The sequence below is a fragment of the Dreissena polymorpha genome, chromosome 13 (genome assembly GCF_020536995.1).
Source record: "Dreissena polymorpha isolate Duluth1 chromosome 13, UMN_Dpol_1.0, whole genome shotgun sequence".
Taxonomy (NCBI): domain Eukaryota; kingdom Metazoa; phylum Mollusca; class Bivalvia; order Myida; family Dreissenidae; genus Dreissena; species Dreissena polymorpha.
Window position 1 is genome coordinate 2,928,016 of NC_068367.1, and position 128,330 is coordinate 3,056,345.

A 128,330-nucleotide genomic window follows, 5' to 3' on the forward strand; every position below is an offset into this window, starting at 1 on the left:
ATAAAAATGCCACCATGTTGTCACAACTTCACGGCATGAATGTTCAAAATTGAAATATATAAGATAATGTCCATGTGTATTGTTGAAAGATATTTAAAAATTGTGAACGAAGCACGTACACACAAAACAAATTATCGGATGTGAGTATCCTATCTTTTTAATTAAAAAATCATCTCTAATGTGGAACATGTAAGTTAGGTGTACATACATGTACACGCATATATTTAAACGGAGACACAGTAACTATTGACAACAGGGTATGGACCTCTTAACGATGATATGTTCAATCGTTTAACATGGATGCATCACACGTCTTGTCATTTATTTTATCATTTAACGTGATATGTCTGATTATCGCCGCAACAGGTTATGTAAATAAATGTTCATGTGTACAGCATATGACTGTAATATGATTAATTTCAAACGTATATGCGAGAGGAGATATAACGTTTATGTCAACGCACACTTACAAAGTATTTAATACGTATTTAAAAATGGAATCGAGTCGATGTACACCAAGTAGTAGCCATCGAACAATAGATTTAAGAATTAACGCAGTAAGCGACCACAATATGTAGGGATTATGCATTTATAATCGTGCTTGCAATTTCTTATTATGAATATATTTGTTTATAGCTATTATTAATAATTCAAGACTGTGTATAGCATGTATGTATAGAAAAAAGTGTTTAAATATACGTATTTTCTTGCTTTTTTGTATCCTCGCATTATCTCTGCAACTAATGGTCCAACTTAGAAGACGCTTGTTATGCATTTTTAGGGGGAATATACAGGTCGTTTAAGAAACGGACTTTTCAGTAGAAGATATTTGTTGACTATGAACATATTTGTTTTCAAAATGGATGTCATTATTTAACAAACCGATTTCCATCAATTGTTACAAGCAGCTTCAATTTCTAGAGAACATGCACACATTACAGCTCGAAATCAAAAAATATTAAATTGCATTTGTGAAGAGACATATATGTTGAAGTTTGTATTATTAAATATATGATCATTACATAGAGTGAACATATAAGTTTTGAACAGGTGGTCCACTTTCTGTCTATTGATAGTTAAGGTAAAACAATAATTACAATTGGAGAATTGTTGCCAACAACATTTTAACTGATAAAGAATAAGCTATTTGTGATAGCATCATTTCTTTCAATTTGACATAAACTGTTCTTCGAAGATGAAAAGATTTTGACAAGTTTTTTTAAAATTGAATATTCATTGATCAAGGCCAAATAATATGGCTACAAGTAATAATAGGGGTATTTTTCAAATTATAAACTATTAAAAGGTGTTCACAGATGACTTGCATCTTGTTAAGTAAATGTGCAAAATTCATATCCAAAAATATGGACATAATCCATATCAGTTATTTCTAACCGTACGATGAAGCGAATAAATATTGCATATCAATGAAAACACATTTTTTTTCAGCAGCCTCAAAGCGTGTTATACCGCTTATCATATGGTGTTTAAATCCTTGTGCAGTCTGTCGATTTTGCAGACTACAAACATTTGTCAGAGCTACAAAATATCGTAGACCTGCACATTTGTTTATTTACCGACCTCACTTGTTTCCAATGAAATGACGATCTGTATAACAAAGAGTTACTACAGCTAAGAGAATTCAACTAAATAATCGATTGAAAGTAATTTAAATCGGAAGAATTTCGAACGAAATACAGGCTTAGAAGTCTAGGATCGACATTACAACTAAAGAACTCCAGTAAAAAATCAAGAATAAAATTAAACACAGAAACAAAGAAATCCAAAACGGGGCTCGAATCACTGACCCCTGGAGTATATGTTTAGAACTGAAACCACTCGGCCATCCATGCTCATACATTGAGTGGTCTGTTTTATACTTCATACAAGCAATCTACGTAGAGTCACAAAATATAACGATAACAACAGAACTTTCATTAAATCGTTTCGCGTTTGCAACGTTTTATAACTTTCAGGTTTTTAAATTGTAAAAAAGATGCATGTAATGGATCTTTAGAGAATTGTAAAAGTTCAGTAATACTGTTTCGTTGCAAATATCACAACTTCACTGAAAATTTGCGAATCTGAAACAATTGTGTCAATTTCGTAAATTTACTAAAATGTAAAAAGGTCCTTTAAAAATGTTCAGTGAATTGTAAGGATGTGATTCAAAGCTCATAAGCGTCACTCTCAAGCTGAAGCCAGACACTTGATATTTATTATTTATTTATTTTATTTGGACATCGAACTTCGAATTGTAAACTTAAAAATGGATGTTTTTTTTCCTGTTTTTTTTCCCTGACAAATAACCATCATAGCAATTTGCATGACTGTAGGTCAAGGCCTCATCGAGATGTTTTGTGAAAATATAGTATACATTGATTTCAGTTGTGTTTGTGCCTTTATCAAAACATAGGTTTCGCTTGCTTGTGTGAAATAATTTTATGTTAAAAAATAAAATGTTGAAATGCATTGCTTGCAATTATAAAGCATAGCATAACAGAAAACAATAATTATATGTAGTGAAACCAACTCTTAACGAACACGGCCATCCGCCAATAAGGTTGTTGATATATTATGCTGACGAACTTTTGAAAGTACCTGTACGGACGGAATCGTAAGTTTTATAATAGTTTATTCAAAGTGTGTGAATTCTGAGAGACTTTGAGTATTTTGAGTATCATTAAATGGAATTCTTCTGGTCAACATGTGTAAGCTAGGAGAAAATGATTTTAAATATGACATCAACGTTTTATTTACTTGTGTGTGATCCTCATTCTTTACGACTTATAACAAATGCATCCAAAATAACTATAATTGGTCCGTATTGAATGTTGTCTTATACAACAAGTACAGTTCAATACTGAAAACAAACACGTCAAAATAACAATATTTGTTTTTAAATAAATAAATAGTATTATCTTTTCATATAAAAGTAAAAATGAAATATGTCAATGGTCTATTAAAATCCGCACCAGAATTTGCGAACATGTAACACTGTTCGATCTACGTATCGCCTTTGATACCAAACGGCCAGTTGTATTTTATATACAAATAAGACAAATTTATTTTGTTGTTTAACTTTTTAGTATTTATACAATTGTAAAACATACATATTTATCGATCTAAAATGGATTTCTCTAACGTTTACCTTCTAGGTGTTACAAAAACAAACATACATTTCCATAAATTGATATCATGAGTAAAAGTTGATTATTAAAACTATAAAATCATCACAGAAGTACAGAGCTAACATAGTTCACCATTAGCTTCATATTAACATTTTATACATTTCGTCAATAAGAGCTTTCGAAAGCAATTACCATAATTCACACATGTGAATTTCAACATTGTTTTATGACAAACTGTTTATTTGGTTAAGTATTATAGCGCGTGACAGATATTCCTCAATAAGCACGTCCCGTTTATAAAAATGGTTTCACATGTGTTTTCAACAAATCGTGTCCTGGAGATAGACATAACTGTAACACATATTTAAAAATTTCGAAATGAAAATGTCACATTATTATCACAGCGTCAAGGTTTGAATTTTAAATATTAGAAATTTATAGGCTTACTTCCGTGTGTAATTTTGACAGATATGGCAAAATATTTGACGATGCAAGTACACCTAAAATTAAAAAAATATCTATGGTATGTGAGAAATCTATTTAATTAAATATATCTTTCTTGGTGTGGAATGTAGAAGCCATGTGTACATACAACTTTACGCATATATTAACACTTAGAAACAGTGTATTTTTGCAACACAGTATGAAATGGTATTCTCTTTAAATTATTTTCACATAGAAACAAATGCCGCTCTTTTCGTCTCGATTATAATTTGTGTAAGTGAGATTCTGAAATACTAAATGTGCATTTGTTCATACAAGTTAGATATTTTTGTAAACCAAAAATGATATGCGATTGGACGCAAACGAATTGGAGTAGTTTATAATGAATACCAATACTTTGGTTAAATTAAAAGTATTCCATATCTGATAATTTTCAGTTTCGAACTATTAGTCATAATTTCATTCTGGTTCGCTCATAGATTTTTTACCGATTTGTTCATCAAGTTTTTTATTTGGCAATACCGTTTTTTTACCCGTATTTTTTTTTATATCGGCATCAGTGTTTATTATATAGGTATCTTTTTCACTCCTTATAATATTTTTTTTTAGTTTATTTTTAACTAATATTTCAAGACTATCAGAGGTCGTCTTATTATCAATCGATTACGCGTCCTTAGCTCACTTTAGAGGTTATCTTAATCTGTTTATTTTCAAACGCAAAGTAGTTTCTATTGCTGCACCCAATGCCACTATTATAGTTAGTGTACAAATTAGTTTGTCGAATAAACAACCTTTTACTCGCGATTTTTTCCTATAAGGGTTATCTTTTACTCAGAAAAAACTTATTGTCAATGATATAAAATAAAACGTTCATGACTGTAAATGCGATTCCTATCACCAAGGAATTTTTATTTATTAATAAATTATCCGCTGTTATAAACAATGCATCGGCCATATCACAGCGGTCAGTTAATCAACCTAATTTTTCCTGGATTAGCTTGTTAACCATGGGTTAGCTTGTTAACCAATGTAAAGTATATGTACTTATGTCAGAAACTGACAACAGCTCTTCTTGAAAAAGAAGTGGGTTGACAATGGCAGTAGAAATGATTTCAAAACCGATCCCAAATTTTTAGGATAAAATGTTTATTTGTCGAAGTAGAGAAGAGCTATAATCAAACCGCGTGATGATAACCCTCAATAAACACGTCCAGTTTATAACCATTTTTTTCAAATGATTTTTTCAACATACCGTGTCCCGGAGATCAACATGACGTCGTACAATTGTAACAAATACAACATATTTCAAAATAAAAAGGCCACATTATTGTCACGGCGTCACGGCATGATTTTTTAATATTTGAAATATATATGATAACTTCCGCGCGTAATGTTGACAGATTAAGCCAACATTGTGAACGAAAAGCACGTAAATATATAATTAATTAATAAAAATGGTATGTGAAAAAACTGTTTAATTAAATAAATCATTCATTGTGTGAAAAACTGAAGCCATGTGTACATTCATGTACACGCATATATATAAACACATAAACAGAAACGCCTTTGGCAACTGTGTATGAACTTCTTAACGAACGTAAATCTTTTAAAATGGCTGCAGCGCATGTCTTGTTATTTATTGTATTATTCAACCTGATATGGCTGCTTAACGCCGCTACAGGTATGTAAATGAATGTAGATGTTAATATCATATTAGTGTAATGTAACTAATAGCAAACGTACACGCTAGAGCAATATGGAGTATATGTCAACGTTTTTAAAAATGGAATTGTTTCTATATCAATTAAAACCAAATTGTTATCATGTAACGATAGTTTTATATATTAGAGCAGTAAGTGACAACACTATTTAAGATTGTATGTATTTTATTTTATGCTTTTCGGTGGTTTATAAAGAAATATCAGTGCACTAAAACTGATAATTGACTGTTTCAAACAGTTAAAATTAACTGTGAACAGTGCCGATAATGTTCACTGTTATACTGTGAAATTACGTCGTTTTCATGACTTAACGACGTCATTATTTCAGTAAAAATACAACTATAACCATTTGTAAGCAAAACATTAAAATATAATTTGTTGGATTTGGTGGATTAAAATTTTAAATCACTTGTGATCATTGAAATTTTTTTTTTCACGAGTGGCTCCGATAATTTAATAAATACACACATAACCAATCACGTAATAACTTTGTTTACATTGTTAGTTACATATAGAAGCAACACTATAGCTAACTAGCAAGGTAATGATTTGTTTTAAGCATAGGATTGTAAACAAATTTAGAAATATTTTTTAATTGTCTTGTGTAAGTACTGAACATCATATATGTTAACTTGTTGACGGTGTAAAACGATTTTTTTTCAACTACATACTTTATTTTTAAATCACGATAACGCATACATATACATATTAGTGATATTCTGATTCAAACCCGTAACTGCTACACAGTTTACATTTCCTGTTTTCTCTCGCCATGTTATTGTATCTACTAGTTTCAATTTCTAATGAGTGAGAACTTTGGCTAAATCTTGTCAGTGCTTTTCTATGGCAATCATTATCAACACAATCGATATATCTTTTAAATGCATAATCCATTTTAAACTTAACATAATAATCTATTTAACTTTGCAATTCGATTACATCAAACCATGACTGGACGTATTGATCGCGAAATCGTTGTTTGAGTTTTGGATAATGGTATGTCAGGGTAACGTTGTCATGCAATATATAGCTTAAGCCTAAATTTTCAATAAGATATGTAATAGCTTTTGTCCAGCATTGTTTAAGGATCTGACGTAAATAGCGTTATATCTTCCTCAAACAATAACATATTTAATGAAAGTATTTCAATATCTTGACATTTTAGCTTCTCAAATCTAAACTTTCATTTATATCATTTGTAAACATAATATATAGGTGAGGAGAAAGAGGTTCCAAATGCTTGACCCGTAATATAATACCAAATAATTGTGAATAGCAATTGTTATCAGAATCTTCAACACATGGGCATCTTTAACACAAGATTTCACATTTATGAAGAGACACTGCTGAAGGATGTTTTTTTATATTTTGTGATTGATAATTTAATAAATAATAATTCTACTAATGGGCTTTTTTTATCTACACTGATCCAGCTTTGTATTGTGTACTAGTATGTGTTATATATATTTTCATCCATACGACGTCAGGTTATTGTATGAAGTTGACGTCACTTTCTATATGTACGTTTAGATACTACTAATGAAGGCTATGGCCGAAACAAGTTTAGTTCTTAAGAGATTAACATAAACGAAAGCAGCGTGTTTGTACGGTACATTTTATTTAGTTAGAAGGTTGTAGAATTTAATATGCATAATATCATGTGAATAAATAAGTTTTGAACACGTGTTGATGTTTCCTCATCCAAAAAATGACAATTGAATCCTCGAATAACCATGGATCGCCGTATTCACACATAATAATAAAATGCAAACAAAAAACTGAAGTAAAAGCAATCAACTTACTTGTACCATGAAATTAATCCGTTAAACTTATAAAACACACATTTAAATTTTAAAGTAAGAGTACTCGTAGTTTATAATAGAAAATTAACATACACATGCTTCACTACGTCTTGGGTTTTTAATGTACATTGAATCGCCGGAAATGAAGTCGTCTAAGCCTTGTATTCAATTAAAGCAAAAACTAGTTTAATAATCTGTCATAACTGAGAACTTTAACAATGTAACATTTTAACAATCATCATCATCATCATCACATCATCATCATCATCATCATCATTATCATCATCATCATCAGCATCAGCATCAGCATCACCATCACTGCTTGATGTGTCTCGAATAAAATTTATGAGCTCGGCTTTGTGCTGCCTACAATAAGGTTTTATTCAGGGGTCTTTCCTCTTACGCATGACTTGCTTGTTTTTTTAATAACCTGGTTAGGACTGATTTATTTTCTCAATGATCAGGTCTTTACGGACACAATCTTACTAACTGTTCTGTACGGTTGCCTGACTGATAAATTCTTCCTTTTCACTAGCTGCTGTTCCTTTTCTTGAAATAAATCTAACGAATTCCCTCTTCAACAGAACCTTCACTAGACTGACCGTCACAACTGTCATAAAATACTTCAGCTGGAACCATGCTTCTCTTTGGTATAAAAGTTCTATCATGAGGTAAATTTCTGTTGTTCTAAAGAAGACTGCAAATTATCTGCACATAATGCCCTGTTGTATACCTTACAAGATATATCGGTTATGTTGTACTTGGTGATAGCAGCATGTGTTTGTCTTATGTATTTATGTGATTGGACATGGTACATCCTCTGAAATGGTCCAAAGCATCCAACGTCAAGGGGCTGCATAATGTGGTTTGTATGTACAGGAAGGATGAATGTATTGCTGTCTTTCGCCCACTCCGCCAGTGTTAGGTCAACATGTGACCTATATCTATCTAGAAGAAAAAGGACCGTGTGATCACCCCTTCCTGCTACAAACTGCATGATTTGCACTATTAGATATTTGCGGAAAAAATCAATATTAGACAACCATGAGTAGAATACAGTTCCATTCGGTCCTGTTGAGGAACCCTTGAGTAGGTAATTTCCTTGCCAGGGACCACAAAGTATGGTGGAATGGCTGAACCACCAGCTTAACCTGCACCAATTATTGTATCCGTGTGGCCTGTTCCAAATGTTACTGCCTGAGCAGGATGGTTAGTACCTGCATCTATATGAGGTTGTTTATGGAGTATTGAAACACGTTTTCCTTCCACGTTATATATATTAGAGAGTTGTCAAGATGATCAAAGTATGCCATAACTACACCCTCACGAGCCATCTTCGCCCTGACAAACTCACGTGCCCGTGGTTTTGTCACCCCCGCATTTCTGGCCACCTATTTAAGGAGCCCTTCATCCATTTCATTGACAGAGGTTAATCTTTGGTTCGCTTCTCTAGCTAAACAGCAAACTTACAAGCAATAGCTACACATTTTCGCTGCGTATAGCTTTAATCTAGGTCAGCAATCCTCTTCAAATGGTTAACAAGTTTAGCCTTTTCAAAGGGGTCAATTAAATGACGTTAGCCATAACACACAAGTCAGGATCAACTTTGCCCCAAACCTGTCCCTAAGTGTTCTTTCTGGATCATGAAACATTCTACTCGCCCTGTGGACACCCATTACACCAAGGTGACCTGGTTATATTGTTGGTAACGAATATCTAATTTCAAAAGTGGTTTCCAGTACACTAGTCAAAGTAGTGTACTGTTTTACCATGTTGAAATTTACTTACTTACACTTGTGAACATCTTAAGTAACACATTAAATCTGATAATTTAAGATTTGCTGGGTTAATCATGTTAAAGCTTGTAAATTGAAAAGCAGAAACAAACGTGTATTAAGATTTTCTGTCTTTAAAATCTCTAAAAGCGTAACTATGTTATTAAGACATACTCCTGCGAATCATTATATATTTAAGTACCTCTTATTCGGGAAACTTTGTGTCACTTATATTACTAATATCACAACGAAAATGTAGTTTTGTAGTTTTGCGGAAGTAACGAACATGTCGGATTCGAACCCAAATCAGATTTTGTGTAGAGCATGCAAGCATATTTATCTATAAATTTCATATCGTACATACTGTCGAACGAGGCACTTTTACTGGAAAAATGTAAGGAACAAAAAACACTTTATGACAACCTACAAAAATACCAGCGACAGCAATATACATGTTAATTGATAATGCGTGATTTGCAAACCAAACGCAATATGCGCTTACACTTTACACTCCCGCTATCTATATTATATTCGTACTAAATTGCATCGCTTTAAACCATAATTATAGATACAGATTTATCCTATTTAGAAGTGAATTTCATTAGAAATACAAACATAAATATATGTGTCAATCAATAAATAAACGAGTTTATAAGGTAATTCCAATCGTGAACATCTTTTTTTAAATAACTTAATAGTCAATACAAAACTATTTTCAGATAATGATACCGGGCCATGTTTGAACAACGCCACCTGTCAAAACAGTTATTTTGGATTCCAATCATGTGTCTGCAAACCAGGTTTCGTTGGTTACAGGTGTGAATATGGTAAGTAGTATATATCCATTGAATATTTATTTCAAAGTACATTTCTATTTTCATACAAATATAGTAAGCTTGTCTCTGTCGAGAGATGCTTTTTTATACAGGCATACTAATAAATGTATCTTTTCAAGATGTTGGCATGCATTCGAGTTTGTCATTTAATGCTTTAAGTTTAATAAATGTAAACATTGGAAAAAATAGCTCCAGTTAAAACAAGAATACAATAAAATGTAAAACAGTAATCATCAACTGGGCTCGAACCACTGACTCTTGAAGTAAAAGACTTGCACATATACCACTCGGTCATCCGTACTTACTGTGTGGTATATTTTATACATTATATTAGCAAACCTCGTAATCTCACAAAATATAACGACAACAACAGAACTCTCCAAGTTATTCAATCGTTTCGCGTTTGTAACGTATTGTAATTTTCAGGTTTTTAATCGTCAATGTGCATATAATGGATATTTTAGGGCATTATAAATGTAGAGTATTACTGTTTCTTGCAAACATCATAACTACAACGAAAATTCGAAAATCTAAAACAAATTTTGTTTTTCAATTTTGTCAATTTACTGAAAAGTGATACGGTCCCTTAAACAGAAGAAACTACTTCAAATGTGAATGCGTAGATTAAGAATTGCAGATTTTGTGATTCGGTAAAGACATACGTTGCCCTGTTTGGTGAAACATACGTTTCTGTGGTGATGGTTAAGTTAGAAATATTTCTCAAGTGAATATAACATACATGGTACATATCAGGTAGGAAACATAATAATATGGAACAACTTACAAATGCTATTACATAATATTTCAGGAATTCTTAGTTGTTCTGCCGATATTTGTCAGAACGGCGGTAATTGTACCACATACTCAACGGGAGCTATCAGATGCGAGTGTAGTGCCGAATACTGGGGAAGGTTTTGTGAATACGGTGAGCTATATAATAGAGAATACTATCATAGGAATATTATTGGCAACACCATTATTGAAGTTAGATTTGTATAGGTTCACATTTGTAACGTTCTCTTTAAATCGCGCTAGTTTCGCACAATTTAATGGGATTCTAAAATATGTTAGTGCGCAAACTCATCTGATATGTAAAAGGAGAAAAAATGTGCACCATCGTTTACTATGTTAACGCTAATAGTTAAAGGGGCCTTTTCACGTTTTGGTTAATTGACAAAATTAAAGCAAAATGTTCCTGAATCGAATCGAAAATTGTCGTTGTAGTTATGATATTTGTGAGGAAACAGTAATACTAAACATTTACCATTCTCTAAATTATCCATTATATGCATCTTTATACTTTTTAAACCATGACAATTATAAAGCGTTGCAACGCGAAACGATCGAAAAATTTGAAGAGTTCTGTTGTTGTCGTTATATTTTGTGATTCTATGCGGATTGCTTATATAAAGTATAAAATACATCTCTCATTTTATGAGCACGGATTGCCGAGTGGTCTAAGCAATAGACTTTTACTCCAGTGTTCAGTGGTTCGAGCCCTGTTGAGGTTTACTTTTTTTCTTTCTTTAATTTTATTATTGTTCTTTACCGGAGCTTCTTTGATAAAATGTTAAAATTTATCAATATAAAGCATTGAATGACAAACTTCGATACATGCCAACATTTGTGAAAAGGCCCCTTTAATACAAGCAGACAACCGGTGTGTATTTTTTATATGCAATCGCGCTCACAACTCAATGACAAATTTAAAACACAATTTAGAGACGAATTAATGTGATTAATTATTTGTATGAACATGAGTACGGCATGAAGTTATGTGTAATGTTTTTTTCAACATGGTAATACTAATCTTTATAAAATCACTCAAATATATGTTTGAATAATTGGCTGATATACGGGTAGCAGACTCCTTGGAACATATCTGACACTCAGCAAATTGTCTTTCAAATAATCTTTGGTGTCAGATATGGTGTCTGAAAATCATGACGACATTTACTATGTTTAAAGTTTCGTCTTCTATATAAATATTTTTGTAAAACGTTAAAGTATCTTTGACAAAGAAATGAAAAGTCAAAAGCTCTGGCCTTCAAAAACTATTTTTAATGATTAAATTGTATTGTTCTGGAATACATTTTTAATCCATGTATGGTATTTCAACTGTTTTTAGCTTTATAAATATATTAAAATGGTTCAACAAATAAGGCATAGCGTATCACTTTTGAAGCAAAATTTATATGCTCAGAACATTATGAAGTACGAATATCGATGTTCAGCTTTTGGTTGCCATCATGGATTATTCATCATTAGGTTTCTTACTAGAACATTGATAGAAAACCATTTCATGCACGCATTGTGTGCGTACTATCAAAGTGGGTCAAAGTAGTATTTGAATTTAATTGAACCGATTTTTCACTCGAGCCAATTATTGAAATAAATGTTTTACACATATTTTTTTGCAACATAAATTTCAGGTATTGAAACTTGCCCATGTCACAATAATGCCACCTGTCAAAACGAACAAGTATGTGTCTGCAAACCAGGTTTCACTTCTTCGGACTGTTCAAATAGTGAGTATTAGTTATATATTTAATCGTCTGGTAGGCGATAACAAAGTTGAAGCACGTACACAGTAAGGACTTTACGGACTTAAGTTGTTTACAATTTCAATCATTATCTTATGATATGTATAATGAGGTAGTATGTTTTTTATTTGGACAATGTATTAATAAATGTTGAATGTATTTTTGTTAAACGTTAAGTATTTATCGGGGTTAAAATCTTATCTTTTTTCGATAAATAATAAATATTTATTAAAGAACAACATGTTCACTCTATCCCGTACACCCCCTGAAATTCGATCCGTGTTCCCACTATAAGCAATACATTTCGAGTTAAGTAATCGTCGATATTCGTAGTAAGAACGCTTATAATAATTTTCCAAAATGAATAACACAATCCGTCAGCCATCACGACGGTCGATCTGCTATCTGTGTTTATCGCAAGTATGCTGCGTTCAAACAATGACCGAAGCATTTTCACTGCGATCATACTAAAATCCATTGGAGTTGACACGGCGATCCTCGGCGACGGCAAGGCGATCATAATACGGTGATGTCGTGTCTTCTACGACACTACTGCGAATTTAATATGCGACTGGTCTACGAGCACAAAGCGTCTTCGATGTGTATATGAATTCTGATGTTTTCCCAAGAAAGTTTCATTATTATGTTCGTTTACTTTTTTTTGGACATGTTTATGAATTTCACTAGTTCATCCTTATACCCAAGTTTAAATCTCTTGTGCGATGAAGAGTAGCCAGGATTCCGACGCCATCTCCCGAGAGAGGCCCAGGGTTGTGAACACAGTCTTATGATATGACCAGGTATTGTTTAATCTGTTCAAAGTATGGTAGTTAATCATCGGCGACGTCAGGGCGACCACAAAGCCCTCTTGAAGTATATAATAAGCCAGTGAATAAGCCAGCAATAATCAAGTGAAAGACCTAGGCGTTTAACTGCGTTTCGTCTATGTCTATGGCGACCTCCGAGTGATCGGAAGGTCTTTACGCCGGGACGTCCTATGGCAGCACAACAGGAAGCGATAGGATCGTAAAGTACGACCAGAAGTCGCGATAAGATCGTATAAAGACGGCGTTCAAGCGCTAATAACGCACAAAGCGGGAGCCTCACGGCAATTTCTTCGCACATTCTAGGCGTTTTACGGCGTCGTGGCTAGACCGTCGTATGCTCGATATATAAAGAAGCAACACGGTAGAAACAAAACGCAACTCAAAAGAACAAAGTACATGAGTTGGCAGGAATACGCAGCGACTGGTTATAGATATCAGGTGACTCAGCGGCGTCAATACTGCGTTTCCATTACTGTTATGGGATTTCTTTTACGATTATAGCGTGTCCCCCGCGTTTGTAGCGCGTCTTAGTGGTCTTTATTATTTAAACAATCGTTTTGAGTGAACGGCGGGTGGTACTTCTAAAGACAGTAGAGGTTTAGTTTATACGTGTGGACGAAATGGATTACTTACTGTTGCAACACACAATGTTAATCAGCAACTGCAGATTACAAATGATCAGCGGGTGAGATTGTTAGATTGTTAGAGTATTATTACTACGTCTGGCGACTTCAACAAACGGAATCTTTTAGTTGAAGTGATAACGCTGATCCGGTGTAACGAAGTATAACGTTTTCCAAAGAAGTCGCAGTTAGGTCTCTTCCTTTGGTGTTCTTGGCAGAGGATTTAATTTTCAGCGTTAATATGTGTGTCAGTAATTTGATTAATATACCAGTATGAACGAATGTATTTAAAAATAGTGATTGTAATATATGCATACACAGGTGAGATTTTATGTGTGATAGTATTTGCTTATGTAAATCGCTAGTATTGGGTACCAGAAGGCCTTTTACGGTTCCGGTATTTAATTAATATTATTGTCACCATTTTTGTTTCAGATGCAATTACGTACTGTTTTGAAAAATGAATTGTCAAGCACAATATAGGATCCTATTTAAAAAATAATATTCAATATGATTAATCAAGATTATTTCGTAATAAAAGTATTTCAATGCTGATGATATAAATTCAGGAATTGTGGATTGTTCAGCAAACCCTTGCCAGAACGGTGCTAGTTGTACCCAACCCTCATACCTTATTGATGGTATCTCTAACTTCACGTGTATATGTAGTCACGGATACTGGGGTCAGTTTTGCGAAAACGGTGAGATTATGTTATTAAAATCAGTTTTTGTTTAATACAATAATATTCCATTTTTGCACTAAACTTGAATATAAAAAGTGCATATATTTAATATTTAAGTACACGTCTGAGCACGTCTTTGTTATACAGAGATCCTACAAGACTGCACATCCAACCCTTGTGCACACAATGCATCATGTGAGGACATCAGTCAATACATGACTAGTGCACCGTTCAAGTGCCATTGCCAAGTTGGATTCTACGGCGAAAAATGTGAATATGGTAGGTTATTTCTTATGTGTATTTAGTTAAAATATATCCAATACAATCGTTGGATAATGTTATATAATGTAATATATTGCTTATGAAAATTATTGTAAACAACGCAGCGTCAATTTGAATATGATCACTACACTACACTGCAGGCCAATGATATTGAACATTCGAACGTCTAACTGATGACAAAACGTTTTAATTCTGGTGCTCTGGTTTGTATTCTACCATTGAGTAGTTAAATGGTAATTGAACAGAAATTGTGTATACATTATTGCTTTTATATTGGAATCGCGTTACTATGTCTCTATCGTTATATTTTTACTTTAAATTTGTATAAATAATTATGTACCACGTGTGAGGTTTCATAAACAGCGGCTTAACTCCCACCCCCATTGCTTGACCGTTCCATGGTGTTGATCCCAGTTATATTAATGTATGTGAGCTTGTTATGAATTTATGTTCCACATCTAGTACATTTGTGTGTGTCTATAACCGTTAGGTAATAGGTTACTTGCCATAAATAATGGACCTCACGGTATAATCAATTCTAAATACTACTTTGTGCGTATACAAGTGATTAAATATTGATGAATACATATCGAATTGTGTTTCACTATTTATTTGTATATAAACAATCCCAGAAATCGATAACCATCGGATTACCGCCCCTGAATAATCGCATGCGCCGCCATTACGGTACTGAATAACGAGACGGGGACCTATATATGTGTATAGGTGCCTCACCAATTGAAGGAAGTGAAGCGATTATTTTTTTTATATATTTGAAGATTAAAATAGTTTCTCTTAATGTTTTGATCATCACGTAATAGTTCTAATTTTTGAAATAAATATGTTTTATCAGTTATTTGGTAATTAATAGAAACAAGGTTCTTCTGCATTTTTTTAAAGAGCCATAAAACTCAGCACACCTAAGACTTTGATTGTCATTTAACATGTAATTTAAAGGTGACGCGTGGTATTTTATCTTAATAACGTCATATACATATGTGAAGAATGCGGTGTCACAGACATACCAATTTTCACTTTTAATCCACCCTTGAAACATCGTTTACCACTGAGGGCATGCTTTCGCGCCTCTATCTTCAAGGCCATTTATCTTGCTTGAATTTGACAATCCGTAATAAACGAAGAAAAACTTATTTTGTTCGAGTTTTAAGTGTTTATTTTAAATCTAAACTTTAAAATGAAAATTTAATAAAGAAATTAATACGTTTATGGAAGGTATCGAACAATATTGGAACTATTTAAATGAACATCAGGTTCCATATGTGTCATGTTGAACACTTTTATCGTAAATGTATATTTTATTCATAAAATAAAAAAATAAAAATCAGTTAAGTCATTATTGAGAATAACACAATGGCTTATACTTTGCTTTTACCAGTAAAAAGTTATTATAATATGAAATAAAAATGAAGTTAAAGGCAAAAGCTGATATGCACTTTTCAATAAAAAAAATCTCTCCCATGTTCTAACATCTTACACATCTTTGCTAATAAAAGATCTATTAAAAAACATCTGTATTAATTTTATAGATCTTTGCGCCAATCTCCTGTATTCGTTAATTTTAACTCACAAAATTAATCAAAAAATTCATTTCCGGCTAGATATTTTTGTTTTATATTGAAAGCGAATTTTAAATAAAGATATTAATAAAATAACAAAAAAATTAGACAACACCAGATAGTTTTTAATAAAACAAAGTGAGCATCTACCCACATTCGTACTGAGTTCGCTTATAAATATTTCCGGAGCAATTTTAGTTAACATCACAAACTTTATTCCGGCTATAGAGTTTTGCATTACCTTTAAAAATGAGCCTTAAATAAGAAATATTCATAACGAAATAATAAATGTTTGAAAAAAGATATGTACTATTCATGAAAATAGTCTGCATCTGTATTGAATCTTATACATTTTCTTAATGAGTATCTCCGGCATTAGTTTTTATACATAAATTTTAAACAGAGGCAGACATCTGATTTTCAATTAAATTGCGTACCTCGGAAATACATCTGTAAAAGTTTCGCTAAATAAAATTCCCGGAACTATTAACGCTAAAAATCACAAAGTTTACTTCAGCTTTAGATTCTGATATAACCTTAAAAATTTGAGTCGAATAATTACATTAAAAAAAATAAATAATTGTGTCTTAAGCAACGGCATAACTGAAAAGTGTACTTAACTCCCAGCTATTTCAGCCTTAAACATATTGTCACTAAATATTGTTGTAGAGACACATATGTTAGAAATCAAACTTTTATTGTTTAATGATGTGAAATATAATTAATTAATGTCTCCTTTTTTTGTTTATTGTGAGATCTTTGTACGCTGTAGTCTACCAGATTCTTCAGTACCGTAATGGCAGCTGGTCAGGTGATAGCCAATACGGCGACAGTCAATTTATCGATTCTGTTATTGTCTATTGCTTATCGAGGAATATGTTAATTATAACAATCTTTCGTTGGTTTTCTACGAAGACAACCGTTACAATTTACCGAATGAGCAAACAATCGCAGTTGACGATACTCACAACAAAGCCACTACTTGTTAATGAACTTTCAATGTCAATTCTGTATTTGTAAGCACATACGTCTGTAAGTCGTGTATATCACTTGTTCAGTACGCTTGACATTTGTTAATATACATATGTTCAATAATATTATTTTACAGCGTAATTGCGCACATCAGTTTTGACTCGACCGGAGCTCATTCAGGTTTTCTCAGCATGTTCTGCGTAATAAAGCATTTGCGCTGCGTCATTTAGCATTTAATGACATTCAAGAGCGCCGCTATCGAGTTCTCGAGAAACACATTTAGTGCAAAGCTCTTTTGGAAAATGCTAGTTCACAGAATGGCATAACCTAAGTTTATGTTATTATCACTTTATTTTTTTTGGACAATATTAGACAACATGTAAGTTTCAATTTTTAGAATTTTATTAAATAGTTTGTTTGTAAACAGGTATAGACTACGTGATTTGTCTTAGAAAATTCTAAACAAACACATATGTTATGTTAATAGTTTGTGTCTAAACGAAACGATTGTCAATCATGCTTCACTTCATAGTGTTTAACCATGACGCGTTAAATTATCTACCTTAAAAATTCTTCACGATATTTTGGTACAGCCAACGTAATTGGTATTCGGCCATTCAAAATAATTCTTAACATGAGATCATACAAACGTGTAAACGAATCAAACTAGAGGTCGCCATAATACGGAAGATAAATACCTTACGACGTCACGTGTAAAACTATTTAGAACGATGGTACTATAAGGCGAAGTCAGTTTTTATTCCAAGGACACGATTTATACATCAGACATGAACAATGTTATTTACCATAGAGTTCAACCCGGTATATACGAAAAATATATTTTTGAAATAATTTGATAAAAACATAAATGAACGTTTAAAAACTCATCAGATCCCGAAGTATAGCCGTCCTTGATTCAATGGTATGATACGAACAAGTAATGTGAAGGACTACAGTGTGCTATTTAATGCAAAATACTAAATTGAAAGGATTAGTTGTTTCATATGAATTGCAAAGTTGATTTATTGTGCTTTTTAAGTTTTAATTTACCCTGTGACCTCCACGGCGTAGCAAATTTTAACCATGGTCAGTTTTTACGCTAGAGACTATGTTTAAAAAAGTGTGTGTGGGGGGGAGGGGGCAAAAGCTACTTAAATGCACCAAAGTCGTGCATTATCAATATTAGACATTCTTTTCATATCACTGCAACGAGATGTTACACACCACATATTAAATACTTAACGTTTGTGCCTATTGGTTAAAGACGAAACGAATGTTTTAATGTATGGTGCAAATGAATTAGAACGTTGTGACCCATATCACGTGGACAGGTTTGCGCCTGTGACTTGGTTTGAGAAACAAATGCAGAAGAATACTATAGGATGCAACTTACACAGTTTGTTTCCAAAGCTGTATATCAATAATCAACAATATTCAAAACTTCATGCTGACAATTAACAAAAAGGAGAATTCTTGTTATAATATTAGCGCAGGATGATAAAATTGCACATGTGCAACCATTGAACAGTGTTTTGATGAGGAAACATATTGCTGTAGTATATGCAAAATAAAATTGTGAAATATAAAATCTAAGTAAATTCAATGTCTCCAATTTAACACAAGCTTACATGGTAAAAATTACACTTAACAAAAGATTTAAACATTCGATAAACGCTTGGTATTATTGAACGGGACTCATTTATATATTTTCAAAAATACAAGTTCCTAAATTTTTTGTGACACCTTAATAAATAAAGTATCGTATTGAAAACACAGTTTAGTTGTTTGTGACCATCAATTGAAATTAATTCAATTACTACTGCATAGTTAAGGTAGCGCACCTCTAATGATTTCCCGCGATTTCTTCAAAGGTTGAAGAGCCTACTATTAGGTGCCGTAGCCTAGTGGTTAAGGCGATAGGCTAGAAATCTTTTGGGATATTCCCGCGCAGGTTCGAATCCTGCCGACGACGTATACTTTTTGCGACGCGTTTTATTTATTTTCTAACGTAATTTGATTTAATATGGCATATAAGCTATATTTATTGTTAAATATGTTGCAATTTTTATGCACATTCTTCAATTATTAAAATTAAAACAACGTTATGGCGAAATTGGGTGATTTACTGTTGAAAATACGAACCATGCATTTTGCATTTTTATTTTTATTTCAAAAAGTAAACGGTAAATCTGTCTATTTCTTGGTGTTTTTGCTGTATATAGTGTTTCTATAAAAACTAAGTTTAAAATATGACTTAAATGATACTATTTTGAATTTTATGACACTTTGTTTTTAACCGACCCAATTTTTACTTGGCTGAAATCACTTACATTTCATGGCGTTCTACCATAGATAAAAATTTGTAAAAAATAAATGTCTGTAAAAGATGACTTATTTCATCTTGTTTAAACTTTAAACACCTTTACAGCATCTGTACACACCAACTGCATGCCCATATTTGGAAATTTTAATGAATTATGGAACTTTTATATACCCCAGGGGTGAAAATAAACTGGACAAAAGCCGAGCGTGGGGGTGGTTTTGGAAAAAAATCGGTATATTTTTTAAAAAGCATGGAAAGCCTACCTACAAATTTGCATGTAGTTCAGTGAAATGATGCTGATTAAGAAAATAATTAATTAGATTATATTTGGATATGTGCCCATTAGAGGTGCGCTACCTTAAGAGTGTCTGTTGTTTTGGTCAAAATTGTTTAAAACACGTGCCTCGCTAACATGATGTAAACAAAATAATAATGCACAATAAAAGTTTAGATGATCGAGTGGCGAATGAGATTTTAAGCAAATGGACGCTACTTAGGCATGCTTTTTATGTCCCCACGTTATATATACTGGGGGACATATTGTTTTTGACCTGTCTGTTTGTTGGTTTGTTTGCGTCAAACCTTAACATTTGCAATAACTTTTGCAATATTGAAGATAGCAACTTCATATATGGCATGCATGTGTATCTCATGGAGCTGCAACTTTTTGAGTGGTGAAAGGTCAATGTCAAGGGCATCCTTCAAGGTCAAAGGTTAAATATATGGGGTGGCATAGTGTTTAACAAACACATCTTGTTAAATATTGTTTCTAAAATAGTTTCCTTAAATTTCAAAAGTTTCCTTATGTTTTCTTGTTAGTTTGCTGAATCTCTATAGTTGAGTTGTTAAATGTAGCAAGTGAAGGCATTTAATGACACACTTAAAAATGGTGAAGTATTTGTAACAATTGACAGTATATTAGTTTAAGCATATTTTATTTCAAGAACAATCATATTATATACAAAGTATGCATACATAGTTACAATTGATGTGCATGTTCTGAAAATGGATAAGAACGAAATACTAAGTCTTGTATAGTTCTTCTCTGTGCATATATTGTGCAGGATTGTAACTTTACGATTCAGTGGGTGGTTATAATTTTTGAGTAAACATACAATAAGGCTTTTGAAACAAAAGAAGGAAAATTGTAATATAGAAGGAAAAAGTTAAAATAAATGAAACATTTTGTAATGCAATTAGAAAAAGCGAAAAAAGGCATTGAGACCGGGATTGGATGAAGGAAGCTAATGAAATGTACCGATATAGTGTGGAACACAGATGATTGAAAAATTGCTTTTTGTTATTTGTGATTGTATTTTAATTTGTTGTTTTGATGTTTTGATGTTGTGATGTGACAGATAACTAGGTATGAAAGCGTTTACTATGCTTAATATGCGTGTGAACTGCATAAAAAATACGAGTGTTTTTCTCAAAGTCAACACTTTCATACCCATACAATAATGTGCTAAGAGATGTAGGTGCCAAAGGGGCAATCTCATTGATTAGGACTCCTCGTTGTAGCCTGAAACGGGCGCATTCTAGAACATGATGATTTACGGTTTCGATAGATCCACAACTACATAAGGATGACTGTACAATATTGCACATATAAAGGTCTTGATTTAATGAACTACAACGAATTCTGAGTCTAGTATGGAGCATTTGTTGGCGTCTTTCGCCATAGTAGTACAGTTATTTAGGTTTAATAGTATCGCTAGAAAGAAGCGTTTTAAACGAGTGAAGAGAATCAGCATTACGTGTTTCTAGTGGGAGATTGTTCCATTCTGTTATTACAGAGGGTACGAACGAGTTTGAGTATGAGATAGTGCCAGCTGTCACATTTCTAATGTTTGCTCCATTACGTAATGGATACGAGCTGTTGCTTTGGACTGTGGCAGGAACTAAAGATATAAGGTACGCTGGTGAAAGGTTTTTAGTAATTTCGTACATGAGAATAAGTTTATGATTTCGGCGCCTTTCATGTAGTTTCTCCCACCCAACTTCTTTATATAGCTCGTTTATGGAAACAAGTTTGGTACAGCCGGATACAATTCGCGCAGCTTCAGTTTGATTTTTTTCTAAATCGTCTTTTTCAAATTGGCAGCAATTGTCAAATACAACATCAGAATATGGTATGGGTCTTATAAATGAGCAGTATAGGACTTCTAACGCTTTCCTGTCAAGAGTATGTTTAAGTCGACGCATAATATTTAGACGTTTCTATACTTTGTTCTTTATATGTGCAATATGTTCGTGCCATGAGCAGTCATTATTCAAGTGGTGTCCTAAGTGTTAATGGACACAAACTTCAGGGATAGTTACGTTTTGCATTGTCAGAGGTGGGTAAATTGGCTTGTTTAGTTTTCGAGATATGATGAGGGATTCTGATTTAGACGGATTAAATGTTACCAGCCATTGTTGAGCCCACGTATTTATTCGGTCAATATCAGCTTGCATTAAGGTTGCTGTCTGATCAGGAGAATTGACAATCATATGCAGGCTTGTGTCGTCTGCAAAGAGATTAACACATGAGTGGATATTCGATACAATGTCATTTATGTAAAAAACATATTAAAACATAAGCGGTCCAAGAATAGATCCTTGTGGGACGCCGGCAGATATGTTTGCAAATCGTGATTCGACCCCTGGAAGAACCACCTTTTGTTTTCTGTCAGGCAGATAGTTTGATATCCATTTTGACAAGTCCCCTCGTATGCCAGCGCAGTGAAGTTTGTATAGAAGTCCCTTGTGCCGAACCTTATCAAAAGCCTTACTTATATCAAAGAAGACAACTCTAACTTCGAGGCCATTTACCAGGGCTTTACAAAATTTGTCATAGATGTAAGTTTATTGATTAACGGCAGAGTCCCCTGGGATGAAACCAGACTGGGATTGGGTGAAGAAAGAGTTTCCATGTAAGAAGTTAAAAATGTGCTTGTAGAGTACCCTCTCAAAAATCTTTTCAATAGTATTTAACAGAGATATCGGTCGATAGTTCGATAGCAAAGATGGATCGCCTTTTTTGAATACTGCACATACATTTGCCTTTTTCCAAATTTCTGGCATTTCACATTTGGACAGACTAGCATTGAGAAGATCACAAATCGGGGTCTTTAATTGTTCCATACATTCGCGTAAAATTCGATTGTCAATTCCATAAGGACCAGAGGCTTTCCCCAATTTCAAATTCTTAAATGCGTCTAATACTTCCTTTGGCGTTATTGTAATATAGTTTAATGTATGTACACACGGGTTATTACTTGATGGAAGTTCATGATTATTATCGTTATCTGTTTCATCAGTGCTAAGATTGTTCGTTCTATCGTCACGTAGTGATAATATTGTTTTATGTTCTTGGGGAGAAATAAAATTTCGCAAGCGGTTCCACCAATCTTTTGAATTGACATTAGATGATTTTAATTTGTTGCTTAGGATTTCAAAATATTGTGTTTTGGCATCTCGGACGAGAGAAACAACTTGATTACGAACAGTTCGAAAGTGTTCCCAATGAGTACAGGAGTTAGAAATTTTTGGCTTTGTGATACAACCGTTTTCGTTTACGTATTGTGGACTTAATCACATGATTCATCCACGGGGCATCACCTGTTCTAATGCAAACATTTTTATTCGGAATAGACTTTAAAGCAGCATCATATATAGCGTGCGTGACATTTTGTGTGTATATATTAATATCCTCATCTACTAGCTGTTCCCATTGTATGCCTGCGATTAATGTTCGCAATTTATCATTGTTACCTTGGTCATAACGCCATATATGTCTACTAAATGTTTTGCGAACTGGTTCATTGTGTTTAACTATACCAAAAACTGGACAGTGAAAACGTATGTTTTGGTTAAGAAACGGTTCGCCAGTACCAGATGAAATGATTGAATCGGGATTACTAACAAATATGAGGCCGATAACACTTGTCGAATGTTCTGTGAAATGCGTTGTGTCATTAATGATCTGTTTTAGATTGTTTTGGGCACATAGTCCGTCAATATTTCGTCTTGAAAGTAACGCGTTTGTATTTAAATTAAAATCATCTGTAATAATAATATCGTGTATGCCAGTGTCAGCCGCTAATCCAAAAGAAGATTCTATTAAGTTCATGTATGAGGTATCGGAGTTTGGTGGACGGTAGACTACTCCAAATAATATATTTTTTTATTGCATAGTTTTATTTCAATCCATACATATTCTAGTCCGTTTGGTTCAAGATCATGTCTACGTGTGTATGTTAGTGTTTCAAGTAAATATATTGCTACCCCACCGTGCGGATCAAGCGGTCTATCCTTTCGGATCGGTGAGTGATAACCATGGAAACAGATATCACTCGAAGGCGTCGCGCTACTAAGCCATGTTTCGGAAAACGCTATGACATCAAATGAATTCAAACTTGAGTAAAGAAGGTCAGTTTTATTGGCAATACTTTGTACGTTATAGTGGACAAATGAAAACATATTTCGCGCAGAATTAACAATATAAAGAAGTGAAACTCCAGCTGCTGGAGCAGAATTGAATTTTCATTAAAAACAATTAGTTGGTCCTTTATTTAAGGCAAGTGACCGATTGCCCAAACAGTACAAAACAGCACAATACAGCACAATACAAACCAACATAAACACAAAATATGAATAAAGCTGGGGTCACCGCCTTGGAACGGTCAATGCAAAGCATTGGGGGTTTAAACCTGGTTATAGAGCGCTCAACCTCACACTTGGCCCAGCAATATTCATAATACATTCAAGTGTAAATAAAATTTAACGTCATAGCATTGTAACTCAAATTAAACAATAATAAAAGGGAATTAAAACGCATTCAATTTAATTACTATTTAATTACTCAATTGCATTGAAGATACAAGAGTAACAGAATTACAACTTTTTGACGAACGATCAAATAAAACTATTAACAATTGTCAACTACATTCCTTCTTTATAGAAAAGATTTGAGAATGTAGAATCATAGAGTTAATATCTCAGATAATCATCGCGCAAATACAGGAAGAAGCAGCAATAATGGGTGTAAAAATTCCATATTACATAGCTTGGTTGTTTATGTGACTGCTAAACAAATTAAAAATAATTAAATCAAACAAGAAACGCCTATCAGAGAGAAAATATAAAGACTACTCTCAGAAGAGCTCGAACTTGAGTAAGAAGTATTGCGTGTTTCTGACAATGTAGGTCCAGGGTTTGGATGTACGTCTCCGGCTCGTGATAAGATTATTTGTAAATAGAGACCACATGACATCGCGAAAAATATGCGTATCAATTGAGATGACAGCCTTTTATTGATTTCCGAGTTAGTGCTTTTCACATATGTAAATGAATGATTTTCGATTAATGTTGCTTGGTTATTAGTCGATGTAATATTGTACTTCACCGATATTAACGATAAGATATCCACAAAAATACAAAGTACGAAACACATGTGTAAGAGCGAAGGGAATGCAGTTCGTATTTTATAACATGACATGACAACGTTTATTGGGTAAGAGTTATGTTTTTTTCATTATGTAATTGAGCTAATGAGGATAAGAAAGGACTGAGAAGTTGTCAAATTTACGTTAACAGTGCACGAGTATATTTTTACATGATAGCTGTGGTCACCTAGGTATCTGTCACATATGAAAGTTTGAGTAGGGTTTAGGATAAAACAAAAGAAAAGAGAGAGAGTTAAGAAGATACACATTATAGTGTGTATATGGAAGCTAGGCATCGCCGAGCTAGGAATATGGTTTTGGAAAGAATTCGTGCAAGAATATGCATCAAAAAGATGTACAAGTATATATGTTAAGACACAGATCTTAAAAGAAATACAATTACTTACAATATATAAGTAAGCAAGTATCCTTTTTCAATGATGCGAAAAACATATGTTCAAAAAAGGGAATGGACATGGTTAAGACTATATATGTTAGAACACAGATCTTAAAAGAAATGCAGTAAACAATGCAAAATATAAGTAAGCATACATCGTTTTTGAATGATGAGCAGCAAATATTTTCAAATAAGGGAATTGACATAGTTTAACACCTACGCCAAATTAAGGGGTCAATTTATGGTAATGAAATGCTGGAGAACTATAATTTGAAAACATTGTTCGCTCATCCACAGCTTAGTAGGACTTGTAGTTAAAAATACACGTACACTATTTGTAAGCGCAGTACAGCTATCAGTTAACATATTCATATTCATCTTAAGAGAGCATATATTTAACACACAAAACAAGTTTAACAATATGAAACAGATACACTTAGCATACACACAAAACAAGTTTTACAATATGAAACAGATATAATTAGCATACAATATTTGCTAATACGCAACTTGATGGGCCCTTGTGTTAAGATTTGCGCATACACTATTTTCAAACAGAATATGGTAAATATATAAGCACACGTATACTTGCTCCTCTGTGGAGAGAATATAACACAAAATAGAGGCTTTGCTATACGCTACAATGAGATAAAGAACATGTTCTGTAATGCAGCAAATAAATGAATTAAGAATTGTAAGTTGCTGTTAAATTTTACACAACAATCTACGTTTTGTCATACGCTACTAATAGATACAGAGCATGTTCTGTGGTACAGCAAATAAGTGTATTAGGAGTGGTAAATATTTGTTAAATGTTACATCAGTTTTTGTATGTATAACACATGAGCATATATATGTAAATGTATCAAACATACGTGTATTCAAAAGTCTAGGTATTTTGAATGCCAAACATGGTGCCTTGTATTCAACAGGTTATATGGAGATATGATAAGACATGTGAGCTCGGGGCGACTACTTCGAAGAAAAACGTTAATTGTAGTGCGTCTATAGTTTTGAGTATCAACTCAGTAGAAATGAACAATGTACAAAGATAATGTTTCATTAAGTTTCATTTTGATTTGATTTGTTTAATTTAATTTCGTTTAAGTTTTTAGATTAATTGTAATTTTGTTTTTATTTATTATTTAGTTTTTGTTTTGTTTTTGTTTACCACTTAACATCCTTAAGCTTCAATCAAAAGCAAAATAGAAGCAGCATTTCAAATGGAAGTTTTACCGTATAAACGAGTTAAGTGGTAACAAATGTAACATTTATATTGACCACTGAAATTTAGACCTTTTAAGTGATTGCCATGTGCAGTATTTAAATTTAAGTACGTATACAAGTAAAGAAGGTACTTAAAAGTGGTTAATTATAGGTGTTTCAGAACACTTTAAGATAATGAAACACAATTCAAACTAATGGGTAGATGATGTTGTATAGTGTATGCATGTTGACAATGCGTTTATGAACGAAATGACATTCAAGGAATAAATATATGAAATATTAACAGTACGTTGTATAACGTTATTGGTAACATTTAATTCGTACACATTTTTTATTAAGATGTAAAACTAACTGTCAGGTTTTATTAGAAATTCAACTGTCACTTTGTCAAGCGTATCTCTGCTTGCTCAATATATACCAAATAGTATTCTAACTGCTTATGTTAATCACTGTAATGAGTCACAGAACACAATAGGATTTAAAATTAGTGTTAATAAAAAATTGAGAATGTGTAACAAATCATCATAGAGTGTACGTATTCATGTTCAATGCTCTGTGCTCAGTTGTATGTTTAGCACGCAGACACATTTGTTAGGCGAACCAAATATAACCATGTTAACATAATTACTATAACTAATACAGTGCGGAAACTTATCATTTAAAAGTATACATATACATATATAGTGATCAAATGCATTCATATAGGGCAAGCATTAACTAATTATGGTTGTTGGAATGGTACTTCTTGTTTTATGACAGGATAGTTGATAAAATGACATTGGATATTTAGTGTTTGGTGGATACATTAATCCCACCATTTGCGTTAAAGTCAAGATTGTGATTAATTTATACGCATAGATACATGTTTAAGTCCACAACCATAGTACCCACATTAACATACATGCACATGCTTACATTCACATGTTCACACATACATAGCTAGCATTTATTTACACACTAACACATGAGCATATATATATATACACATATAAAGCTATGTCAAATTCCAAATTGCTGTGTAGCTACAATGTTTGATTACCACTTCTGTGCATATTTAAATTATACTTAGTTATTACAAGTAAGCATTAAGAATGTAATGGCTGTTAGGGTATCCCAACAAATAGTTATAACAAATATATATCAAAATAATGTTTCAGAAACACTGTTAGGAGTAATTTTATTTTTCTTTCAGAATTGGGATAAGACTTAAAGTACAAAACTGTAATGAAAGTGAAAATTTCACATCATGGAGTTGTATTATTTATACATCAAAAGTGTAAAATGATATTTGAATTACAATACCACGTCGAAATATACAGTACAAATAACACATGCAACGAAAAATAAAAAAGTAAGTTATATAAAGTTTACATATCAAAAGTAATGAGTGTTAAAATGTCAGAGCACGGAGTAATATCAAATACTAAATGTGATCCGAGTTAAAGAACAACAGCAGAGAGTTTTATCCAGTATACATCAAGATGTCAAGAGAGTTTAAGTGCCTCAGAAAGAGGTTATAATAAGTATACTTTAAAAAGAAAATGAGGGTAAGATACCACAGCAAGAAATTGTATCAAGTAATACATGCATATTGTCCACTCATTTAGAAAATTCGATATTTAATATATTTGCTAAGTATATCACCTAAGATAACATTTTTACTGGATCAACTTTAGATATAGTATACGCATGTAATATATGTTTGGTAAAACCATAGGGGGCTGGAACGGTGTTGGGAAAGTATAATAAAAGTGTGTTTAGACCGAAAATGCCAACAATTTTTTTAAATATAATAATAGTAACAAGGATTTCAACTCAAAAATTTAGCCATCAATCAAATTCCGGTTGCATTGCCAAAAAATAATACAAATTAACAACTATGTCATGTAGACGTAGCTAAGACATACCTGTATCAATAAACAATAACAACTTTTAGCACAAGGCACTGAAAATCTTATTTTTGAGAACTTAACCACTCTAAAATTGTCAGTTTTGTTTACTCGACCGAGAAGTCGCAACACGGCGAACCCCTACATTCACGCCCTAAACATGTGTCTAGAACGAATAAGCACACACTGTACAACCTAGCAATAGGAAAAAGTGCATACACATTAAAATAACTTCATTTCTGCCTGTCGAAAGTGTCAGATTAAATTATTTCTTGCATAAACTGTGATGACATAAAATTTTGTTTATCAATACAGCCATTAAGGTCATCTAGAGATGATTTGTAAAACATCGTTGCATTGGCTATTCCCAGTGGACATACTAAACACAACAACGCTACTCTAAGCCTAGCAAAAGTCTTTCTGGTTCCCTGTCTGGAAATAATCATAGCGGAGAAGCCATATATCACAAAACTGGTTGACACTAACTTTCATGTAAAAAACAATCAATAATTCACACGCTTGCTAATCAGGTTTTTTAACATATTATTGCTAATTGTCAGTTTCAGGTGTAAATGTTTAAAAATGTGTTTGTCTCTTGTAAAAGTATATTTAAAATAATTTATTCTCCAAATGATTGTCGAACACTCCAACACATTTTAGTACCTTTGGTGATGTTTGGTAATGAGTTGGGAATAGAAAAGCACGTGTCAATGTTTACAAAACATACTTAAGCCCGGCATTCACCATCATACCTTATTAATTACCGGTCCCGTACCTTAAATTAGTATCTAATGAGAACAAACGTATTATAAGTTGTGTAGGCTATCAGTCTTGTCACAAGTTATGGTCGCCTCCGGTGAAAAAGTAAACTCCAATTCGAAAATTAGTTGAAGTTATAGATCGGTTGCATGCTTCGCATATGATTACATAGTAAGCTAGCAAAATATCGGTTTATTTATCGATTGCATGCGTGGAAAGGACCGCAGATGCGTTCTAGACACATGTTTACGGCGTGAATGTAGGTGTTCGCCGTGTTGCGACTTCTCGGCCGAGTAAAAAAGAGACAATTTTTTATTGTTGAAGTTCTTCAAAATAGGATTTTTAATGCCTTATGCTAAAAGTTGTTATTGTTATTGGATAGAGCTATGTCTAATCTACATATGCATGACAAAGTTGTTGAGTTGTATTATTTTTTGGCAATGCAACTGGACTCTGATTGATGGCTGTCAGAAAATAGAAATTTTTGAGTTGAAACCCATGTTACTATTATTATATAACAAAAAATTATTTTGGCATTTTCGGTCTAAACACACTTTATTATACTATCCCAACACCGTTCCAGCCCCCTATGGATAAAACTACTGTTTAACATTCTTCGTTTTGAATGAGTTTACTTCATATATATTATAACTTAATTAACTTTAGCAATCATAAACTGTAATAAATCTATAGCCATTTACATGAATAGGTTTATAGGTGATGTATTGAAGTAACAGCGTTACCATTAGAAGGACAGTAAAGGTCCACGCTATACTAGTGATCAGAGTCGGTTCAGATCTTGATGAGGTAACCGAGATCAGATTGGTTGTAGACTCGGTGGATCTTGGAACCGGCTTGATTTGCGATCTATACCAGAACAGTACCGCCAGGCACTTTCAAGTTTAGAAGATCGCACAAGTGACCGCGCGTTAAAAAGAAGGTTCGATCGCTCCTTTGTGAGGTCTTCATTTATGAACACCCTTTCACGCCCTTTGCACTGTTTCAGTTCCCCGTCTCACTTGATACAACTTTTGACGTGCCCGGTAACTTATGAATTTCACAAGTATTTGGCGGGGCTTGGCACCTCCCGGCTTTCCGGACCTATGAGATCTGTCGATTTCATTAATGGAGACGTTTGCATCAAGTTCCTTACACAGGTTTAGTACAATCTCATCGGTTGACTCTCCAGCTTCTGAAGTGGGTTCCGGTATACCAGAGATCCTGAGGCTGTTTCTACGGCTGTACTGTTCAGCTTCTATTCGATCCTTTTCGAGCTCAGAGACACGATCTTTTAATAGTTTGTTTTCCTAACGGACGATTTCATTTGCTTCTTCTACCAGGGTTATTCTGATTCTAAGACTGGATACAACACCATCTACTATGGAGTCTATCATTCCCTTAAGAATGGGTTCCATGTTTGCAGTAACAGATTGATTCACTGCACTGGATATAGTTTAAACCAGCTCCTTATCAATAGATGCGTCCAGTGGCATTGTGTCTATGGTGTATTGGTAATCTTCTGCGATTGAATCACTAAGTATGCGATTTCTTTTCTGGTCGCCTACGGTGTCGGGTGTTGAAAGAACAGAGCAACTCCTTTTTGTCGACGTCGTAGTAGGCGTAGACGTATTCACAGCAAAAGAATGAATTCGGTGGGGACACTATTATTCGCGAACAGTATACTATGAACACGCTAATATAAAAGTTCACGTGCAATAAATCCCGTTATCTTAGTTCACTCTTTGAACCTGGTGATCCTCGTGGCTTTGATCAATGTGTACACATATTTGTTTACAATGGAAATTATGCAGCGTGATATCAATATGTGAAGTTCATAAAGGAGAATCACTTACGATTTAAATTTCCGTTGTATTAACAAAAGACGGCATTTTTTCACAAGCATATCCTCAGTGTATACACTAAATACACTATTTTATCCCTAGCTCGACAAAAATGAAGCACTAAAGCATTGTTAATTCACTAATTTTCACTTGTATTTGTCCGCTAAGAAAAAACACGTCACATCGTTTCCACCACCGGAAATCAAATCGAGTATATTGACAGTAATGCATACATTGCATACTAATTCTTCTATTTTTCATGCACTGCACATTGGTATTTCGCACATTAAAACATATGTGGGAATGGATATTATAGTAACTGTGTTATGAAAGCTCGTAAGAATGTAAAATGTATGTATTGTAGTAGTTACCAAATACTTTTGGGTTAAGTATCTCAACCTTCAATTCATGTGGAATTTCTAGCATCGTGCACATATGAATCAATCATAAATGCAGGCAACGTTTTAAAAAAACACACAGTCGCTGTTGCCTTGGAGTATTAAAAAATGTACCCTTTTTGATATTTTAGGTCAATACTGAACCTTATGTTATCTGAAGTGTGTCTAAGAGACTTAAGATTTAAACTCTCAATGTTATCCATACTTAATTAAATACTTTACTTAAAACATTAACTTCATTTTGAAGAAACTTAAACGTACCATTAATTTTAAACGGTCTTCTAGTCATATCATGATTTAAGTAGTAAATAGTATCGCATAATCATTTGTTTGGTTTTCACATATAAAGCCAGAACCCTTTTCATGTTAACACTTTCTAAGTGAGGAGGTAAGACTTAAATGTAACGCTTTGTCATTATGTAACATTTGATAGCATTTTTAAACATATATGGCTTTATCACATGCCATACCCTGTTTCCCATGTAATATAATCAGTTCATATATTACACATGTGTAATACAACATTTTTAAGCGTTTTCATTGGCTTAGTTTACGTTTATTGATCAATCGCATTTTGTTGTTTTGCTGATATGACGTTGCAACGTCAAATGACGTCACGAAATGTAAACAACATTCGGGATTTATCATTATGTTTTCCTTAATATTTATTTAATTTTCTCATTTAAAAGCATGCGATAAAAAAGATCTGACACTCGTTGTCATATCATACCATATTTTATTAAACTCGTCCAGGAAATTCGTTAGTAAGCTCGCCAAAGACTCGCTTACTAACACAATTCATGAACTCGTTTAATAAAATATGGCATGATATGACAACTCGTGCCAGATCCTATATTTATACATTTTTATTAATTTCAACCACATCACCCTCCTAACAGCGTTCTTACAATTCATGAAAACACATATAAAACGTTACTTGTTTAACGGCAAATAAAGTTCTTGCAAGAGAGATAATTAACTTACTCAATGAATAACAACATTACAAAAAGATTGTTTTCCATAACACAGAACACAATTACTGTTCGGCGAATTCATGCGCAAATGGAGCAACATGTCAGAATACAACTGAAAGTAACTATTGTCGATGCATTGGCGGATTCTACGGTACCCGGTGTGAATATGGTGAGTAGTATATTTAATTGAACCCTTCTTTAGAGTTCCAACTCGACCATTGTTAAATTATTCAAAGTGAATTTTGTAGCAACGAAATATAACCATAAAACACTATTAATAAATAAACCACGTGTTTATCACGCCATTCCTTTCCGGAAGTATCGGTCAACTGTTCATCAAATCCATGCGAAAATGAAGCAACTTGAACAGATGTAAATGGGATGTTTCAATGTCACTGCAATCCTAAGTTCTACGGTGACCTGTGTCAGTACGGTAAGTTAAATTTCCTAATATATTGACATTTTTATATTATCATGTGTTTCGTAATTAATTAATTAATTAATGAAGTAAGTAAGTAAGTAAGAACGTAAGTAAGTATTTAAGTAAGTAAGTAAGTAAGTAAGTAAGTAAGTAAGAAAGTAAGTGGGTAAGTAAGTAATTTAGTACGTGCTTCTCTAATATACATCACATTTTTGTTGAACAACTTTTTTGTAAGTAAATAACAAGCACACAAGTCTCGTTTAGCTCGACAAGATCGGTTGTCAATCGTGATATCCATGATAATTATTAAAAGCTTCAATTGCGTTCCATAGCCTATTTCGGTCACGTTCGTGCACATTGTGCACAGTGTGCACGAGTGTTATGAGGTTATAACACTAATTGTAGTTATGAGTGCTTAAATTCGATTTCAAAAACGATTCTTATTGGTAAACGAATACATTCATTGTAACGGTATATCAATACATTTATCAATAAAGGTCAATGGCAGGTAAACATGAGTGAGCTATACAACGTCTAAACGTATTCATATTATTTTTCTTCATTTGCGTAGCATGAAAATACTTTTTTTAATACTAAACACAAGTATAGTATATAATGTTCTTTGAGCATTAAGGTGACGTGTTTAAGTCGTGCATACCATCTCAATAATGAATTTGAAGACGTTTGCTTTATTTTCTTGTTTATGTAATATAATTTTATATTAACACATAGCCATTGAAGATGCGCGATTGTGTTGATTTTTTCAATTAATTTTAGAATATACAAACTGCATCCAAAGGCCTTGCCAAAACGGTGGCGTGTGCTTTACTGACGGCAGTTTATACTTTTGTACATGCCCGGAGGAGTCATATGGAGCATTTTGCGAGTTTCGTGAGTATATTCTCTATGGAATTAATATCACGTATAACTAACTACACACTTCTAATATCTTAATTCGATAGACAATCCAAAAATGTGGGGTTTCTCAAGCTATTTGTCATTTTACACGACGCAATTTAATAGTTTCGTTTCAGAAACAAAACACATCCGTGTACACATTTTTTTTGCTTGTAAACAAGCATTCGTGCGAGTCTTATTTCGTTTTAACCATAGGTATGAATGTACGTTCTGTCTTGGTTCGATACGCAATTGATAACACGACGTTACGTGCACTGATTGGCGGATATTTTCCGGACGAAAAATCCGTTTATTTTGAGACGCATTCATTTATGTGAGAAATCACAACTGAAATCTTAGCAAATTAAGTAAACAGAATATATCTTTTTCACGTTTATTGAAGTTTTTACCAGACGTGTTTAAACTATTGAGTATACAAAAACTGTCTTTAAATGTATTTACCGTAATTACTCTTACTTTTCGGACACTTAAAAATGAGTTTTTTTCCGCAAAAGCCGTAAATACGGTAACGTTACATATCACTTAGACGTTACGTTACATTAAATAGAAACCAAATAGAAACTGCTGAAGTACACAGGCATCTTAAAATATAATAAACACTGTTAGGGTTTTCATTGCGCGTGCTTACGCCATTTTTAATTCCTTATTTAACAGTAATTTGCATTTAAGGCTAACAACGTAACAAAAAAAAAAAATCAATCGTTTTTTACATTTATTTTGAATCAAGTCTTTTTGCGTTCAGCTTATTAGAGAAGTCATAGTGGCGCGTAGAAGCGCGTAGGTGCGTCCGTCCGAAAGTTTGCGTGTGCGTTGTTCCGTCCGAGCCTGTTTGGACTGTAATTTCATGCAATTGTAAAGTAAAATAGGTTCATCTTGTACAGTAAGTGATCTTCGTCTCTGATTCAATGTTGAAGATCACAATTGCAGGTCAATGCCACATTAGGCATGACGTTGCATGTGGAGACTGTAACTTTATAATGCAATTTTAGAATATCTCCCCACAGCTGCTTAACATGTCCAGGGGGCGTTTCAGGCGCAAGATCGTTATCCCTAGCTCACATGTCACATTTAGTCAGTCAGTCAGTCAGTCAGTCAGTCAGTCAGTCAGTCAGTCAGTCAGTCAGTCAGTCAGTCAGTCAGTCAGTCAGTCAGTCAGTCAGTCAGTCAGCAGTCAGTCAGTCAGTCATCAGTCAGTCAGTCAGTCAGTCAGTCAGTCAGTCAGTCAGTCAGTCAGTCAGTCAGTCAGTCAGTCAGTCAGTCAGTCAGTCAGTCAGTCAGTCAGTCAGTCAGTCAGTCAGTCAGTCAGTCAGTCAGTCAGTCAGTCAGTCAGTCAGTCAGTCAGTCAGTCAGTCAGTCAGTCAGTCAGTCAGTCAGCCAGCCAGCCAGCCAGCCAGCCAGCCAGCCAGCCAGCCAGTCAGTCAGTCAGTCAGTCAGTCAGTCAGTCAGTCAGTCAGTCAGTCTGTCAGTCTGTCTGTCTGTCTGTCTGTCTGTCTGTCTGTCTGTCTGTCTGTCTGTCTGTCTGTCTGTCTGTCCGTTCGTCCGTCTAATTAATTAATTTATCTATCTATTTATTTATATATGCATAAACATACATATTATACAAACGTATTTCAGTTTACGGAGACTGTTCGTCTAACCCATGTGAGAACGCAGGAGTTTGCGTTGAAGATGTACATGGTAGATTCCAGTGTTTTTGTCGGAAACTATTCACTGGACGGAGATGTCAAGTTCAAATTGGTAAGTCAACTTGAAGTCAACTTGTTATAATGGTTCATACGGACAGATCAGTAAAGCTATCTAGTGTGAGACTCATGATTACAATGACGGATATTTCTCATGGCAATAGAACAACCACTTTTTTAACATTGGGTATTTAAAACAAACATATTGTAGTCCATATTGCAAACTTTAAATGATGCATACAATTTTATAGTCGGCCATTTTATGTCTTTATCAGAAAGTTGGACATTGTAACAAACCAATAAGGTGCGTGTATGAACAATCACCTTTATGAAATGAAAACTATAAAAATGTTAACAAAATTGCATCATATGCATTTAAAAATGAAGATTGTATTTGTGCATGAATAATGCATGAATTATGCTAAATAAATTTAGGTCTCCAGAACTGGACGGAATGTAAGACCGGCGATTGTAAAAACGGCGGATTCTGCTCTTCTGACACTAGTTGTAGTTGCAAAGGAGGCTTCCGAGGCATACAGTGTGATACACGTAGGTCTATTCATTTAATTTTATTATCTATAAATAGTCTGTGCGTATTTTGTTTATTCTTTGATCAATCCATGTTTCATATAATTTAGCGTACGCAGTTGCTCTTGAATACATACCTCTGAAAGATGTATCTTCTATGGCAACCGGACGTAGCTCCGACGTGATCACAACGTGTCAGGGAACGCATCCGCGAAATGGATCGACTGACAGTACCGCACGGATTCTCATCTCCGTTTTTGTCACAAATTGCATGATAAGCCTTTTGTATTGTGCAGCCGTTGCTTGAACAAACAATTGAAATTAAGATAGAAATATGCAATAAATAAGTCGAAAAGCAGGAAGTTTTGAAACAAACTGTTATGTACCGACCTGTTATCTGGGTCTTAAACAGAGATCAATTTGTGTTACTACTACACATGTCAATCTGACAAGTATGGAAAAAAATTGTTTATTAGATACTATTTTATAAAATTATTATGTATTTTTATGTTCATTATTATATTGTGGTTCTTTTGTAATTTAAGGTAATTGCTTTTAATTGAAATACAACCTTTTTAGTTATATTAATTGTTTGATTTTTTAAATTTATATCAATTGTATTGATCGCATTCAACAATTTTAATTTCGTTGTAATTGCATCTTCAATACTCAGAAATATTGAATGTTAGTCGAAATATCAACTATATCTTTGGGCATTTCAGAGACAACAAGTTTCATTTGGAATGTCTTAATTTTATTACGATGTTATTTTGCAGCGATGTTTACAAGAACGTACACTATACATTATTACCGTTTATAAGATATCCTACAACTTCAGGGTTGGTGATAACTATATGCCCTAAATATTATATGTACAGAACAATTGAAGCACAATGCTCATATTAAACCTTTTTTGTGCGAACAACCACAGCTCGATCGTTACACAAATATATAACATAGTAAATAAAAGATTTATGTATTATTGCATTATGGGAAAACACAGAGACGAGCGTAATGAATATGTTTTTTTTTAGAAACGACAATCAAATATACTACTAATATAAGTCAAGCCATAGGTCAGTCAACTTGTTTAACGAGATCTTTTTATCACATTAACTATAAGAGAACGGTATTTTTACACAAATGACATATGACGCAGTTGTGATGCATACAATGTGGTCGTTTGTCATGAAACGTTATGCAGTATGTTTCCATAATCATTTGTTTCACCGCTCTATCAAAATAAAAGTTGCTTTGATACACACATTCGAGGAAATTGACATCTTCAACTTTTAACCAAAGCACTGACATTAATATTTTCACACATGACATATCAATATCCACGTCTATCAAACCATACCCCATACACGTCGGTGACACAATACCATATCTTTGCAAGGGCTTTATATATGAGGTAAAGCCAATCACTTACATTTTCGTGACTAATTTAAAAAGAAAAGCAAGACTGATTTATCTTCTCTCTGAATGTGATTATTTTTTATGGACGTCACATCTCATTCTTTCTTTATGATTTTTTTTTGTACACAATGGATTTGGTTATTATTGTAAAATAATAATAACATTATTTTAATTCTAGCTAGATTGAATTCGTTGTAATGCGATTGCGGAAATTGTGAACGGGGCCCGTTTGTAGAAAGCTAATTAGTAAAAACATAAGCTAAGCCTCAAACTCGTAAACATAATGTGCGGTCTGCATATTGCTGCAACTTTTTTTTATGGTTTTATTTAGGTTAAGTATCAATTTATTTCATCTCCTACTCAACTTCTAACGAAAAACGGAAATGGGCTTTTTCCTTATATATAAGTTTGGTATATAAGTCCACGAGCCTGTGACGAAGCTCCATAATGCTTATTTAGTCCAAGCGCGGACAATTTGTTTTTTTGTTTTACGTTTATAAATATTTTATCATCACAACCATCCATCCATGAGCTCCACACATCATATCTCTTTTACTCCTATTCGAAGTGTAATTCTTCGATCCGTGGCAGAGACATTATCCACTCTTTTTATTTGGCAATAATTCACTCAAACCAATCCGACTAGAAATACAGAGTTTTGTCTTTGGTTATGATGCTGTACATAACTTTTTACTAAAATAAAATAGCCTGTGCCCGAGGATCTGCATGTAAAGTCTTTTATCTACGCACATTCTGTAGTATAGGCGAGCGTTTTGGCTTTGTTGAACCAAAATAAGTTTATTAAGGAATCATTTGTCAATGAAACACGAGAGAAAGACCAACATACATTGAGAACGAAACAACAATCAACAACAAACCACACAAACCCAAAACAATATATTTATGATGTTTAAGAACCTGTTATTTCGTACATTACTTCGCATTATAGCTCATAAAGTTAACGTATATTATTTTCTGAAATGGAGTATTATGTATACAAGCTGTATGTGATACTTTTAATGACTTTTTTGTTAATGTAGCCAAGCATATTGGAAATGATAGTATTTCAGTAAATAAGGAACACCCTAGTATAATTAAAATAGCTCAACATAAGAAAAACAATGATGTAAATTTTAATTTTGAACCAGTACAGCTGGATTTTGTTGACAAACAAATAGATAAATTAAATTGTAAGAAAGCAACGGGTATTGATGGCATTTCAAGTAAACTTATTAAATTGGCAAAACCTACAATAGTTGCTCCATTAACAGACCTCATCAATCAATCTTTTTCTACTGCAGTTTTTCCGGATCAACTAAAGTTAGCACAAGTGACACCCCTGCATAAAAAGAATAGTACTTTAGATAAAGGTAATTATAGACCAGTAAGCATTTTGCCTGTTGTGTCAAAATTATTTGAAAGAGCCATCAATACTCAGATATCTGACTTTTTTAATGTACATTTTCATGCTTTCCTGTCAGCCTTTAGACCTGGTTATGGTTGTCAGTCCACGCTGCTTAGGGTAATAGAAGACTGGAAAAGAGACCTTGATGAAAATAAGTATGTAGCAGCAATTTTGATGGACCTGTCCAAAGCATTTGACTGCCTCCCTCATGATTTGCTGTTACTAAAGCTTGAAGCCTATGGTGTCACAGGAAGTGCCCTTGAACTTATTGACAGCTATCTTTCAAACAGAAAACAATGTGTAAAGTTAAATGATATTAAAAGCTCATTTCAAAACGTTTATAAGGGCGTTCCACAGGGATCTATTCTGGGGCCCGTCCTTTTAATATCTTTATTAATGACATTTTTCACTTTGTTCAAAATAGCAATCTCTACAATTACGCAGATGACAATACCCTTTCTTTCTCTGACAAAAATTTGGATACAGTAAAACAAACATTAGAAAATGATAGCATGACATTAATTCAATGGTTCTCGGATAACAAAATGGAAGCAAATCCTGATAAATTTCAAGCAATATCACTTGGTAAGAAAACACACGATTCTAATATTTCTTTTACTTTGGATGGCTCTGATATTAAATGTGACGACGAAGTCAAACTTTTGGGTGTCACCATAGACTTCAGGCTTAACTTTGATACTCATATTTCCAATATTTGTAGAAAAGCATCAAGACAATTAAATGTGTTAAAAAGACTAGGGAACAAACTATGTAAATTAGGGAAGATAAACATATATTACTCATTTATTATGTCAAATTTTAATTATTGTCCGTTAACATGGCATTTCTGTGGCAAAGTCAACACTAAAAAAATTGAAAAAATACAAGAGCGTGCACTTCGTTTCATCTACTCGGATTATACTTCTACCTATTGTGAACTATTATCCAAATCTAAATTACCATCGTTGAATGTACGTCGCTTAAGATCTATAGCTTTAGAATCTTTCAAAATAATACATAGAGACACACCTTCATACTTACATGACCTGTTAACTGTTAAACAGACTTCATATTCTTTCAGGTACTCCAATACTGCTGTTATACCTAAGGTAAGGACCACAAGATACGGCATCAGCTCTTTCCGCTTCAGCGCGGCCAGGCTTTGGAATTCTCTACCGCAAAACTTCAGAGACCAATCAAACTACAATTGCTTCCGAAGTCTGGTCAGCGCATGGAGTGGAGAGAGTTGCGCTTGTTCTTGCTGTTCCGCAGCTTCATAGCCTTATTTATTTACTAAATTTAGTTGTAGTTTTGTTTGCATTTAGTTTTATTTGTACTGCTTTTATTTATTTTTGCTTGCATTTCCCTTGTTTTCTTCTGTTTGCTTTGTTTGTATGTGTAGTTATCATCCCTTTCCAGTCTCTATAACCCTAAGAGCGTAAGTACTTTTGTTTTTGCCGAATTTGTGTGCATGTATTTGCTGCTTTTTATGTCTTAACTATGAAATATATTCTAATTTGTGTTATGCACTTGTGAGGAAGTTGCTGATCAGTTCTTTCCAAATCTGATTTGGGGGATATATGTTTTTTTAGAATTGTCTTATTTGTCGCACTTTTGTGCTTATTTTCCTATTCAGTTTCTTATTTATTTTGTTTTATTGCAGTTTTGAGACCTAGGTCAAGATCAGCAACTTCAACACAAATTTTAATTTAATGTATTATTTCTGCCAATTGTATTTGTGATGTTTGTAGTCTGCCAGTTATTTAAATTTTGCCTCTGCATGAATATATTTGTTTTAAATACCTCATGTCTTAAAAGTCTATAGGATTGATTATGTATCATTTAATGCTGATGTTTGTTTTAAATATGCATGTTATTTATTGCTATTATTGTAAATGTCGGTTAATAGCTATTCATAGCTAATGTTTCTATGTTACACATGTACCGACTTAAAATAAAATTTGATTTGATTTGATTTGATTTTGTATCGTTGTAGCAGGATACCTTGTTCCCGAAATATCACGCGCAAACTGATGATTCAAATTAAAACTCCAATGGATATAATGACATAAACATATTACGTTCTACAAACACTGTAAATAAAAACAATGACAATACATCAACTACTTACGTCAACCACTTAGATAAAACTTATACTCGCACGAAAACAAAAATTCATGACGATAAACAAGACACAACTATACGTCACTTTAAAGGCGTTTTGATTAAACGAACTTATTAGTAATGCAAATACACCTATATACAATTCAATTAAATATATTTACGTTTAAGGTTTCAAACTGTTATTTTTGCACAACGTATCATAACACAACATATCAGGAGGTAATTAAGAACCCAATTGATGAGTGTTTTAGTAAAAACAAAGCAGATTCATGTCTATATAGGTGTATGTTAATTTTAACTTTTAAGAATATTGTAATACTTTTCAGATATTTAATAGATAGCATTATGTTTACATGTAGTGTTGAACAGCTAATTTCGGAATAGTAGATTATGGTGGAATAGCTAGGTATATATGTTGAATGCGGCTTATATTTCGCAGTTGCTAAACTTATTCTGACAGCGACAGGAACTGTTTTTTTATCACGACATGTGATATTTCCGATAGACAGAAACAACGATATTTACATTTCTGTTATTTAGATTTGTAAGTTTTAAGTTATAAGACAGTTAATGGAATGATCCTAAAAGGAAAAACGCAGAATTATTGCAATTTGTTTATGCAAATTACTTACCGACATCGATGACTATTTGAAACTCATTATATACATCATAATTGTTTTAAACTATGATGACATACTTTCACACCCTTGATTATGAGCACGTGTAATTGTAAGGGCTTTAAGAATAAATAATTGTAATGCAATTAAGTGTCACTTTTTTCTAAAACAACAATGTTTAGGCTTTTCATTGTATACATTGAAACATGTTTTGGGAATTAGAATGATACAAGTAATGCGTTAGAAATGTCTTTGAGTGAATTTGACATTTTCCGGAGTGTTTTTGAAATTTCTCAAAAAGAGAATAACCTTCTGATGATAATTACCTTAGTTCAAGACATTTAATCGAGCTCACTTAGACAGCGTACGTGTGCAACCCATATAAACATCTGAAGTCTCGAAAAGAAGTAGTTTAATATCGCAACATATCAATCTAACGGGTATTTGTTCTAAATCACGAGACAAGACAACGAGTGACTGGGAAAAAATACATTATATTTACTGGACCACGAGACAATATGTCTGTGTGATCCTCATAGCTGTGTTCACGCTGTTGTTATTCGACAACGACGAAGGTACGTGTACTCCTGGCGACAAAAACTACTACTAGTACTTCTACAACAACAACAACTGATGTTATTCGCATATGCACTAAGACGAACAGTTTTTATTATTATCGTAATCACATGTGTTATAAATATAACTATATAAAATTATTCCAGAAATCAGCAGTTTTGTGTTTGATTTCGAATATTGGTCTTGAAATCTCACTAAAAGTCGTCATTCAAAAATGTTCATGTTTCAATTAAATCAGGAGACCCTTTTGTGTGTTTTTAATACAATAGTTAGACTACTATTTTGAAAATTATTTCAGCTGAGTAAAAATTCGAGGAACTAAAACCTGAAAAATCGACTAAAACAGCTAAATAACACTGCGGTCATGTCATTGTTTGTTTAGAGTGATCTTATATGCATTGTTTGTTTAGAGTGATCTTATATGCAATTGTATATATGCGAACTATATTTGATTATTATAATGATCACATGTCTTATAAATCGAATTAAATCAAATTAATCCAGAAATCAGCAGTTTTGTGTGTGATTTTATTCATTTCCACCCAAAATCACTAATAGATGTTGATAAAAAAAGTCGTTGTTGGAATGAAACAAGGAGGCCATATGTGTGTTTTTAAAACACTGATTAGACAAATATGTTGGAAATTGTTAACTTGGTAAAATAATTCGCAGAATTAAAATTTGAAAAATGGGCAAATTTGCAAAAATAAAATGCAAAATTTGGCGGTTTTTAACTTAAAAAAATACATGGAAAATTATTTTTTTTACTGAATTATCAAAAGGTTTCTGATACCTATTTAATACCCCAAAACTGAAACCTTGGGTAAATTCCCATGACTGAAAATGTCTATTTATTTAATTATTCCAGAAATCAGAGGGAAAACTTTCGATTTTGAGTGATTTTACCCAAAAATTCACGATATGCACGGCTGTGACACTTAAGAAATCGGTTTTCTGAAAGGATATAAAATTCTCTTTTCAAATAAACTCACAAATTCTTGGCCTCAAAACTTGCAATAAACACCAGTGGGCTCTCGGATCATGATACTCTGCTTTATGGATTTATTTATTATTAAAGTAAATGAATATTTGCCAAAAAAGCATAATTTCCCCCCAAACAAATGACCTTTTGACCTTACAAAAAGTACAACATTAACAAAATACTTAAAATAAATGTTTTTCTTGCAAAGATTTTTGATTATCAGCATAATTAGTAATAAAGTATTGTAATATTTAATTTGATTTGTAAAAGATCGCAACAAAAAATCAGCACCTCGATATTTTCTCCTTTTTTGATAGGTTGGCGGCCATTTTGAAAAAATATGAATTGGGTCCATAGCCTATTTTTTCTTAAATACTTTAAACTACCAATGAGCAAAGTGTGTTGCTTTTATCAAAAAGTGAACAATTCCACTGAATACAAGCACCATATGTGATGAGGGTGGGACCGCGGTTAGATTTTAAGGCAGCTTTAAGGTCTGGAAGTGTGAACTCGTTGAATGCAGTTATTTCTTTATTTAAGGACTGACACAATACGTTGAGAATATTATACAAATGAAGGTATCTGTAAATACAAAAAAAGGAAAACACTTGCTTATATAACATAAGTTCAATGAATATTGAAATTATAGATTGGAGTAGTAAAATCCTATTTTTGGTACTTTAGGCGGCCATTTTGGAAGCCATTTTACTTATATGCAATATTTAATTCATTTTTTTAATGTAGAAACATATTTTAATTAATTTATAACATAAAACAGCTAATTTCAATGCCAAAAACAGAATATTTTAATCAAATATTGCAGTAACATGTAATTTCCTAAATTTTGGCGGTCATCTTGGCGGCCATCTTGAAAATGGCGGCCATCTTGAAAATTGGAGATGGGTCCATAGCTAAAATTGAATAAAATACTTTTATCTACATATGTGCCAAGTTTGTTGCTTTTATCAAAAAGAGAACAATTCCACTGAATACAAGCACCATATGATCCCGCTATACGCACAGGATGATCTACTGATATCCATTTAACATCGGTGTAAAGTAGATGCATTATCAATATTGAAATATTATTGAAGACTTTAGACGCAAATGCGTGAGTGAAGCGGTTCATTGTTTGCGCATTTTTAGGTCATATATTCGTTTTTTTCAGCAGTTTTTATGGGAAGGTGAACTAAAGAACCATCATAGTTTTACCTTTCATGAACACCAGGATGCTTCCATCAGGCGTAATCGCAATATATGCATCAACATTCGAAAATTAACCCCGATTGTCATAACTGGTGAGCATAGTAACACCACTTTCCGTAACTGGTTAATATCTAGCATAAAGCAAATTTGGTATTTTCATGTTACATATTTCATTCGTCTTTTAAACTTTGAGGACAAAAATTAATGCATGAATTAATTGTTTCAGATTCAATGTTTGCACCCTACAATATACCTAATTGTCATGGCAGATTAGCAGGATAATGGTCCTGTTCACCAAGTATGTGTTTGCATGAAAGTGGTAAATGTCAAAGGCAAGTGTATACTAAAATAACATACAGCAATTAATCCAAACAAATAATTATAAGATTCTATAACACATGATTCAGACTGTACTAATAATATTAATTTAACAAAATATAACACGATACAAAATAATTTATTGTGCAATGTTCAAACAAATGTGTTTAAAATGATTATAAGTATTTAATAAACTTAACTGTTGAAGTTCTATCTAGTGTCTTTTTAACAAACGTATGCGATGCTAAACTATAATATTATATTCCTATATACTGATTGTCTTATTTTTTATATACGTGCCTTGTTACTTTTACACAACTTCTGTATAAATAAAAAATAAAGAAAGAACAAGCATTTAAGTTGAAATGTGTTATTCTCCTGTTGTTTTTCAGACTTGACAAAGGATTATTCCAAAGATTGGTTCCGAATTTAAAGGGCGAGGCTGTGTAAGAAGTACTTGAATACCATGGAAAATTACGGACAGTGTTGCTATGCAGCAAGTTAAATCTTACAACAGCAGTGAAAGGAAGGGACTCTGCTTAATTCAGTGGTGTTTACGGAAAAATGTATCTCAACCAAATATATAAACAAACAATTTTATATTTATTTTTGTATAATCAAATCAAAGTGTCTGTATTAGTATTAGTGTATATTTATGGGGTTTGTTTCTATGTTACTACTGATATTGATTAGATGAATATGAAATCTGATAATGCATGTTTATAAAGCAGTGGTTTCATATAAAAAATAACAAGTATATTAACCCAATAGTGCATGTTTGTGGTCTATTAAAGTTTCTGTTACATAACATTATAATAAGCATACACAAATTACAGCTTCAGTAGAATAGTACTTCAGTATCAACTTTACAAAGAAGTACATTAGTATTCAGTAGGTTTAGTCTGTCAGTTTATGAGTTCTGCTATACAAACATATAAAAGCACAAATTAACACTTAACAAATTATCATTATCAAAATGTCTTGGTTTTGGGGGTTACTGTACCAACACACATATTAAGTTGTATTCATACATGAACTCAATTTCAAATGCAATCTGAATATATCTGAAAATACTTTGAGATGCTTAATACAAATACCCTACAGCCCCAGCCATGAAGGGGGCTGTTAGATCTTATAACCAATGAACCAAGTAAGAAACATGAAATGCTTTTTTTATTGTCAAACAAAATATCATATTTAATTTTTGATTTAATATTTACTTTGATTGGTTTCTTTCACTGCAAACTTTGCACCTTCAGGTAATTTAACAGAACATGTTTTGTTTTTGTAATTTGTAAAGACTGGTCATTTAAAAGAGTTAAAAAAGACTTTCCTCCATGACACATTTACTATTTGTGTTAACAGAATATTATCCATATTTGCTAACTTTTCATTTATCACTATATGACACTGTTCATTGATCAAGATATAATTTCAAGGCTTTAAAAGGTGCTTCCAAAGACACATTACACACTACAATAATACTGATAACCAATCAAATCAATTATTACAATAATTAAATCATGTAAATTGTTTAAAACCATTCAATTATTTGATTGTAAAACAACTCATTTTTAGTTAAATTCGAATGGCTTGTGTACTATGTCTGATTTTAAATTATTTGCTAGTTTCACAGATAATTTGCATAATCGTTTATATTTAAATATTTTAAAAATAAAATATTATAATGTTATAGATGAGCATGTGTAAACAAACAGATAGAGAATATGAGTTAGTAGCGCAGACAATATATGCTAAGACACCTCATGAACTAAGCTTTGGAAGGAACGGAACAGTCTTTCCAAGCTTGTTTATCCCATCTTATAAAATCATGTCCTGCAACATATTTGTTCTCGGCTGCGCATTTCTGCGGAGTGCATTGACATGTTTATGACTGTTATCAGACTCTATGTATATGCTGTGATGCGCAAGAGAGGGCCTGTCTGATATGTTGAATCTTTTGAGGTGAAAAAGTACTTGGCACTCGATGCATGGTCATTGTCATCGACATATGGCAACCAATATTTTAAAACAGACAATAAATTGTATGATTCTTTTATAAATACAAACTATTTAAAACAGTGTAGTTACATTAATATTAGTCTTTGGTATAATTAACTTACTACACAAGTGTAAAGTTAATAGAAATAACAAGCTGCACAGTGACAATAATTACATTGTATGTCCAGTGTTGTTAACCATGCGATATCAATCAGCATTTAAATATAACAAACATCATCTACTACAAATCAATGTATTGTTTCTACAGCCGTATTTCTATAGTAATTTATTTATCCACACAGTTCTTCAATAAATCAACGTCAATATACTTTTTCCCACTCACAATAAACATTGTTTATTCGGTTTTATTGTTTATTAAAATATAATGGTAAGTATAGTACGTTCGCTCTCAAAAGTGAACACGAGCTCACGTATTCACTATTATTTGCGCACATGAAAGCAATTCGTGAGCATGTGAAAGCAATTTGTGCGCTTATGCAAGCAAAACCTCCGCATGTATATTGAACAAATATTTTCGATTGTCTTTCTTTGCCAACGTACATTAAGTGTGATTCCACAAATTAAATAAACATATCATCAATTAACAAAGCAAACCTAAACATTTTATTCCGTTTCTCATTTTTGTATTTGTGTTCTCTAATTTTTGCACATAAAAACAGTTACAGAAAGTGGAATACTGTTCTCACCAGTTATTAATATGGGGGTATTTTTTTCGTTAGATGCATCCTGGTATTCATGCAAGGTAAACTTTGATTGTCCTTGAGTCCACATTTCCATGAAAACTGCTGAGAAAACCTTATATATGACCTACAATGTGCATACAATGAACCTTGTCAATCGTACACAATCATGCTCTTGCGTATAAAGTCCTCAACAACTATTTTAATATTCATAATGCATCATTATCGAATTTACACCGAGGTCAAATGTATATCAGAAGATCATCCTGTGCGTAAGGATTAAGTGAAATAAGTATGGTAAATGTTCAAACCTATCAAAAGTTCGCACGGAAACATCTACAAAACAGCCGTCTGTCTCCATTGTGAACACCAGTTACTATTTTTTCACTTAAGCTACACACATTACACACTACACTCCCCTGGCAATGTAATTCTACCAACGGCTACGAAGAAAACATGAAGCGTTCCGTGCAGAATGGTTGCCTGTGTTTAAATGCTGACAACACTACTATCGTGTGCAGTGACCACAGGATCCGATACATCTGCTCATGCAAACGTAATTAGTCTGTATATAACATGTATTTTTCGTGTGTTGATTTGTAATCTTGTGTTCCACTTTGTATGCTTATGATATAGAAATTTACAAGCGATTTAAAATCATTCACAGATTAAACTTTACGGCTAAATTACCTACACGTGTAATAAACCTATTTGAAATTATTAATTGCAGGAAATCAATAGATCAGAAGGAGTTAAGACTGATTTAACACATGCTTTTAACGTGTAAGATCAGAAGACATCTCACCTCTCATTCAGCTCTAAACCTCGCCTGATGTGTTTTCAAAAATGACAAACACAACAAACGTATCTGTTTTACATAAAATGGCTCGTCATCTACAACGACACGGCCTATGGTTATTTACACAGGTTATAAACTTGAATAAGTCGTTTGATAATTTGATAAATTTTTTTATATGCAATATAACTACTAGTACTACTTATTCTACTACTATTACAAACGTACAGGATATGAACAAGATTTTACGAGACTACGAGGATGCTTTTCCCAGGCGATACTTTTTGTCGATAGTCGCTCATATTCGTTTAATGTACATATGATGAAACAATGCTGCATAAGGATGTGAAAGATTAACGCCAACAAATGATCGTTTATAAAATCGGAGAAAACTTCTGAATATTTTCATAACAGTGTTAATAAAAACGCAAATATAGATTTACTGGCGAGGATCACACTGCATCAGGCTAGTAGTCGAACGAGATTCTTGTCTTTTATAATAAACCCAGTTACTAATAAAAAATTATAATTTTGTTATGTATAATGTTAACACAGACAATGCTTGTTATTCACATGTACAACCAACTAGCTCGCAATTTCATTTTAAGAGTGAATACAATTAATTGCATTTTTAAGACTAAAGTAAGTTAAATATAACTGAGTACGAGTTTGATACTATAATATACAGGAACTAAACAAAACACATCCATACATATATTTTGACATTGAATAACATTATAGTGTTATGTCTTGTTTGGCACCCATAATATACATGTAATATATTTGAATGCATACTTACCAGCTTGCGGCGCTGTGTAATGCTTAATAAACGAAACCTGAAGACGACTGTACAGATTATCGATGCCATTATTAATTTGATATTTCAAATTATCCCTATCACAATATTCTCACTTGGTTTAACTAAGGCTTATCGATAATACAATTATAAGGGATCTTTCCGCTTTCAGTGAGAATAGACGTAGCCCAAACCGTGAAAACATCACGTACATGCGTTCAATATAAGGATTATTGGAATTTGTTTCTAAAACCGGTTGATACTGTTCGTGAATGAAAGTTTGACTTTGTTCAATTGTACATACATTAAGCCAGTTGCGAACGATGTCCATTTATCAATTAATCCATAGGCATTTATCGCGACCTTTTGGTATAAATACTTTATGGTATTATCCTTGCTTGCTTTTGCTTAAAATATATTCACTGATAACGACTGATACATAGAGTTGTAAATCCCAGGTATATTGTAGTGATGGATTGATACGAACACAACCGACCAATAGCATTTGAATGCGTGTACACAGGCCGTTTACAGGTTAATCTCATATTTTTAAAGACAATTTTCTTTAACTTTTTTCCGCGACTATTATACTCTATTTGCAGGATAGCGAAACCGTGATCCATTTGCGTTGCAAACAGGAATGAGATTCCTCTTTTGCTTGTGTTGGTATGGACTTTACAGTGGTCTCGCAACAGGTATACATTGAAAGCAACAGTAGCTTTTCTCTATTTTACATGTGTAGGTTTAAATATAAACGAGCAAAAACGAAACATGTTTCACGCGCAACATGTAAATGCAAATTATTTACCGACCTTGCTGACAGTTTAAAACGCATTTTAGAAATAAAATATACATGTTAAAGTGATATTATGGGTTAGTTTATAGGTGTCTTTCGCAACCGTTGTTTATTTTTGGTGTTTTCACTTCATATACACTTATATTTGTTAATGCAGCATCAACATACTAAAACAATATCCCGGAAAGAGAAAAATAATATATTTGAATATCAACCGTACTTTCGGTTTACAACTGATCATGCATGTACGATGTGAACCTAAATTTAGTTTTAGTGCAGATTCGTTCATACGACACAAAGACACAATTTTGTTTTACGGATCATTTCGGCTTAGAGGACTGGGTGAGTCATGTAAAATATTGTGTATAAAATATATTTTTAATAAACAACTGGTAGCAAGATGAGTTGCACATAACTGGTCAGTAACCACATTTTAACTAACTATTTTGACCTGTTAATTCTTTTCAGCTCAATTCAACAGTGAAAAATGCCCATAATATCACTTTAAATCACATATAATTCCGTCCTCTATGCGAAGTGTATATTGTGTCCACCTACCGAGCAGAAGGTCACCGGTTCGATCCCCAATGTAGGAGGGTTCTTTATATCACCATAAAAGACACCAAGTACTTGTTCTACCCAGGAAATGTACTCGACAGCGTTTTAATAATCTTAATGATGTTGATGCTTATATAACTAGGGTTAAACTAAAATGGTCGATAACATATACTGTCATTCAAAAATTCGTTAATGAACAGGTTTAGAGAACCCAGTTATATGTAATTCATGAACGAATTTCGAAGTTCAGACTGCTAATGCTGCTGCCTAGAATGTTAACATAAATCGGAAGCGCATTTATAATGTGGCTTCGAGTAAGGCCTACCATTATAAATAGTTTTTATCCGGATGCTCAACCTATTCGTTGTAAACATATGCTTTTTTCCCCAGTAAAATGATATCATTAAAGAAGTCACGTCACCTCTATATGCATTATGTGGTTAAAGTGGATTTCTAGTATTTCTTTCTAATGGATTTGCATCAAACGCGTTAGTAGTCATTTAATTTCCCCAAAACGCTCGAAATCTAATTAGTTTTTGTCCAATCGACTATTTTGTTAAAAAAAAATCCGTGTTTTCACTTATTTAATATATTTCTGCAAACCATTTTCAGGACAATTCCCTTTTCCATTTTCTTTTAACATCTACGTTATATAAGATTTTGTTTTTATATTTTGATTTATTGAAAATATTGATTTTACGCACAGACGTCACTTTAAGCATTACCTTAATCACGTGACTATTGTATTTCTTCCACAGCTAGGAGTCTGACGTACTACTTGTCAAACAAGTATGATTATACGCAGTTCAATCCGTTCTACGATGGGCTGAGAGTTAACACTATGACCAGTCTGGTCTTTCAGACCAGAGGTATGTATTAAACAAGCGATGTGTTTGTTAAACACTATGTCCCCATATATTTGACCTTGAAGGATGACCTTGATGACCTTGACCTTTCACCACTCAAAATGTGCAGCTCCATGAGATACACATGCATGCTAAATATCAAGTTGCTATCTTCAATATTTCAAAAGTGTACATTAAATGAGCAATTTTGACCCATATATTTGATCATGCAGCCCCATGAGATACACATGCATGCCAAATATGAAGTTGTTATCTTCAATATTGCAAAAGTTATGGCAAATGTTAAAGTTGGAGCAAACAAACACACAAACCAGCCAATAAACAGACAGGGCAAAAACAATATGTCCCCCACTATAGTGGTGGGGGACATTAAAACAGTATGCACTTAAATGTCACAGTTCAATTGACTTGTTTATTCTTGATTATTAAACACATTGGCGAGCTTTAATGTATTAGTAAAACTATTGTAACATCACCCACCTGTCTCTGGGTGACTTGTGTTTCAGGCAACAACGACGCCCATGTTCTCCTTCTGCACGACAATAACAACTTCGATAACAACGTGGTAGAGATTGTGATTGGTGGATATGTGAATAGTAAATCTGTCATCAGAAACCAAATGCAAGGGAACAATTTGGCCGAATACTTGGTATATCTTTAGTTGTTTTCTTTCAAAAGAACCCCAAACCCTATGAGTAGAACACAACAAATCTCCTTATCAATAGCTTCACGCCTCAACCATTCGGTCATTTTGACTTGTTTACACGTCAATATAGGCATACATTTGCACTGTACTACACAGCGATTACAATTTAAAAAAACACACAATTAAAATAAACTTTTGTTTCTTTATGCTCCCCTGTTTATGGTAAGCTTTGTGTATGATTATTTGGCAACCAAAACACGTAAACAATTATGAACGGTAGTAGATTTTCGTAGTTTGTTTAGAATATTATCAAAATGTTCACTGTGAATTGGAATGCTGCAACACTCGTTTGAAATGTTGCCAACATGTAACGAGCAATTTAATAGTTGTTTAATATTTAATAATGTTTTACCTGCACACAAGGCAACTCGACCAACGTATACACTTGATGGCATTGTGTCAAATAAGTGTCGCTTCGCAAGTAATAAAAACAGTTGTAACACGGTGTCACAAGTCTGTGAATTGAATGTTTTGACGTGGCAGTTTGATTATGTTATACTGTACCAAAAGACGAAGCAAATGTCGACTCAAGTACTTCCTTATATATTCCACACTTGAAATTCTTTTGTTTCTATTGATTGTTTGAAGTTTTCGCTGAGTTTCATATATTATTGCCACTTGTATCATCAAAGTAGTGTAGTTTAAGGAAAATCACTAGCCTATATTCGTAAAAACACACACTCTAAAAGTTATTGCGCTTGTATCATTCTCAATCAATGTGCATATGTTTTGTAAGACAATGGTGACTTATTTCGGTCGTTAACGATCGCAGAAACCTCTTTAATGCGTTAGTTTTAAAGTTTTTCCGTGGTATGCGAATGGTAACGATATCAAAAAGGTGTATATTGTTTTAATTAAATAATTTACAAACCCAGAAGAAAACTGCTGGTAATATGTTTGCAGGGCTATATACTCATCGCCTACTCCTTCCAATGGTTTTGGATCTCTTGGAACGGCGGTTGTGTAAGGGTAAGTCATTGTGTTTCCAGTACAATCCGATAAGATATATGCCTGTCAATATCTCAGAACAATTCTTGTATTAAATATTAAATCAAACATGATTTCGCATGAATGTGTTATGCGTTCTAAAAGCTAACAGCAAGGTGAACTTCAGTAAACAGTTACGTTGTCTCTCCGTCATTTTAATTATATGTGAACTTTGTATTTTAGCTCGCTTATATCGAAAGCTTGGGTTTCTATAGGTACTGGGCAAAAAATAATTTAATGTGTCTTAGAGAAGATACTGAGGATTGGGAATCGAAGCCGACATCCCCCACCCCCCGGTGCAAGGCAGACGCCACATTCATAACGCTATTGCGATTTTTTTCTTTCAGGTCGGCAAGGGCTCCATTGTAGGCAACTCTCAGATAATGCAGTGGTGCGGACCATACTACAGCATTAACGGCATCCGATTCAGCTATGGCTTTGACAGCGCAGGGGTATTCGTCATTCCTCTACCGAGTGAGTATGGATTATATTGTTTTCAGATTTCTATTACTAGCACATACAAATTAAAAACTATACTTAAACAAACGGAGTTTATTCCTACTTGACCACTGTATTATACAAGGGCATAAGCAAGAGGACAACAGCTATTGACCAATACAATGTTTGCTGCGCCTATAAGAAGTTAGACAAAGCTCGAATGTGTTCAAAACAAGACTTTATGTAAGAACACGTGTACACAAAGGAAAACGGTTTTTATAATTCTGATATTTATATTTGTGAAATTAATACACGAAACGCGTCTTTTAAATTTCAGACAAGTCTTGTTCCGCTCCCCCGAGTATCAGTAATGGTAGCCCCAGCTACTCGGGCACTGACCACGGCAGCGCGGTAACCTACTACTGTAATGTCGGGCACCAGATTTTCAGAGGGTCTGAAACGCTCACGTGCTCTGACGGCACATGGTTGGGTTCCACACCGTTATGTTTTGGTAACATACTAAATTCGCAATCCATTATTTATCTTTTTACTTTGTAGTTTAACTCAAACAAAATTACCGCGTTCCGCCCAATCTTGAAAATAATATAACCGTATGTATTAAAGAGCATGCTGTAACCACACTATGAAATACTGTTGTGGAGACATTGAAGGTTATTTTGTAAATAAATAAAACAGCGCCGCGTGCAATTATCTTCTTAACGTGTATACAAACACTTGCAAACCGGGCCGGCATGGAAATAACTTTGAACTGAGTTTTTCACAAATATTCACAAAATACATGCATTGATTCGAAATAATTATATAGCAAGGGTTCAAAGCAAGCGTTACCAAAGAGCACAATTTTTTTTCGATTCTTACCTAAGCTACAACAAACGTCATGGGCCCCATATTGGACATTATGTAGTAACAATGCACATATTAAAAAGTATCAGTAGAATGAGAACTAAAAATCAAAGACTGTTCGTAGCTTAAAGTATACAATCTTAAAGTCTACAATCTGTTTTAGATATCAACGAGTGCGCACCTGCCCCGTGTAAGAACGGCGCCACGTGTAGCAATCTTCTGAACGCGTATTCCTGCACATGCGCACCTGGCTGGCAGGGAACGAACTGTGAACAGGGTAGGACATTATTTGAACGAATATTTGCTTAATGCACAATCGTGTCATAGGGAATACTACGTAGTTTCCATTTGTAATAAACTGTAATTAGAATAAAGGACATATTTGCTTCTGGTGTAGATCATTTTAATGGAAGTTTAGTTCACGAGTGGTAATAAAGACAACAACAACAAACACTGTTCTACGCCTCTCATACACGTTTGTCTCTATAACCACGAGATAAATAAATCATTCATCTAACACCAATCATTTGTTTGTGTATGGTTAACCACAATGTCTGAATTGAATAAAATTACGCGATAGTAGCTAATACGTATTTTTTTATTGTGTTCTATTAAACCAAAATACATCAACCTAATACAAAAATGTTTTCAGATAAGTATGGTTGTCTTAATGCTTCAAAATGTGGGCATCTTAGCTGAATTACATGGTTTTCAAATGGGTCTTGAATATTAAACATACATATACGTTTGCACAAGTACGTAAAAGCCACTAGGAAATGAAGGTGAAATATTGACGGCACATAGTGTGTTTAGTAAAGCAGTCTTCTATTTCCTCTATGGTCAAATCAACTATCGCGATTAATATTCTATATTTATAAAAACAACAATTTAACACTTTATTCTGTTCTTAGGCTGCTTATACTGTTAGGGCCCACTTACAAATAAAATATGGGGCTAATTCGTATTTACAGGACCATAACTACATGAAAGGACAAGTACATTATCTGTTATTCTTCTATAACTATTTTTGAAGCACTTGGAGGTTATGTTGTTTATATTTTAGATATTAACGAATGCTCACCTGCTCCGTGTAAAAATAGCGCTACGTGCAACAATCTTCTGAACGCGTACTCGTGTACATGCTCACCGGGCTGGCAGGGAACGAACTGTGACAAGGGTAGGATATAATGGAGGCATTAACTATCGTTTGTTTTGTGAACAATATGGTCATATCGGTTGGTTACACATTTGTAATACACTGTATAAATAGAGGATATTTTTTGCTATTGTTGTAGATCTTTGATAGAATTTTATTTAAAAAATGGTCATTGAAAACAACAACACATACTGTTACGCCTCTCTAGGAAATAAATATTCCGTCAATCAACGAACGATCATTAGTGCTTTATGGTCGTATTTTTTCATTTATGTTATTACACTTTAATGTTGACGTAATATTGATCCTACTTTTTTCGATGAGAATGGTAGGCAAGTGCTTTTATTATGTGTTCGTCGTTGTAACTAAATTAAAGGACATGGTTCACTAACCACCAAAAAACGCCCCAAAAATCAATGAAATCAAATTTTCAAAAATGTCATTTTTTATTTTGTATTCATCTTCTATAACATTTAAATTGCACAAAAAGTCAAATTTTATGTGTGCCTTGTTTTCAATTGTAAAAAAATCATGATAAAAGTACATCACACACAAGAAAATGGCGAATTTACACTAAATTTCTTTGTTTCATCAACAAATTAACTGTCAGCGCACGAGAACACCATGACAAACTTTGTCTTAAACAATAACAAAAACAACAAAAGACAAAATACTATATTTTTGTGACGGTGTTATGACGCGCTCATATCTAACTTTAAAAAGAATGTGTAACCCAGTGCTGATCTCCGAGAACCCACCATGCTTGATTGAACCTATCTTTTTAACCCTATATTAAAAAATACTGCTTAAAATACCACTTATTACCGAAATTTATTAGAGGTTTTAAGTCTGAAATGGCACAATAATGATCTTATCAATGTTGGTGTTAAAAAAAGAAGCCATAAGAAACGATTTTGTGTACGCGCCATTCGAAAATAACTGGGTACGAATAGCGTCGGTATCCAATGTAAACAAAGTGCAGACGACGCGTTTTCCAATAGTCGGATATACCAGATATCTTGAAGGTAAGTTGGCATTTAGATAAACAATTATTTTTTCTATTAAAAAAATGATGGTTTACCCATTTCATGGTCCATAATTATGGCTTACTGTATCTATGTTATAATCGATTCGAGCGATCACGAACGATATCACTGTTTTTTTTTTTCTTTTTCATAATATCACGATTCATAAATTCAACGATATCACTGTTAAAGTGGATATATACTGGTTAACGAGTAGTGCTCGGACGTCATAAAGAGCTTTGTTTAATAACTTTCTTAATAATACGAAATATTTTTTTTAAAGTTACTGATACATTCTGGGTTCTTCATTTACAAGCAAGAGCAAACAAAACAATGTTTGATATGCGCATGCATTTGTACGAGGGCCGTATTTGGGGTCATTAAAGGGAGGTAATTTTCCACTGTACAGAAGTACGTGTGTTTACCGGACATTTATAAAAATTGAGTTATTGGAAACACATAAAAGTTAATATGAAACATTCCTGAACACGTTCAGGTAACGTAAATACATTAATTTGATAATGGAATATGTCGTCTTATGCGTGTGTAAATAGAGTTTAATGTGTTTTCCAATATCGGTGCAAACAAAGATCTATTAATAAACACGTAGATCTATATTTAAAGATCTTTGATCAAACGATAATATCCTTTTTCAAGGGAGAAAATCCAAACAGTGAGTATTTAGTGTTAACTGAGATTTTCTGCTATTTCTTTGAAATGTTTACTAGGTACATTTTGCCAACAATTCAGATATCTGTATACAACAAAAAGTGTTTGAGTGTCAGCAACATCAGTTTGTGGTTAAAAAAATATTGTAAAGTAAAATAATCTGCCTATTGTAGTAGACCAACGAAAATCACAAGCACACGGATAGGGTTTCGGTACAGTCTCGGCGATTTAAAGCGAAAAAGTGCTGATTTTAACATTCAAATCTGCTCATTTTGGAAGATGTTGTAAACATTACGATAAATATGTTATTAAACTATTCATAATTGCAATTTCTTTGCGAGATAAATTGTGTGTTATTGAAGATGAAAATGTACTCTTTTTATTAGCTGAGAAATCTAATTTTACTCATAAGTTAACTATAACTATACTGTATACTTACCACAATTATTGATCACCGTGGCGCAATGGATAAGATACTCAATTTCTTTTGCTCTACGTCCAGGCTATCCGAGATCGTACCCGCGTAGATTTTGTTTCTAAATCTTATTTTAATTTCAGGATGGTGAAAGCCTACACATGCATTTGCTGTAATAAGCGTGCAAAACCAAAAGATCGTCGTCCATTGACTGACACTGTTAAAAACTATCTGCGAAGGGTCTTGCCTGCTGTAGATCCAACAGACAGTGATGTCATTTGTTTCCAATGTCGTGTCAAAAGCTACAAGAATGCCCCAAAGCCTAGGCAATGTTCAGACAACATCAGCAATGATCCGGACTTCCAACCCCAACCATCTACATCCAGACAGCCATTTAGCCCATTATCAGTAAGTAGCCCTTATATCTATTTACAGTGCTTTTACATCTGTAAAATAGTATGTAAAGGAATCTTAAATCCTATGCAGTCTTTAAAAAAATACGTATCTTCAGCTTGTTACAATTGTTCATCGTCGGATACCCACGGCTGCTGATTACGCTCCGCTCAAACATCACTTAGGAATGGAGAGTAACGTAATGAATAGACCGGGGGTGTCCGGCGATTAACAATTGTAACAAGCTGAAGATACGTATTTGTTTAATACGACGATGACATTTGTTATGATCTTTTATTGGAAAAGCGACGAAAGTTACAACAATAATGTAGTTAAATCAGTCTGGTTTAAACGTCTGTTTGCGTTGTATTTCCGAAAAGTTAGTTTGTACACACTTTATGTAATGTTCATTTACATAGTTTCACTGTAAGTCATTGCCACTGGTAATAAATGTTTTATATCGATCGGAAAAGACTGCGTTTTGTTTTATCTATTGACCTTTATGTATTCCCTGAAATAGAAGTATCTTTTTATTTTCAATTCAATAAATTTATAATCGCAAATAATATTCTATTTTTCACCGTCAAACATATAAATTAACACATAAGGGTGATATGAGGCTGATTATTATTTGATGGGCCTTTTACAATAAAAAAGCAAGTATAGGGTTAATGCAGGTGCGCGTTACTTAACTAAATGATGTGTCATGTACATTATATACTCCACATATTGTTGATGCATTTAATGTTATTGTGTTAATCTTTTAGAAATCAACGAATGCGTAGCTGTCCCGTGTAAAAACGGCGCAACTTGCAACGACCTTCTTAACGCGTATTCGTGTACATGCGCACCGGGCTGGCAAGGAACGATTTGTGACCAGGGTATAGCAAAAACAGCCTCAACATATTTGCACAGATATGAAGAGTGTTTTGCCTTTTAGCATGGCCAACACTAGGCGCTACAAAAAGCTACTTTTTTGTTGATGCTATGTTTCACTCCAATTCCAATTCCACATTATTTTATATTTAGAAACACATTTAAACGTAAAGATTGTATATGAGCTTATACTTCAAGTATTTCCGTTGCTTTAGATTGACAATGTGTTTCAGATGTCAATGACTGCGCACCTGCCCCGTGTAAGAACGGCGCCACAGGTAACAATCTTCTGAACGCGTATTCCTGCACATGCGTACCGGGCTGGCAGGGAACGAACTGTGACCAGGGTAGAACATAATTTGAGCACATACTATGCTCTGTCATGAAAAAAGGATTTTTACTCAAAGTAACACATTTGGCAGTACTCTGTATTTCGTATAAAGTATGTTTTTGCTATTGGTGTATATATTTTATCAAATTTGTACTTAATGAAAGACAAATAAAAACGACATTGAAACACGTTCTACGCGTCTCATGATTTTTTTCTATGACAACGACTGAAATAAATAGTCCATAATTCACCACAGACAGGTCATTTATATGTGTATATTTATGTTTTAGTGAAATGAATGAAAAAAACGCCGTTAGAGTAGCGAACACTTACCATGTTATTTTTTTCATTTTGTTTTATTATAACATACGTCATGGTTTTCCAAATTTTTTTCAGATAAGTATTGTGAAAGCGAAGTGTCATAATGTGTGCGTCTTTGTTACTGCATTACATATGTTTGGTCTACAAAATATGTGTTATCAGGTTTTTTTGACAATTAAGCATTAATTAACATGTGTCGAGGTTTTTAATTACCTGTAGTATATGAATATTTAGTATTGATGGGACAAAGTGTGTTTTGTTTGAGAGGGAGTGAGGGAGAGGTAGAGGTAGAGGGAGACGAATGGGAGAGAGAGAGAGAGGGAGAGAGAGAGGGAGATGAAGAGAGGGAGAGAAAGAGGGAGAGAAAGAGAGAGAGAGAGAGAGAGAGAGAGAGAGGGAGAGGGAGAGGGAGAGAAAGAGGGACAGGGACAGGGAGATGGACAGGGAGAGAGATCTGTTTTACTACAAAACAAAATATAATCTTTTTTTTCACTACGATCAATATTGATATCTCAAATTATATTATATAATTCACCCTAAAATATATTTTATAGTGTGTTCTTAGGCTGCTAAACAGATAACTTACATTAAAAAATCGGTAATGATGTTAACGCATATTCGCCGGTCTTAAACTGCATGGTATTTAAGATAAATTATATTATCTTCCTATCGTTTATGTCATTTTGTTTATATTTAGATATCAACGAGTGCGCACCTGCCCCATGTAAAAACAACGCCACGTGCAACGACCTTCTGAACGCGTACTCGTGTACATGCGCACCAGGCTGGCAGGGAACCAACTGTGAACAAGGTATTGCCAAAATATTCCAATAAAATAGCCATTGATCAAAAATGTTTTCACCAAGTCCGAAAAGAAAACTTTCTTTTCGGTGTTATGCGTAGGTTCAAAAGCATTGGGCCGAATTTTCCACATAATATTATATTTTAAAACATTTTTTTAAAGAATTAATTGTATTATAATTAAACATCAAAGGCCGTTTGATACTTTAAAAATACAAAGTTTTTTAGACATCAACGAGTGCACATATGCCCCTTGTAAGATCGGAGCCACGTGCAACAAACTTCGGAACGCATACTCGTAAATCACACATCAGTAAACATGTAAACTGCTGTCGCTGGCAGTTTTCTAGGTTATTATAAATCTTCTGTGGTTTTTACTTATTGTCATTATAAAGTGCCTAGTGTGACAGTTTGTACGATATTGAATTTATGGTTAAATATTCTTGCATTCTTAACACAAAATCTTGTTTCGAAGAGCACATGAAAAATGCTGTTAACAATGCATACAATGAATCAATTAAATGTTAGTTACAATGCTCTAGTTGACATATATGAGAACCTTAAATAAAAAATAAAAATTCATGAAATCGTGGATTACCTCAAATAAAATTTGTATGATATCTTAAATGTTTATTTAAATGTTCATATTACAGAGTTTGATGAAAAAACATAAGCAAATAATAGAGAAAATATTAAAATGTAAGCGTTACGTTAGAAGTGCCATAAATTGTATATGAAATTACTTGAAAAAACTGTTAAACAGTGGTCGAGTTTTGGTCTTAGCGTTGCACAACGCGATACAAATGTTTATAAATAACCGTGCAAAACAACTGATATAATAACAATACAAATCTAGTTGAGCGGACTTATTACCTCTGCACACGCGTTTGCACGAATATCGAATCATGTAGTCGCTGCACTGCATCGGTTTGTTTTCAGCCTTAAACACACGGATCCATTCTGTATGGGGCACAGAAAAAGTGCACCGTAGGAGGAGGAGGAGTTGCCGTTTTTTGTTAGACAAGTAACCGTTTCGTTTCGTCCACAGAAGACATATTTTTCTCGAGCGGAACACGACTAACAAGTGAAGATTCACTCATATATTATATATTTTATAGAGGTGACAAAACGTTCAATATTATTCAATGGATATATTCTTCACCCATGTGAGTTGCTTACGAGTGACTTTAAAACGTACATTCAAATGGTATAAACGATCCCGTCTACATGGATGCATTGAACACAATAAAAAATCTTGAAATATTGTCTAGGATTTGGAAAAAGGTATATATCACAAGCTTTGGTTGTTATACAAATGGAGAAGATGTTTATTTATCATAAAAAATATTGCGTAAAAAAGCAGTTTCGTAATTTCAAACTAGAATTTTCGTCTGTTAACTCACACTTAAGACGTTAAAGCATTGACCATCATTAAGCAAATTGTGTAAGTAACATAATTATAACATGATATTTATAATGCTTATGACATAAATATTCAAATAAAATGTGGTAATGTTTCTTAATATTACTTTTGAATATTGAACAAAGCCGACATGCAACATTTTAAGTTTCTAAAGCGTCCAACTTTTGAACTTCACGCATTTTGTTTAGAAAGAAACACATCTTGTTATTTGAGCATTCTCACATTGAGAGACTATTTGTCATTGAATTGATTTTATAATATGGGGTTCATTTTAGATTCATTTAAACGTAAACAGAGTGTACGTATATGGACCTGCCCTAATAAAGCACCAACGTGCATTTCAAACTGTCAATACACCTGAACTATCGAGAATGACCCTTTGCAAATTGCGCGTTAATAAATGTTTGTATGATTATGTAAACACAGTCTTCGTTTGTTTTTAAAGGGTATGCATACCTGTCTGTCTCCATTACCAGTGTCCAGTGTTTCCATATTGATCAAGGCTGACCACTCTACCCAAAAGCACGTCAATCCTGGCGGATCCAATGTAGACATTGTGGTAATAGCCGTCGCTGTAGAGCTAACTTCTGCAATACGGGTACATATATAAACTTCGGTTATCTTTAACTTTACGTTCGCTGCTGTTTTAATTCAAACTTACAAATCGAAAATATAGGAATGTGACTGTTGCTTTAAATATCTACCTGAAGTATCACCTGTCGCGAAACCATAATACGTTGCATGCCAACACAAGAACAGCAGGAATATCATCATTGTTTACAACAAACAAAGTGCCGAGGGTCTCTGTACTTAATTGTCAAGATAAACTCTTAATAGTATATAGTGGCTTCTAGTAAATCGATGCACGTAGGATGACTAGAATGCCGTGAGTTGCAATTTGTTCATCTACAACACACTTTTGACTCTGCGCTCATCGCGATTCAAAAGAAGCAGATTTTCAATATACCAGTTCAGTAAAAATTATCTTTAACTTTAACACATTTACCTACCAGCTTACCAATTATTTTTAGAGTAAAATTAACTGGACCGAATTTGTATGACTATAATAATGTAAAGATATTTTTTATAATTATACGCCGCAGAAGTGATACAAACACCACATTCACAAACATTATTGCACTATGTGACAATTTTGCATAATTTCACTTTTACTATTTATACTATTGTATTTTAACAAATTTCTTAACATGCATAATACAAACTTACAAAGAGTTTTATTAATTGGAGACATCATACAAAGCCGAGCTTGTCCGGACACAAAATCGATGCCATGATCAATTTGATATTTATACATATCCCTGACATAATATTGATACGTGGTCTCGCTATGGATTAGTGTAAGTTTTATTATAAAGCCTTTTCCGCATTCTATGATAACTAACGTAGCAAAACCATGCATATCACGTAGATGCGTTCACTATCTGTTTGTGACATCGCAACTTTTGTTAAATGTTGCAAATAATAATCCAGATCATAACTATGTCCGCGTATCAATAAACGCGTAAGCGTTTATCTTGACCATTAAGTACAGGTACCTGATGACATTGTCATTGCTGCTTACTGTTAAATCCTACCGCGTTCAAAATTGTGAGATATCCATATGGCTTATACATTGAGCTTTTAATCCTAGATATATTCTATTGGTTGATTTAGGCGTACACAAACCTACCAATAGTATTTCGCTGCGTGTCATTGAGATATTTAATTAGGATTGTTTAAGAGAATTGTCATTGTAATGTTCGATGCAATCCTCCTCGATTAGTGAGACCCTCGGCACTTTGTTTGTTGTAAACAATGATGATATTCCTGCTGTTCTTGTGTTGGCATGCAACGTATTATGGTTTCGCGACAGGTGATACTTCAGGTAGATATTTAAAGCAACAGTCACATTCCTATATTTTCGATTTGTAAGTTTAAATTTAAGCTGCAGCGAACGTAAAGTTAAAGATAACCGAAGTTTATATATGTACCCGTATTGCAGAAGTTAGCTCTACAGCGACGGCTATTACCACAATGTCTACATTGGATCCGCCAGGATTGACGTGCTTTTGGGTAGAGTGGTCAGCCTTGATCAATATGGAAACACTGGACACTGGTAATGGAGACAGACAGGTGTGTATAACCTTTAACAAACCGAAGACTGTGTTTACATAATCATGCAAACATTTATTAATGCGCAATTTGAAAAGGCTCATTCTCGATAGTTCAGGTGTATTGACAGTTTGAAATGCACGTTGGTGCTTTATTAGGACAGGTTCATATACGTACACTCTGTTTACGTTTAAATGAATCTAAAATGAACCCCATATTATAACAAGAAATATTTTTTTAAAAAGATATACGTCGTTGATTGTGGTTGCAGTTAATGAAAGGTAAAGACTTCAATGAATGAGATCAAAGATAGCGAATGTCTTTTTCTGTGCAGTTCTTAGCTGCAGCAAACGCAGTACGGGATGATACGCGGAGTTTTCGCGGCTTATTTTACATTATTACATATTGCTGGTCATAAACGTATAGATACAAAACAGAAAACCAAAAGAAGAATGGAAGTGAAATTAAAACATATGAGTCAATCGGCCACACGCGAAGTATCCGTACATATTTTAAATATTTATACGCGCGTTCTTCGAACAAACCTGTTTTAGTGGTTTGTCTGGCGTTGCTATTTGATTCGATTATTAACAGTATCGAGAATGATTGCGCTCATGCTTAATTCATTAGTCAATATGATGGCATAATTCATGTTAAATTAATAAAAAAATAATATTTATCATGGTATTGTTGTAAAACACATTAAGAATCTATTATTGACATACCATATGATATCGCTGGATATCTTCATTTAACATCTGTCTGGTCTAAAGAAAATTCCAGTTCACCTAGTTCACGCTATAGCGACTTTATTATGTAACGATTATTTTCCTGGCCGCGAACTCCGATCAGCACATAGGGTAGAGACGCAGCGATGGCCTGTATGTAAACTCTGACATTCACACACAGTGGCCGCAAATTGACCCGATATACCTGGCGAGTTGAAATGCAATGCATTAAAGTGAGTCTTCGCTTCCACTGCTCTCTATACTTTAACATGTTAACATGTTGACAGGAATATGGAAGTTAGTACTAAATATGAGAACATAGCCTTTAAGTGCAAAAGTTCTCGCGCTGAAAATCTTCTGAAAATAAAAGGTGGACGCACAAACTGTATTGATGTCGAGATTGAGTGTAAAACTGTTCTATCTATTAAGCCTTTTCATTAGATATAAAATTGTTTCATGCTGAACACGCAGTAAAACAGTGTTACAAAGACGCGGACATGTTTCCACAGTTCTGGTCGTATTCTCAAATCAGCCAATGCAGTCAATGAAGTGTATTCATCTGTACTTGGCCGCGGAAAGTTTTATTTGAATTCTATTGGACGCTAACAAAGGTCAGGCTAAGGTGAAAAGCTGGCGTATACAGCTAACGCCGAAAAACAATTCAAGGACAAACAGTCTCTCAATGTGAGAATGCTCAAATAACAAGATGTGTTTCTTTCTAAACAAAATGCGTAAAGTTAAAAAGTTGGACGCTTTTGAAACTTAAAATGTTGCAGGTCGGCTTTGTTCAATATTCAAAAGTAATGTAGAGAAACATTACCACATTTTATTTGAATATTTATGTCATAAGCTTTATAAATATCATGTTATAATTAGGTTACATAAACAATTTGCTTAATGATGGTCAATGCTTTAACGTCTTAAGTGTGAGTTAACTGACGAAAATTCTAGTTTGAAATTACGAAACTGCCTTTTTTACGCAATAATTTTTATGATATATTAACATCTTCTCCATTTGCATAACAAGCAAAGCTTGTGATATACCTTTTTTTAAATCCTAGACTATTTTGTATTGTGTTCAATGCATCCATGTAGACGGGATCGTTTATACCATCTGATGTACGTTTTAAAGTCACTCGTAAGCAACTCACATGGGTGAAGAATATATCCATTGAATAATATTGAACGTTTTGTCGCCTCTATAAAATATAACATATGAGTGAATTTTCACTTGTTAGTCGTGTTGCGCTCGAGAAAAATATGTCTTCTGTGGACGAAACGAAACGGTTACTTGTCTAACAAAAGAAGGCAACTCCCCCGCCTACGGTGCACTTTTTATGTGCCCCATACAGAATGGATCCGTGTGTTTAAAGGCTGAAAACAAACCGATGCAGTGCAGCGACTACATGATTCGATATTCGTGCAAACGCGTGTGCAGAGGTAATAAGTCCGCTCAACTAGATTTGTATTGTTATTATATCAGTTGTTTTGCACAGTCATTTATAAACAATTGTATCGCGTTGTGCAACGCTAATACCAAAGATCGACCACTGTTTAACAGTTTTTCAAGTAATCTCATATACACTTAATGGCACTTCTAACGTAACGCTTACATTTTAATATTTTCTCTATTATTTACTTATGTTTTTTCATCAAACTCTGGAATTTGTACATTTAAATAAACATTTAAAAAATCATCGAAATTTTATGAAGTAATCCACGATTCCATTAATTTTTAATTTTTATTTAAGGTTCTCATTTATGTCAACTAGAGCATTGTAACTAACATTAAATGGATACATTGTATGCATTGTTAACAGCATTTTTCACGTGCTCTTCGAAACCAGATTTTGTGTTAAGAATGCAAGAATATTTAACCATTAATTCTATATCGTACAGACTGCCACACTAGGCACATTATAATGGCAATAAGTAAAAAACACAGAAGATTTATAATAACCTAGAAAACTGCCAGCGACAGCAGTTTACATGCTTATTGATAATGTGTGATTTACAAACCAAACGCAATGTGCGCTTACACTTTATACTCCCGCTGTTCAGTATTACAGTTTCCTCGCAAATATCACAACTACAACAAACATTTGCACATCGGAAATATTTTCTTTTATTTTGTCAAATTACCGGAAACGTGAAAAGGTCACTTTAAAAATTGAAACTATTTTGAATGTGAGGATTACAAATGGCATTTTTTTGCGCACCGGTAAAGACACGCATTTCACAGTTTTGTTAAACATGCGTTTCTGTGGTGATGGTTAGGTTAAAAATTATTTTCGATTCTTACATAAGCGACAAAACACGTCATGGGCCCCATATTGATCATTATGTAGTAACAATTGACATAATAAAAAGTATCAGTAGAATGAGAACTAAAAATCAAAGACTGTTCGTAGCTTAAAGTATACAATCTGTTTTAGATATCAACGAGTGCGCACCCTCCCCCGTGTAAGAACGGCGCCACGTGTAGCAATCTTCTGAACGCGTATTCCTGCACATGCGCACCTGGCTGGCAGGGAACGAACTGTGAACAAGGTATGATATTATTTGAACGAATATTTGCTTAATGCACAATCTTGTCATAAGTAATAGTTACCATTTGTAATACACTATAATTAGAATAAAGTTCATTTTTGCTTATGGTGTAGATTATTTTAATGGAATATGAGTTCACGAATGGTAAGAAAGACAACAACAACAAACACTGTTCTACGCCTCTCAAAAAAGTTTGTTTCTCTAACCACGAGATAAATAAATCATTAATCTAACACACACTCATTTGTCTTTGTATGGTTAACCACAATGTCTGAATTGAATTAAATTTCGCGAGAGTAGCTAATAAAAGAACGTATTTTTTATTGTGTTCTATTAAACCAAATTCATCAACCTATTTCAAAAATGATTTTAGATAAGTATGGTTGTTAAATGCGTCGAAACGTTGTTTTATTATTATATGGGCGTCGTTGTATATGAATTACATGGATTTCAAAAGTTTTTTTTATATATATTTAACATACATATACGTTTGTACAAGTACGTAAATGCCACTAGGAAATGAAGGTGTAATATTGACGGAACATAGTGTGTTTAATATAGCAGTGAGAGAGATCTATTTTCACTGCAATAACACATATAGTCTTTTTTTTTTATCTCTGGTCAATTTAACAATCGCGATTTATCTATAAAAACAACAACATATAATTTAACACTTTATTGTGTTTTTTTAGGCTGCTTATAATTTAAGGGCCCTCTTACAAAAGTATGGGGTTAATCCATATTTTCAGGACATAACTACATGATATAACAAGAACATTATATTCTATAACCATTTTTGAAGCACTGTTAGGTTATGTTGTTTATGTTTTAGATATTAACGAATGCTCTACCGCTCCGTGTAAAAACAGCGCAACGTGCAACAATCTTCTGAACGCGTACTCGTGTACATGCTCACCGGGCTGGCAGGGAACGAACTGTGACCAGGGTAGGATATAATGTAGGCTTTAACTATCGTTTGTTTTGTGAACAATATGGTCATATCGGCTGGTTACACATTTGTAATATAATGTTATTAATTAGTTGAATTCATATTGGCTTTGTTATTGAGCTGAAGACAGCCGTATTGGCCTGAGGCCACAGGCCGAAGGACAATACGGCTGTCTGAAGCTCAATAACAAAGCCAATATGATGTCAACTAATTTATGACAATTTTATTAATTAACTTTATAATATTATTCAGCAAGAAAGGCTTGAATTTCACTTTTGAATTACAGGTTTTTGCTATTAAATAAAGTATGAAGTTTTGAAAAATAGCAGAATTTCTGTTCTATACAACTTTTTACCTTTTTATATTCCAATGCAAAATGCTTAAAATGCTTTGAAAATGTTGTGTACACCAAAATACCTTTTTAGAGATATCTTGTTAATTTAAAACGAAAATTGAATAATGTTGCAAGAGGAAACAAATGTTGACAGGTCGCGAAATTATGCAAAATTTACCTGAATAACATTCCAGCCACGCCGAATCCACTACCGTTGTTTTTAATATAACTTAGAAAGACAATAAGGATTGAAAACTTACTTATTGCCATTAGGAATTGCATTTGTTATTATAAATCCTCCATGATTTCAATTAGTTTTGTTTTCGGCGTTCATTGTCGCTGTTGTTATTTATGTACAAATGCTCAGATACTGAACCTTACTGTTGTGGTTAAACTGCACTATTTTTATGGTCGAAAAAGGGAGCAGAACATAGACGCTTAATATATAAGGGGCTGAGTGCTTTAAGTAAACTGCAATATTATATTTTAACGATTTAAACGTTTGCACCAAAACTAAGCATACAACTTCAAAATGGCGTCCAAAATTGTCGAAATTTTAGATTCTCATATAAGGCCGAGTTTTTCCTCGTTTCTGATTGGCTGAATCTCGTATTGGCCGACCTTTTTCCGTATTGGCCGTGTTTTATCCATATCGGCCGACTTTTTCTCGTATAAGGCGAGTTTCGAGCTTTATTGGCGAGGCTCGACTCGTATGGGGCGAACAAAATGAACAAATTCTCGTCTAATATTATAAAGTTAATTTATAATACACTGTAATAGAGGATATTTTTTGCTATTGGTGTAGATCTTTGCTAGAATTTTATTTAATCAATGGTTATTGAAACCAACAACACATACTGTTACGCCTTTCTAGGAAATAAATATTCCGTCATTCAACGATGAAAAACGTTTTTGTTATATGGAATGGTTAAGGACATTGACCGAATGGAATAAAAGTACACGAGAGTTACTAAAAAACACTTAACAATTTTTTTTTCATGTATGTTATTACACTTTAATGTTGGCGTAATATTGATCCTACTTCTTTCAATGAGAATTGTAGGCAAGTGCTTCTATAATGTGTGCGCCGTTGTAACTAAATTAAATGTTATCCAAAAGTTAGTTTGTACACAGTATATGTTATAATCATTTACATAGTTTCACAGTAAGTCATTGCCACTGGTAATACATGTTTATATTGATCGGAAAAGACTCCGTTTTGTTTTATATATTGAATATCAGTTTTCCATGAAATAAAACTTTAATTTTATTTTCAATTCGATAATTTTAGTATCGCCAATACTATTTTATATTTCATCGTCAAACATATAATTTAACACATAAGCGTGCTATGAGGCTGCTTATTGCTTAAGGGGCCTTTTTACAAGAAAAAAAACAACGCGTGTAGGGTTAATGTATCTCCGCGTTACTTAACTAAAGTATGTGTCATGTAAATTATCTTCTCCACATATTGTTGATGCATTTATATGTTATTTTGTTAATCTTTTAGAAATCAACGAATGCGTACCTGCTCCGTGTAAAAACGGCGCAACGTGCAACGACCTTCTGAACGCGTACTCGTGCACATGCGAACCGGGCTGGCAAGGAACCAACTGTGACCAGAGTATAGCAATCATAGCCTCAACAATGTGCATAGATATGAACAGTGTTTTTCCTTTTAGCATGGTGAAAACTAGACGTTACAAAAAAAAAAGATTTATTATCGATGCTATGTTTAACTATCCCAATTCCACATAATTGTATATTTAAAAACTCATTTAAACGTAAAGATTGTATACCAGCTTATACTTCAAGTCTTTCCGTTGCTTTAGATTGACAATGTGTTTCAGATGTCAATGAATGCGCACCTGCCCCGTGTGAGAACGGAGCCACGTGTAGCAACCTCCACAACGCGTATTCCTGCACGTGCGTTCTGGGCTGGCAGGGAACGAACTGTGACCAGGGTAGGACATAAATTGAGCGTGTATTATGGTCTGTCATGTAAAAATGATTGCTATTGCGAATAGTAACAAATATGTTTTTATACTGTATTTTTCGTACAGAATGTATTTTGCTATTTGATCAAATTTTTATTTAACGATTGGCAATGAAAAATGACCTTGAAACACATTCTACGCCTCTAATGATTTGTTTCCATAACCATGACTGAAATAAATATTCCATAATTCACCACAGATAAATCATTTATCTGTGTGTATGTATGTACATATTTGCACTAAGAAACAAAGTATAATCTTTTATTTTCACTACGATTAAAAGTTATGTCGCAAATTATATTATATAATTTACCCTAAACTATAATATGAAGTGTGTTCTAAGGCTGCTAAAGAGACAACTTACATTTAAAAAGTCGGGAATGCTGTTAACGCATCTTCGCCGGTCTTAAATTACATGGTATTTCAGGTAAATTATATTATCTGCCTATCGTTTATGCCATTCAGACACGTTTTGTTTATCTTTTAGATATCAATGAGTGCGCAACCTTCCCGTGTAAAAACAACGCCACGTGTAACAACCTTCTGAATGCATACTCGTGTACATGCGCACCGGGCTGGCAGGGAACGAACTGTGACCAGGGTATAAACAAAATATTCCCATAAAATATTCATTGATTTGAAATGTTTTCAGCAAGTCCGATAATAAAACTTTCTTTTCGGAGTTATGCATAGGTACAAAACCAATGCATTGTGCCGGATTTTCCACATAATATTATATTTTGAAACATTTTGAAAGGAATTTATTGTATTATAATTAAACATCAAAGACCGTTTGAGACTTTAAAAATACAACGTGTTTAGATATCAACGAGTGCACACATGCCCCTTGTAAGAACGGAGCCACTTGCAACAATCTTGTGAACGCGTACTCGTGTACTTGCGCACCGGGCTGGCAGGGAACGAACTGTGAACTAGGTAAAGCAAACACAGGCTCAGAATATTTTAAGTGGTATGAATAGTTTGCAGCAAGGGCGGAAATAAAGCGTCCACATAAACAATTCTCTCTTTTGCTATGCTAAGCCACAATATTTAGGTCATGTACACATATTTCACAGAATATGTAGGTATATAGAAACATTTTAAGAATAAACTTGCATAGACCGTACGTTGCTTAAGTTTGACAATATGTTTCAGATATCAACGAGTGCGCACCTGCCCCGTGTAATAACGGAGCCACGTGTAACAATCTACTCAACTCGTATTCCTGCACGTGCATAACGGGATGGCAGGGAACAAACTGTGACAACGGTACGTCTTTATTTGATCATATATTATGATTTGTTTTGTTCAAAATATGGTCTTTAAGGTTAGTTACACATATATAATAAACAGTACTTATAGAGAATATTTTGGCTGTCGAAGTAGATATTTTATCGAATTTTATTCCATAATTGGTCATAGAAAAAAACAGCAACACTGCTCCACGCCTCTTACGAAAATATGTGTTGGCATTACCCAAAGTGAAATAAATATTAAATAATTCACTGGAGATCAACCTTTTTTATTGTATGCTTTAGGACAATGATAGAGTAGCTTGCACATAAGTATTTATTTATTTATGTATTTATGTATTTATTTGTTTATTTATGTATTTATTTTATTTATTTATGTATTCATTCATTCATTCATTTATTATTTATTTATTTTTTATTGATTGATTGATTGATTGATTTATTGATGTATTGATTTATCGACTTATTTTATTACACTATAATCATAATGCCATAATGATAAAACACCGTTTTTATCTGAGAACGGTAAACAACAACCCCAACAACATTTATAAGCTCTTAAGCATTACAATTGCTTTTTAGCCAAATGCAAAATACACAAGTGTTATGACACGGATGATAATTATTATGAACGTTAAGTAATGGTATAAGTTAACAAAGATTTAGCTGATTCATAACATATTATATGTTTCTTAAACATTGATAATGACAGTTGTTTATACATTATTGAGATAAGGAATACTCTGTTTTACATAAAATTCTGAAAAAATAGTATACTTAGATGAATCAATCTGTTTCTTAATCTTCTTAATCATTATATAAATATTTCGAAAGATAAACGTTTTCTTTTTTCTTTTGTGTGCTCATAATCATATAAACCTAATTTAATGTTTGCAATGTTCGGTAATGTGGCTTTAAATATGTTTTTTTATATCTTTGTATATTGGGCATATTAATAAGAAATGGTATTCACTTTCTACGACAGTAAGATTACAAAATTTACATTTTCTGTTATAATAAACAATATTGTGGTATCGACCTCGTTCTATTTCTAATCTATGCGATGATAGGCGGAATTTTAGTTAGTGCTATTTTTTTTAAACAAGTGGTGTAATAATGTGAGAGTCGTTGTAACCGATATAATTTTTTATCCAAAGAACAATTGTTCAATAAGGTTTTTGATTGCTTATGATGCATTCACATTTTTTCATAGTAACTTATTGTATTCTATAAGGTTTGGTGAATATTAATGGGGTGGGGATTGTTGTGATATATATATAGCAAACATTTTTTTCACTGCAACAAAAAATATCGTCTGTTATATTATCTTTGTTTTCAAAGCGATATTTTTTATTGCAAATAGTATTCTACATTTAATCGAAAAACATAAAATTGAACACTTAAGCGTGTTCTTAAGCTGCGTTTATTTCAAAGTGGCCTTTTCACAGAAGATTTGGTTTATATTGAAAAATGTTAACATTGTATCTAAAAAGCTCTAGTAAAACAACATAAATAAATTAAAGAAAGAAAAACAGTAACCCTCAACTGGGCTCAAACCACTGTCTCCTGGAGTAAAAGTCTATCGTTTATACCACTCGAACATCCGTGCTCATACTATAATGTGTGTATTTTATACTTAATATAAGCAATCCTCGTAGTGTCACAAAATAAAATAATGGATATTTTAGATTATGGTAAATGTTCAGTATTACTGCTTCCTTACAAACATAATAACTGCAACAAAGATTTGAAAAATGATTGTATCAATGTACCAAAACGTAAAAAGATCCCTTTAACGGCCCAGTAACAAAATAAATTATGGGGCTTATGCATATTCGCCGGACATAAAACTAAATAAAATGGCAAGAACATTATCTTCCATACCTGCTGTGAAGCATTGGAAGGTTATTTTGTTTATAATTTAGATATCAATGTGTGCGCTCCTGCCCCATGTAAAAACAATGCCACGTGCATCGACCTTCTGAACGCGTACTCGTGTACATGCGCACCTGCCTTGCAGGGAACGAACTGTGACCAGGGTATAACCAAAAGAGCCCAAAAAGATATGACTCGATGAAAAATGTTTACCGCAAGAGCCAAAATAAAGTTTTGTCTGAAAAAAGAATTTTGTTTCGGTTTTATGCTTTGCTATATAATAAAGGTCATGGATAAAATCCACATTATGCTATACGGTCAAAACTAACCTAACGGTAACTTGAAAATAACAGTCAATTGCAGACAACGGTCAGTTTGGATTCCACCCCCCCCCCCCCCCCCCCCCCGCGAGGAAAATCCTTGAAAATAACGGCAAATTGTCAGTAACGGCCAAAGACCGCTATATTTCACTCCTATAGTCATGTTTGAACTGAAAACAACGGCCACGCGTCAGTCGTTTTGAGTCGCGAAAATTAAGAACACAAACAAAACAGGTGCACGTAACAATAAAAATATATATTAGAAGCAATTATCGGCTGCATTAATAACGGATAAGCATGAACGTATGACACAATCAATAGATATTTATCGCTGATAAGGTGTTTAAACAATACTTAGCTGGCGAGTGTTGTTATAAGAAGGCGATACATTGATTAGTGAGCGTCTGGTCTGGAAAAATTATACGAACTCTCGGATTTACTGAATGAACGAGATGCATGGGTAAACAACAATTCTATCGTTGATAAAGTCATAGATTCAGTTTGAAAACTGTTACAAACTTAATGTATGAGACATTATTATGTATTATATTTTATAGATATTATTTATGTTATTATGCTTAGGCCTAGTTATCGGCAATGAGCCTTGGTTTTACACTATGTGGGGTATTGACGTGGCAATACTACCAACTGAGCAACCATTTAAAAATTGGTGATCCGAGAATAGCGGTCACTCTTCGACAACGGTCACTTTGACCATTTCAATTGACTGACCGCTGTTCTCAGTTTTGAATGTATATAGAAATTAAACATCAAGGACATTTCGTGGTTCTTAACAGAAAACATGTTTCAGATATCAACGAATGCTCACCTGTCCCTTTTAAGGACGGGGCCACGTTTCACAACCTTATGGACGCGTATTCCTGCACATGCGTACCGGGCTGGCAGGGAACAACATGTGGCTAGTTTGATGCCAACAAAGCATAAGCTTATTTGCAAAGATTTTAGCATTGAAAACAACAGAAATTACCTTAAAGCAAGCTCCATTTCCGATGCTTTGCTCAATTCAAAAACAAATGTCATGGGTAACCAATTCCACATAATGTTTTATTTAGAAACATATTTAAACGTATCGATTGTATAAGACTATTTATGATTTAGATTGACAATATGTTTTAGATATCAACGAATGCGCACCTGCCCCGTGTAAGAATGGAGCCACGTGTAAAAATCTCCACAACGCGTATTCCTGCACGTGCGTACCGGGCTGGCAGGGAACGAACTGTGACCAGGGTAGGACATAAATTGAGCGTGTATTATGCTCTGTCGTGTACAAATTATGGCTATTACGAATAGTAACAAATTTGTTTGTATATTGTATTTTTTAAACAGAATGTTGTTTGCTATTATTATAATAATTGGTGTACATATTTGATCACATTTTCATTTAACGAGAGTCAAGTAAAAACGACATTGAAACACGTTCTTCGCCTCTCATGACTTTTTTCTATGACCACGACTGAAATAAATATTTCATAGTTCACCACAGACATATCACGTATCTGTGTATATGTATGCTTTATGGAAATAATAACAATGCCGCGAGATTAGCTAACACATTACATGTAATTTTTTTCATTTTGTTTTATTACACCATAAGAAATACGTCTTCGAGTTGGCGGTTCCAAAAAATGTTTATATAAGTATTTTGGGAGCAAAGTGTTATAATGTGTGCGTCGTCGTAACTGCATTTCATGTATTCGCTTTAAAAATGTGTTACCTGGTTTTTGAAAATTAAGCATACATAAAAAGGTTCATAATTACCTGTAGTACAAAAAGGTTCGTAATTACCTGTAGTACATTTACGTTTCATATTGATAAGAAAGTGTGATTTGTTTGGTATAGAGAGAGATCAATGTTCACTACAACACAAAGTATAATATTTTATTTTCACAACGATCAATATTTATGTCGCAAATAATATTATATAATTCACCCTTTTTAAAACTGATATTGTGTTGTAAGGCTTCTAAAGGGACAACTTACATTCTAAAATCAGGAATGCAATTAATGCATCTTCGTTAGTCTTTAACAACATGGTTTATCAGGTAAATTATCTTTTCCGCCTATTTTGAGGCCGTTAATGTTTATCTTTTAGATATCAACGAATGCGCGACCGTCCCATGTAAAAACAACGCCACGTGCAATAACCTTCTGAACGCGTACTCGTGCACTTGCGCACCGGGCTGGCAGGGAACGAACTGTGACCAGGGTATAGCCAAAATACTCTATTTGCACTAAGAAACAAAATATATCTTTTTTTTACTACGATTTATATTTATGTCGCAAATTATATATATAGGATCTGGCACGAGTTGTCATATCATACCATATTTTATTAAACGAGTTCAGGAATTTTGTAAGTAAGCGAGCCTTTGGCGAGCTTACTGACGAATATCCTGGACGAGTTTAATAAAATATGGTATGATATGACAACGAGTGTCAGATCTTTTTTTATCACATGCTTTTTAATGAGCAAATTAAATAGATATTTACGCAAACATAATAATAAATCCCGAATGTTGTTTACATTTCGTGACGTCATTTGACGTTGCAACGTCATTTCAGCAAAATAACAAAATGTGATTGGTCAATCGAACGAAAATAAGCTTAACTGGTCCCCCGTTGAATATAACCGTTGACTCCGTTGACTATAATATATAGAGAGTAGCGAAAGATAAGGGGAGGTAACCAATCTAAAAATAAGCCGATGAAAATGCTTAAAAAGTATATTACACATGTGTAAGATTAAAATATTCGAAATGGCTATATTACATAAGAAACAGGGTATAGCATGTGATAATATCAAATTCACACTAAAATAATATGATAATAGGTGCTACCTAATTTACGGGCAAAAGCTTTATAAGTTTTTTTGGTAACCATGCATTTTTAATAAATATATGGACATCGTTGTGTTAATAATATTATAATTGTTGCAATAATTAAGTAATGCATCAAACAAAATCAATCTTAAAACAAGTTACATGTTCCAAGCTTAAAGATCTAGCATCTTATTTTTTTATATTTTTTTCTAGCCACAGGAATTTATAGCTGGTTCGGTGTCTGTGGTATAGTGGATGGGGTGTCTGCTAACTGGCTTAGTCACTGGGAGGTCTCTGTATTGATTCCTTAAGTGGGAGCATTCTTTAGATAACCCTAACGACATACTATGGCGTACCATTTGGGTTAAAAGTCAAGAAGACCTACAAGTTAAAAAGAGAAATGTACGTCGAAGTACAATAATTGTACGTCGACATAAATATAAAATACACTTCCAAGTATATATTTGTACGTCAAAGTACAATTTGTACTTCGACATACATGTTTGTACTTCTATGTACACATTTTCTGAACAGCCAATCAAAACACTAGTCTCTTGAGGCTGAGCGGATTTTCCTTCAGATTTATTCATAATAAATGTTTAAAATCTCTTTTTTAATTGAGGACAAAATGAATAAAAATATCAGAATGGCAAAAAAACAACACATAGAAGTTTCAAGTATTTAATGCATTGAAATAGATTATATACAAATTTGAAGAAGATTCAATTGTAACCTTTTCAAAATTAAAATTATTCAGCGTATTGTGAGTATTTATTGATCATGCGGGGCCGAGTATCACGACCGTCCAGCGCATTACTGTGTAGGAAATTCCCAACGGTAACCAAGCATTAACGGGATAAATAATGTATTATAACCTCACCGTTGGTCCTATTTTGTAATAACCATAACTTGCATAAGTCAGAGGTTAATTCCGCCACGCCAGGTCAATAAACACGCACAATATCTATGAGTTAGCGGTCGATAGTCGCATAATTTGGTATAAATCATAATAATAATAATGTTGAATAAATACGCACAATATCTATGAGTAAGCGGTCGATAGTCGCATAATTCGGTATAAATAATAATAATGTTCAATGTCAAATATCTCTAAAAGCAACAGATGTAAGGTGTCTTCTGATTGGATAATACTCAATGTTCGGTGGAAAGTGTACGTCGAAGTACATTTCTCGTTCTACCTAGGAGGTCTTGTAGACTTTCGACGTCATGGTACGTCATATAGACACTAAGTACTGGTCCTACCCAGGAAACAGTTTGTTTCATCAAATGTCTCAATTCAACTTGACAGCTTGCTAAAGCAGTTGCATTAAGCATACAGTACACTGATTTAACATAATCAAAATCATGTGATGTGTCAAATCAATTTTGATTGACAAATTTTACAGGATTTTTTTTTAATCCAAGAAGGTTTAGACTGTCAAATGACTGTCAAATAACACACACTACGTATTGAAAGCCATACCTGGAGCTTTCGTCTGTATATCACTGACTTCATCCGAAGAATGATTTCTACTGTTGGGAAACGTTAACACCACTAATTGTCTTCTTATTTATTATCAATGTATAATTATGTGTAACAGCATAACAACATACTTGTTTCGCAATTAGAATATTTAATAAATACAGGTATCTTGCAGGTTTCTAATTTTCTTTCGCAGACTTGAATAGTTTAAATTTTGTCGCCACTAAAAAACTAGCCATTTTGTAGCAATTCTAAAATCACAGTCTAAACTGCATACACTTAGCTCTATAGTTACAATTTGAATGCAAATATTAGAATGCATCATGTTATATCATCCATATTTTTTATTTAAACATTCAAATAACACATAACACAGTACATTATATAAAAAGGTATTTGGTATTGTGTGGAGATACAAAACACTTCACATCATTTATTTGCACATAAAATAATAGTTACAAAATAAGTAAAACTAAAACATCATCAACCTACATTTCAAGAATATTTACGTATATGAAATTACAAAGCGGTGTTATTGTATTACCTTTTACAAAATTAACATTGCTGGTTTTGTACTAGCCATAAAAACATTTATCATGGATTACCAAGTAACAACCAATTTATTAATTACACAATAGAACGGAAATCATATTAATTGCATTATGCATTTACAAAACAACCTATTTGCTACTGTTTAGAATTACACTATCTTACTAAAAAATGATCACAGGTACTTGTGCTTTTACATACTTGTGGTAAGTTTTGTATTACTAGTTTGACAATGATCGGCAGACACTTGTCGATATACAGACAAAATGTGCATGGGAACTTTCATATGTTTTCAGCATAATTGCCTTCAAATTGTTAATTTAACAACCCTTTGACATTGTTTGCACATCTCATCTTATTATACCATAGCTGATTTTTGTTTATAGATAGACATATATAGACTTTTCAAAGTTCTATAAAAGTTCACACCTGTTCCATCCAAGTAAACAAACAGAACCAATAAAAATCACCACAGATATTAAATAACTGTGTGTATAGCTTCGAAATTTTGATAGTTCAGGAATCCCTCCTTTGTTGATTTCTGTAAACCAAAACTGTCAGTTTTGCTGGATAGAATGGCTTGTATGATGCCCAGCTCTTGCCTTGGCAGAACAGCTTCTAAAAACGGAAAATCAACAAATATCTTAAAATTTGATCAAAAATGCAGACAATTTATAAATGTCTTGTTTTTTGTTGATTTCGAGTCTGGAAGACTTTACGTAAGATTGTGGTACGAAAATCCAACGGTATCGGATTTTGTGGTTTTAGGCCTAAACTAATTATAGTGATATGTAACCTTTCGGGATATCGGTAAAGTGCGAGCAGACGAGGTGTGAATACGTTAAAAATTAAAGCTAAAAGACTAAAAAGTTAGATCGGAATATCTTTCAATTTTGTGAATAAATGTGTTTCTGGTGGATAACAACGACAACTTACCAAAATATTGCTCATGATAACACGTAAAACTTCTTTCTGAGAGCGAATGGAAAATGCGTCACAACTTCTGACAAATAAACAGTAGGGTGTCGTTATTGAAATACCGCGAGAATACTGGAAGAATAGAGATGCCAACTATAATGTTTTAAACCATAATTTTTTTTTAACAAGCGTTTGTGATTTGTCAGGATAATAATAACAATTAAGATATCGAAAAGATCAACGCAAATAAATTCGACAGAAATCTGAGATTCGGCAATATATTAAAGACGGGTTATGTTCCCCTAAACTGTGTTTGGTAAAGACTGGCACTATATGTAGTGAACCAGTCTACGGCTATTCCCTCTGAAGGAGAGCATTCAGGGGAGATAATTGAGTAATGACTTAATTCTGGAAAGGTTGCGAAGAAAAACAAATAATGCGAGAATATTTAGTGCGATTCGCTACACAATTATGATGTCATTGATATAACTTTACCTGAGGTATGTATTTACATGGGATTTAGCATATGTCAAAGTGTTTTTGCTTTGTTCAAGGTCATAAATAGCATCGCGAAAATATATGTCGCGTGTCAAATTTTTTTGAGACGCATCCATATGTGGTATTCTTATGTAATTTTATGTCTAAATTCCCATATGTATGAACGGTCAACGCCCGCTTCGCGGGCTTTTGCCCGTATAATATATAGTGTGTTCTAAGGCTGCTAAAGGGACAACTTACATTTAAAAAATCGGGAATGCTATTAAAGTTTTAGTTATGATATTTGTAAGGAAATAGTAAAACTGAACATTTACCCTGCTCTAAAATATCCATAATATGCATCTTTTAACGATTTGAAAACCTGAAAACTATAACGCGTTGCAACTCGAAACGATTGAATAATTTTGAAAGTTCTGTTGTTGTCGTTATATTTTGGGAAACTACGAGGATTGCTTATATAAGTAAAAAAACAACATCCGCTCATAACATGAGCACGGATGATCGAGTGGTCTAAGCTTTTTTACTCTAGGACTCCAGGGGTCAGTGGTTCGTACCCAGTTGCGTTTTTTTTGTATTTTTTTTTAATTGACTTCTTTTATTTTTACTTGAGATTTTAGGTCCGATTTTTAAATTTATTAATTTAAAGCATTTAATGACAAGCTTCAATGCATGCCACAATCTGTGAAAAGGCCCCTTTAACGCATCTTTGCCGGTCTTAAAGGGACCGTCAACCACGAATTACGAAAAAAGAAAAGTTCTAAAATACCGTATTTTTTATAATTTTTAGTATATATTGATTAAAATATCGCGACTGGTATCAACGAATGCGAAGCCTTCCCATGTAAAAACAACGCTACGTGCAACAACCTTCTGAACGCGTACTTGTGCACTTGCGCACCAGGGGACCGTTTCTTAAAACCACGTACGTTCAAAAATCATGCGTAAGTGCAAAACGTTCAGTTAGTAGCGTTTCTATAAACTGCGTACAGTTACGTTTACCGTATTTTTGCACGTAAAGTTACGGGTGCTTAAAGGCTCACGTAACTCAGTAATTTAGCGTAAATATGGCGGCGTATGCACCGATATTTCGGAGAACCGAACGTAGACTACGAAATCTACGAGCGCAACATCATTTTAGTTAATTTAAACCTTTATCTATATTAAGATCTTGGTAGGGCATGGGAAGATACTGTAACGGAAATCCTGCGTTGATTGTGCAGGATCTATTGTGTACGATTGTGGATTGGAGTTTTGCTAAAAGAGAAAATTTTACATGTTCGAATCGATTGTTGTTATGATTTGTTCGATTTTCCTTTTGAAAATTCAATTAACTTTCGTTTTAAACAAGGCTTTATCCTACATAAGACGCCAAGTTGAACTCAACGAATGTGACGTTTGCTGAGTGATAGAATTGATTCCGGGATAAGTCTATTGCCATCGGTTTGCCATCGAAGTATTCGCATTACCAGCGTGAATAAGCGATCGCTTCGCTCACGTGACCAAGATATTAGAAAACCACTAGCAGACGACGCGCTGTATATTTTCCTTAAGTTGTGAAATAACGCTGCGTATTTACACAGTTTTAATAGCACACATATTTATAAACCAAAATCGTATTAGCCTTAATAAACACGACTATAGAGTACGAATTAAGATTAAGCGTACATGTCAGGCTTCGAAATATGTTGACTATATAGAAATCTAGCGTGAATCACGTTACTGTTACATATTATTAAATAATGTTTCGTATCAACAAGAGTCAATATTTAATTTATTAAATATAAATAAAAACAATTGCAAATTAACCCGCGTTTTGTTGCATTGCCATAATAGTTCCGATATGCATTTAAGATTTTAATAAAGTGAACAGTATATTCTAATCCATGAATATAAGTTAGATATACATAATACCTTACTAATATTTATATAAGAGCGTAAATCTTACCTCTTGTTTCACTGCTAATACGATTTTCAATTTCTCCCGATCTACCTTAACTTGCGATTTGGATCAATAATAAAACACAAACATATAAACTGGCTAAAGGTAAAACTGCGATTCAAGCGATTTGCCAATCCAATGTTATGAATACATAATGTATTGAATTGTAACATAATGGTCTTATTATGTGCATTGATGCGTAGGCATTCACAATAAGTTGAAAGGATTGAAAAGAAATGTGTTGAATTTCAAGGATCTAAATGCAGCTCTTTTATACGATGAATACAAAAAGCTGGCGGAAATAAACTGCAAGATATTACAACGTTGTAGATTCAAATATAAGGGAATATAACTTAACAAAGTATTGTTCATTGAACTATGTGATTGTATTCCCTTCGTAACAGCACAGTATAATTTGTATTTGAGGACTTCGCGATTTATTATTTTAATTTCAACATCAAGTTTAATTACTTAATACCAGCAGTATAATATAAATGCAACTATTTACAAAAACGTAGATTACTGTATACAATTTTAATTGATATGTCAACAGCGCTTCTTATAAATGTGTATACGGTTGTCACTTGATTGTTGAATTTGGCACATTTACAGTTTAAGCAGAAGTTCTGCATCAAGATCCATTTCTTTGGAAATAATATCATGCATATATCATTTTGTCAAAACTGCGTAAAATAAAATATACTGCAGAGACTGTGAGATACAACCTGTCGACATGTTAGCTAAGTTGAGTTAGATTGGTCTTTGTCAGCTCTGGTACTACTTGAAAGTTCCCTGGGTACTCTTATGTATGCTACAATATACCCTGGGTACAGAAAACATATTTAAACATACCCAGGAATACTAAGGCTAAATCTGATGTTGTTGGCTCTATTTTCAAATTAAAAATGTTTCTGTTTACATTCTGTGAAATGGCCTCCGCGATGATATTATCGAAACTCGAACTCAAAAAAGCATATTGAGTTAGGTTTTGTTCAAAGAGGATTTTGTTTCGTATTCGGAAGTGCGTTTGATAACATCAGATTTTAGGCAGGAATAAAACTCTGTACCCAGGGTACATTGAAGTGTACTTAAGAGTACCCCGGGTACTTTTAAGTAGTACGGGGCCAACAATGACCAATCAAGCTTCAGTTGTTAAAGCGCTGCAATTATTAACTGGAAGTAAAGGTCAAGGCTCACACACTTAGCTAACTTTGCGCAATGGTTATTGTGACAACTTAAACTTAAGTTATCTGAATATTAATAATTGCTTATTTTAAAGTAGATTTGAAAAGTTTTCACTGTTGAAGTAAATTTACTGAAAACATGTATTGAATTGTACCAAATATGTCATTTTATACAAAAACTGTCAAAACACTATGACTTTTAAACCAATCAGGTTTGTTTTTGGTAAGTTACAGTTGTAAGATGCTCAAAGCTGTATTTTTAGCGAGGCTGTTTTCGGAGAGAGAAAACCCGAGCTATTGTCATAGCCAGCTAGTTGTCCAACGTCTGCCCTTCCGCTGTAGGCAATGTGCTAAAACCTTAACATTTGGCTCTAAAATCAAAGTGCTTCCACCTTCAACTTTGAAACTTCATATGTAGATGCACTTTGATGAGTTCTAAACGCCACACCAATTTTGGGTCACTAGGTTATAGGTCAATGTCACTGTAACCTCTGCAAAAATATAAAATTCTGACAAGCTTTCACAGCACAGCGTGGCACCAGATATGCGGTGCTCTTGTTTATTATCAGATTCCATCGGTAATCAATCATATTAATATCATATTGATGGCAAAACTTTGTTGTTGCTGAATGCTCTGCAATCATTATTTCTGAGTTTTTAGGTTTTTACAAAGAAATTTTAGAACACAAACCATGGGGACAATACAAAATCATTTCATTTTGTTTTATATATGGTATATCAACATTCAAAATCTTTAATATTATTATTATAAATGAAGTTGCCATGAAGAAGAGGTGTCAAATTTTAACTAAGGTCATTGTTAATCTTTACTGTCTGAATTATTTAATTACTAATTTTAAGATTATTTTTTAGTTTCCTATAAACCATATGGACACATTAAATGCAGTTTCATTGATATGTTAAAACAAAATTGTTATGTCCTAAGAAGTTATTTAGAACCTTTTTCTTTATAGGTGGTCACACAGATTGACAGAAAACTATCAACAATCAATTTTTTTCCAATATCTTTGAACACATTTCTTTAAACTCTTTACTGTTTTTTTGTACATACTGTTATGTCCATTTATACCATTTAAAGTTCTGTAATAATGCTGTAAACATTGCAAAACCCACTTTATTTTATCTTATATTGTGAAAAGCAATGCTGCAAATTTTCTCAATTTTTTTACATTCAGTTATAATATACCTTTTTTTTGTTGGGAAATATTAGAATAAGGTATACTGTCTTTATTATTATAAGTAAATATATTTTTCTAATGTTTTAAATCCATTAACTTGTACAAATAAATAAGAAACATAAAATAGACAATGTTTGTGTTGTGTAGAGCATTTACTACCATTGCAATCAAATAATTTAAATAATACCATTTTGTTACTTCACTGGTAACACCATAGTTATGCATAATATTCACATTAAGTTATTTGTTAAAAACATAACTTATAAGACAATATAAATTCAAAAGAAGTTGTTTGTTTTGCACTAAAAAAAGCTTTTTGCGGACATGTATGGTATCAGTGTATGTGTTCAAAAATCAATTGAAAAAAAACTATTAAAGATTTGAACTGAATAAAACAACAGATTTAACATATTCTCATAATTATGTATCTTTCCAAAACACATGAAAAAACATTTGAATAGCACAATTTTTACTGTTTTTTTTAAATGTAATAGAAATTTAATATCAAGTATATGGACACATATTTTTTTTAATAGCATAATTATTAGGAACTTGCAAGAATAAATTGTGTCATCCTGACATGATTCAACCAGTGAAATTTAACTTCATAAAAATAGGAACATTTAAAAATGGTTTGCTTTCTTCCTGTGTTTTGTTCATATGTACATTAAGCCAGATGTGTTTAACTTGTCCATGAATTTAAATTGATGCATTAGTTTCCCTTAGTGAATGGCATTATGTTTAAGTATATTATGAGTGACTAAACTTTTTCACAAATATTTCAGTCATTGTGTTGGTAAAGCATGTAAAGTGATTCAGGTTTACGCAAGTGCCCGCTTGTCATACCAATTACCCATACCAATGACCCAGGATGGATCCCAATTTCTCAAATTTTGTATTTAGAACTAATCACAACTGGTACATACCCTGACATATATTTTACCAATCCATGCATTTTTTTAATATTGAACAAAAAATATAATATAATTATATATGTGAAGAAGCATACTTTATGATAATTGCAAATGCCTATTGTCTCAAATTAATAGAAGCATTCATGGACAATGTTAATTTATCACAGAAAAAAGATTCTCATTTTAAATGAATTTATGAGTAAGTCTGTTGTTGTTTTTATTATTTGGCACACAAGTATAAATATAAACATGGTAAAAACATGATGTTGATTGTTATAAAATAATCTAGAAGTGCGACAAGTGAATACAAGCTACAGAGTTTGTTAATTCTTCTAAAACCATTCTGTACTACTGTACATTATCATTGATCAGTAAATGAAATTAAAAAAAACAACTACCTTCTTTACAGAGGCCATTGCTGATGTTCTTCTCATTATAGGACATTCCATTTGTAATTCAGTGACGCACTAAACATAATCAAAGATACCCTCCAGTAAATTGAATTCCTGTCAGGAAACTCCTTGATTATGTTTCTGTATATTCAGATGTGTAAGCTACAATACACATGCCTGTCTTTTCAGTATTGTCCATCCATTTTTTTCCAGTTTGCTCCAGCGATTCCAGTTTGAAATATATCTGACTAATATTCGTAAAAGATTTGCTTCAGTAAGAATCATTTCTTCTGTTTTAACAAAGAGCATATCCAGCACAACAAAGAATGGCCACACTTAATTTTAAAAGAATCAACAGATTGAACTTTTTCACATTTGACCCCTTTTTTCGTCGCAATTTCGCAAACAATGGAAAGAATTTTGCTCTTTATAATGTACTTCTTAAGGATAAATGTATAAATATTTAGTCTACCGAAAGTTTGTTCGAGAAAGCAAATTAAATCTACTTTATGAATTTCTTCAAATGTTCTCTATAAGGTCCGCGCAATCACCAGACTTCTGTTTAGAGATTATTCAAACATAGCAACTAAGTTTTACGCTACGTTCGGTTTATAGAAACGCACTTACGCATTCAGAAAAGCGTACGTAACTTTATACGTACGTACATTTTCGTCCGTAAAGATACGCATTGTACCAGAAACGGCCCCCAGGCTGGCAGGGAACGAACTGTGACCAGGGTATAGACAAAATACTCCCATAAAATAGCCATTTATTTGAAATGTTTTCAGCAAGTCCGAAAAGAAAACTTTCTTTTCGGTGTTATGTGTAGGTACAAAACCAAGGCATAGGGCCGAATTGTAATATAACTAAACATCAAAGGCCGTTTGAGACTTTAAAAATACAACGTGTTTTAGATATCAACGAGTGCACACATGCCCCGTGTAAGAACGGAGCCACGTGCAACAATCTTCTGAACGCGTACTCGTGCAATTGGGCACCGGGCTGGCAGGGAACGAACTGTAAACTGGTTATAGACAACACAGGCTTAGAATATTTTAAGTGATATAAATAGTTTGCAGCAAGGGCGGAAATAAAGCGTCCACATAAACATTGCTCTCTTTTGCTATGCTATGCCACAATATTTAGGTCATGTACACATCTTTCACTGAATATGTAGGTATATAGAAACATTTTAAGAATAAACTTGCATAGACCGTACGTTGCTTAAGTTTGACAATATGTTTCAGATATCAACGAGTGCGCACCTGCCCCGTGTAAGAACGGCGCCTCGTGTAACAATCTACTCAACTCGTATTCCTGCACGTGCTTAACGGGATGGCAGGGAACAAACTGTGACAGCGGTACGTCGTTATTTGATCATATACTATGATTTGTTTTGTTCAAAATATGGTCTTTACGGTTAGTTACACATATGTAATAAACAGTACTTATAGAGAATATTTTGGCTGTCGGTGTAGATCTTTTATCGAATTTTATTCCATATTTGGTTATAGAAAAACAACAGCAAACACAGCTCTACGCCTCTTATGGAAATATGTGTTGGCATTACCCAAAGTGAAATAAATATTAAATAATTCACTGGAGATCAACCTTTTTTTATTGTATGCTTTAGAACATTGACAGAGTAGCTTACACATAAGACATAATGTATTTATTTATTTACTTTATTACACTATAATCACAATGCCGTAATGATAAAACACCGTTTTTATCTGAGAACGGTAAACAACAACAACAACAACAAAGACAACAACATTGATCAGCTCTTAAGCATCACAATTGCTTTTTAGCCAAATGCAAAATACACAAGTGTTATGACACGAATGATAATAATTATGAAAATTGAGTAATGGTATAAGTTAACATAGATTTAGCAGATTCATAACATATTATATGTTTCTATTACATCAATAATGACAAGGAATACTCTGTTTTACATCAAATTCTGAGAAAATAGAATACTTAGATGAATTAATACGTTTCTTAATCTTCCTTAACAATATGCATTATATAAATATTTCCAAAGATTAACTTTTTTATTTTATTTTGTGTCCTCATTAACATATCAAACTAATTTAATGTTGGCCATGTTTGTTAATATGGCTTTAAATATGTTTTCCTTATATATGTGTTTATTTGGCATATTAATAAGAAATGTTATTCAATTTGTACGACATTAAGATTACAAAATTAACATTTTCTGTTATACCGAGCAATATTGTGGACCTCGTTCTAATCTTTGTGATGATAGGCGAAATTTAGTTAGTGCTGATTTTAAAACAAGTGGTGTCATAATGTGAGCGGCGTTGTAACCGATTTATTTTGTTTCCAATAAACAATTGTTCAAATAGGTTTTTGATTTCTTATCATGCATTCACATTTGTTCATAGTAATTTATTTCTTTCGTTAAGGTTTGGTGAATATTAAGGGGGTGGGGATAGTTGTGATACATATATAGCTAACTATTTGTTCACTGCATCAAAAAAATGTAATATGTTATTTTAATTTTGTTTTCAGAGCGATATTTTTATGCCAAAAAGTTTTCTATTTTTTTATCGAAAACAATATTATTGAACACTTAAGCGCAGTCAAAGGTTGCGTATATATTTTAAGGGTCCACTAACCATATAAAGTATGGGGCTTATGCATATTCGCCGGATATGCACTAAATAAAATTGCAAGTACACTATCTTTTATACCTGCTGTGAAGCATTGGAAGGTTATTTTGTTTATATTTTAGATATTAACGAGTGCGCACCTGCCCCATGTAAAAACAACGCCAGGTGCATCGACCTTCTGGACGCGTACTCGTGTACATGCGCACCGGGCTGGCAGGGAACGATTTGTGACCAGGGTATAACCAAAAGAGCATAATAAGATATGATTCGATGAAAAAAGTTCACCGAAAGAGCCAAAATCAAGTTTCTGAGAAAATAATTTTGTGTCAGTGTTAAGCTTAGCTACATTTAAATGTCATGGACAAAATCCACATAATGAAATACGTGTAAATATAAATTAAACATCTAATACCGTTCGTGGTTAAAAAAAAAACATGTTGTAAGGACGGGGCCACGTGTTACAATCTTTTGAACGTGTACTCGTGCACATGCGAACTGGGATGGCAGGGAACAAACTGTGGCTAGTTTATTGTCAACACAGCCTAAGCATATATGCATAGATTAGGACAATTTTAATTTGAAAAACGGGGTTACCTAAAAGCAAGTTTTATTTTCAATTTTTTTCTCAACTACAAAAACAAAGGTCACGGGTGACGAATTCCACATAATGTTATATTTAGATATTGGTTTAAACGTACAGATTGTATAAGAAACTTTTTGCTTTTGATTGACAATATGTTTCAGATATCAACGAATGCGCACCTGCCCCGTGTAAGAACGGAGCCTCGTGTAACAATCTCCTCAATGCGTATTCCTGCACGTGCGTACCGGGATGGAAGGGGACGAACTGTGACCAGGGTAGGATATAAATTGAGCGTGTATTATGCTCTGTCATGTAATAAATATGGCTATTACGAATAGTAACATTATTGTTTGTATATTGTATTTTTTTATGCAGAATGCTGTTTGCTATTGGTGTATATATTTGATCAAATTTTTATTTAACGAGTGGCAATGAAAAACGACCTTAAAACACATTCTACGCCTCTCATGACGTTTTCTATGATCACGACGTAAATAAATATTCCATAATTCACCACAGGCAAATTATTTATCTGTGTATATGTATACTTTATGGGAATGAATAACAAAAATGCCTTGAGATAAGCATACGCATTACATGTTATTTTTTCATTTTGTTTTATTACACCATATTATATACGTAATGTTGATTCCAAAAATGTTTTAGATATTAAGTATGGTGGGAGCAAAGTGTTATAATGTGTGCGTCGTTGTCACTGCATTTCATATATTTGCTTTAATATATGTGTTACCTAGTTTTTGAAAATGAAGCATACATTAAAAGGTTCGTAATTACCTGTTTTACATGAATGTTTCATATTGATGCGAAATGTTTGATTGTTTGGTATAAAGAGAGATAAATTTTCACTGCGACACAAAGTATAATATTTCATTTTCACTACAATCAATATTTATGTCGCAAATAATATAATTGAATTCACCGTTTTTAAAATTTATGTATTGTTCTAAGGCTGCTAAACTTACATTCTTAAATCAGGAATGCAATAAATGCATCTTCGCCAGTCTTTTATTACATGTTTTTTCAGGTAAATTATCTTCCCCGGCTATTGTGAGGCCTTACAGCAATTGTGTTTATCTTATAGATATCAACGAGTGCGCACCTGTCCCATGTAAAAACAACGCCACGTGCATCAACCTTCTGAACGCGTACACGTGCACTTGCGCACCGGGCTGGCAGGGAACGAACTGTGACCAGGGTATAGCCAAAATACTCCCAGTAAATTTGGATTGATTTGAAATTTTTACATCAATAGCGAAAAGTAAAAAAAAGAGAAAAAAATATTTTCGAAGTTTTGCTTGTGTATGAAACTCCTGTTGTTGTAGATCCTTTTTAGAATTTTATTTCACAATTAGTTATACATAAACAATGACTGTTCTACGCCTCTCATGAAAATATTTGTGTTTGTCATTACCCCAAACAAAAAATATTTAATCATTAAGTGGAGATCAATAATTTGTTTTTGATTGTATGCTTCTGTACAATGACAAAGTAGCTTACATATAAGACAATATTTCTATCTTTATTTATTTATTTTATTACACAATAATCATATCGTCATTTAAGATTAAACAATGTTTCGATCTGAGAATGTTGAACAAGTGGTGTCATAACGTGTACGTCGTTGCAACCGAATTCCTTTTTTCCAAAAATTATTGTTGAACTAGTTTTTTGAATACTTGACATGTATTCTTTTTTTCATAGTAACTTATATCATTTGGTTAATGATTGGTTAATATTGAGGGGGGCAAATTTTTGTTTCATATATAGCGAGACATTTTTTTGCACTACAATAACAAATATATTCTTTTGTTTTTGTTTTTACTACGGTATTGTTTATGGCAAAATACATTATATATTTCACCGAAAAACATATATTTGAACATTTAAAGGTGTTCTAAGGCTGTTAATAATTTAAGGGCTCACTAACAAAATAAAGTATGTTGCTAATGCAAATTCGCCGGACCTAAACTACATGATAAGTACATTTTCATCTATACCTATTTTGATGCATTGGACGATTATTGTGTATCAACGAGTGCGCACCTTCCCCTTGTAAGAACGGCGCCACGTGTAGCAATCTTCTAAACGCGTATTCTTGCACATGCGCACTGGGCTGGCAGGGCACGAACTGTGAAGAGAGTAGGAAATTCTTTGTACAGATGATACATTTGCTTATGCTGTAGATCTTTTATGGAATATTTTCTTCACGAGTGGAAATTAAAAGCAACAACAACAAACACCATAGTAGCATCCCATGCACGAATTTTAAATAAAACCACAAGTGATATAAATAATCGAGCATTCATCAAACACCAATCACTATTCTTTTTACTATATGCTTTAAGATAATGACTGATTTGAAAAAAAAATATGCGAGTGTACCTATGACGTTTTTCATTTGTATTATAACGTAATAATAATGTCAAAATAATTCGAAAATGTTTTTAGATAAGTATGATGGACAAAATGACAAATGTGGGCGTGGTTCTAGCTAAATTACACTAGTTGCCTAAAAAATTTTTTGTAAAAATGTTTTTGAAAAATTATCGTGAATTGAAAGTTTTCAAGTAAGTTACGATCACTCCGCGTTTTGTTTGAGATAAAGACTGATCTAATTTTACTACAATGAAAAATATAACCTTTCATTTTCAATATGATATTTTTTATTGAAAATAATATTCTGTATTTAACCGAAAACATATAATTAAACACCTAAACGAATTTTTAGGTTGCTTATAATTCAAGAAGCCAGATGCGAGCAAAAATCAAGGATGGAGCTTATGCATATTGACCGGAACGCTATTACATGATTGGTCAAGTTTATTATCTTTTCAACCTAATATTTGAGGCATTTAAGGTAATGTTGTTTATCTTTTAGATATAGACGAATGTGCACCTTCCCCTTGTAAAAACTACGCCACGTGCAACGACCTTCTGAACGCGTATTCGTGTACATGCGCACCTGGCTGGCAGGGAACCAACTGTGAACATGGTAGGACTTTATTTGAGCTAGTATTATGCTTTCTTTCGCCATCAGTATGGTCATAATGAATAGTTACACATTTTGTATATCCTCTAACTTTTATCGCTTTAATGGTAATAACATACATACACCGTTCTTTGCCTCCCATGCCTATTTTCTATTTCCAGAAGTAAAATAATGAAACTATTGTTCACCGAAATTCAATCATTATAATGTTTATTGTATGGGTTGGGTAAACACTTAACTGCATTAAATTACATAAAAGCAGCTAAGACCAAATACGTTTTTTATATTTTGTTTTGTTACACCATAACATTACGTCAAAAAGATTCAAAAAATGTTTAGATTATCATGGTGAGAAATTTGTAGTAAGATGTGACTCGTTGAAGCTGAGTTGCTAAAAAATATGTGTAGACGGATTTTTGGATATTCAACAAACATTATGTATAATATTAATAAAAAAGTATGCTGTGTTTGGAATTGAGAGTTAAATTTCTATATTATATTTACTTCATGTACAATACAATTATAATACTCAATTTCAGTAGGTTTATTTTTCCTATCGCAAATAAAAAAAAAGTTTTTGACCGAACTAATATAACTAAATTTGAGCGTTTTCTTAGGCTTCGTATAGTTGTTAGGCCCACTTACAGAAAAAGAAAATAAGTATTGGGTCAATGCACCTTTGCCAGACATTATTAAAATGATCCGCGAGGTACATTATCTTCACCACATATAATTCGAAATATAATAAGATATCAGACTGCATCGTAGTGCAAATACATGTGTATTTTACAGACATTGACGAATGCCAGCCGGGTCCCTGTAAGAACGGTGCCAAGTGCAGCGACCTTCTGAATGCGTACAGGTGCACGTGCCAATCAGGCTGGCAGGGAACATATTGTGACCAGGGTAAGACGTCATGTTTACATATGCAATGATTTGTTTTGTCTGCAATGATGCCATTACTTTTTTTTAAATCCTTTTAGTTGTAAATAGAGGATAAATGAAGCTATTGGTGTATGGCCGAATTTTATTTCACGAATCGAATCGTTAAAGATATGGTTAAAGATATAGATCTACACAAATATGTTCTCGATTGCATATAGTTTCCATTAGTGTATTATTTATTTGGTCTTTAAATACTTGTTAAATTAATTTACAATCATTAACCATAATACCTTTCCTTATTTATGGTATGTTTTATGCTTACATTATTATGAATTATCACGATGAGCGGTAACATGCTTAAGTGAAATAAACCATCTTATCGAGAACAGCTTAAACGTTCCATTTTTTTATGTTTTAATATTTGTGAATAATTCTTTGCCAGGCGTGATATTTCGAGTCTATAAATGCTTTGTATTGGCCGTTCTTTGTAGGTTATCTCAGTTTTATTCGTGTGTGTTTGGTGTGTACTTAGGATGTTTTTTTCATTAGTTTCGCACTTCACTTTTTTGTTGATGTGTTCATTATCATAAACAAAGAACCGTATGGTATAATAGGAATTCTCTTCTAATGATGAATCAGAAAGTTCACTCTGTGTTAATTTCATTACGCATTCGCATGATATAATTAATTGTTCCAATATTGTTTTTTATTTGTGAGCGTTAGCTCAAAAATAATATAGAGGCTATTTGCAAATCAGTATGGGCTAAACTACGCCAGGAACCGTAACCCGTGACTGTCTGTATGGATAACTGCAGTAAAATTAGGCAGACGACGAATGCTAGGATCGTCTGCTCTAACCACCGTATCTGCGTGTTTATAGTTCCCACTGGTGCACTACATAGTGTGTATGTATTCAAACGTATTTCACAGCTTGTAAGACAACGTTGGCCAGTCTAATGTTCATCATTTAAATCTGTACATATTGGCTGCTTTCAGGGAAAACGGGGCTTAATTCATGTCAAATAAGGTTAGACTGTGCACAATGATTAGCTGTATCAATGATTTGAAAAATAACACATCTCGACCTGTGCTTTAAGACACACTCTTTATAAATTGGTTTGGTTGTGGTCAGTTCAAACTTGCGATATAAACAGCTATAACATAATTTTGAAAACTGAGTTGCGACAAAGATTATACAACTGCGAACACATGCAGTGACTTCAAAGCTTTGAATTTATATTGGTTCGCAAACAGTTTCATAATACATGCGTCGTTGTACTTAAAATATACAGTAACCTCTAATCAATCTAGAAAAGTCAAAAAATGTTTTTAACAAATCTATATTTTAGCAACCAAACTGTATTTTAAATAACTGGTTAAATGAATAAATGAATGAACGAACGAACAAAGGAACCAATAAACCAAAGAAAAAACGCACCAAAGCACAAACGCACAAACGGACGAACGAACGAACAAACGCATGGATGGACGGACGGACAAATGGACGAATGGAGGAATTAAGATAGATAGATAAATAGATAGATAGATAGATAGATAGATAGATGGATAAAAAAGTTAAAATAAATAAATGAATAAATAAATAAATAAAACCCTGTTCTGTTCACAATTTTTGTTAATTATTTTTGGTATTGAATACTTAAATATTATAAAACCACAAACAAAACCCTTGTGATTTTAAAATGATGATCTATATTACATATTACAGGTATGACACATAAACCACGCGGTAACAAAATTCACTTCAGTATGCATTATATTAAATCTTAAAATGTTCCAAAGTCCTTGAATAAAATACATATTTATAACCAACAGTTCACTTGTTTATTGGGTTAAAGACCAAAAAAGGCGTTTTTCTTTCATTATTTTTAATAAATAATCAAGAAGATCGAGATACCGTAGCCTAATCCCTATTCCTTCCTTATCTATAAATAAACTGTGTATTTATAGTTCCTTGAGCCAGGTTATCTAGAGGCTAACCCCGTACCAAATGGTATAATGGTAATACCATTTCCTGTCCGTACAGCGTAACTCCGTTAACCTATTGCCTCTTGAACAGTATAACCCGGGTGTATCGGGTGCTATCCCAGTAAGGTAGGTTTTAAAGTCGTTAATTATTTCAGATTATTGTATAGTTATAAAACTTCGATGTGTAGGTGGTGAAAACCTCTGGAAGAATCAGTACATAAATACTATATTACATTATTCGCACTTACCTAGATCTACTCAATTGAAACCAACTTATGTAAAATTGTGTATAACACATTACAACAATTTAACAAAACGCGTCAAATTAATAGTATATTTCACTGTCATTTAACACTCACATGTGTTACACATAGCATATAATAACAGAATCACCAGTTCTTAAAATGTATTATACCAACAAGAATACATATTTTAAAAATTGTCTTAATCCGAATAGTATGGTTAATTGAATATGAATTCAATGTATGAATGATTTTATTTCTTAATATTACATTATAATGAAGCATTGTCAACAATAATTCACATTTAATGTAAATAGCATCCAACCAATATTTGAATATATATACACTTTTTCACAGCTTGCATTTAAATATTCTATCCAAGCTTGAGTATAATCATATACACTATTTTAAAATTTATAATGGATAACTACGTTTAAGATATCAAATTAAACACATGGCTAAGAAAACCTCTATATTTTAATCTTGTTCTATTTATCAATCTGAAAATCAAGCGCTTTCTATTGAATCCTCCTTTTTCCATACAAAGATGGTCAAGTTGAGTTTACAAATCAAACGTTGAGCTAAATAGTTTCTTTCTTTTCTGTTGTTCATCGAATAAATCAATGCTGAATTGAAAAGTTTTTACGGGAAGTTAACGATAGTAAGTCCAACCGACGATTCATAACTTGATTAAATATCGCCAAAATGTTTTAACTTTTATCACTTTCTTGTGACTGTTGTGTTTTAAGTTTGAGTTCAACTATTAAATAAAAAATAATTAATCACCACAAGAGTTTACGAAATTTCCTTCAAAATTGTCCCCTCTTTTAGCCCGATTTAAACCTGAATATTAACGGGTCGAAATCGTATGAGGCGAGGGTTTGCTGTATTTGCTGATTCTGCCAATAAACTGAAACTAATTGTCGAGTTTTAAAATTTAGTAGCGAGATTCGCGCTCCGTTAGGCTACTAATTACACTACCTTAACGCCTCACGTAATACAAGCAATTAGTAAAAATGATATTTAGTAATTGTATGCTTAATAAAAGCGAAAACAATTATTGTTATTCAAATAGAACATTAACTAGCTTACCATTTAGTTTTAGAGTTTAATAAATTGGACCCAAATATTTATGACTAAAGTAATTGAAAGATAACTAATTTCGAGTTTAATAATATTATACAAAACTATAGCAAACAACACATTCACACAGTTGTTGGCACTATATGACAGGTATTGATCATTTCACTATAACTACGAATGTATGTATATTTATCTATTTAACACATTCCTGAAAATGAAAAACTAAAAACTGACAAAGTTACATAAATTGAACATGATACAAGGCCGACATTTTCCGAACAAAAATTAATGCCATGAGTAAATTTCCAAATATTTCTTGTCACAATATTGGCACACGGTCTCGCCATGGATTAGCGTAAGTTTATTATTAAAGCCCTTTCCGTATTCTGTCAGAACTAATTTAGCAAAAGTAGTTCCAATCACGTAGGAACGTAAATTATTATTATTATTATCATGTGTTCTTAATATCTTTTAATACTGTTTGTGACTTCTTGACGGTTTTTAAATGTTACAATCATAACCCATATGATAACTATGTCCGCATATCAATAAACACATAAGCATTTATCTTGACCATTACGTACAGATACCTGATGGCATTATCGTTGCTGCTTAATGTTAAATCCATCCGCGTTAAAATAGTGAGATATCAATACGGCTTATACATTGAGCTGTAAATCCTAGATATATTCTTTTGGTTGATAAAGGCGTTCACAAACCTACCAATAGTATTTCACTGCGTGCCATAAAGTAATTTAAATGGAATTATCTAAAAGAATTGTAATTGTAATGTTCGATACAATCCTACTCGATTAGTGAGACTCTCGGCTCGTTGTTTGTTGCAAACAATGATGATATTCCTGCTGTTCTTGTGTTGGTATGGAATGTATTGTGGTTTCGCGACAAGTTCTACTTCAGGTAAACATTGAAAGCAACCGTAAAATTTCTGTATTTTTGATTTGTACGTTTGTATTTAAGCAACAGTGAACGTCAAGTTAAAGATAACCGAAGTTTATATATGTACCCTTATTTCAGAAGTAAGCTCTTCAGCGACGGCTATTACCACACTGTCTACATCGGATCCGCCAGGATTGACGTGCTGGGAAGAGTGGTCAGCCTTGATCAATATGGAAACACTGGACACTGGTAATGGAGACAGACAGGTGTGTATAACCTTCAACAAACCGAAGACTGTGTTTAAATAATAATGCAAACATTTATTAACGCGCAATTTGAAAAGGGCCATACTCGATAGTTCAGGTGTATTGACAGTTTGAAATGAACGTTGGTGCTTTATTAGGGCAGGTCCATAAACGTACACTCTGTTTACATTTAAAATTTCTATAATAAACCCGATACGATCTATTATAAAAACACTTTAAGGACAAATACTCTCAATCTAAGAATCTTCAAATAACAACGAGTTCCCATAAACATGAATGTATAAATTATTGTATTTTTATGATGAAAACAAAAAATCATACATTGTTCCAATCCAAATTTCAAACCGGTCTTGTCGACCGTCCAAAGCTGAATGATTTTCAATCAATTTACTGTGCTTAATCCCTTCGACAAGGCCACCAATCGGACTATACGTTATGTAAAGAAAAATCAATTTATTTTTAATTCGTTCACTCAAACAAAGAAAAGTTTATTTCCCATAAACCCTCTCCTAGTCTGATAATAATAACAAACACACATTTAAATTCAAACAATTTAAATTGTTATTTGTATTTTGCACTTTGTGAAATTGCTGAATTCAAAGAACGGGAAAATATTAAAAAATTCAGGGCAAACTGTTATCATGTACTTATATAAAACATAAACATGGATTGGAACGACAATACAACAACATACTAGCAGTATATTTACTTATATGCGTATGTATACACATTTTAACGTATAACGAATGATCTATACGGAACATGCTATAGTCCTAAGCACAAAGACACAGACAACCTCTTTTGTAAATTGTCTTTTACATATCCGTCTTTAGCGCTTTCACTTGTCCATCTGTCATGACGTTTAAACATTCGGTCCTTAACACCATTATTTGATGCGGCAGAAGCTCCGCCTGCTCGCAAAGAATGCAAACAATAAACTGTCACGTCTTCAACATGTGGCTTTACAGCATTCATAAATAATTCACGTAAATTTGTATATGACATCTGTTCGTTACAATTCCTAACTTTAAACCCTTTCTTCGTTTTACTAATATTACAAAACAAATTATTATCTTCTTCTAACTTTCCCCAATTTATCAATTTCTTGGTGTTTTCAACAGGACACAATTCAGTCCCTGTACACGCTATCATTATCCATGAACCATCTCTAAATTGATCTGTTTTACTTGTTTCTAAATATAAAGCCATATATTGGTCATAAACAATAATATCCGAAACTCTGATGTTCAGTAATTCAGAGCTACGCAAAAATCCAGCATAAGCCAACACACAAGGACAAACAGTTCGTTGATGTTTTAAATTATTTTCTTCCCACATATTACTATACATCTTTCTTAAAATTTCAACTGTAATTGGCTCTTTTTTAATTGTTGCCTTTGCCAAAATTCTTTTTCCGGATTCCAATAAATTTACTAACAATTTTGAATCAGTATGTGAATTAAAACCAAACATATCGTGAAGCCACTTTATTGCATAAAATGCAGTAACAACTGGGATTGGGAAACTAGCAGTATGTATTACTGAAACAAGATATAATGCAACCTTAGCGGGCAAAATGTCACTACTCCCAAACCCATTCCGCATAGCCCACTTCCTCCAACGTTCAAACGCATTATGATAACTTTTACTGGTGCTCTGTGCTCTGGACTTGAGTAGTAGGCCGGGGAGCAGCTCCACTTTGTCCAATAAAACCTCCGGCAACACGCCTATATCCTCTTTGTAACTCTGAAAAAACAATCGTGTAAAAATATTGCGGTAAAAACATCTGCCTTAGACATACAATAAAACTTCAGAAAAACAAATACAAAATATATAACCGCATATAAGCTAACTATATGTTTTTTTTCTTAAATAAATTCACATCAATAAAACGACACAATCTTGTATTAATGATCATAAAACCGGTGTACTAAGCGAAACCGCCTACACCCAATCATGCTCATTCTCGTGCTGGCGATTCCGCCTTTTATCGTACTGGGCTATACCGCCGTGTACGGCTTTCATACGTACTCTTTTTAAATGTCAAACACGACCAGTTTTCTAATGAAATTTGTTCATCTTGTTTTTTAAAATCTATTTTTAATGCCAGCATTCTAAAATGTAAGTCGGAATTTCCAAACATACCTTTGCCATTTTGACATTTTACATACGCGTATTTATATACAGGCAAATCGAACCAATCCAATACATGCTGGACAAACTTACCATTGGGCAAATTCAAAGGCCAAAGTATCGATGATTTCCGACACGGAGCAACCAAAATACCTTGTATTTTATCAAATTGCATTTTCTTAAGTACTCTGCAAATAAGACTGATAGGCGGAACAAATAAGCCTATATGATCACCCCAGCAATTTGCAAATGCATCGACACCTTTACATGTCGGATTCCAAAAACGGGAATATAATATTGGCAATTTTGTGCTATTCTCAGACGCAAACCAATCTACTTCCGGTTGGCCATACCTTTTCAAGATTAGCTCCATTGTACTTGGGGCTAAATCATCAAAATCTACAATCCTGGACAAATAGTCCGCTTTTCATTATCAGACCTAGGTATCCATTCCATTTCTAATACAATGTTATTCTGTAAACACGTATGCAATATATATTTAAAGCCATTCCTTTCAAATCACTATTCATGAACCCTTTAACTGCTAAAGACTTAACCCCCTGGTTGTCGGTAAACCATTTGATACATTGATTACTGAGAATGTGAATTAACGTCTGAAGAACATGATATACCGCCATAAGTTCCCTCCAAGTTGACGATATCAATGTTCATTTTGGGACCACGTTCCATGCGAAACTCCTTGAATTGTATTCACTTCATAGCCTCCGAAACCTGTTTAACTAGCATCGCAATACATTATTTTTGAACACTTATCAAAAATTGTTATCGGCTAGGAGTAAATTCATTGTAAATTACTCAACCAGAATTTTAGCTGCATTACACTTGCATCTTCAAGATGAGCATAAGAACTCTAATAAGGCGCCTGCAAAATGTTTGCACTTAATGACCTGGTCATTATTTGGGACACATTACCGAGTACAACTCCCATGGAAATTATCTGCCCTACCACACTTGCCATTTTCCTCACAGGCACATTCCTGTGTTTATTGTCCTCTAATAACAAATCAGTTATGCTTGACCGCACTTTAAATAATCTCCTATTCGCAATACTTATAATGATTTCCTTTGTATTTAAATTCGTTCCCAAATATTCCAAAATCTGAACTGGAATCCATACTCACTTTTTCGGATTTTGAACGAACCCAGACATTTCTATATCGCCCTTTATATTATTGCTCATAAAAATTGCTCTATCATAAGTCGTGAAACACCCATAGCCATCATCTGAAAACATGGGCATCGATTTTGCTTCCCTCTCCATTTTTTTCCCAAGTGGTCGTGTTAGCTTTGAAAATACGTAGCAAGCACTTGACAAACCAAAAGGCAAAACCAAAAATTAATAATATGACAAATTTCCTCCACAATCTACCCATGAGAACCCTAAAAAATATGTATGTGGAGGGTAAATATCAACAAAACGATAGGCGCTGGTGAGATAGAATTTGATCTTATGATGGCCCTCATGTAAAAATGATAATACAACATGTATATCGTCATATTTAAACGTCTGTGTGTTTACTTCTCTTAAATCTAATATCAACCTATTTTCTTCCGGAACTATGCGTTGACACGGTCAGTGGATGTACAAAATGAGGCGATTCTATGCACCTTTTAATTAAGTTTCTGTGTAATACATTTGCAATTACCTCTAAAACAAAATGGGTATCATTTATTGCGCTTTTGTTGTTTTTCATAATTTGACTACATGTAAAGTACACAAAGGGAGCTTATATCCGTTCTCAATAACATCTTAAATATACGCATTGGTACCAAAAGCACGCCAAAGTGCTATATGATTTTTAAGTCTGCATTTCACAATATTATTATATCTTTTTGTCCTTGCTCATATTCATAACATTCATGAGTCAATAAATTTCAATCATAGTCATACTCATCTTTAAATTGTCTTTGTCCAAGTTACTGTTCCCGGGAAGTTGTGGCTGAAGATTGGTTCCCGCTTGTGGATGCGTACCTGTCGACGTGTGGAAAATTACGTCTGAAGTGGGAAAACTCTCCGCATGCGAAACATGGCCCAGGTGCGGTTGCGGTGGCTGCGATACCTGTAACTTGTCCGTACAGGCCCAGAAAAAGCCACCCTCTTGTGCCGTAAAAGGGGCTTTATCCTCGACCAAATGATGGGGTTCCCAATGCCTTGTTTGAAAAAAAATCTCACTGAGAACTTCCGGTCGTGGCGTTGACGTCATCTTGCCGCGAGATCAGGGGCGCTTTCGTTTTAAAGCTTTGTTTTCCGCCTTGTAAATCTTCGACTCGTCTTCGCTATCGCTTGCTATAGGTTTGCTTTCATACTGACGTACTGTTTCCCACCCACCGGAAGAAAAATCCACAATACTAATGAACTTGTTTTGTTTATGCATTTTTCCTTCTAACTCTGTCAATTGTTCCTCGCAATTCTCATGTTTCCCGTTTTCTAGCGCCCACATACACTGCTTGACAATATCTACTATGTCAGTATTAAACTCGTACTGAAGCTTCTTACTTTGGAATTTCCAAACAATGTCTTTTTCTTTCTTCAAGTTTTTCACTTGTGAAGCGACGTTCAATGAACTTCCTTTCACTTCTTACTTTAACGATAAATAATCGATGCGCTGTTGTCGAAGCTCAGCCAAAACTTCTGTCAGCTGATCTTGAATTGTCAGTATCGAATTTTCTTGCGCCATTTCTCAACCATAATTGGGTACGTGTAAACAGCAAATTTCAAACCGGCTAGTCGACCGTCCAAAGCTGAATGATTTTCAATCAATCTACTGTGCTAAATCCCTAAAGGGAAATCAATTTTTTTAATTCGTTCACTCAAACAAAGAAAATTATATTGTCCCTTTCTACAAAAATGCGTAATGTTTAAAAGTTGGACGCTTAAGAAACTTAAAATAATGCAGGTCTTCTATGTTCAATATTCAAAAGTAAAGTAGAGATATATTACCACATTTTATTTCAATATTCATGTTATAAGCTTTATAAATATCATGCTATAATTATTTTACACAATTTGCTTAATGTTGGTCAATGTTTTAACGGCTTAATTGTTTGTTAACAGACGAAAATTCTAGTTTGAAATTACTAAACTGCTTCTTCTACGCTATATGATTTACTATATACTGTATGAACATCTCCATTTATATCACTAGCACAGTTTGTAATATATACCTTATGTTCTCAATTCTTAGACTATATTTTATGATTTTTATAATGTGTTCAACGCATACATGTAGACTGGATCGTTTATACCATTTGCATGTACGTTGTATAGTAACTCGTAAGCAACTCACATGGGTGAAGAATACATCCATTGAACGTTTAATCATCTCTATAAAATATATAACATGTGAGTGAATTTTCACTTGTTAGTCGTGTTGCGCTCGAGAAAAATATGTCTTCTGTGGACGAAACGATACGGTGACTTGTCGGACAAAAAAGTTCAACGAGTCCTACTACGGTCCAGAACGTCTGTGTCCCATACAGAATGGTTCCGTGTGTTTAAAGGCTGAAAACAAACCGACGCAGTGCAGCGACTACAAGATTGCATATTCGTGCAAACGCTTATGCATGGGTAATACGTCCGCTCAACTATTTTTGTTATTGTATGATATCAGTTGTTTTGCACGGTTATATATAAACAATTTTATCGGGTTGTGTAACGCTAAGACCAAAACCCGACCCATCTTTAACAGCTTTTCAAGTAATCTCATATACACTTTATGGCACTTCTAACATAACTTTTACATGCTTATATGTTCCTATTTACCTATGATTTTTCATCAAACTTTGGACTTTGAACATTTAAATAAACATATATGATATCATAGAATTTTTATTTGAATTAATCCACGATTCCATGACTTTATAATTAAACTAACATAACCACTCTATAATATTAACAAAACAGCACACAAATAAATATTTTACTTGCAAAACTGTTAACTTCAATCGAAATATAATATATAAATACGTATTTATATTAGGTTTCTCAGTTTCAGTCATGTCATCGTATTGCCTTAATAACAGTTTGACTCATTTATTCTATCGCAAACAAAATCAATTCCAAACACTGATGTATGTAAGTTTCCGTCAAATACAAATGGTATAAACGAAGGTCGTGATCTATACTAATGTTCATATCGCCTCAACTAAGTTTAATAATATTACAGTGTGCGACACTAATTCGAGTTCATTAGTCCGAGACTCTCAGAAATGAAATGTGACTCGTTGTTTTGTGTCAAGAAAATCCATCGAAATCAAAACGCATTTCTATAAACAGGTTTAGCTTTCAAAATCATCTTCGAATTACACAAAAAATGCATTAAATCACTTATTCGCCCCGCTAGATCAGAATAGCCTACCTTTTGAAAATCAGAAACAATATTCCTCTTATTGGCGTCGCTCTGGAGAGCGGCGACTAGTATGTAATGCATTTTTTCGCTTAGGGGAGGAGCAGTTATTGTACGGATCAATGTATATATTTTTGTTTTAAGAATATCTTGCATAGTGGTGATTTTTTGTGTAAATTAGTGTAAATAAGTTCTGCATGTGTGCCTATTATATTTATTACAACATTTATTGCCAATAATGCAAAGTTAATTCTTTTAATTAATAGCTAAACACAGGGACTGGGCACTAACAAAAGATCACAGGGACTAGACAAATACGCGAACCGGTGAAACTTTAAATAAATAGTCATTATTTTTGTCTGAAACTTTCAACAGTCGCCGTGGAGTAGTGAATGAGGTGTCCGCCTAGCGATCGGGAGTTGGTGGGTTCGATTTCCAGGCGGGGAGCATTTCCTTTGTATATTATTTATTTTATATATATATATATATATATATATATATATATATATATTTTTTTTTTAATTATTTTTATTTTTTATTTTTTTTTAAATAGAATTTAAAAATACTGCGTTTTGATGCGACCTAAATACAACGTTGCACATTTTTATTAAAATTAATGGATGCCGCGTGGTGACAACGTTAATTAAAATTTCTTACATCTCTTAAATATCTTTTAAAACAAGATGTGTTTGTGAAACACTAAGTCCCCGTATATGACGTTTGACCTTGAAGGATGACCTTGACCTTGACCCTTCACCACTCAAAATGTGCAGCTCATAAGATACACATGCATGTCAAATATAAAATTGCTAGCTTCAATATTGCAGAAGTGACATTACATGAGCAATTTTGACCAATATATTTGACCTTGAAGGATGACCTTGACCTTAACCTTTCACCACTCAAAATGTGCAACACCATGAGATACACATGCATGCCAAATATCAACTTGCTATCTTCAATATTGCAAAAGTACTCATCAAATGAGCGATTTTGGCCACATATATTTGACCTCTGACCTTGAAGGATGACATTGACCTTGACCTTTCACCACTCAAAATGTGCAGCTCCATGCGATACGCATGCATGCCAAATATCAAGTTGCTATCTTGAATATTGAAATATTGCAAAAGTGTACATTAAATGAGCGATTTTGACCCATATATTTGACTTTTGACCTTGAAGGATGACTTTGACCTTGACCTTTCACCACTCAAAATGTGCAGCTCCATGAGATACATATGCATGCAAAATATCAAGTTGCTATCTTCAATATTGCAAAAGTTATTGCAAATGTTAAAGTTGGCGAAAACCAACAGACCAACCAACCAACAGACCAACATACCAACAGATAGGGCAAAAACAATATGTCCCCCACTACTATAGTGGGGGACATAAAAATACACGTGTTTTATATTAACTAATAAATGCAAACAACACATCTACATTGCATGTAGTTTTGTTGTTGTTTATGGTTGTCTATAATAGGCCCTAAGTACTATCCCTACCACATATAGAGCGCGAAGCGCGACACGTATTATTGATTGTAACAATGAGTTGTGATAAAGGAAGCAGCCGCTTATCAAGGAGGAGCTCTGTCCCAGCAACCCGTTTTCCTAGAGTCAAGCACTCCTCGGAGTTTTTTTAGGAACCACATATAGAGCGCGAAACGCGACACGTATTACCATCCAGGTGGTATGGACCCTTTGGTATGGACTTTTTTAGATGACACTATCAATGCGCATTTTGTGAGATGAAGCAGATTTTTTAAAACCTACACAGTTCTGTTCCATTAATGAAAATTGCACAAGGATGCCATTAAAAAAAGGAAACCAATGTTAATAAAATGAACTATGGAATATTTGGGGGTTACAACACAAAATCAATGATAATGGTTATTTGGGGGTTATAACACAACACCATAGATAATGGTTATTTTGGGGTTATAACACAAACTCATAGATAATGGTTATACCAGTATCTTTTTCTATTTTGATTAAAATAATCGGCCAATATATTAATATTTACAGTAGAAAAAAAATCGTTCCATGTAACTTCATTGAGTGCCTTTTACACTAAAATTCCCGACGCCCTTTGATGCTTTGCATCAATACTGCATAAATACTTATCTTGTTATTCTGCTTTAACACATCGACAACCACAAAACGATTTGAAATTATTTATTTTGGTTCCCTGTCGCAGTCCGTGCGCGAAGACTTTAGAACTCCGAATAAAGCCGATCGTCGACGTTTATTTTTGATTTTTTGCTAACGTAGACTAGCTTTCGCAGAACAGGCTCGGAAGACGACGAGAACTCGCAATACGGTGCTAGAAAAATTAATATTTGCCGTAAAATTTACTCAAGGTGTCACGAATTCGATTGTTTTTATTAGGGCTAGTTTGGTCGTATACACCATAAAAAGTTTTACCTTTTATAAACAGGTGTTCGTACTACGATCTCGTGACCGTTTTGAAAACTTTTTTGCGGTAGAAGATATATAACATCGTTAAACTAATCTTCCCTTCTGATTTTCAGTATGTTTTAACCCTTTCGCAAGTCAGAATTCGGATACGTTTTTGACTTTGCGTGTTGAGATTGGGTAATCTACTGTACATAGTGCGTTATCAATTAATATATTTCTGTATGTTTTAAGGTATAAGAAATAGATACATTTCTTGACATTAAAATATCGGATGAAAAATAACTATTTAAGATGGCTAGCGAATCAGCTGCGATCGGTTTCGCCCGAGCATGCGCATTACTCGTTTTTTTTATAAAGATTTCTTCAATATATGGTATAGACGGCCAGGGTCAAACCTCAGTGTGATATTAGCAGCACGAAGATGGACGTTTTTTGGTCGGCTATTGCGTCCGTTAAAAAATTAAACATATGATTAAAAGCGCCGATTTATCTTCGAAGGAGAAAAGGAAGGCTTATGAAAGTAACAGAGACAGATCTTTCCAAAAACATGCGAATTTTTCCTAGCTATGAAGAATATTTAATAAAAGTATTCATTTACACATGTATCCAGATATCCAGTATTCACGCGGTACTAATGAAATTATCATTCGCGTCTAAGCATCATGTTAGTATATCAGATAAATTAGTGTATAGAAAGTCATAATTATTTATTTCATTTCCTAATTACTTTGAAATAAAGAAATATCGTAAATTTTAACTGAAGTCACTATTAAAACAACGCCGCCGTCCGTCTTTGTTAAACATATGGAGTCGCGACATCTTGTGGTCTTCAGTTATCAATGGCTACATTTCATATTACATATACTTTATATTATATTGTTATATAATTTATATTATATTGTTATACAATTTATATTATATTGTTACATCGTTTCTATCTTTCGTTGTTTTTTCAACATTTTTTTATATCATTTCTTCGAATCATGGTCTTGTCGGCACGAATACCTTTATGTTATATAATTAGCATTATTATATTACCGCTAAACTAAAATGGTCTTTTACGCGTTTATTTAGGGTACATATACACTTGAAATATTTGAATAAAACTGTAAACAATTCAAACGTCAAAATGAACTCAAGGTGTGAAGTGTTCAAGAAATCAGCTTTTCAAAATCCATAGTTCCATAGTTCTTAGTTTCATGTTTGATTCCAGCTTGTAATAGTTATTGCGAAGTTATCAAAGTTAAACGTTTTGTTTAAATGCAAATTTAGTATTATCAAATGTAAATTTACACTAACTGAGTTCTAGGAACTGAAAAAATTGGCTATTATTAATAAAAGTACACCAATAGTTCATAAACATTAATTAATATCAAATGTTGCTTACTACAAAAACAAATGGTGTCTTTGTTAACACTTTCTTCTCAAAGAAAGTTTTGTTCAGTGACTTTTTTTTATCTGGATTGACGATAGTTCATTAGTTAATATTAAAAAAAACCACTATGATAATAGTTGATCATAATTAGGTATTCATCTAGAATGTATGAAAAACAGAATCCGTTTGTTGAACAATTACAGCCAGGACAACTACACTGTTGCCGCCGCCACAGCAATGTTACGATGAGTGGTCGGCCTGGATCAATACGGACACACCGGTCACTGGTGATGGCGACAGAGAGGTCAGTATTATAAACAATTTGTGAAGTAGACTATTTGAAAGTGTTAACACATAACATAGAAGATCATAAATAAAGCAGTTTATTATTAAAAGGCGCGCTAAAAAGCCGAAGATCGGGCAGAGAAAAACAATCCAAACAGAGTTTTCCTGTTGTATTGAAATGCGTATTGTATACGTAAACATGATTCCTATTTAACGATTGTTTTACTAACACCAACTCCACTACCCTTTAAAAAATATTATATATACATGAATAAACGTAGATATATAAATAAATATATAAATAAATAAATAAATAAATAAATATATATATATATATATATATATATATATATATATACATATGGGAAGAATAACGTGTTTAACACATAATGGGCAAAGTTTAGTTGACTATCTATTAACACGGTCGGCTAATTTTGAAAATATTGTGCACTTTGAAATAAGAGATTTTAATGAATTTTCTAATCATGCCCCCGTTAAATATAACATTAAAACTGGAACAAATTGCAAAAAATATACGCGAGGACCCAAAACATTTGTTAAATGGAATCTTATTCACAGGGACGCTTTTATCTCTGAATTATCGAGCGATATTGTAAATCTTGAGTCAAGTCTAATACGCGGGATAGAAAATAACGATGAAACAGAGGACCTAGTGTCATTTTTTACTCAGTATCTTACGGCTAAAGGTAATCCGTATTTTGCTCACACTATTAAATCCGATTCAAATAAATTCGATTCACACGACAAAAATAAACAAAAATGGTATAATGCGGAGTGTGAACGAAAACGCAAAGAATTAAAGGATGCTTTATACATATGCTATATAACAAAATTAACAATGAAACCAATCGCCAGTCAGTATTCGAAAAAAAGAAATCATACGAATATTATTGTCGCAAATGTAACTCAGATTTTAATCGAACGTTAGGGCGCAAGATGGACAGCATGAAATCAAAATCACCTAAAGAATTTTGGAAAATGTTCAAAAAAAGATCCACAAACCCGAACGAAGAAACAGTTGATATAACAGAGCTCGTTGAACACTTTAAAAACCTTGCGAAAAATGAAGGTAATTTAAATAATGAGAACAGTGTAAATTGTGTTCGCAATTTTGACAGCAACCATAACTCTGATAGTTCCTACCCGGAACTCGATAAACCAATATCACTGGAAGAAATTGTCATGGCCACGAAACGATTAGGCAATAATAAGGCGTGTTCTTTTGAAAATATAATCTACGAATATTTTAAAGAAAGTGTCCATGTAATAGGTAACGCATTGGAATTGTTATTTAATAATATTTTCAAGTCCGGGAAATTCCCACACAGCTGGTCAACGGGTCTGATTATTCCCCTATATAAAAAGGCGATCCGTCTATACCCAATAATTATCGAGGTATAACCTTGTTAGTTGTTTTGCGTTAGTTATTCACTTATATTCTTAACGAAAGCTTACACAACTGGGCTACAGCTAATAACATTTTAACAGACGCACAATTCGGTTTCAAGCCGGGCTGCAGTACTGTAGATGCAATATTTGTGCTTCAATCATAAATTGAAAGTCATATAAATAATAACCAAAAACTATTTTGCTGTTTCGTCGATTATTTAAAGGCGTATGATTTAACGGATCGTATGCATCTCTGGTTGAAACTAATTTAGTCTGGTATCGATAGTAAATTGTTGTCCGTTTTTCGATCTTTGTATAATCACATTAAATTGGGTGTTAAACATATGAATAGTATTTCAGAATTGTTTGAGTCCGATATCGGTTTATTACAAGGTGAGATATGTTCCCCGATAATGTTTTTATTATTCTTAAATGATATGGAGTTGCACTTACAAGCTGATATAAATTCGGGCATAACTATTGATCAATTATTAATATATCTTCTATTATTCGCCGACTACGCAGTATTAATCTCTGAACGATTAAAATCTTCTCTGAACAATTTGCTCGAGTATTGCACGAAGTGGAATATAACGGTCAATCTCGACAAGACAAAAGGCAGATTAAAGAAAGGATACAATTGAATGTATAACAACAATTCTCTTGAAATCGTGAACAATTTCAATTATCTAGAAATAGTAATGTCAAGCAGCGGCGCATGTATACAAGCAACAAATACTTTGTCAGGCAAAGCGCTAAGGGCGATAAACTCATTATTTATTGTTACAAAATCGTTGAATGTACTTGTTAAAATCATGTTTAATTTGTTTGATGCATATGTTGCCTCCATTCTTAATTATGGTAGCGAGGTGTGGGGATTTACTAAAGCTGAAAATATTGAGCGAGTCCAACGCAAATTCTGCAAATGGCTATTAAATGTGAAAGCTTCTACAAATTCAAATGCTTTGTATGCCGAAGTAGGAAGATACCCGTGTGTGTGTGTATATATGACGATATTTACGAATAATTAAATATTTCTTAAAATTGTTCAACGAAAAATCGTCCAACTGTATTTTAAGGAATATCATTCGTAGACAATGTACAGATGCATGTGATTACCCTCACAACAAGTCATGGGCATCAAATGTTTGAAAACGTTTACAAGAGACCGGTTTTAATGACGTATGGATATATCCAGAATCTGTTAATATCAACAGCTTTATTGAAATGTTTCGCAATAAATTACAAGATCTGTTTATTTCTAAATGGCGAACTGATGTAAATGACACTTCATCACTATATTTTTTACAAGGAATTGAAACCCATTTTTGAAAGATCCATCTACTTGGACAAAATAGAAAACTCTAAATTTAGGAACGTTATTGCAAAATTAAGATTATCTTCTCATGCCCTATTTATAGAAACCGGTAGGCACCAAAACATTCCAAGACATGAAAGAATTTGTAAATTGTGTACACTTAATGAAATTGAAGATGAATACCACTTTGTTTTGATATGTCCTTTATATGATCATTTTAGAAATACACTTATACCTTATGTTTACAGAAGAAAACCAAGTATGTTTGAAATTTTTACAAAAAATGAACGTGACTAGAAAATCTACACTGATTCGTCTTGCTAATTTCTGCATTAAAGCATTTAAACTTAGAGCCGAAAATATACAGAGAATATTTTTTCCTCAGAATTGCAAGTTTGTATATGATATCTAACTGCATATCTTATTTTCAATCAATGTACGGATTTTGAACATCCACGTATCGTTGATTTAAAAGAATAGTAAAGAGCCTTCTCTTACATATAACATTCTCACAAAAACCCTATATTATTAAATGCATAAACAAAATTGTTGTTATTTTGACGTATGTGTATGTATTATTGCTTTATTTATTGTACTTTGACAATGAGCTGTATATGCTTATGTCGTAAATAAACTATCTGTTCTGTTCTGTATATAGTAAATTGATTACATGTACACATTGCTTAATCGTACTGTGAATAGTGATTTTAATCCCTTTAAATAACTGAGTAGTAGCATCATAATATAATATACTCATATTTGCTTTATCATTATCGTATATAATAAACGATGTTCTTTGTTCTACGACGTTAAACTATTAAACAACTACTACTATCCTTAATTCCAAGTGTAGACTTAGTCTCATATGTACGTATGTTGTCCTTTGTATGACTTCAGTCACCGAGCGATCAAGAAAAACGTTCATTATGTAGTAATTACTGGCCTCCTCGTTGGATAACTGCTGTGGAATGCCAGACTGTGAATGGGACCGCCTTCAACAATACCGGTGAAAAAGTTCAATGTTCCATCCAGAATGGTTCCGTGTGTTTGAAGGTTGACAACAACCAGAATCCGTGCAGTGACTACAAGATCCGATATCTCTGCTCATGCAGTGGTATATAGTCTCGACATCTAATATCAAATTGCAATTTTTCGTGTGTTGATTTATAAAAAAAAATCAATAGCACAGTATAATTTCTGAAGGCTTAACCAAGAACCCTTAAATGGTTTCGCAAAGTATGGGCTATTAAGATTAAAAACATCCGATATATTTATATGCTGATCCTTACGAAAATATCAATACATTAAAAACGTTTTCATTCAAGATCTTTTTTTCATGGGACCCATGCCATCCATCCAAACACATGACGTCACCACAGCAACTCCAACACTTACAGGCATGGCTACAATAATATACCACAATTCTTGGAGCGGTGTCATGCCTTATAATCGGGAATTCTTTCACATTGGAAATTGCATATGTCAATACAGCGCAATGTACTTAAAATTACACTCTATGGCGATGATACTCAAATGTGATATTTATAAAGATGTACAAGACGACGACCATGTTTAACCGTAGCGCTATTTATATCTTGTTAAAGGTGCTTATAAGACACATATGATTCTATACTTGGATGTTACTGATAACTGTGCATGACCTATTTATTAGACACAATGATGCTTTTCCAAATCAAACGTTAAACTGCGCACTGGCGGGTTACTGTATCAATATTTTGCCAATTGTTGATGGGTTTATTTCAATGATTGCTTTCTTATTTAGCAATTAATAGATGCCGGTTGGCGCTTCTGCGCCTGCCTTTTTCATACAACTCATTTATTGTAATGTTCTTCTGTCCCAAAACTGAATAATAAAATTTAGAGAGCGAAAATATAAATAAGAGTTTTCTCTTGTGTGATACTTATAACTGCAAACAAGCTGTCTCATAGACCATGGGGACGATATTCATTGGTGATTATAATAACTATGAAAACGCTGTTTATTAGATCATTTCGATATTACTTATCACTTTGTACACTATATTTAAAATATAACTCTGATGCGTTACTTGTGTGAAAATCATAACTGTGCGTTATGCAACTTCTGGGCGAGACTTCTATCTGTGTACAGAAAATTTCATTCAGTGACTTATTGTCTATCTGGATCAACTATATGCCATACGTAAATAATCACAATTGTGTTGATAGTCAAACATACGGAGTAATTTATCTAGAATACTCGTAAAACAGGATTCATTTGTTGAATAATTACAGCCACAGCCAGAACATCTACAGGGGTTCCGCCGCCGGATCCGAGAAAAACTCCAACAGTCACAGGTATATGATGGCTACAATAATAAACAATTCTTGAAATCGTGACATGCCTTAAAATCGGGAATGCTGTCGCAATGGACATTTTATGAATCAATAAAACGGCAATGTTCTTTAAAATACATTCCCTGGCGATGATACTAAAATGTGATATTTATTAAGGTATACAAAACATGGATAATGTTCAACTATGCGTTATTTTTATCTGCATCAAAGCTGTTTACAAGACAAATGTGATTCTATACTTGAATGTTATTGATAACTGTGCATGACCTTTTTATTTGCCACAGTGATGCTTTTCTTAAGCGAAACGTTTAACTTTGCACTGACGGGATATTGTATCAATATTTTGCCAATTGTTTATGGTTTTATTTCCATGATTGCTTTCTCATTCAGAAATTCATAAATGCCCGTTGGCGCTTCTGTGCAAGCTCTTTTCAATTCACTCATTTTTTGTAGTGTTTATCTGTCCAACAAATGGACCATTAAATTTGGAAAGCGAACATATAAAAAAGATTTTCTCTTGTGTGATACTTATAACTGTGAAAAACTGTCTCATAAACAATGGGAATGATATTCGTTTTTGAAAATAATAACTATGTAAATGCTGTTTCTTAGATCATGTCGATATTATTTATAACTTCTTACAAGATACGTAAAAGATATCTGTAATTGGTTACTTTGGCAATACTTATAACTGTTAACAAACTGTTCACTTGACTGTTATGCAACTGATGGGCAAGACTTCTAACTGTGTACAGAAATTTTCATTCAGTGACTTTTTGCCTATCTCGATCGACTATATGCAAGGAGTAAATATTCACAATTATGTTAAAAGTAAAACATACGGATTAATTTATCTTGAATATTCGTGAAACATGATTGATTTGTTGAACAATTACAGCCAGAACATCTACAGCGTCTCCGCCGCTGGGAAGAGGAACTCCAGCAGTCACAGGTATATGATGGGTACAATTATTTACCACAATTCTTGAAAAGTTTACATGCGTTATAATCGGGAATGCTCTCACAATGGAAATTGTATGTATCAAAAAACGGCAATATACATTCCATGGCGATGATACTCAAAGTTGATATTTATAAAGGAATACACAATAATGGCACTGTTCAACTAAGAAATATTTTTATCTGTATCAAATCTGGTAATAAGACAAATATGATTCTATACTTCAATGTTACAGATAACTGTGAATGATCTATTTACTTGACACAATTTATTTTTTTTCCAAAGCGAAACGTTTAATTGCGCACTTTCGGGTTACTGTATCAATATTTTGCCAATTGTTGATGGTTTTATTTCAATGATTGCTTTTCTTATTTAGCAATTAATAGATGCCGGTTTGCGCTTTTGCGCCAGTCTTTTTCAATCAGCTCATTTGTTGAAGTGTTCTTCTGTCCCAAAACTGAATTATTAAATTTGGAGAGCGAACATATAAATAAGAGTTTTCGCTTGTGTGATACTTATAATTGTGAACAAGCTGTGTCATAGGCAACGAGGACGATATTCGTTGGTGATATTTATAACCATGCAAATGCTGTTTATTAGATCATTTCGATATTACTTATAACTTTGTTCAAGATATTTAAAAGATAACTCTAATGCGAGACTTTGGCTGAAACATATAACTGTGAACAAGTTGTTGACTTCACTGCGTTATGCAATTTCTGGATGAGACTTCTATCTGTGTACAGAAAATTTCATTCAGTGATTGTTTGTCTATCTGGATCGACTATATGCCATTAATTAATATTTAAAATTATGTTGATAGTTAAATATACAGGGTAATTTATCTAGAATACTCGTAAAACTGGATTCGTTTGATGAACAATTACAGCCCAATTATCTACAGCGTATCCGCCGCCGGGTGCGATATGAACTCAAACAGTCACAGGTATATGATGGCTACAATAATAAACAATTCTTGAAATCGTGACATGCCTTATAATCGGGAATGCTGTCGCAATGGACATTTTATGAATCAATAAAACGGCAATGTACTTTAAATACATTCCCTGGCGATGATACTAAAATGTGATATTTATTAAGGTATACAAAACATGGATAATGTTCAACTATGCGTTATTTTTATCTGCATCAAAGCTGTTTACAAGACAAATGTGATTCTATACTTGGGTGTTATTGATAAGTGTGCATTACCTTTTTATTTGCCACAATGATGCTTTTCTTAAGCGAAACGTTTAACTTTTCACTGACGGGATATTGTATCAATATTTTGCCAATTGTTTATGGTTTTATTTCCATGAATGCTTTCTCATTCAGCAATTCATAAATGCTCGTTGGCGCTTCTGTGCAAGCTCTTTTCAATCCACTCATTTTTTGTAGTGTTATTCTGTCCAACAAATGAACCATTAAATTTGGAAAGCGAACATATAAAAAAGATTTTCTCTTGTGTGATACTTATAACTGTGAAAAACTGTCTCATAGACAATGGGAATGATATTCGTTTTTGAAAATAATAACTATGTTAATACTGTTTCTTAGATCATGTCGATATTATTTATAACTTCTTACAAGATACGTAAAAGATATCTGTAATTGGTTACTTTGGCAATACTTATAACTGTTAACAAACTGTTCACTTGACTGTTATGCAACTGATGGGCAAGACTTCTAACTGTGTACAGAAATTTTCATTCAGTGACTTTTTGTCTATCTCGATCGACAGTATGCAAGGAGTAAATATTCACAATTATGTTAAAAGTCAAACATACGGAGTAATTTATCTTGAATATTCGTGAAACATGATTGGTTTGTTGAACAATTACAGCCAGAACATCTACAGCGTCTCCGCCGCTGGGAAGAGGAACTCCAGCAGTCACAGGTATATGATGGGTACAATTATTTACCACAATTCTTGAAAAGTTTACATGCGTTATAATCGGGAATGCTCTTACAATGGAAATTGTATGTATCAATAAAACGGCAATATACATTCCATGGCGATGATACTCAAAGTTGATATTTATAAAGGAATACACAATAATGGCACTGTTAACCTAAGAAATATTTTTATCTATATCAAATCTGTTTATAAGACAAATTTGATTCTATACTTCAATGTTACAGATAACTGTGAATGACCTATTTATTAGACACAATGATGTTTTTCCAAAGCGAAACGTTTAATTGCGCACTTTCGGGTTACTGTATCAATATTTTGCCAATTGTTGATGGTTTTATTTCAATGATTGCTTTTTTATTTAGCAATTAATAGATGCCGGTTGGCGCTTCTGCGTAAGCTCTTTTCAATCAGCTCATTTGTTGTAGTGTTCTTCTGTCCCAAAACTGAATTATTAAATTTGGAGAGCGAAAATATTAATAAGAGTTTTCGCTTGTGTGATACTTATAACTGTGAACAAGCTGTCTCATAGTCCATGGGGATGATATTCGTTGGTGACAATAATAACTATGCAACGCTGTTAACTAGATCATGTCGATATTTCTTATAACTTTGTTCAAAATATTTAAAAGATAACTCTGATGCGATGCTTTGGGTGAAACATATAACTGTAAACAAGTTGTTCACTTCACTGCGTTATGCAACTTCTGGGTGAGACTTCTATCTGTGTACAGAAAATTTCATTCAGTGACTTTTTGTCTATCTGGATCGACTATATGCCATTAAGTAATATTCACAATTATGTTGATAGTTAAATATACAGGGTAATTTATCTAGAAGACTCGTAAAACAGTATTCGTTTGATGAACAATTACAGCCCAATTATCTAATTATCTACTACTACTACTTCTACTACTACCACTACTACTACTACTACTATTTCTACTACTACTACTACTACTACTACTACTACTACTACTTCTACTACTACTACTACTACTACTACTACTACTACTACTACTACTACTACTACTACTACTACTACTACTACTACTACTACTACTACTACTACTACTACTACTACTACTACTATTTCTACTACTACTACTATTACTACTACTACTACTACTACTACTACTACTACTACTACTACTACTACTACTACTACTACTACTACTACTACTACTACTACTACTACTACTACTACTACTTTTACTACTACTACTACTTCTACTACTACTACTACTTCTACTTCTACTACTACTACTACTACAACTTCTACTACTACAAGTACTACTTTTACTGCATATACTACTTCTATTTGACATGCGACAACACAATACGGATCATGTTTGTATCCGACAACATTTTATTCCTCCATTTTTGCAGATAAGTAAACTATTTTCGTCAAATATAATTACTTTTTCACAACCAATGCTGTTTTCGTTAATGTTTTGTTTTCTCAAAGCAAAGTTCAATAATTAACTTTTCATATTTTGAATATATTTCATTGGTAATTACCCACAATTATGTGTATAGTTTAAGAAGTTTGTAATAAAACAAGAATGTATGTACAACATTACTTATCAGTTAAAGCATTATAGCCTATCAACCTACATTGGCCCCTCCTATTTGTCCTATTTGGTGGAATTGTTGGAGTCCTTGCGTTGATGAATGGTCAGCCTGGATCAATACGGACACACCGGACACTGGCGACGGCGACAGAGAGGTATGTATTAAAACAATGTTTTGAGTTTACAGTCTTAAAGTTTTAACACAAACATATTTACAAGATCAAAGTTAGTGAGTTTGTTGTTGAGAGGCGCAAAATTAGCTTATGCGTCAATATTGATATTGCACATGTATTTACGGTTTGAAATACATTTAAGCTGGTGTTATTTTAATTTCTATTCATGTTGTTTACGTTCATTATGCAACACATGCGTATACAAGTATGTGACAAAGACATTTGTTTAGTAAGACCGTCGTAATTATGCGTAACCCATCGTAGTTGAACTACACTCGCCATTAGCATTCCGATGGGCATTTAATTTCAATTCTTAACGCCAATGTTATACAGTTATTATGCATGTGGCTAATATTAATTCATTTATAGTTTAATATTCTTTAGATTTGTCTTTAATGAAATAGATGCGAGGTATTTTTTTAAAAGAATCCTTTTACAAATATGTTCATATGAAAATTTTGAAACATCATAATGAGCCTTCCTAACGATTATTCCCACGCTAAGTTTATAATTGAAGCTTTGAATAAACAATAAGCCATAATATTAGCTTTGCTAGTTATGCAAATAAAATAGTAACAAAGAAATAATATTTTTTATATTACGTTATAAGCAAATAAGAATCCCATTTTATTATCATATTAGTAAAACAAGTTTTTTGACTGTAAACTATAAGGAAGGCATGTTAATTGTAAATACGATTCATAACTAATACTTTGATCCTATGTGTAGATACAGACACGATTTAACCTGTGGTGTTCAATACTTCAGTCTTGGAGTAATCAAGAACAAGATGCATTCTGTCCAACTGGAACCATCACCGCTGTTGACTGCCAGACTGTAGCCGGTATCCCTTTCTACAATACCTGCGAAAATGTGCAATGTTCCATACAAAATGGTTCCGTATGTCTGAATGATCCAAGGGATTGCAGTGACTACAAGATCCGATACTACTGCTCTACATGTTCTACTTGTAATTAGTCCGGATAATTTATGAACAAATAGACTTTTAAGTTTTTGATTTTTATTAAAATAAAAACGTTTGCTGTATGTTTTATCCACATATTTTAAACTGGTTTTGCCATTAGAAACATTTGTGTTTATCACATTTATATTGTATTATCATAATAAATCAACACGTAATAATACTTTCAGTAACATCTAAACATGTTTCTTACAAGGTCCGTTTCGCAGCATACCTGTGTCATCCATACAAATACCGGAAGTCACGACAAGCACTCCTGCAGTGATTGGTACGGTAATAATACTCTGCATGTATGCTGCAAATGTGTCATGTCTAATCGGTAAAATATACCAACCGTTGATTCAAATACAACACATCAAGCTTCATTAAAATATGTAATACATTGACCGTATATTAACAGTATCTAATTTAAATAACGCTTTACGACGATACTACACTTATGACCGATACATATAACATTTCCATTTACTGTACAGACCATCACGATTGTACTCTTAGACCTGTGCAAAAGCCGGTTATTACACCATGACGAACCTTTTCTTGGCTTGCGCGAAACTTATACATGTGTTCAGGTTGTTTAATACGCCATGGTGATGCAACTACTGGATAATACGTATAATAACTTTGTACCAACTGTTTATTCACACACGATGACTTAACTATGGGACTATTCCTAAAATTGTAAACAAGCGATTTACTTCACCATGTCGATGCAACCCATAGGCAACACTTATGATAGTGTGATACTAATAACTATGTACTACATGTTTACTAGACAAACGAATATGCTTCGGTCAAGCGACAATTATTAATGTATTAAGCCTTGTTTCCTAAACCGCGACGAAGCAATACTTTTACCCACTGAAACATTCACCGGATATTGCTTAAAGATGAACTCAATTGCAAGCATTACAGCGAAGTAATCGTCACCAACAGTAGTTTCTCTTGTTAACTTGATAAAAGCATTATACGACTCTCACTGGAGTTCAGAAACCAGCACTATAAGGTGGGCACCCCAAATAAGTTTCCATGTATTCAATCTTTTTAATGATACCACAACAATGCCTTTCTTGGCGATGCTGTATTTATAAACAATGACGATATCAATCTTGATTGATAATAAATAATAAGTGTGTACAGGCTGTTAACTAGACCGTATTAATGTTTTCATTCTGATAAATTCATTCTTTAAAATATGGTTGATATACGTTTATTTTAATGATTATGCTGTTTTAGGGCTATATGCTTTGTTCATCGTAATTGTAACCTATCAATTGCCTTATAGCTAAAGTTTCATTTCAAATTATTCAAATATACTTTATACAATTATGTATCAAGAAAACAATCTCTACGGCTAGATTTAAGCGCGATGTCAAAAATGTTTGGGAACAAGCCTGAATTATTGTTTTTAAGAATGAATCTAAAAGAAAAAGAAATACAAAAATATTCGAATTTGTATTAATAATCCCATGCCTGTGAAATTCGTATATATACAATCAGTATTAGGTTGGCGAGATTGTTTATTTTACGATAGACAATAACCTGGTTTATCGTTTGCATAATCTTAACAAGTTTCTTTTATCGTTTATTAAACAACTTTTGCAAGAGAGAATGACCTAAAGAATTGTGTTAGTCGAGTGTTCCGTGTCGTAATCATAAAATATTAAATTTTTATATTCAGTACATTATCACAACATAAATAATCGTTTCAGAACCTTCTCCAGAAGTAGCGAATACTACTTCCTCTATTGCCGCAGCGGAATGTGTGACCTCATCGCATCATTCCCTGACAGATATCTGCAATCCCTTACAATTGGGGTTTTTCGTAGGAATCGTCTCGCTGATATGGTTAATTATCATAATCGCCATATGTGTGTATTTTAAAGTCGTGCGAAAAAAGTGAGTCGCTCTGCTTTCTATGTCCTTGACGAACACCTTATATATATATATATATATATGTTATGGAAGTTGAATAGGCCTTTTATGAACGTCTTATATGTCTTAAAAAATAATCTAATATGTTTTTGTTGAACATTTTATATGTCTTTGATAACGAACGTGATGTCGTAATGAAAATATAAGATGTCTTTGATGAACATTGTGTGCCTTTTATTAACATCTCATGTCTTGGATGAACATATTTTATTCATCTGATTAACATAGAATATGTCGTTGATAACAAAAATGTGAAAGTATTTTATATATGTGATAAACTAATTATTTTCCGCATTTCTGCGTGTAAATAACATATTTATACAATCTTATTTTAAATGCAATATCCTATTTCCTTTAAAATATCGGATTACTTTGAAGTATTCATGAGATTGCACATGACAACATTTCTGGAGCGAATTGAACACACATTCATGTACAACCCATATACTATTATAATTTGTACAATAACGATTTCTGCGTGCAATTGTATGCAATATTCAAATTAGTTTTACGGTAATTAAAATTTGTATTTAATATAAGATTTACTCAGTTTCCTTTATATTCATGTTTACAGCAAGATCGCAGATAAGAGCTCTCAACCTGCTTTATTCCTTCGTAAGAAAACAAACCTTGATATCAACAACGCTTGACATCATATTTGTGTTTGAGTGGTTATACCACGGACAGCAAGATGACAACCAATTTAGCCTAGACATACGTTAACCTTGTTTATCGAGGAACTCGCAAGCTAGTGAGCAATTAATGTTTGTAACATTGGATATCTTTGTTGATTGACATAGACATTTGGAGATTGCCTAGTAAATAATTCCACAACGTCCAATGTTATAACGTTGAAGTAGAAGTAGCTCTAAATTTAAACGGTATTTTAAAAGTATATAGGTAGCACAAAATTGTGTTCGTGTCTTTTATCTTAGTTATTATGGTATTACGTGTGATATCTAAGATATATCTGTATTATCTGCATCTGTCAGTTACGTTGATAATGCACTTTGAAAGCAAAAACAAAAATACATTATACCAACTTATTATACAAGCATCGAAACAGCTAAAGATGTAAGACTCACACTGGGAGTAGGTGTGTAATTTTTTATAAAGGTACACATTTAAATGGTTATTAAATTTTACTCACTATACAAAAAGAAATATGATTGTTTAGAATGGTTAATTATTATGTATTAAGACAATTGAATATACCACATTTAGTATGAGCGAATACTTATTAAACATTCGATTGTGATGGTGAAACAACAAAACATCATTACATGTACTAAATTCTAGTTCGCTTTTAATGAAACAAAGACAATAATTTTATGTTTGTATAAACATTTTTAACACGCTATTGTGTTTGGGTTTTGAAGTAGCACACGTTTTTGCTTAGTTGGTCCTATTATCTTGTGTCGTTTTATCAATGTATCATTAAGTTTCATTGTTTGCTATATGGGTTTACTCCATTAAAACGGACAATATTATAAATAGTACATCAAGACAAGAAAAGATCCTGTTTAAAAATAGTACTATATCTACCTTTCCTAAGATCTTGCTTCAATACCAAACTTCATATAATGCGCGAATATTGTTTTTCAAAACAATAGTTGCATTAGTACTAAACAAAGTCATTTTTTACTGAACTGTTAACGACACATATACTTATTTTATTGTCCATTTCTTGCTTTCTTTTCTTTTTTCTAATATATCAAATATTTATTCTAGTGAACACTCGAACATTATTTTCAGATCGCTAATTGCACGGTATAAAATCCGCTATTATTTCGTAAAATTGGGTATTTTTTACTTGTTGAATGCCGTGACACATGATACTTTTGAATGATTTTATTACTACAATTATAAACTTAATTAGGTATTGTAAGTTAATAAATCGAAGACTGATTGAACTGTTTGATATACACATGCAAGTTTGCGAGTGTTCCACATTACGTGATTCGATGTATGTATGGGTTGAAACAAGGAAGAAAGAAACAGTCTGCATGTTTTAAACTCCTGCAAATCGTACACATGTTTTCATTCAAATGCAGTTTTTTCAGATTATGCAGTACATCATTTATTATACTTAGGGAAACAATTTTAAATTTATAGAAATGTATAGGAAATCTAGCAAATTTCACATGTCGATGCAATCTTAAAATTAAATTGCGCAGCTGTTGAATACCTTTCTTGGCTTTTGTCTATTTTTAGCCGTAAATAGCAAGAATGTTTTTTATCCATCCCATAACGTTCTAATATATGGCCTGCCTTTCAGATGTTCAGAAGAAGAGTTATTAAAATAATAATTATTCAACAAATATTCCTTTGGTTTAATTCTAACTATTTGTACGGGTACACTATAGGCTTAGCCTCCATAAAAGTGGGTTAACATCCTCTTTCCCATGTCTTTGACCAATGGTAATGTTTTAAATTTAATCACAAGGTGGCATGTGTTATGTTTTATATTAAAATTAAATTTCGCCACAAAAGTCTAAGAACAAAGAATTAACATATTGGAACTACACATTTAAGTCATAGATAATTTTGAAGTAAATATATTTAGAATAGTAACTCAGAGAACTAACTTTTCTAGATCATTTTTACAATAGTGAATACTTAATTAAGTTATTTTAGTTCACTATCCTTTCCTAGCATTTTCTTACGTGTGATCAACGCTATATTGTGTTATTCAATCTAAATGATACAGAGGATGAATATCTTTTTTTCCTTAAATACCAATATTATGTTAGAAAAATATTCATTTTAAAGTTGTATATATCCCGTCCGCATATGTTGAAGTTGGTTAAACCACCCTAACAAAGCAGTGTTCAGAAACTAACCATGTTTTATTTAAACTGTTTTGAAATACGAGCAAATATGTTGTATATGTGGTTGAAAATAATAATGTGTTGTTTTTCACTGAATAAACAAGGTACATACGAATTTATTTGTTGTTGCGAGTATTTTACTACGTCTGACATAAAGTGGGCACTATGTCGTTATCTTATTGATTGCGACCTTGTCACCAAAACATATGGATTTTTCTTAAGTATTTTAATTGATTTTTCTTCGAAATGATTATGGTATGTATTTACTTCAAACGCAAGCTGTGTTTGTATATGTAGGTTCATGACGATGAGCTTTACACGCTTAAGTCAAAATAAAGTATTCCGTTATGCTCTGTTCTGCTATGTTACATGTGTTATAGGTTATGAAAAGCAAGCCTGTCTAAAAGAATATGCAATATGTTGTCAGCCATTCATGTGCACTTTTTGAGCCATGCCTTCGTTGACATTGCATGATCGGTCATATGGAAACTGCTCAGGCTGGTCATGTGTAACGTAATTAAATTGCCAGATGTGGACATACGCCCACAGTCTTCATCCAGTTGCTCTTTAAACCGTTGAGGTGTGCTTATTGTTCCTTCAGTTAACTACGTCGTGGTTATGATCGTAGCTGACATATATCTATTAAACCTCATGTTACTTCACCCCGCGTCTTATGCTGCTTCAGTTACAATATAACGAAATATAAAACGTGACTTGAATGTGTACGAGCATAGGCTACAAACCTGTGAATAAATTAAGATAATTCTTTAACCCTCATCAAGACAATGGTTGTGATTGTTTCATAATATGGCAAATATTTCAAACATGAGTGGGAGCGAGAGTAAATGTAACACAATTCGAACGAATGTCTTGTCCAAATAACAATTAAAGTAAAAGCTGTTCATTTATTAATCGTAGGAAAATGGTACCAGTGTAAACCGTATTGTAATAGTAATTGTAATCGGTATGTCAACCAGCGGAAAGTAGTGTAAACCAAGAAATCGTTAAATTAAATATACTTGTTCATTACATAATCGAAATTGTTTTACGAGAAGAAATGTATGTTCTGCAAACAAATGTAAAACTGATTTGTTTCTACTGCTGACTTTTTATTTAATAACTATATCTGACTGAGCGTGTAGTTATTTCAACATTGTCTTCAATATTCATATTTATATTTCCATTGGAATTTGAAGACTGCATTGTTTTTTTATTAAACAGTTTGCTTTCTATGAGTTCGATTTTACACTAAAGTCAAAACTAATATTAAACGCCATTAACATTAGTTTTGCAAAGAGCAATGGCAAAACATAATTTTCCCACAGACAATTAAAACGTTTGTTTATGTTTGAGGCAAACTCGCGATTTAAATAAGGGTATCTGAACAAGTTTAAAACTCATTTATGTTTTTATTTGTTTATACATTTTATTTATATACAGTTCAAAGCTTCTGACTTTGTTTAAGGACTGTGTTGATGGCGATTTCAATTATGAAGATGATGATTATTATTTGTTGCTGACGCTTCTGTTTCCGATGATGATGATGATGAAATGTTACATAAAGGCTACTCAGTTGTATATTATTTGACAATGAAACAGTCACAGTATATTGAAATCACGTATCAATCGGACTGTCTCATGTACAATGAACAGGTCTTTTACAAACTACAAAAGCGTCACTAATAAGAAATACTAATATAGAAAGTCGCGAACTAGGCGTTGAAACATACACCAACTCATAATTAAGTTATGATAACCCACGTCTTCCTTTCAGTATCTTCTCATAGAGCTATTAAACATTATTGGACAGAAATCAAAACAAGCTTTAAGTAGATATATGATTGATTTATTACTTTTCAAATTTCAAGAAAAGTCACACTAAAATGCGCTGTTTATTGAATATTGGTATGCGTATTTCAAATAGAATAATTGCGTTACTATGGGCGCGCTTGAACCATTGTGTACACACCGGTCTTACTGACCTGTGTACTAACGCGAAAGGAATTGTGGGTAGGACTTCTTTTACGAGTGAAAAGTGAAAGCGAAAGTAGGTCAGGTAATCGTGCTTCTGATAATCGCTATCAGTCTTTATAGAGATTCAAAATAACATTTAAACATAATTAAATAACACTTCAATGTCTATGGATGTCCGCGAGTTTGATACTGCTGCTGATGGTTGCGAAGGTCCTGGAATTTGAATATCTTCTATCTGCACACTCTCTGTGGCTGTGCCTTTCTGGTTCGACACAAATGGGCTGTTGTTGTTTATGTCTGTTTTAGATTTAACAGTTTTAACAATAGTACCTTCCTGTTTCACAAAAAAAAACACATCGCAGGAACCCTTTTTGCTTCTCAATTTCATGTTTTCTTTGTGGGTTTCCCCTTTATCGTGGCTTTTCAAAGCGCTTTCCCCTATTTCCCGATATCAATGGTCTTCATACAGACCCGGAAATGTGCTTTTCGAATGTCATTTGTTTTTTGTACTCAGGAATATTCAGTTAACCACCTTGGTTTGAAACGACACTTTCCCATCGCTGCGTTTTTACTCGCGAAAATTGATCACAATGGAGAGCCTATGACGTAGTACACATAATCTGTGACGTGTACACATAACGTTTCGTACTCAATAGTGTATATTTCGTACTCAACTTTTTGCACAATGGAAATTATGATAAATTTTCGTAATATTTCCTTTAAGAACAATTTAAGTTTATAATTAAAGCGATTATAAAAGAAATTGTGAGCAAAACTAAACATTTTCAAAGCTTTTTTTAAATGAAATAAGTACTTTTCAAGCACTTTTTCAAGGCCAACCTTTGTTCAAGGGCTTTTCAAGCCTATGACTCATTTTCAAGCACTTTTCAAGCCCTGTGCGAACCCTGAGATACCTTTAAGTTGAATTTTGTTCAGAAATGTTCAAGAGACCTGAATAGAAGTTTAACATACACATATACCTGATCAATATGATGTCCATTACATGTATCTACTTGGAGGTTTTAGATGCAATCCCCACATTGGAAGCATTCCTTGAATTTCTCCAAAAGACATAATGACATTATATCCAGGAAGTGGTCTCATTATATTTCCATGCATTTAAGTAAGTTAAAATGTTATCTTGCAACTTGGAAATATTTTAAGAAAGTAGTAATAATTAAAAATCTGAAACTGTTGTCATAATGCTAAATAGTATTTCAAATATGTATCAACATTGCAAACAAGAAAGGTTCATAATAAGCAACTAAGACTTAAATGTATTGAGGGTTTTGTCTTTAATAAATTAAATAAATTGTAATTGGTAAAAAAAAACATATGAAAATGGTGCAAAATTTCCTCCTCACGAGGGATGTGGAAAGCTTCCACTTAGGCCACAGCGGGCCCTGAGAATTTTAATAGTTTTACCCCCAATTATTTATCTGTGCATAAAAAAATATACATTTACAGAAAAACTGGCTAGAAATTGAAAAGAGTGTTAACTGTCAAAACGTTTTGTTTTAATAAAACTTGACTCTAGTGTTGTAACATGAACCATATGATTTATCTCCCATAATAACAATACTGGCCGGTAATACCGTATGGTATCTTTCAGTGTACAAGTATCAGAATATTTCACACATTACTGTTAAAATATCAACTGAACGTTTTCGAAATAAATTTTGGCTAAATAACTTAAGTTTTTAACCAATTTTATTGGAAGTTTATTTAAGTAAACTAAAACTTTTAATTTTTAACTTGTCCTGTCTGAATAAACTTACAATAATGGACATCATTATTTTTCCCATAAAGTAATTTTTTCCAATATCCCATTACATTTTTCATGGGAACGCTTATAACAAACAGTGTAACAACTTACATAAATTATAATCTGTTATCTTCGACTCGGAATTTAAAAAGCATGTTGCTGCTAAAATCATACTTACAACTTGTCCTTTCTGTCTTTATTTTTTTCACACCACCCAGTTTTACACCATCAGGAATGAAAAAGAAGAATTTGAGGAATTCATTTAAGAAGTTCACAACATCAAGGGAAAGACTGAGCTTTAAAAATCACTAAATTATCTTGTATAGCAATCAGGCCCTCATGGATTTGAACAGTCAAAGGCCGCATTTTTCAGATAATAACCATGCACAAAAATGAATCAATCAGGTTCTATCAGAAAATTCAGTCAGTGACAAGTGTGTGTTGGTACGGAAAAGCATATGCATACAGGGATAGAAACTAACTTTTATAAGGCCAGTTGCCCAGACAGGCAAGCAACTCCTCAGCATTCGAAATTTGAATTTTTGGGGCTTGTGAATCGTAATTTGGTTTACTCTTTGGTACATATATTGCTGCCACACGCTTGCGTCCATCGGACTGTTCATGTTTGTCAATTTTCCATGAGGAGCAACCTTTTGTAAAAGATTTTTGCATTCCTTGTGCAACATACTATTTACACTGCATACCGCTCTCATCATTTGTTAGCCATGGCATATTTTCCAGCCACCCAAGTTGAAACTCACGATTACGTTTAGATTGTATCATACCTTTATTGTACTTAGGTTTTTGCAATGTTTGGTTTTTCTGGCCGATAAAACCTTTAATAAATGGTTATATTTTAACAGATTTGTTACCCTGCGGACTCAACCATATATTATTAAAACACTTATACAGTGTCTGATGTCATTGGCTGATTCATCTTATGTGTATTTGATGTTTTGTAAGACGCAATTTAATTGGCTGCGACCATTTCATGCTTGGGGGGGGGGGTAAATGTATTGATGAATACCGCACAATGTATCAATTGTTAAAAAAACAGCTTTTTCAAAAGACTAATTGCCCTTACGGACTACCAGCTTTTTAAATTAATTTGCCCGACAAAAACAAGAGATGTGTTTGTCAGAAAAACAATGCCCCCTATTGAGCCGCTTTGAAGCCATAACTTTGACCTTTGACCTTGAAGGATGACCTTGACCTTTCACCACTCAAAATGTGTAGGTCAATGAAATACACGTGCATTCCAAATATCAAGTTGCTATCTTCAATATTGCAAAAGTAATGAAGAAGGTAAAAGTTTTGGTTAAAGTTTTTGAATTTGTTTTTTTGACCTTTGACCTTGAAGGATGACCTTGACCTTT

At 33.3% G+C, this 128,330-nt stretch overlaps 3 protein-coding genes across 3 annotated transcripts; all 3 read left to right on the top strand.

The window, feature by feature from the left end:
- Nucleotides 1-5,153: 5,153 nt before the first annotated feature.
- On the top strand, nucleotides 5,154-36,584 carry LOC127856572 (fibropellin-3-like). Its single transcript, XM_052392870.1, has 12 exons — nucleotides 5,154-5,256; nucleotides 9,593-9,700; nucleotides 10,518-10,634; nucleotides 12,142-12,237; nucleotides 14,272-14,403; nucleotides 14,533-14,664; nucleotides 32,509-32,622; nucleotides 32,773-32,886; nucleotides 33,652-33,765; nucleotides 35,407-35,529; nucleotides 35,910-36,023; nucleotides 36,113-36,584. The coding sequence occupies exons 1-8, from the start codon at nucleotides 5,187-5,189 to the stop codon at nucleotides 32,817-32,819; spliced, it is 816 nt and encodes a 271-aa protein (XP_052248830.1). The 5' UTR covers nucleotides 5,154-5,186; the 3' UTR covers nucleotides 32,820-32,886; nucleotides 33,652-33,765; nucleotides 35,407-35,529; nucleotides 35,910-36,023; nucleotides 36,113-36,584.
- LOC127855877 (uncharacterized) lies at nucleotides 34,738-40,351 on the top strand. The gene is made up of 5 exons (XM_052391770.1): nucleotides 34,738-34,758; nucleotides 35,407-35,529; nucleotides 35,918-36,023; nucleotides 38,462-38,981; nucleotides 39,908-40,351. The coding sequence occupies exons 1-5, from the start codon at nucleotides 34,738-34,740 to the stop codon at nucleotides 40,104-40,106; spliced, it is 969 nt and encodes a 322-aa protein (XP_052247730.1). The 3' UTR covers nucleotides 40,107-40,351.
- Nucleotides 40,352-49,583: 9,232 nt separating this feature from the next.
- LOC127855878 (fibropellin-1-like) lies at nucleotides 49,584-118,308 on the top strand. The gene is made up of 36 exons (XM_052391771.1): nucleotides 49,584-49,638; nucleotides 51,056-51,166; nucleotides 51,670-51,812; nucleotides 52,773-52,838; nucleotides 53,204-53,330; nucleotides 53,632-53,805; nucleotides 54,322-54,435; nucleotides 55,222-55,335; nucleotides 58,584-58,697; nucleotides 58,926-59,039; nucleotides 60,042-60,155; nucleotides 62,045-62,166; nucleotides 66,844-66,958; nucleotides 67,791-67,904; nucleotides 69,752-69,865; nucleotides 70,092-70,205; nucleotides 70,726-70,839; nucleotides 71,394-71,507; nucleotides 73,417-73,530; nucleotides 74,824-74,937; nucleotides 75,803-75,916; nucleotides 86,520-86,624; nucleotides 86,853-86,966; nucleotides 88,367-88,480; nucleotides 88,989-89,102; nucleotides 89,930-90,043; nucleotides 91,727-91,840; nucleotides 92,630-92,743; nucleotides 97,069-97,196; nucleotides 101,236-101,386; nucleotides 107,698-107,798; nucleotides 111,405-111,580; nucleotides 112,782-112,844; nucleotides 113,743-113,796; nucleotides 115,649-115,702; nucleotides 118,197-118,308. Exons 1-36 carry the CDS (start codon nucleotides 49,584-49,586, stop codon nucleotides 118,306-118,308), a joined length of 4,023 nt encoding a protein of 1,340 aa, XP_052247731.1.
- Nucleotides 118,309-128,330: the final 10,022 nt, after the last annotated feature.

What these genes read in the sequence shown, in the direction of transcription:
- LOC127855878 (XM_052391771.1), top strand. Translation starts at nt 49,584, where the DNA reads ATGAGATTCCTCTTTTGCTTGTGTTGGTATGGACTTTACAGTGGTCTC. An exon ending in TTCCACACCGTTATGTTTTG is followed by an intron (nt 53,806 to 54,321) that starts GTAACATACTAA and finishes AATCTGTTTTAG; the next exon opens with ATATCAACGAGTGCGCACCT. An exon ending in AGCTAACTTCTGCAATACGG is followed by an intron (nt 62,167 to 66,843) that starts GTACATATATAA and finishes AATCTGTTTTAG; the next exon opens with ATATCAACGAGTGCGCACCC.
- LOC127855877 (XM_052391770.1), top strand. Translation starts at nt 34,738, where the DNA reads ATGACGTTGCATGTGGAGACT. An exon ending in TGACGTTGCATGTGGAGACT is followed by an intron (nt 34,759 to 35,406) that starts GTAACTTTATAA and finishes AACGTATTTCAG; the next exon opens with TTTACGGAGACTGTTCGTCT. An exon ending in AGAGACCTTGATGAAAATAA is followed by an intron (nt 38,982 to 39,907) that starts GTATGTAGCAGC and finishes ATATTCTTTCAG; the next exon opens with GTACTCCAATACTGCTGTTA.
- LOC127856572 (XM_052392870.1), top strand. Translation starts at nt 5,187, where the DNA reads ATGGCTGCAGCGCATGTCTTGTTATTTATTGTATTATTCAACCTGATA. An exon ending in TGGTTACAGGTGTGAATATG is followed by an intron (nt 9,701 to 10,517) that starts GTAAGTAGTATA and finishes ATAATATTTCAG; the next exon opens with GAATTCTTAGTTGTTCTGCC. An exon ending in CGGCGAAAAATGTGAATATG is followed by an intron (nt 14,665 to 32,508) that starts GTAGGTTATTTC and finishes TCCATAACACAG; the next exon opens with AACACAATTACTGTTCGGCG.